General features: G+C 44.5%; 1 protein-coding gene across 1 annotated transcript; it reads right to left on the bottom strand.

The window, feature by feature from the left end:
* Nucleotides 1-23072: 23072 nt before the first annotated feature.
* On the bottom strand, nt 23073-139180 carry LOC126291541 (neuronal PAS domain-containing protein 3-like). Its single transcript, XM_049985041.1, has 2 exons — nt 138438-139180; nt 23073-23552 (listed from the first exon to the last, which is right to left on the bottom strand). Exon 2 carries the CDS (start codon nt 23538-23540, stop codon nt 23073-23075), a length of 468 nt encoding a protein of 155 aa, XP_049840998.1. The 5' UTR covers nt 23541-23552; nt 138438-139180.
* Nucleotides 139181-144179: the final 4999 nt, after the last annotated feature.

The following is a 144179-nucleotide window of genomic DNA, read 5'->3' as shown; positions in this document are numbered from 1 at the left end:
AACCTAGAAAAAGCACAGCTCCCCTACATATGTACGAGTGTGCGCGGAGAACTGTAAAGCCACATTTAGCCAGCAAGACTGGGAAGACAAACCTAGAATAAGCACAGCTCCCCTACATATGTACGAGTGTGCGCTGAGAACTGTAAAGCCGCATTTATCCAGTAAGACTGGGAAGACAAACCTAGAATAAGCACAGCTCCCCTAAATATGTACGAGTGTGCGCGGAGAACTGTAAAGCCACATTTAGCCAATAAGACTGGGGAGATAAACCTAGAAAAACCACAGCTCCCCTAAATATGTACGAGTGTGCGCGGAGAACTGCAAAGCCACATTTAGCCAATAAGACTGGGAAGACAAACCTACAATAAGTACAGCTCCCCTACATATGTACGAGGGTGCGCGGAGAACTGTAAAGCCACATTTAGCCAATAAGACTGGGAAGACAAACCTAGAAAAACCACAGCTAACCTAAATATGTACGAGTGTGCGCGGAGAACTGTAAAGCCACATTTAGCCAATATGACTGGGAAGACAAACCTAGAATAAGCACAGCTCCCCTACATATGTACGAGTGTGCGCGGAGAACTGTAAAGCCACATTTAGCCAATAAGACTGGGAAGACAAACCTAGAAAAAGCACAGCTCCCCTACATATGTACGAGTGTGCGCGGAGAAGTGTATCAGTCGACATGCGTTCAGATAAATGATCTTAAAAGTACTATTATACGCTGTTTGAAAGACGTGTTTCGTCGCGTACTAACTACTAGATTGAAGACGAGACAGCACATCACATTTATATTTACGAAACAGTGCCCTACTTAAGCACTGGCGCAGGAAACTTTTTACACAAATGTCAGCACATATTTCACAATTAGAACGCAAAAATTTCGAAAATATCCATTCGTTACAATTGTAACTTTAGCGACGAGCGTTGTGCTGGGCCTTGGAGCTAGTAATGTGGTAAATAATACTGAAGTACAATTGAGTTTATATGTACATGACTGAAGTAAGCCAACGGCTTTGCCTCAGTGGAAACACCGGTTCCCGTCGCATCACCGAAGTTAAAGGCTGTCGGTCTTGGCTAGCACTAGGATGGGTGACCATCAGGTCTGACGAGCGCTGTTGCCCAGCGGGGTGCACTCAGCCCTTGTGGTGCAAACTGTGGAGCTAGTCGACTGAGAATTAGAGGCTCCGGTCTCGTAAACTAACATACGGCCGGGAGAGCGGTGTGCCCCTCCATATCCGCGCCCATTGACGCCTCTCGGCTGTGGATGACACGGCGGCTGGTCGGTGGGATTGGGCCTTGATGGCCTGTTCGGGATATAGTTTTAGTTTTATAACTGATTTATAATAAAACCTCTCTGGAAAATTAAAAGAAAGCCAAAGGAACAACAATATACTGACGTACCTACATGGATCGTTACTAATTAAGTGCGAATAAAATTATATTTCCTTAATCGTCATAAATAATACTACATTAGTGCCAAATATAGTAAATCTCTCTTAATATGAACGCGCTTAAATGGAACTATAGCATTTTCGCAACACTGTATGAGACATATTTAAAGACGTAACTTTTTGTAGGTCTATCTCTGACAAAACCTACGCAATAAAATCACTTTAGATGTGGGCGACTTTCCATGCGAGAATGTATCCACGCACGTTTCTTAGTAAACTCTCCACGGGGAAGACGTAAAGCGGTACGTCATGTTTGCGCCATTCCATACGAACGATACGTAGTGAAAGTGGACGTAACAGCAGCACGAAGATCCCCTTAATCAATGTGTGTTCGAAGTGTTGGGTGGACGAAAGTGCTAACCCACAAGAGTCAATTTTCAGTTATTGCATATCAAATGCTTGGTTAAATTCAAAGACGCAACCAGAAATACGATAAAAAAAGTTTATATAGAAGAGAGTTTTTTGTAACAGTTACACGTCATATTACACCTTACGAGTTTATAGTACATTCCGAAACACAGCCTATTACGTGATACACTAATCCTTACTAAACTGAGGGTCAGCACTTTTCTTTTGTCGACCACTTTATTCCAACATTTAAGACACTTTCTGTCTTTGACGTTTGCATACAATTTCCACTACTGGTTGGATAAAGGAACGAGTTAAAGAAACTTATATCTAAATCTACTTCTACATAGATACTCCATAAGCCAGCGAAGGGTACCCTGTACCACTGCTTGTCATTTTTGTCATTTCCCCTCCTGTTCCAGTCGAAAATAGAGCTAGGGGAAACAACTGTCTGTATGACTGCGTATGAGGCCTAATTTCTCGTATCTTATCTTCGCTGTCCTTATGCACGGTGAGTGTTGGCGGCAGTAGAATCGTTCGACAATCGGCTTCAAATGCCGAATCTCCAAATTTTCTCCATAGTGTTTCTCGGAAAGAACGTCACCTTCCCTCCAGGGATGTCCATTTGAGTTCTTGAAGCAACTCTGTAACACCTACGTGTTGTTCGAACCTGTTGTGTTGTTGTGGTCTTCACTACCGAGACTGGTTTGATGCAGCTCTCCATGGTACTCTATCCTGCGCAAGCTTCTTCATCTCCCAGTACCTACTGCAACCTACATCCTTCTGAATCTGCTTAGTGTATTCATCTCTTGGTCTCCCTCTACGATGTTTACCCTCCACGCTGCCCTCCAGTACTAAATTGGTGATCCCTTGATGCCTTAGAACATGTCCTACCAACCGATCCCTTCTTCTAGTCAAGTTGTGCCACAAACTCCTCTTTTCCCCAATCCTATTCAAAACCTCCTCATTAGTTATGTGATCTACCCATATAATCTTCAGCATTCTTCTGCAGCACCAGATTTCGAAAGCTTCTATTCTCTTCTTGTCCAAACTAGTTATCATCCATGTTTCACTTCCATACATGGCTACACTCCATAAAAAATACTTTCAGAAATGACTTCCTGACACTTAAATCTATACTCGATGTTAATAAATTTCTCTTCTTCAGAAACGCTTTCCTTGCCATTGCCAGTCTACATGTTATATCCTCTCTACTTCGACTATCATCAGTTATTTTGCTTCCCAAATAGCAAAACTCCTTTACTACTTTAAGTGTCTCATTTCCTAATCTAATTCCCTCAGCTTCACCCGACTTAATTTGACTAGATTCCATTATCCTCATTTTGCTTTTGTTGATGTTCAGCTTATACCCTATACCTATACCTTTACCCTATACCTATACCTTATACCCTATACCTATATTATGTTCGAACCTACCGGTAACAAATCTAGCACGCCGCCTCTGAGTTGCTTCCATGTCTTTCTTCAATCCGACCTGGTACGGATCCTAAACACTCGAGCAGTACTCGAGAATAGGTCCTATAGGCTGTCTCCTTTACAACTGAACCAGACTGCCCTAAAATTTTCACAATAAACCGAAATCGTCCATTTTCCTTCCCTACCACTTCATATCGCTTTGTAACGTCACGTCCAGATATCTAAACGACTTGACTGTGTTAAGAAGAACACTAGTAACACCGTATCATCCGCATTAACTTACATTTTTCCACATTTACAGCTAGCTGTCATTCGTCACACCAAATGGAAATTCTGTCTCTCTTGTATTCTTCTACAGTCACTCGACTTCGACCCCTTACCGTACACCACGGCATCATCAGAAAACAACCGCAGACCGCTGCCTGCCCTGTCTGACAAATCAGTTACGTATATAGAGAACAGCAGCGGTCCTATCACACTTCCCTGGGGCGCTCCTGACGTGACACCTGTAAAGAAATGAAGAGGAAAGCTGAAAGACGCGGAGAATGGAGACAAGCTGCCATTGTAGCTGGTGCAAACCAATACTTGAATTGACCACTACAGAAGAAGAAGAAGAAGAAGAAGAAGAAGAAGAAGAAGAAGACTTGGTCTGTAGGATACAAACTTGATTCTAAGATGCCTTCACAATTTAGTCTGACGAACACTCACCGTCAACATACTGGGTTCTATTGTTTAAGAAGTCTTCGAGCCACTCGCACATCTGTGAACCCATTCCATATGCTCGTGCCTTCGTTAACAGCTTGCCATGGGGCACGGTGTCAAATGCTTTTCGGAAATGTGGAATCTGCCTGTTGCCGTTCATCAATGGTTCTTAGTGTATCATGTGAGAAACTGGTAAGCTGAGTCTCACAGGAGCGATGCTTTCCATATGTAAAGTAAATGGTAAGCCTGGGACGTAGCTGATATTCACGTAGGTGACACAACTGGAGGACGCAGAGTCAGATCAACCCAGGAATTAAAACAGAATGTACATTTTTTTTCAGTCATCGGATTCGATGGACCCGCCACGACAGTCCGCTGCTGCCGAACTACTTCATCTCAGAGTAGTACTTGGATCCTATGTGCTCACTTTTGTTGTTGGATGTATTCCAATTTGTGTCTACGCCTACGGATTTCGTCGTCTACAGCTTCCTCTAGCTGAATAGAGGAAGTCTTATGATCCCGTCCACTCTTGGCTTGCCTGCTCTTGATTTGGCTGTGCTTGTTTTTCCAGTTTCCATTTCGCAGCGGGCAGCTTTTAAAGCGTTATAGTGTGCCTGATGTACGTGTTACTCAGGTGACATCCAATGACAACGTTCCGAGTCAGTGAGCTGTCATGACATCCGTTCCGCGTTTACTGCTCCTCTACTGGCAACTCAGTACTCGCAAGACCCCTTTTCCTCACATACTGGCAGGTCCATGTTACATAGACGTGTCAGGATACATTTGAGCAAATAGTGTATCTAGTTACTGGAAATGGCGTAATATCTAAATTGTGAAGGCATCTTAGAATCAAGTTTGTATCCTACAGACCAAGTTTTCTTCTTCTTCTTCTGTAGTGGTCAATCCAAGGATTGGTTTGCACCAGCTACAATGGCAGCTTGTCTCCATTCTCCGCGTCTTTCAGCTTTCCTCTTCATTTCTTTACAGGTGTCACATCCCATACCTTCCACGATTTTATCCACGTACCTCAGTCGTGGTATTCCTCCTGGTCTTTTTCCCTCGACATATCCCTCTATGATTGTGTCCAGGAGTCCTTTATGTCTTAATAGATAGCCTGTAAATTGTACTCTTCTTTTAACAATGAAACTCCAGAAGTTTCTCTTCTCACCTGCTCTTTCCACAACCAGACCAAGTAACGTTGGGGAAAACTTTCTCTGTGACCGAAATAGGTGATCTGCCTACTTGGAAGAAGAAGTAGTACAATAAAAAGGACGAAAAGAAGAAGAAGAACAAATTAATATGCATTCTATTACTGTAATGTTTGAATTCGTCGTGTAAGCTACAGCGCTGCCGTCGCATACTAATGTTTTTCAGTGTTTTCTGCGACCTTTACTCGCTGCCGGACTTCAGGCACACCGCCCTTCGGAGTGACGAGGAGTCAGAGAAATGGGTAGGTCGGAATCGTCGCCGTGCTTACGAGGCAGTTTGCAACAGGAAATTCTGTCACGAGCAATCCGGGCGCTCAAAGGGAGCAATTATGACCGCCGCCCACCCGTAAAACAGAATTAAGTCTACAGGGCGGCGCCCCTCCTGAGGTAGCGCTCACAGAACCCTCCACACCCACGCACCGCGTCTCGACTTGCCGGCACAGCAATCTGTCACCCGAAAGTTCCCACTCCACAAGTCGCGCGAAATGCGGAACAAGAAGCACGAAACGATACCGAGCACGCTAAGTACCGAGATGCGCGACGGAATTCGTAATTTCCTGTGAGAATTGTCACGCTTGAGTTGAATTACGAATGTAGTATCCCATTCTTCAGTTGACCTACATAGGTTAGATGAAGTACTGGATACAAATTTTACGTATATCGACTTTTTCGCCTTCACTAACGCTAGTATCCTACTCTTCAGTTGACCTACATAGGTCAAGTGCAATACAGGATACAGATTTTAAGTACGTCTTCTTTTTTCGTCTTCGCGTAGTTCAAATAAGGTACAGGATGCCAGTGTTACTTACGTCGACTTTTTCGTCTTCTCTAGCATTAGTATCCTATCTTTCTATGGAATGTAGTCGAATTAAATCGGGTGATACTGAGGGAAACAGATAGGAAATGAGACACTTAAACTAGTAGATGAGTTTTGCTACTGATGATGCTCGAAGTAGAGAGGATATAAAATATAGATTGGCAATGGCAATGAAAGCGTTTTTGAAGAAGAGAAGTTTGTTAACATCGAATATAGATTTAAGTCTCAGGAAGTCTTTTCTGAAAGTATTTGTATGGAGTGTAGCCATGTAGGGAACTGAAATATGGATGATAAATAGCTTAGACAAGAAGAGAATAGAAACTTTCGAAATGTGGTGCTACAGAAGGATGCTGAAGATTATATGGCTAGATCATGTAAGCAATTAGGAGGTACTGAATAGAATTGGGCAGAAGAGAAATTTGTGGCACAACTTGACTAGAAGAAGGGATCGGTTGGTAGGACACGTTATGGGGCATCAAGGTATCACCAATTTAGTAATCGTAGTTGGAGACCAAGAGGTGAATACAATTAAGCACATTCAGAAGGATGTAGGTTGCAGTAGTTACTTGGAAAGGGTAGAGCAGCATGGAGAGCTGCATCAAACCAGTCTCTGGGCTGAAGACCACAGCAACAACAACAAATGCAGTTGACCTACGTAGGTGAACTGAAGAATGGGATAGTAGTTCTAGCGAAGGCGAAAAAGTCGACATAGGTTAAATTTGTATCCCATCCTGCAGTTAAGCTATACAGATTAACTGAAGGTCGGGATACAACTCATATATGTCAACTGAGGTATTCCATGCTAACGTTACTTCTGTCCTTTTTTGGTTTCTTTTTTGTACTAGTATCCTATTCTTCAGTTGAGCTCATCATTCAGTTGAGGTCATCTGAAGAACGGTATACTGGGACTCGAAGTGATATTTTATGTTCGAAATATGAATGTATGTGACATGTGCCTACCATCTGTTTTCTCTGTCCTACATTCCTTTGTTTCTCAACATTGGTCTTTGCTGTTAAATCTGTGAGATACGTCATCTCTGGTAACTTCTTATGTGATTGGTCAAAGCCAACGGGTTGTGTCCCATTCTTCAGTAATCCTGAAATCTGTATAGGGCGGAAAGTGGCAATTGACGCTAAACTATGGAAACGATAAGGCCCTCCCCATGAGCATCAAAAAAATTTTCAACTTCAGTCACACGATAACTTACGCAAAAATACTTAGGGTTGGGTTGTTTCGGGGAGAAGACCAGACAGCGAGGTCCTCGGTCTCATCGGATTAGGGAAGGATGGGGAAGGAAGTCGGCCGTGCCCTTTCAAAGGAACCATCCCGGAATTTGCCTAGAGTGATTTAGGGAAATCACGGAAAACCTAAATCAGGATGGCCGGACGCGGGATTGAACCGTCGTTCTTCCGAATGCGAGTCCAGTGTGCTAGTCACTGCGCCACCTCGCTCGGTTAAATACTTAGGAATCACCATTACGAACTACCTACATTGGAAGCATCACACAGAACATGATGTGGGGAGAGGTAACGGAAGACTGCGATTTATTGCCCGAACACTTAGAGGATGGAAGAGCTCTATTAAGGAGACTGCGTGCACAGTGTCTGTCCATCCCCTGACACAGTACACCTGTGCCGTGAGAGATCCGTGTCACATAGGTTTGAGAAACTACTTGAAGAAAGTTCAAAGATGGGCGCTTCGTTATATATTACCATAAAATACTGCTAACATTGTCGCTGATGTCATACGGAAATATTTTATTGACTCCCACATACATAGGCGAAAAATGTCTATCGTAATGAAATACGATAAAAATAAAAGAAGCAGAGCTCGCTCGAAAGATTCGTGCTCATCTTTCCAACGTGCTATTCCCGAATGTAACGGTCGATAAATGGTCTGCAAGCGGTTGTATGAACCCTCTGCCGAGTACTTAAGTGTGAACTGCAGAGCAGTCAGTATATTAAGCAGCACGTGGTGGACGAATCAGGCCACAACAGTGACCATCGTCACATCCTAAATCTGCCCTTCACGTCACATACTAAATAAAAATTCTGTTTAAGAGAAAAGGGAAATCTTTATTGAAATTCCGATCTCTGCCCTCCTCCCCCCCCCCCCCCCCCTTTTCCCCGCAACGAGAATTCACGCCTTCCCATCTCTCGTGACTTCAACAAGAAAAATTCAGCTTTAGTTTATAGACATTAGCAAAGAAGCAAAAACATCAGTTTGTTACATGGCCCATTATTTTATGTACCCTTTTTCAAGAATTAGCAGGTATTAACTTAATTTTATGTTTAAAAATTCTGAATTGAAGTTGAACTTTGATATTCAGCAAATGATTAATAATTTCGTGTTAATTTCTGGCTATTACTGATGAACTGTTGCTTCTACTTTTCACAATAGTTGAAAACTACGAATTTACGTAATCTTTACTAACCAAAAATTTGGAATTTAGGTCTTGCGTTTTGATGCTATTACTACAGTCTTGATATTTTTCGTCTTAACTGAATTTTACGCCCGATCACTAGTTCATTCTGAGAAGAGATATTATTTACACTTTAGAAGAGCAGAGGTTGCCACGATGGTCTATGACAAGTTGATACCGTGACACTAAACCGGAATCAAATTCCTTTAGAACACAAGCCGGCCAGCTCAGAAGAGAAGTTAGTGGATTGCGAAATGAATCCGTCACTTGTTACCTTTCTCGATCAAATGTGAGAGTCGTTGTAGTAGCACTGGTGGTAAACTACTTCAGAGTTTCGCCCCACTGTAAACTCCGCTACACATGTCACATCCTAAACCTTTCCCTCCATGCAGTTCTTCTCGAAGTACTCATATCACACCATACCACTCGTTGCTTGAATTTGTGACTTCTCATATTTCAAAATGGACTACCATGCGCAACAGCTCCACAGGAAAACTGAACTTACAGTTCTATTGGTTTTCACGGGGAATTAACATGAAGGAAATAACGATTGGAGCATGTCCTGCACACTTCTTTCGCTGGAGAAATTTTCTTTTCCATACTAATCAATAAATAGTATGACACTTTTGAGATCACTAGTAGGCGTTTCTTGTACTTTACCAATCTTTTACTTTTTAACTGCTACTTGAAAATTTAAACTGAACTACAGGTATTCCAGTTATTTGTGTGCTGGTGATGATGATGATGGTAATGATGATTGGTTTATAAGCTCTCAACGACATAACCATCAAAAGTTATTGCTACATATCAAGTTACACATTTCGTGATTTGAACTTTGTATGTTTTCACGATTGAATTTGGTGAGAAAAATTATCAGGTACATATATTAATAGATGCCTTCAAAATGTATCCCTGTGTTGATGTACGTGGGCCATCTCTGAGAAATAAATTTAGGTATTACCTTGGCGTGTATTCAAATCAACCTAGCGTTCAGATAAACTGTCTTATTACCCATTACAGTATAACACTCACAATATACTGCTCGCTAGCAATTAGCGGAGAGTTTAGTGCATCTAGAAGCTACGTTACTGCAATCTTTGATTCTTTTCTTTGATAGGTGGGCCAAAATGCTTAAAACTTTGTTAGAACAAATAAGCCCTCGGTCACAAATATTAAGTCAAATTTGACCAGATATTTTTCCAGTCAGTACAAACCTGGGCTGATCACTCAGCTACGAGTGTGAACTATTTGGGAACATTTTAAATTATAAAAAACAGAGGAAGCCAGCATACGTAGAACGGTTTGTCATTAGAGTCAAGAGATCCTAGTAAACGGAACACAGGATTCTACTGTTAACGGAGAATCTTTAGACGTAAAAATAGCTATGGGCGTACGGCAATGGAGAAGTTTCATAGTACGTATAACTGACGAGTGGATAAGATGAGACATTTCGCGGATGGAGCTGTGGTATAAGGAAAGGCGCTACGTTAAAAAAATTGTAGAAAAATGCAGGAACGCCTACAGAAGACCGAAGTTAGGTACGGGGAAGGTCAGTTGACTCTCTACGTAACCAAATGTAAAGTATTGATACACATAAGCAGGAGGACCAATTACTGTGTGACTGCACGATTGCAGAACAATCAATGGAAGCAGTTACTTACATAGAATATTTAGCAGAACGCGCGTTAAAAAGTGGAACGATCACATAAAACTCCTCGTAGGTAAGGCAATTGCGAGACATATTGAGTGGAAGAACCCTCAAGAACTTCTAAGAACCCTACCACAACAAAAGTCCAAAATTAATTATGATTTGTAGTGTTGCTCACGCTGCTAAATTTTCGGGCAACAACAAAGTTATATTATGTGGCAGGTGTCATTAGAGCACAGTTAATAAAGTCATTTCATGAAATAATGGATAAACTAGGCACTCATCTCTTCTTGTTTCTTACGCTGGTCTCGTTGTGAACTCATGGCGCAATCATCGAAAATCTAGGTAGTGATGATTCCAAGCTCGGATAGAAAGAGGCCTAGGTGTTATTCTGCGATATTCAAAAGTCTTATAGATTTGTTTCATAAACCATTCTTGAAGATTAAACTTTTGCAAGTTAGCACAATGGTGATGTAAAAAAGTAATCAGCACTTCGAATTTAAGTTACACTTCTTTTGTATTACTTTTGTTGTAATATCACGTAACTCACAAAACATCAATTCACAATATAAAACATACTTGAAAATATCTTTCTCACTGTTAAAGTTCACATTTTATAAACTGACTACAATTTGCGTCTTTTCAACATGACGACTAAGACTTGACTCTCCAATAACCGCTTACGCACCCAAAAGTTAGAGTTACAAGTACGTCAAAGATCATAACGACGAAAGAAAGAATTCACATAAGAATAATATCATTGCAATATAAATATACCGATGTATCAAAGTACCTCTACATTAATGAAATCAAATCTGAATGTTGTCTCAAAAATATGTTAACTACTTTACAGAAACACAGTAGAATATTGCTAGTATCGAGAGGGTGAGGTGAAGTGCCGTAATGGTTACGTAATTCAAGTACCATTACAAACTGTAGTGTACTTACAAAGACAAAGAAAGAACCTTACAAAACCTTCGTTCGTCTATAGCAGGTAGAGTTGATAGGGTAAGAAGATCCAAAGAAGAGCAGCGTGCTTCGTTACAGATTCATGTACTAAGAGGGAAAGCGTTACGGAGATGATCACCAAAAATCCGGTGGCACACAACGAAAAAGAGGCACTGCACGTTTCCAGAAAAGTAAACGAAGTTATTGCTTACTGTCACGCATTCCTTGTGACGATAACGTGCAGGTAGAATTAGATTGAAAGATCTCTGTTGGATTCCTTTCGTGTTAATTTTTTTAAACTGTTGTCATTTACGGCATACATTCCACTTCTAAATTTACTGTGGTGTTTCTATCTGGGAGGAGACTGAGCAGTGGAACGTGTTACTTTTACACATGATTAAGAACGATCTGTCACACTACTACACTTTAAAATACAGTTTATATGTAATCCATGTCATCCTCCTTCCCTTCTGTGTGAAAGGCTGAATGAGCAAATGTATTTCTAGTTGCATGCTTGATGGTAGCAGACAAGCCTGTCTGCTAGAGAACAGTAGGACCAACGTCGGAACAGTTAGCTACGCTTTCTAAAAGCAGAGAGGTTTCTATCCTTAGTATGGTCCTGTCCGTCCCTTGTCATGTTGGTATAGGAAGCTGCCCCTCTGGTCACTTCCGTTTGTATCTGTGGAAGCACCCTTGGTAGGGGCCCACGGCAGTATGTCTGCGGCGAGCGTCTGAAGTGGCAAGATCTCTGGCTAAGCGCGTCTCTGCTAAGTCCATAGGACATTGGATTTCTTAAGTTCAGCCTAACTGGAAACTTAATCACCTTTGTTTCAGGTTTAGATCTAAAATATGTTATCTTAAATTGCAACACAGTGCAATTCGAGTGTGAAGTTCAGAATATCTTCCAGTAGTTGCTTTGTCACTACTTTGTGAGTAAAGTGGAACCACGTGTTGTTGACCCGTAACTCTAACTAAGATCATCGATCTTTAATACGAATGTGTGTGACATTATATCGTCTCGTCTTGACAATATTTTTCAATATAGCAACCCACGTGGGGTGTACTTTGTGAGACCAGTACCATGTGCTTATACAGTTGTTTGACCCATCAGGTTAATAGTCAGACGATAGTAACCAGTTCGAGGTTTTTCTTTTGTAAATTGCGTTTCGATGTAATTTATTTTAATTATCAAAATTATTGTGGAGTTACACTCTTTGTGTAAACCAAGTTGACCACGTGAAGCATGTGGTGTAATGATCAAAGTAGCCCTCAGCTAGTCTTTTCGGGAAGATTTCACAGAGAGTTAGTATGAATTTAGTATACCAGTGTGTGGTAATTTCATGACGGACAGGATTGCGCTATGAACGTAACTTCTTTGGGTGAAAATTGAATCGGTTGGTTGTGGTTAATTTCCTCTTGCATATGTTTCAACGTTCTTAGTGTGTTATTTTTTGAATGCAGTGTTGTATGCAGTCTCCCAATCTTGGCTCCATATTTGATGTGTTCCGTAAGATTACAAACTCACAGTTTCACAATGCTACATAAGGCACCACCTTAGTTATGAATTAAGTTTAATATGCTGAAATTTTAACGGAACAACGGTCAATGTTAAAAAAAAATGTCCAAATATAAACTGATTTATTTCTTTTTATTTAAATTCTCTTTTTGTATATGTATCACCGGTTGTCGTAAGATGACTATTAAAAGATTATAATTAATGTTAGTCTGGTTGGGAATTTGGTAAGCTAGACTGGATACCTGGTGGAACAGTTGCTCAGTAATACAAGGTTAACTTCCCCAGATAGCTCACACTTTGTAACCCGCTTTAATTGTCTTGAATATCAGCACTGCTTTCAGAACAAATTAATGCAACAACTTTACAAGATTCTACTTCACACGGAGGTGCCAAACAAGCGTTCTTCCGGTGAGCGATACCCGACGAACGGGATAGGAGACAAGTCACAGAGGTACGCAAAGTGCTCTGCGCTGCACACCGCAAAGTGACTTGCAGAGTATAGATGTGAAATATAAATCTGAAAAAGACACAATTTCCCGACCAAAGGGCAATAATATGGAAAAGTTAAAAGAGAGATGTTCGATGCGCCGCCGTATTAGTGAACGAGAGAGTGCATTTCGAGTAGACCCCGCGTGCTTCCAGCTTCACACTGAACAGCTGGTTCTCCGAGTCGCGGTGACAGATCAGCGCCCACAACGCTACCTTCGTGACGCCATACGTCGCAGCGCCTGCCCTGCCGACGCTGATTCACGCAGCGCCAGGTCAAAGCAAACCGCAGCGGCACAACACCGGCTCGGCGTGATTCACGCGCCGTCTTTCCTACTTGCGATAGACTCCACCTGAGAGGAGGCGTGTCTTCCCTTCTCAAGACACCACCAATATAGCACTGCTGTATCGGTAGTTTCTTAAAGCGTTTCGCTGTTCGCGTCTCGTTTAATGTGCCAAAGAGGCAGAAATCGCGATGAACGCAACACGTGACCGGAAATCAGTGGAGCTTCAATGCCATACCGAGCATTACACAGCTCTTCCGACTTTCTCATAGATGTGGTGGAAAAAACAGCCTTGGTTTCACAATTCATATTATTGCTTTATTTATAGATAACGCGCGTTTCGACTAGTACAATGCATCTTCAGATTGATGACTATAGTGCTGGTAAGTTGGTTTTGGGTGCCACGATTAGGGAATCGACAAAAATAGACTGCCGTAGTCACAGTATAATAAATCGAGGAAAGTGTGTGCTCATGTCATATTTCAAAATCGTTAAACCCATTAGTCTTGCAGGTCTGTGTGACGTACAGATCAGTGGACAGAACGCAGGTTCTGGTCTGTACACAGACCGTCACATGGTAAGGACGCTGGAGAGACCGTTCTTTTTTCCGTGTTCTGATGGGTTAGAATAGTACTTGTTCCATAGATCATGAATACGACACTCTTGACACTATTGAGTAAGTGACCCCTTCTGAGCCAAAGTTAGATTTAACCTTGAGTAGTGAAGATCATCCTTTCTCCTAGTGTTGTAGCCATGTACCCTGCTATTACTTTTGAATTCGTTCTGGTGTTAGTAACAAATTTCATAAGTGAATATGTATATTGTGAGGCTACAGTGAAGATTTCTAGCTCTTTAAATAAGTGTCTGCAGGATGATCTACGATGAGCTCCAGCAATTATTCTGATTACAAGCGTTTGTGCAATGAACACTCTTCTACTCAATGTAGAGTTACCTCAGAATATGATGCCATACGAAAGCAGAGAATGAAAATAGGCATGATAAGCTAATTTACTGAGATGTATATCTCCAATATATACACTCCTGGAAATGGAAAAAAGAACACATTGACACCGGTGTGTCAGACCCACCATACTTGCTCCGGACACTGCGAGAGGGCTGTACAAGCAATGACCACACGCACGGCACAGCGGACACACCAGGAACCGCGGTGTTGGCCGTCGAATGGCGCTAGCTGCGCAGCATTTGTGCACCGCCGCCGTCAGTGTCAGCCAGTTTGCCGTGGCATACGGAGCTCCATCGCAGTCTTTAACACTGGTAGCATGCCGCGACAGCGTGGGCGTGAACCGTATGTGCAGTTGACGGACTTTGAGCGAGGGCGTATAGTGGGCATGCGGGAGGCCGGGTGGACGTACCACCGAATTGCTCAACACGTGGGGCGTGAGGTCTCCACAGTACATCGATGTTGTCGCCAGTGGTTGGCGGAAGGTGCACGTACCCGTCGACCTGGGACCGGACCACAGCGACGCACGGATGCACGCCAAGACCGTAGGATCCTACGCAGTGCCGTAGGGGACCGCACCGCCACTTACCATCAAATTAGGGACACTGTTGCTCCTGGGGTATCGGCGAGGACCATTCGCAACCGTCTCCATGAAGCTGGGCTACGGTCCCGCACACCGTTAGGCCGTCTTCCACTCACGCCCCAACATCGTGCAGCCCGCTTCCAGTGGTGTCGCGACAGGCGTGAATGGAGGGACGATTAGAGACGTGTCGTCTTCAGCGATGAGAGTCGCTTCTGCCTTGGGGCCAATGATGGTCGTATGCGTGTTTGGCGCCGTGCAGGTGAGCGCCACAATCAGGACTGCATACGACCGAGGCACACAGGGCCAACACCCGGCATCATGGTGTGGGGAGCGATCTCCTACACTGGCCGTACACCTCTGGTGATCGTCGAGGGGACACTGAATAGTGCACGGTACATCCAAACCGTCATCGAACCCATCGTTCTACCATTCCTAGACCGGCAAGGGAACTTGCTGTTCTAACAGGACAATGCACGTCCGCATGTATCCCGTGCCACCCAACGTGCTCTAGAAGGTGTAAGTCAACTACCCTGGCCAGCAAGATCTCCGGATCTGTCCTCCATTGAGCATGTTTGGGACTGGATGAAGCGTCGTGTCACGCGGTCTGCACGTCCAGCACGAACGCTGGTCCAACTGAGGCGCCAGGTGGAAATGGCATGGCAAGCCGTTCCACAGGACTACATCCAGCATCTCTACGATCGTCTCCATGGAAGAATAGCAGCCTGCATTGCTGCGAAAGGTGGATGTACACTGTACTAGTGGCGACATTGTGCATGCTCTGTTGCCTGTGTCTATGTGCCTGTGGTTCTGTCAGTGTGATCATGTGATGTATCTGACCCCAGGAATGTGTCAATAAAGTTTCCCCTTCCTGGGACAATGAATTCACGGTGTTCTTATTTCAATTTCCAGGAGTATATATATATATATATATATATATATATATATATATATACTGAGCGTAATATCAGTGTATGAGACCACGGAGCAAAGAACGGTGCAACCAGCGTACCTACCATGTGACGGACTATGTACGAGTCAGAACCTGCATTGTATCCACTGCTCTATATTCCACACAGACCTAGGATGCAAAATGCTCTACAGACACTAGGACACCTCACTTATACTGTCCGCAGCCGTCTCGAAGATGAAGGGTCGACACTAACAGTTATCCATACTTTTGAACAGATAGTGTGCCACTGAAGTGTTTACAGGTTTGAAAGACATTGATTGTATTTTGAGTCCCAACAGGGCAATGACTAACGGAGGTAGTATTTTACACGTTCGAGGGAGTAGCCTAATCATGTTTGCGATCGTTTTTTCTCACAACTGTTCAGTAACAAACATAAAATCGGAGTGCAGACCCATCAGATCGGGATAATTCATGAAGACTGAGCAATGGATGAATGTCGGTCGTTAATTAACGTAATTTACACTTATATTGGAAACTGCGTGGTTTACATAAGCACGAGGCCACGTTGGAAGCGCATTGGGATGGGCTACCAGTGCTGTGGCGTCCAGAGAACACATTCGTCTGGACAGAGGTCCAGCCTCAGGGGACTTCTCAGGAGGCGCAGCTCAGTGCAGATCAGCTGGTCAGCCTTTCGTTTGAGGTGTCACAACTGGACGCTAGTTACCCCTCGTGCAGCACAGATACTTTCTCCTGTGGCGTAAGCCGCCCGACAACGACTGCTTTCACGGCTCGAAGATGAACAAACGCTGTTTCCACCAGGGTGCAGAGTGGCATTACTGCGTACAAAACGTAGAAAGATGTGTATCTTCAGAACGGACTGGACGCCATAGGTGACACCCAGGAAGTGGAGTGAGAGCCCGCAGTTTGGGACACTATTGTAAGAGTGGGACACTGCAGAACGACAGCGCCAACTAAATGTTTGTGCTATAAAGGAGTGGCCACGGTTGGCTACTGCAAATAAAATGAAAGTCAAGACAGAGAAACTGGACTATGCTGCCGAGGTCCCACCTCACTGGCCACAGAAAGAGAGAGAAACAAACTGAGATCCACGTCAGCGAAACTAAGCGAGTGCGACCAGCATCTTCTAAACGACCCTTTTACTGGTCGACTCTCGGAAAATCCCTAGCCTAGCCAATAACGAAGAATGAAAATGCAGAAATATGGGTCTCGCATTTTAAGAAGCAGTCGGTACAGAATCACATTCAGGAGTCTTCTCTGCCAGCCTCCCTCTGCAGGTTGATGTGGTTCGAGCAACCTCAAGCCATGACAGCGAGATGATTCGTAGGAGCAGTAAAATCATTCTCACAGAACTTCAATAACTTCAGGTTTCACTCTAAAGATTTGCTTCTAGATCCGTATGATGAAAGTGTTTTCAACTCTGGCTACATATGCTACAAATTCCCTTTTCTAGGGCTATCTGTCTTTTACTTTAACGTTATGACAATCATGGTACAACTGCACGAAAGTAATTGTCTCATTTCGATATACGATTATCAGAATCTTACCCCAGACTCTTTCGTCAGATGTGCCAAGGTTTTACTTTAGAACAGCTGTTGGTTGTCTGATGATTTATGACTCACTTTAATGTACTGAGAGCATTCAATAAGAAATTCAAAACTTTTTTTCTTGCCCAATTTCGGTTGAAAAAAGGCTGGATCATTTGATTTGTGGGACGTCGTGGAATAATCCTGCATCAGCGCCTAATAGTTCCATGAAGTTCTGACTGTTGGGAGTGCAGTATGTAGCCTTCAAAATGACTAACGGGGCTGCGTTCCAGGCAGAGAGCTGCCATTGGGTTTCTTTTTGCGGAAATTCAGAGCGTCCGGGATATTCATAAGCGCATGCAGAATGGCTACTACACAGACGTGTCAGTGAACAAAAGCACCGCGAGTCGTTGGGCGATGCGTCGGTCACCTTAGCAACAAGGTTGCTCAGACCTGTCTGATCTTTTGCGTGCCGACAGGCTGCACACAGGTGTTACTAACTGCAGTGTTGGAACGTGCGGACACTATCATTCAGGGTGGTCGACCGATCACAGTCAGACACCTCGCTGCTCAACTGGACATCTCTCTAGGTAGTGCTGACACACTCATCCACCAAGTGGGATGCTCAGAGTTATGTGACCGCTGGGGTGTCCGCCATGAAGAGGAACGAAGGACCGTCTGTGCAGTGAAGTATGCACCCTATGGGGAGGTTCTTAATACAGCAAGACATCGGCTCCGACGTCTAATTGTAGAGTGGTAACCATACCGGCATACATGCCATGCTAGTAAGATGGCGTAAGGTTATTTTGACAATAGGATTTTTTTATGTAAAAGAATACCTTGTTTTGAAATTCTGAAGAAATCCAACCTAAATCACAAAAAAAATGTGTTACTTATTGAACGCCCGTAGTAATATGCCAAATTAACTGGGATCCTTATATCATTTAGCAGTCACTGAACTCCTAATTCACTATTTGGAGGGTATCTAATTTATCGCAAATAACAGAGCCAGTTGGCACATATCTGGATTACCCAAACCACGTCAACTTGCAATCGCAAAGGAATGTATAATACGCAGTGTGATACAGAAGTTTTATAAATACGAAATGTTATCATCACGACAGTCTTTTCCTGATCTAAGCCAGTGATTAAGCCGTCGTTGACGTAAGCAACATTTCTTGTGCTTAAAGACATTGCGTTCAATACGCTCAGAAAACCTTATAGGAGAAAAGGAGGAGAGGGGTAAAACGCCACGGCTGAGGCTCACATGCGCGGGAACTTCTGAGCCTCAGCTTTACGACAACGTCGCCTACACAGGAGAAGAGAGCCAGCATTCACCCACGGCGTCGCCTGAATTATTAAAGAGAAGACGCCAGTCGCTGGTGTTCAGGGGTAGCGCCTGCCAAGATTGCAGACGAATGCAAATGCAGGTGAGTTTGTCTGACAAACCACGGGCGCCGACGGAGACTACTTCTGTCGACGCCCGGGCCGAAGTTTTCAGGGCGTTGCGTCTTCTCTCTGGCCACCTCACCGCTCCCACAGTCGCACACGAATTTCGCCTCGGAGCAGAACAGGCCGCGTCTGGCAGCGTCTGACTGCTTCGTGCTATCAGGGGGCGTCGGACGGAAGGAATCTTCACTGGCGGCGACATTAACTAAGGGTCTCCTCAGCGTTTTCTTTCCGTTGGATGCGTAGGAACGCCTCCGACATCTGCTCTGCACTCGAACAAGTAGAGCGGGGTGTGTGGCGGAGGGCCTATCACGTGTATCCTCCTCGTAGTGACTATACTGATAAGAAACTCTTTATGCTTGTACAGATTTCTACTTGACATCCTACTTAATACATAAGAAGGAAGTTATAAGTTCTGGCGGCGCTCATGCAGCACTCCTGTAGCCAAACAGCGTAGGATCGCTCCGCAGGTCCCACGTCAGCGAAGTAAAGGCGCCAATCCAGTTAGGGGCTCTGTGTGCAAAGCGATACGTCTAATGTTCTTTAGTTGCATACTCGGATAACGGTAACTAATGACAGCTGCTTCCTACATTATGTAGCATGCTTTGATTGACAATAAAGTCACCATGAAGTAAAATATTCCATAATTGGAGTTAGGGTCAGCTGCCAACACAAGGAACTTTATATATCCTCTGTGCAGCGAAACAATAAAAACGACTTCGAGTGTAAACCGGTTATGTTCCTCTCAGAGTAGGCTGATGATGTAGCTCACATACGACCGCTAGTTCCACGAAAGATCCGTGCCTGAACACTGGAAAACTGCACAGGTCACAGCACTACACAAGAAAGGAAATAGACGTAATCTGCTGAGTTACTAACCCGTATCAATGACCTCGACTTGCAGAAGGATTCTGCAACACATATCGCGTTAGCACATTACGAATTACCTCGATGAAAACAATCACCACACCTGGTGGTGAGTGCTACCGACAGGGAATCTCAGACTGATTCCATATTTCTAGATTTTCAGAAGGCTTTCGACACCGTTCCTCGCCAGTGGCTTTTAATGAAGTTGCTTGCCTATGGAGTATCGTCTGAGTTGTGCGACTGGATTCGAGATATCCTCCCTGAAAGCTCACAGTTCGTAGTAGTGGTACAAAGTCATAGAGTGAATCATGATATCTGGCAATGTCCAGGAAAATGTTGTAAGTCCTCTGCTCCTTCTAATCCATATAAACGATTTAGAAGACAATCTGAGTGGCATTTTTAGACTGATTGCAGATGATGCTGTCATTTACTATTTACAAAAGTCATCAGAAGATCAAAACAAATTGCAAATCGATTTACACATAATATCTGTATGGTGGTAAAAGTGGAAACTGACTCTAAATAATGAAAAGTGTAATGCCATCCGCATGAGCATGCCTACTCAAAAGACAAATCAAACAGATCTAAAGGTTATAAACCAAAGACAGCCATTGATTGGCGAAATACTTAGATGATGCAACGAATGTACTCAGGTTCCATACACAACGATTGTCAGTCCTCTTTTCGGGTACTGCTGTGCAGTATGGGATACTTCACAGACAAGACTCACGGAGGATATTGAACAAGTACAAAGAAGGGAAACTCGTTTTGTACTGCCGCGAAATAGGAGAGAGTGTGCCACGGACATGATACGAGACTTGTGGTGGCTATCATTGTAACAAAAGCTTTCCTAGTTATAGCGAGATATGTTCACGAAATTTTAATCACTGACTTCCTCTTTGGAATGCAAAAATATTTCGTTGGCTTTCACATACATGCTGAAAAATAATCACGATTAAATAAGAGAAATCGGAGCTCTGATAAATTTTAGTATGCGTTTTTCCCACGTGCTATTAGAGAGTGTAATGGTCGAGAAATACTCTGTAGCTGGTTCTGTGAATTCTCTGCCGAGCAGTTGGATGTGAATTGTTGAGTGGTGTAGTTGTAGCACGCTTTTAGTTGGCAATGAAGTAGTTACGATTAGAAGAAGCACAATTGTTGCTCAGGTCTTGCGAAATCAACACGAAGGGAAAATTACAGAAGAATGAGTTCATGTTAAGGTTTATGATCAATCGCTGTTCCTGTGTGGTGTTCTGGAATCGAACAGGGTTAGAGGGGAATGATGGTGACAGTTTACTTACATCACAGCGTAATGTAGTTTGCAGGGTAAAGGAGTGTAGTTTCCGATGCAGGTGGCCAACAAGTCGATTAGAAAAGTATGAGTACGAGGTGTGAAAGTAGTGGGAGTGGCAACACTGCAGGCGATCTGGCAACGCTGTGTGGGTCTGCCGGCATGTTCGCCCCTTCCAGGTGCTTGGTCCTAGTTTCAGCTCCGCACAGCAGTTATGTCGTTTCTGAGAGCGGCAACAATTTAATAGTGCCTTTGTTGTCTGTTATCAAAATGGAACAGCGGAATTTGGAGCAACAGCATCAAATTTTGTGTTGAACTCGGGAAATCTGCGAGCGTCACCTTTGACAAGTTGAAACAGGCCTGTGGGGAACTTTCCTTATGAAGAGAACAAGTTTTTCGCTGACACAAATCATTTTTGGCAGTCCAAGAACACACTGAAGATGAATCTCGCCGAGGGAGACCTTCTACATCGAAAATCTATGAAAACGTCGAACTTGTGTGTGCTTTCGTGAAATCAACCGACGTTTAACAATAACGATGATAGGTGACCTAAAAATTTTCGTCCTACAACAAAATTTGACCGATGATTTGCACGTGCAAAGGGTTTGTGCCAAAATGGTGCCAGAAAACCTCACAACTGAGCGGAAGGTCAGTGGAAGAAATGAGTACGTTCTTGAGAGGTTTGGCAGTGAACATGAATGGTTGAGCTTGGGAATCCCAGATTTTTTAGTACCATGCTGAGGACAAGGCAAACACTGAGACATCTCGTCGTCCAAAAAATGCTCGAATGAGCTGATCAAAGATTAAAACAGTTCTGATTTGCTTTTTTGACAGTAGGGATCCTGCATACAGAATTCGTTTCTCCAGTACACACTGCCAATGAAAGATGTCCTTGAAAGGCTCTGGAAAAGGGTGAATCGAGTGCTACTGGACACTGTTGACAAGTGGATGTTCCATGACGACAATGTTCCATGCCACACCGCCACTTCCAAAAAAAGGAATTTTTGGCCTCAACAGGCATTCCTGTAGTTTCACAGTACTTCTGTTCACCTGATCTGAATCCTTGCGACTTTATTATTTTTCCAAAAATTGAAAACCGCCACAAAAGTACTTCATTTTGGGACTCTGGGGAACATTCAAAAGTATTTGACCGACATGTTAAAAGCCCTACCGGTCGAAGCCTTTCATCGCTCCTACCGAGACTGGGAAGAACGACTCTGGCGGTATATACTGGGTGATCAAAAAATCAGTATAAATTTGAAAACTTAATAAACCACGGAATAATGTAGATAGAGACGTGACGGGTGAGAGGTACGGCGATATGTTACAGAATCAAATCGTCCCCAGCCTGGCTGATAAACGCCTGCTGGAACGTACGATGTTTATGCAGGATGGCGCTCCACCCCATATTGCTAGACGCGTGAAAGATCTCTTGCGCGCGTCGTTTGGTGGTGATAGTGTGCTCAGCCGCCATTTTCGACATGCTTGGTCTTCCAGGTCCTCAGACCTCAGTCCTTGCGATTATTGGCTTTGGGGTTACCTGAAGTCGCAAGTGTATCGTGATCGACCGACATGTCTAGGGATGCTGAAAGACAACATTCGACGCCAATGCCTCACCATAACTCAGGACATGGTTTACAGTGCTGTTCAAAACATTATTTCTCGACCACAGCTTTTGTTGAGGCATGATGGTGGACATATTGAACATTTCCTGTAAAAGACATCATCTTTGCTTTCTCTTACTTTGTTATGCTAATTATTGCTATTCTGATCAGATGAACCGCTATCTGTCGGACAATTTTTGATCTTTTGTATTTTTTCGGTTCTAATAAAACCCCATGTCATTCCAAGCATGTGTGTCAATTTGTACCTCTCTATCTACATTATTCAGTGATTTATTCAGTTTTCAAATTTATACTGACTTTTTGATCACCCAGTAGATGTGGAAGGGAACCACTTTAAAGGAAACAATATTGTTGTTTAAAAAAGATTTTAGTAGATAAAAAACCAGTCTCACTGGTTTATTTATACACCTCGTAAGCTGTCTCCAGTCTCTATTTGTGGTATTCCAGAGACTAGTTTGATGATGGAACAAGACGTATGAGAGCAAGGAACATGGTGTGCTACTCTACACTACTGGTGTAGAGGATAACAATGGCCCAAGAGCTGAGCCCTGCGGCACTGCCGCGCCTGTCACACTCGTCCCGCGCTGCCGCCTCCTAGCGTCGGCGCGCCTGCCCTGCTTAGTAGGCTACGGCCGGCCCGCCTGCCTACCTTTTTGCAGCGGAAGAGCGCGACGATGGTGATGAGGTTCCCCGGGATGCCGACCAGGATGAAGACGACGCAGCAGGCGGTGGCGAACTGCAGCAGCGCCGCCGAGTAGCCCTGGAACAGCTGCTGGGGGCCGTCGTCCGGCGCCAGCGTCGCCGCCCCCAGGCCGCCGCCGCCCCCGCCCGCCCCCGACCCTTCGCCGTAGTCTGCGAGCGGCGGCAGCAGCATCACCTCCTCCGACGCGTTGGCGTCGGGGGCGGCGCCCGGCGCCGGCGGCCGGTGCGACGCCAGAGACGTCAGCAGCACCGACTGCAGCAGCAGCAACGAGTCCTCGCCGCCCCCGCCGCCTCCGACGCCGCCCCCGCCGTCGCTCGGGTAGTACATCTCCATGGCGGCCGCACTCTGAAACACAGTAAAGGGACGTCTGAGAACACACACGGGAGAAGACTCGAAGTTTTAAAGCCCTAACTAGCTATCGACTAATGAGAAGTAGTGGAGGCTTTACTGCTGTCCGAATCTTGCACAACTGTAGAACGTGTACTGAATTCGCATATGACACCGAGCGACTCTTACATAGGAATCTACATCTACATCTACACCTACATCCGTACTCCGCAAACCACCTGACGGTGTGTGGCGGAGGTTCAAATGGTTCAAATGGCTCTGAGCACTATGGAACTCAACTGCTGTGGTCATTAGTCCCCTAGAACATAGAACTACTTAAACCTAACTAACCTAGGGACATCACACACATCCATGCCCGAGGCAGAATTCGAACCTGCGACCGTAGCAGTCACACAGTTTCGGACTTTGTGGCGGAGGGTACCTTGAGTACCTCTATCGGTTCTTCCTTCTATTCCAGTATCGTATTGTTCGTGGAAAGAAGAATAGTTGGTGTGCCGCTGTGTGGGCTCTAATCTCTCGGGTTTTATCCTCATGGTCTCTTCGCGAGATATACGTAGGAGGGAGTAATATACTGCTTGACTCCTCTGTGAAGGTATGTTCTCGAAACTTCAACAAAAGCCCGTACCGAGCTACTGAGCGCCTCTCCTGCAGAGTCTTCCACTGGAGTTTATATATCACCTCCGTAACGCTTTCGCGATTACTAAGTGATCCTGTACCGAAGCGCGTTGCTCTCCGTTGGATCTTCTCTATCTCTTCTATCAACCCTATCTGGTAGGGATCCCACAGAGCAGTGGGCGAACAAGCGTACTGTAACCTACTTCCTTTGTTTTCGGAGGCACATCCACTGTTCTGCGCTGATGAACACCTCACCACAGATTCTTTAAGGAATCTCCTGTTCCTTTCTATATAAACAATATATAGATATATTGGGAGGTTTAAAATGTAGACTTGCTATGGCAAGGAAAACGTTTCTGAAGAAGAGAATGTTGTTAACATCGAGTACAGCTTGAAGTGTAAGGAAGAGTTTTCTGAAAGTATTTGTATGGAGTGTAGCCATGTATGGAAGTGAAACAGGGACGATAAATAGTTTAGACAAGAAGAGAATAGCTTTCGAAATGGGGTGCTACAGCAGAATGCTGAACATTAGATGGGTATTTCATGAAACTTATGAGGTGGTACTGAACAGAATTGGAGAGAAGAGGAATTTGTGGCACAACTTGACTAGAAGAAGGGTTCGATTTGTAGGACATGTTCTGAGGCAGCAAGGGATCACCAATTTAGTAATGGAGGGCAGCGTGGAGGGTAAAAATCGTAGAGAGAGACCAAGAGATGAATACACTAAGCAGATTCAGAAGGATGTAGGTTGCTGTAGGTACTGGGAGATGAAGAACCTTGATGGAGAGCTGCATCAAAGCAGTCCCTGGATTGAATACCAGAGCAATAACATTATGCTCTCTAGTATCTCAGATGATTCTAAAATATTTCTGTTTGCCGGTGACAGTAGCTTCGTAGTGAACGATGTTGTGTGCAAGAGTTACTGTTCGAAACAGTGCAGTTCACGACGCAAGTTCATGGCTTGTAGAAAAAACAATTAACGCTAAATCACAGTAAGACTCAGTTTTTACATTTTCCAACACAAACTTCAACAAAACACGTGGTTTTAATTTCACAGAATGGGCATATTATTAGTGAAACTGAACAGTTCAAATTTCTATGTGTTCAGATAGATTGTAAACTGTCGTGGAAAGCCCCGTTCACGATCTTGTTTAAAGACTTAATGCTGCCATTTCTACTATTCGAAAGGTATATGAAGTAAGTGATAGTTCAAAACGAAAACTAGTCTACTTTGCTTATTTTCATGTATGGTATTATATTTTCGGGTTATACTCCCATTCTCAAAAGACATTTTTAGCTCAGGTACGGGCGTTCGGGCAATAACTGGTGTAAATCCACGAACCTCTTGCTGACCCCTGTTCTTTAGTCTGCGTATTCTGACATTGGCCTCTCAGTATATAAATATTCTTTACAGTCGTTACTTGTTAACAATATCAGCTTATTACCAAGAATTAGTACCTTTCTCTGAGTTAATACTAGGCAGAAATCCAATCTTCATTTGGATCGCAATTCCTAGAATGTTGTGCAGTATGGAGCTGCATCCATTTTCAATAAGCTGCCACATGAATTCAAATATCTTGGCAACAATCCAAACGCGCTTTCAAATCTAAACTGAAGAGTTTCCTCATTGGTCACTCCTTCCGTCGAGGAGTTCCTTGAAAAATTAAGCTGATTCCTGTGTTATATTGCTCTGTGGCTGGGGCCTGCCGTCGGGTAGACCGTTCGCCTGGTGCAAACTGTTTAAGAGTTGACGCCCCTTCTGCTAGTTGCGTGTCGATGGGGACGAAATGATGATGATGATGATGATGATGATGATGATGATGATCAGGACAACACAGCAGCCAGTCCCTGAGCGGAGAAAATCTCCGACCCAGCGGAGAATCGAACCCCCGCCGTTAGGTACGACATTCCGCCGCTCTGACCACTCGGCTACCAGGGGCGGACAGTTGTGTTGTTGATTGCGTTTACCTAAACTGATGGCTTGCCTATTTGGGGTCCATAAACATTTTATTGTATCTGTTATTACTTTTATGTCATAATTTTATGTACGGACACGTTCCATAACCTTAGAGATTTGCTGCTTAATTTGGTCCTACGGAACTAGACGTGTAAAATAAAAAACAAATAAGTAGATTTAATTCTCATGTACAAAACGTCGTACCTCCAGAAATTTTTATTGTAGAATAATATAATTTTGCGGGCTCCTTCAGTGATATATGTGCAAAATAGGTTGCGAATAGTGTCAAGTAAAGTAAAGAAGCAATAAATTAAAACAACATATATCAGACGCTTAAGTTCTAGTGAATGAACAGTGGAACTGTAGTAGGCGATAAACTTTTCTTCCTTTCATCATCATGTGGATAGTGTCAGAGAGAAAAAGTTTCGTAAGGGTTTGCAATTATGTGTGTTACTCTGCCTCGACACATACTCACAGTTTGTAACCGCAATACTTGACGTACTGCGTCACACTTTTAACAGAAATTAATTTTTTTCTTTATTCGTATGGCTACGGCCCCCGCTCGGGCAGCCCGTTCGCCGGGTGCCGGTCTTTCAATCTGACGCCACTTCGGCGACCAGCATTCGATGAGGATGATAAGATGATGGTGAGGACAGCACAACACCCAGAACCTGGGCGGAGAAAATTCTCCGACCCAGCCGGGAATCGAACCCGGGCCTAGAGGATTGACAATCCGTCAGGCTGAGCATTCAGCTTTCGGGGGCGGACTTGGCTGTTAATGAGTGGATTATGACTATAATATAATTTTTTAATTCGGTCAATAGTTATAATTAAATCTCGAAAATCAAGTTCTTGTTACACCTAGATAAGTAACTTTCCTCTGGTGGCATGCCCGAGTTAGCTATTTAGCTATATAGATGTAACTTGATTCCTCAGAGTGTCAACACAGGGGGTCTCTGCGGCTGAACCTTAGCGTGGCACTACTGGACTGTGTTGTTCTCCAGACTGGAGGATGCTGGAACCTATCGCAGTGAATTGTAACCATGTCTCTGAACCAAAGGGAACGCGCGGCAGCCATTTTGACTTGGTTTGGAGTGCACCTAGTATGAGCACGGCCGCCCTTCACGTTTCCAGTCCTGTGTTTATATTACTACTAGACATGCTAATGTTCTTTCAGTAAGCCGAAAATACATCTGGTGCACGAGCGAAGCGATTAAATAAAATAACAGTAACATTAACAGTAACTTAGTATTAAGCTTTCAAAAAATTGTACCTTTTTATAGCCTTGGGCGAATTTACGCGCAAGACAAGGCGTTAATTTTTAATTGTACGCCCTTAAATGACGTGTAATCTTCAAGTGCATAAAATTCGCTATACGTTAGTCACAAACACGCTTAAATCCTTCAGTTATTATGCTTCAGGAAAGTTGTTATCCTTAAATGTGCTCTTAGGATGCCACAGGATGGGGCACCATGAGATAGTTCCCCGTTCTGCCACTTATGTTTTTTATGCAGGTATCGTTGAAACTTTGTATGTTTTTTCGTTGCTTTTCCAGATGGTGTGAACATGCATTAGAATGACAGATGCTTAGAAAGTAGATATAAAGTGCATGGAAATGGTAATTACAACCATTTAATCTTCTGAAACGGGAGTTTCAAAAGAATCTAAGGAGTTACACATAACTAATCAATCTTGGAAAGATACGCTTATACAGCTAAAAATAATCGCAACTGCAATTGACAAATCAGATGTGAAATTTGAAAGTATTATCACTGCAGAAGAGAATGACGAACTGGTAGCATAGCTGAAGGCAATGACGAGTAGACTTTTTAGTGTTTCACCACACTGATGTAATGAAGGAACTTGTCTAGCTGGGCAGGACTGGGTTTCAGGGATTATTGCTAAACGTCTTATGATGTCTTTTTGGAAGCCAGAAAATACATCTGGTGCACGAGTGACGGTATTCAATAAATTAACAGTAGCTTGATATTAAGCTATATAAAAGTATTTGTTCATTTTTCAAAACAACATTAAAACATCTACTTGTTCTCAACAACTTTTTTGCAGAGTCCATCTTCCTAAGTCTACGCTGATCGTTAAACAACTTCATTTCTTAGTTGAAAGATGATATCTCTAATAAACTCGACGTTTGTGCAATAATTTCAGAGAAAATTACAGTATACCACTACGACCTGTGTGTGGGGCAGAACGAGAAGTATGCAGGCATTTCTTTGAAAAAAAAAATGCAGCAAATATGTCACATACAGTTTCAGGTGATTTTGAAGCTATACTACAAGGTTATTTTTATACCTTATACAAATATTTGCTTGTGATCTTTGATTTTACAAAAACTGGGTATCCCGATCTGTACCTGCTTCCCTTCTACGTCACAATGGTTCTTCGTGGTACTCAGTATTGTAACTTTATGACGAAAGTTGGATGACAGGGGTGTTATGAGTGCACCACTTATACATGTAATGACACGCTGTGTCTGGTACGCGTGTGTGGTAATCAGTACATTTGTGAAGATTTTAAGCATGTAGTAGCAGACAAGAATTTTTTTCAGGAAGTAGGACAATTCCTTTTAACTCGATGCTCGTTTGACACTATCAGCACCAATAAAACATATAAAATTAACGTTTCTTATCGGACGTGTTGAGCACCACGGTGACCTCTACTGCGGACAGCAGTCTCAGTAGGAACGAAGCCAGTGTGGGCCTACCGTGAACACACTGGCAACATTTGTAGGGGAAAGGTTGTTGCAATATTTTTTAATATATATCGGCCTCACCTGTGGTTCAGCAACTGATGTGAAAAGGTGGCCTCTCATCGAGCTTTCGTAAGCACACACTTTCGTACTTTCAGTCCGAGCAACGTTTCTGCGAGGTTTCCCTCCGTCATCATGCGAATGTCTGAAGTGGAAACCGGATCCCAAAGATTTCCAACTGGGATTACGCCGGCTGCACGCAAAGCCTGTTGGGATATTGGGCTGAGAAGAAGGGGATCTGTAAGAGCTCGTCCGTCTCTTAAGAGCCGGGAATGAAAGACGCAGAGAAGAAGGTCTGTAAGCAGCTGAACTGCCTGTTGGAGTCGCGACATTTCTCCGTCACTTAATGGTTCTCTCTTCAAGCTGCACTACGGTAAGCTGTAGACCCGCGTATAACTGGCTGGAGAGAACAGCAGAGATAGTACGAAGCTCCAATAGGACCATGTCTAACAATGCACTCTGACGCTGAATCCAGTCTTGGATCTGAGGGTGGCTTTGCCTAACTACGGTGTAGGCAGTTTTTTTTTCCTGCAATATATCGCTGTTTATCGTTCTCCTGCTTCTTAGTTAGGTAGAGGGAAAAAAGCACCTATACTTCCAGCTTCCAACACGGTAGAGAGAGACCCATTGAGAAAACTACCCAAGAAAGGGAGGCAGAAACGGTATAAATCTTCAAGGACTCAGAGGGTGCGTGGTGTCACTTCTGTGATTTCAATACCAAGTCAAATTTACGAAATAACTTGGCAGTATGACATTGCTTATCGGTATAGAAATCAAATGAAAATAGTATCGAAAGAGTTTATAGATTTTTTAATATGTGAACAATCGGTTTCGCCCTTTCCTGGGATCATCTTCAGGTTTCTCCCCTCCATTAAGGGTGCTGGTGGCGCCAGACGGAGTGAGATCCGTAGTGGTAAGCGTGTCACTTCCTACTGCTGCTGATCTCACCCCGTTTACAGCCACCAGCGGCCATAATGGCTGGGAAAAGCCTGAAGACGGTCCCAGGAAAAGGGCCGAAACCGATTGTTCACGAAGTAAACATATGAAACCCTATCGAACCTGTTTTTAGCGTTTTACACGGATCCAATTACAGTACGCTTTCTAAAAAAAAATGTACGTGTCGGTACGCCATTTCGCTCTCTCTGGCCTCGATGAATGCACTGCCTCGGTTGGAAAGAGTGACAAAGTCGTGGCACGCTCTCCCGACGCAAGTTGGCCTACGACGATTGTACCTTCCCCCCCCCCCCCCCCCCCCCCCCCCCCCCCCCCCCCCCCATATCCTGGATACTCTCTCCGCAACGGAACTGGCGTTAGCTGGTCTCCCGTATGTTCTGTCGGGGACAGATGGTGCAATCCTGTCTACTACATTACGCGCGCAGTGCACAAAGACACGTGTCACGTGTTGACTAGAATTATGCTGTTGAAAAATGGCACCACGATACTCTTTCATGAGGACGCAAGGTGTCGTGACGTGATGCTATGTTGTCAGAGCTGTGTCTGCGACCTGAAGGCACACCCGCTGGCTTCGCCTTATGTTAATACCGCTGTGCTTCTGCAGAACACACAGAACAACCGTACGTAGCTGCACACAGCGCCACGCCGTTCATCAGCAGCCCGTGTTTCCCGGTCACAACACCATCCAAAAGCAGCCACTTGTGTTGCTGTGCGTACGTCAGCCTAATCAACGGAGAGGGGGGGGGGGCGGTAATTCCGTAATCCAAGTGCTGCTAGCCTCCGACCTATGGTGCGGGATGTGAAGGGGTTAAGGTGTGCGTGGTGAACAGTACGGCGAACCTGCCCCTGCCCCACTCCCCTCTCTGTCGTTGTCGGACGTGGTTGATCGCAACATGAAGACAAGTATGTGTGCCCCCACATTCCCACTGCACTTGGACATCGGGCCATTGTAACGTCGAATACCCCACTAACCTGTATATTGCACGATTCGGTCAAACGGAGATTCACACTGAAGGTGCTTCTCAAACCATGTCAGGTGCTGATAATGCTGTCTCACACGAGTACGCAACATCATCATCATATCCTTCATAGTCATCACTCAATATCTGACCCTCTAGCGCTTCTTATACACGGTGTTTCCGTAAGAGCTCGCAAGAATGTAAGAGGACTTAGAGGATGCTCCAATGAACGATTTGAGGTAGGTAACCTGGAGTCAGAGAATAAGGAGATAATAGGAGATAACAGGAATAAACTCGAGTAACTGTGTACGTTTCTATTTACATTAATAACAGTTAACAGCAAGTACCGTCACTGACACAATGAACGTAGCATTTGTAGTTTGTCTTACAAAATGTGCCGAAACTGACGGACATGCAAGCATGACATGACAAGTTTCTGACGCACCCTGACAAATACTTCTGGTGTGTTTCGAATCACGTCACAGTCAGCTAAAATTATGGCAACTAATTCCATCCCCGTGTCCACTGAGGTCTCGTACCAAGTAACTTTAGGGATCACCATAGGAAATAATCGAGGTGTTTCAGATGGGGTGACCTGCAGGTCATGGAACGTGGCCTCCCCTTCCAATACGCCGATCAGGAAATACTTTACCGGTTGTGCTCCATCGTATTATGGTGTACTTCTCTGAACAGCACTGGGAAATGAATGGGTCTGTCATTGATTCGTAGCACATTCTGTCACGGTACAATGTAAATACGAAAGAGAGACGCCTTACAGACAAGTAAAGCAGGCAAAACCTGCATCATGTCTTCCCTGTAATCAGGCTCGTCCTCCTGGTTTCCCTGCAGGAAATAAAGAATGTACACGTAAGTAAAAACACAGTGTGTGTAAACCTGTAAGGCGTGTTACTCGTAAATAAGCTGAGAAACAGTAATGCTAGACAAAGCGGTAGACAAGTTTACTTCCACATCTCCTTAAGTTGGCCTCTCCGACCCTCAGATTGTTCAGTAGAGCATTGTCTGTGTCCTGTTACGTTTTTGCTCGCTCTTACGGGTGTAAGGTGCCAGGACATGGGCACTTACACGTTAGCTCACCAACATTAGTGGTAATAATAAAGGGACTGGCAAGGGCGTCAGATCATGACTCTATTGAATTATGATAAACATGAGGCACTCTCGAGCAGTTCACCCTGAATGTCTGCAGGATAGAGCCACTAACTTAAAGCGTCGGTGAAAATTGTCGGAAGTTGAGGATTGTGAAATGTAAAGTCTGCAGCTGGCCGTAGTTCGCCGGGCCACCGTGGGCGGCACGTAGCGGTCGCCGGAAACGCGGGACAATACGGCGCCTTTGGGGATAACCCGGCATCCGGAGCCACCTGTGCTGGAGAGCACGTGGCGAAGACGGGAATTTCGTTTGCCTACGGGCGCATGACCTGCTCGATCATTGGGTAGATCTCAGTGGAGGGATTTTGGCGATGATAGAGCGTTCGAGATTGGCCGAAACTGAGTATTCTTCCGCCACGTTTTCGTACGCGTGGGAGACGGGAGAATAGTGGAGAGTGGATTCGCCTTCAGCCATAAAACTGTACGGACTTGAATACGGCGTCTTGCTCATCGTCTTCGAAGGGAGATATATGGTCTGTATGCATCACTGACCAACACGTGTTCAGTGCAGAGTTCTGCAGTTAGAGCCCTCTGTGTGCTCAGAAGCGAGATTTTCACCAACAACTTACCTAATATTCTTGCTCTGTTAGTTATCCTTGCGAGGTGCTAAGTATTTATCAACGTAGTTGCCGGTAATTGGAGCGCGTAATAGCAAATTGTTAATGTGCCATTCTCGGGAGTGTGTGGGTGGACAAAGAAATTCACATTTTTTTTGTAAATTTTGTCAGCTGTGGGGGATATCAAATTATAACGCCAGTATTACAACCGAATTATCGACTTCATTGTAGCTAGTTAGCATTTACCCTGTCCCAGTAAGCTTTACATGTACTCTAGTCACTGCACAGGCGGAAAGGAAAGAAGGTTTGCGGTCTTCCATGTCAGCGACGGACAAATAAGCTTACACGGGAACACCGTGTGTATCCCACTAGCTGCACTGCCCGACTTTCCGTATGACGTTTCGTACCTGCTATTCAAGGCGACTGGCCCTGTGCCGTGTTCATGTCCATAGCTAATGCGAAGCAGAAGGAAAACTGCAATCGCTTTAAATCGTTGGACATATTTGAATCGCTGGGTATCAGTCAAATGTTCGGAATGAATCCGTCTTCAACTGCGACAAATTTGAGGTAAATCGGCCAATAACTTTTCGATATTTTTGGCAACAATCTTTGCGCATTATATACAGGGTGATTCACGAAAGTACGCAAATACTATAATATGTTATTCTACAAGTAAAACTGAAGAAAAAAAATCGTGTAAACATAGGTCCGCAAATGTTTAGTTACGGAGTTAAGGCTAGTAAAAATTTTTGCCTGAAATTTAGCAACTTCGATACTATGAAGCCATCGCAAAACTGCACGAGGTTAAAGTAAAGCACGATTTCCATTTATTTTGCTGTTACTGGTCTGGTGAATCTAATACAACATATTCCGGACGTGTATCTGCAGTAGCTTTCCACATCTTTCAGAGAAGCAAAGAATGTATAAACGGTATGTCATTGTTGCCAAACGTTAGTGAGTTGTTTCAGTTGGTTCCTAACCTTATGTGTGTTGTTCAGTGAAAGAATACAACATCAACAGTGTACTTAAGTGAAACCGCACATTAATTGTGTTAGCTTGTAGATTAATTATCAAATAGGGCTGCCTTTCAAATTTACGCTGATATGGTGTTTACTTATGGTAAATGTGATGGTAATGCTATGGCTGCAATTAATGAATATCGCGTACGTTATGCAACTCTGTGGATTCCGAATGCACGGACCATTAGTGGAGTATTAAGAATATTGCGGGAGGGAGCTTAGGTAGCGTTCATAATCTGGATGTTCTGGAAAACTACTGCAGATACACGTCTGGTACGTTTCATTACATTCACAAGACCAATAACAACAAAAGAAATGGAAATTGTGCTTTACTTTAACGTCGTACAGTTTTGCGATGGCTTCATATTAGCGAAGTTGCTAACTTTCAGGCAAAATCATTTATTAGCCTTAACTCCGTAACTAAACTTTTGCGGACCTATGTCTATATGAACATTTTTTTTTTTAGTTTTACTTGTAGAGTAACGTATTAAAATATTTGCGTATCTTCATGAATCACCCAATATGTCATCAATACACGTTCCAAGTTGTTGTTGTTGTGGCCTTCAGTCCTGAGACTGGTTTGATGAAGCTCTCCATGCTATTCTATCCTGTGCAAGCTTCTTCATCTCCCAGTACCCACTGCAGCCTACATCCTCCTGAATCTGCTTAGTGTATTCATCTCTTGGTCTCCCTCTACGATTTTTATCCTCCACGCTGCCCTCCAACGCTAAATTGGTGATCCCTTGATGCCTCAAAACATGTCCTACGAACCGATCCCTTCTTCTAGTCAAGTTGTGCCGCAAACTCCTCTCCAATTCTATTCAATACCTACTCATTAGTTATGTGATCTACCCATATAATCTTCAGCATTCTTCTGCAGCACCAGATTTCGAAAGTTTCTATTCTCTTCTTGTCCAAACTATTTATTGTCGATGTTTCACTTCCAAACATGGCTACACTCCTTACAAATACTTTCATAAACGACTTTCTGACACTTAACTCTATACTCTATGTTAACAAATTTCTCTTCTTGAGAAACGCTTTCCTTGCTATTGCCAGTCTACATTTTATATCCTCTCTACTTCGACCATCATCAGTTATGTTGCTCCCCAAATAGCAAAACTCCTTTACTACTTTAAGTGTCTCATTTCCTAATCTAATTCCCTCAGCATCAACCGACTTAATTCGACTACATTCCATTATCCTCGTTTTGCCTTTGTTGATGTTCATCTTATATCCTCCTTTCAAGACACTGTCCATTCCATTCAACTGCTCTTACAAGTTCTTTTCTGTCTCTGACAGAATTACAATGTAATCGGCAGACCTCAAAGTTTTTATCTCTTCTCCATGGATTTTAATACCTACTCCGAATTTTTCTTTTGTTTCCTTTACTGTTTGCTCAATATATATATTGAATAACATGTGAGAGAGGCTACAACCCTATCTCTTTCCCTTTCCAACCACTGCTTCCCTTTCATGCCCCCAACTCTTAAAACTGCCATTTGGTTTCTATAGAAGTTGTAAATAGCCTATCGCTCCCTATATTTTAGCCCTTCCACCTTTAGAATTTGAAAGAGTGTATTCCAGTTAACACTGTCAAAAGCTTTCTCTATGTCTACAAAGGCTATAAACGTAGGTTTGCCTTTTCTTAATCTAGCGTCTAAGATAAGTCGTAGGGTCATTATTGCTTCACGTGTTCCAATATTTCTATGAAATCCAAACTGATCTTCCAAGAGGTCGGCTTCTACCAGTTTTTCCATTCGTCTGTAAAGAATTAGTATTTTGCAGCCGTGAGTTAAATCTTATGTAGACAATGATCTGCCTGTTCTCTTCAAAGTCGTGTGTGCAAAATTACTTCGAGATCGGAATAAAACTGTAGATTTATATGAATTACAAACGAGCGGACACTCTTTACACTCAAAACTAAAGCATTCTCGTGGCACTTATGTGTGTCACAGAATTGTAGCTATAATCATGTACATACCTGCCGACTGCCTGTACGTGTATCAAGTTACACCGACATGCGACCACGTCATTTTTCACTTTTTTTCGTCAGTTGGTCTATGTAGCAAAGATAAATTCTCAGGAGTGGTGGGCAACTTGACATCGGTTTGGCGTGTGCAGTGGCTGTTTCAGGTGGAATTCCGAACTCGTGTAATTACCAGTTGCGCAACGGTCCATTTACCTCGCTCAGCGCTACAGCGCATGCTTTCACCGCCTCGCCACTCGTTTTGTGGCTTTCATAAACTTGGCAAACTCACCGATCCTTGCGCGTAAATTAAGTTTCAATTTGTATCGCACGCTATTTGGCTGTTTTAATCGACTTCGCAGCAGCAGATACAATCCGACCCCGCTTTGCATTACAATGTAATAATAGCAACTCAGCAGGCGGCGGTTCTCACTGAACAAACACGCGGGCCGCCGCCAGAGTAAATCTGGGAACGAGGATGAAGGCTCGTGGATCTCGCAGCAGTCACAGACAGAGAGAGAGAGAGAGAGAGAGAGAGAGAGAGAGAGAGAGAGTGGAGAAACCGGCCGATGAGTTTAATTAAAACAATCTGTAAGCCGGAGGGCGTTAATGGTGCGCCATGTTGTGTACTGCGCATGCGCGCGCGACCGCCTGCATGAATAAGCTCTAATGAAATCGTTAGCGGCAGAGCGTGGCCGTATCGCTCGCACGGCGCGTGCAAATCCGCGCCGGTCGCTACCAGAGATTAATCTGCGGACGTCTGGCCGGCGACTTCTGCCTCGACTGCGCCGTTGTGCCGCGTCGTAAGTAAATTGCCACCAAATCCCTCGTCACGTATTGTAGTTTGCACTCGCGCGGCCAGTTTTGCCGGCCGTAGGAGTTAATAAACGCGTCGCTACGGTTGCAATAGCATTAGTTCGGTCGCAATTGTCTGCAGGCTGGTGCGACAGAGAGACCACACTACAATGGAGGCACTGTTTTTGCGGCATTGAGGGGCCTGTGTTCCATAAGCGAGCCGACGGAAGTCCCTGGAACTCTGGGTCCAGCGCACACTCACGGCAGTTGCTCAGGGAGAGACTAAACCACACAACTTTTATCTGCTGTCAATTTACACGTTGATGCTCCTTTATGTTCATTCATATTCATCTTTCTTAATCCGATTTATTGTCTTAAAAACCGAAGAGGAAGCAACTAGAGGTGACATGAAAGATGTAGTTGCCGAAAGGACAAAACACAAGCTGACAATTACATCTACATCCATACTCCGCAAGCGACCTGACGGTGTGTGGCGGAGGGTACCTTGAGTACCTCTGTCGGTTCTCACTTCTATTCCAGTCTCGTAATGCTGGAAAGAAAGATTGTCGGTATGTCTCTGTGTGGGCTGTAATGTCTCTGATTTTATCCTCATGGTCTCTTCGCGAGATATACGTAGGAGGGAGCAATATAATACTTGACTCCTCGGTGAAGGTATGTTCTCTAAACCTCAACAAAAGCCCGTACCGAGCTACTGAGCGTCTCTCCTGCAGAGTCTTCCACTGGAGTTTACCTGTCATCTCCGTAACGCTTTCGCGATTACTAAATGATCCTGTAACGAAGCGCGCTGCTCTCCGTCTGATCTTCTCTCTCTCTTATTGAACTACATGAAGGAAAAAAAAAAAAAAAAACGCGAATAGGTTACAAACTACCGCGTGCACAAACTTTACTGAACATGTAAACGTCCATACAGATATCGGGATTTAGGTTATGACATGTTCGATATGCCTGCCATTATTGGCGATGATGTTGCACAGACGAACAGCGAAATTCTGCATGACCCGCTGCAGTGTCGGAACATCGATACATCGATGCCGTCGATGACCTCCTGAATGGCTGTTTTCAGCTCAGCAATGGTTTTGGTGTTATTGCTGCACACCTTCTCTTTGATACAGCCCCACAAAAAGGAGTCTCATATGTCGAGATCCGGAGAATATGGTGAGCAATCGAGGCCCATGCCAGTGGCCTCTTCGTACCCAAGAGCCAGAATGCGGTCTCCAAAGTGCTCCTACAGTAAATCACTCTACTGCTTCGATGGGATCGAGATCCCTCTTGCATGGACCACATCTTGTCGAAATCATGGTGACTTTGGATATTAGGGATGAAATCCCCTTCCAAAACCTTCACGTGGCGCTCGGTAGTCATCGCGCCACCGAGGAATATCGCACGAATTATTCCGTGACTGAGCACTGCACACCACGCAGTCACCCGTTGGGGGCGAAGAGATATCTCGGGCGCGAAATGCGGATCCTCAGTCCCGCAAGAGTGCCCGTTTTGCTTATTGACGAACCCATTCAAGTCAAGTGGACTTCGTCACTAAACCAAACCATACTAGGCATACTAATTTCCATCGTGCCCCAAGTGCAGGTTGAACGTTCTAATGCAAGCCGTTCGGAAGTTACGACGATTTCAGTTCATATAGTTCAATAATTGTCACCCTGTATATAAATACAGCAAGTGAAGCAGGCGAGAGCGAATACTGACGTCTAAAATACATCAAATATACTCACAGTCGCGGATACGGGCAACCATCAGTTCTATAGTGCAATGAAGGTAAAGAAAATTTCTGTTCGACCGCTTCGGCTATCTACTCCCATATGTAGCCGTTGCTGCGTCACAACCTGTATGTAATTCCCATACAGGGGGAGCATGTTTTAATTGAAAGTCGCTGCCCCGAATCGACGGATAAATATGATATCGTAGTGCCTGTGTTGTTAAGGAGTACTATGCAATGTTCCTTAGGACATATACGCCTGTGCATGTTTGAAGGCGCAGCGCATCGTACTGTTTAATGTCACAGGCACTGAAACATCGTACACGTCTGAGAACTGAGATTGCTAGAGAGTGTAAAATGTCTAAGCAGGAATAGTTAGAGGAGGAATGCAAACCTCAAGATGCATGTATAACTAGTGGAAAGATAGGTACAACCTGAAGCAAAGTGAGACAGACCTTGTGTGAATATAAAGAGCTGAGATGGCGAGAGAGTACTAAGCAAAGACGGAAAAGCTGAAAGAAGAATGAAAAATACAGACGGGCAATACATAGGAAATAGTGACATATCACACAAAGGAAAGAGGATGAAGTCGACATGGAAGATTGGGAGGAGAATTCTACATAGCACCAAAAGACCAAAGTCGAAACTGGACGACGTTACCGTAGAATTAGTCACTTCTTTGCACGAGACAGCCACGGCAAAAATTTTCCCCTCGGTGTCCAAAGTATATCTTTTTGGTGAAATACCCTTAGACTTAAAGAAAAGCATAGTTATTTCTATTCCAAAGTACACAATAGCTGACAGGTTCAAATGGTTCAAATGGCTCTGAGCACTATGGGACTTAACTTCTGAGGTCATCAGTCCCCTATAACTTAGACCTAACTAACCTAAGGACATCACACACATCCATGCCCGAGGCAGGAGTCGAACCTGGGACCGTAACGTTCGCGCGGTTCCAGACTGTAGTGCCTAGAACCGCCCGGCCACCGCGGCCGGCAGCTGACAGGTGTGATTCTTATCTATCAGATCGATAAGCTATGATTTCAAAATATTGATACGAATTAGTTACAGAAGAATGAAGAAAGTGGTAGAAGCGAACCTCGTGGCAGCTCAGTGTGAGTTCCGGAAAGATGTAGGGACACCGAAGAGAACTAACCCTACAACTTATCCTAGAAGATGACTTAAAGAAAGGAAAACCTGTTTATATAATTTGTAGACTTAGAGAAAGCTTTTGGCGTTGTTGAATGGAACTGATTCTGAAAGCAGCAGTAAGAAGGTAAGGTTGTTTACAACTTGCACAGAAACCAGAATGCAATTATAAAAGGCGAAGGGTATGAAAGAGAAGTGGTGGTTGAAAATTGAGTTATGTTTGTAGGTCACCGCTGTTGTTATTCGATCTGTACACTGAGCAGGCAGCAAAGGAAACCAAGGAGTAATTTGGAAGGTAGTTAGAGTTCGCGTGGAAGATATAAAAACTTTGAGGTTTGCTGATGACATTAGAACTGTCAGCGACGGCAAAGGTGATGAGCTGAGCGGAGTGGATAGTGTCTTGAAAAAAAGGTAATAAAATGAGCATGATAGGAAGTGTAGCGATGGTATCAGGATGCAGAAGAAGTTGATTCATGGGATGCCAAAGGAACCACATTAGGAAATGAAACGCAGTAAAAATAGTTTTGCTGTTTGGGTAGCGAAATAACTTTAATTGTGAAGTAGAGGATATAAAATAGCAGGGAAAGCTTTTCGGGTCAGAAATCAAATGAAGAAAATAACGTGGCGCGGGATTAGCCGAGCGGTCTGGGCGCTGCAGTCACGGACTGTGCGGCTGGTTCCGGCGAAGGTTCGAGTCCTCCCTCGGGCACGGGTGTGTGTGTTTGTCCTTAGTATAATTTAGGTTAAGTAGTGTGTAAGCTTAGGGACTGATGACCTTAGTAGTTACGTCCCATAAGATTTCACACACATTTTAACATATTTTTTTAAGAAAAGAAAACCAAGGAAGGAGCAGGTTCCTTTCAGCTAGTCATGCTTTTATTTTTGAATGAGAACGTTCGTAATGTGTACAGCTCTCCGAGTTCGACTTTCGAGAAAGAATTCATTTAAACATTTTCTTCCTCAAGAGGTGACTGTAATTATGATGATACAAACGTAGGAACAACACAACTCCCTGACCCCGAGCGGACAAAATCTCCGACCCGGACGGAAATCGAAGCCGGGCCCCTGCGCTTAGCAATCCGCCATGCTATGCAATACGAACGCTTTCGCTCCCGAGTTACGGAAAACTACGCAACCATTGGGGCGCCTTTCTGTGTTACGTACTAATGCTGAGGAAGCGGAAAATTGTGCGGAAGGCCCCCAGCAGTGTTTTGGTAGTAAGACGGAATCGGAGCCGACGCACGAAACAGGTGGAACTCCGGCCGCCTGTGAACCAGGCAGCTCGCTGCGTGAGGTGGAGAAGATAACCAAAGCACGTGGGGGCCAGAGGCGCGCGTACACTTCTGCCGCTAGCGGGCGCCTCTGCGGCCTATTTACAGAAAGCAAAACGTTCCATTTATACCGCGGGCACGCCGGACAGGATAAACCGATCCGTTCCTCGGTGTAACTCAGCGACTGTGTGCGCAAGAGGAGCGAGGCGGGGGGGGGGGGGGGGGGGGGGGCGAGGAATATTTCTACTCCTCAATTCACCAAACACTTCACGATTTGTCTTGACATTTCCTGTTAGCTTCCACTTCGACGTCCTCTTGTAAGTTTCGGCGTCTCACTTAGAGGAACAGCCACGCAATACGTCCAACGTATAACAGCAATTCTTTACGTCATTCATAATTTATTTTCAGTCGTTTATACAGTGACGAAAGAAAATCGCAATATCCAAGGACGAGTTTTGCGTCATAAACGAAAGTTGGTAGGCATGTTTCTACATCTCAGATATGATGTCTATTGTGGCGTTCGCTGTGTTATTCAGTGGTTTGGTCTTTATCTAATTTGTAAATGAAAATGCTAATCTTATTTTATTACATTGAGTAATTACTAAATAATTTTTCTCCATGCTAAAGATTTGGTCAAGTTGCTAAAGAACTCCAAGTTAACGTCGTGTTACAGTGTTGTCTCTAAGATGTGTAAGTGTCACTAAATCACAGTTCATACAACAGATTCTATACAACTATTGATTATGATGGAAGCAGTTATCTTCAGCAAAATGATCATTAAAACCACTGAATATCAGCCTCGCACAACACTGACGTATGTTACCTGAAACAATATTCTTCGCAACTCGTGCGTAATTAATTTCGGCTCCATACATCAGCTACAAAAGTTTGTTATAACAATCGTGATATGAGCACTGTTTTTAAAGAACCGATCTGATTCGAATTATTTTCATTGAAATGAGTTCGGGACCACCGGTGCACATTTATTTTTACACATTTGTATTACGTTCAGCATTTATGTCTGCAGAGTTGCGTAATTTGAATTTGCCGCTGAAATAATTGTTAAGATGGCGGCAGACAGTTGATAGAGACTTTCTATTGTTAGAGCAGATAAGTAAGTATTTGAAATGCTTATTAAACTTTACTTTCGTATTTAGACTTCATCAAGCAAACATTTGATTTGTTTCTAAGGAAAACACAGACAAAAACGCGATACAAATCGCTATGATCAATGGCTGCGCTCCTTGCAGCGGAAAGAAATAATTAACACAGATAATGCTTACTGAGAGAGGAATTAAAGTTACAAATAATTATTCACTCATATTTACAATAATAATGAACTCTATTCTCAAGTAATAATTAACAAATAATTACAATTTCTTAACAGACCTCAGTTTGATATGCGTCCGCAACCTAAAAAAGCCAACCAACAAAAGGTAAAAACAAAGGAAGACAAACGCAGATCATAAAAGGAATTTACAATTATCATTGCATGATACACATCGATATATCCAATTAAATCATAGAATATTATATATAATTATATATATATAATTATATATAATTAATATTTTCCACTATTTTTTTATATGTCGAATAGATAATGTTTATAACTGTTACAGGCATAATTTCCTCTCGTCGCACTATAGCTAAAATTTATCTCGTGGATGTTACACTATTCAAACCTCTAGCCAGTTTCTTAAAAGTGGCGGCAGTAGTTCCACTATGAGGATGCAAATTAAATTCGATTTAAATACCTGCTGTTACCTTTGAGATTGAACGTGGTGAGCTGTTGCTAATCAAGAATGCCTTTAAGGCTACAAAGACGCCATTATCAACACATCACTGAGATTGAACGAGGTATTGCAACAGGGTTACAAACAGCTATATGTTCCTTCTGCGATACGACAGAAAGACTTGGCAGGAAGGTAGCTACTGTAGTTCTGGAAACTAGAAATCTACTCTGTAGGAATCAGCATGGGTTTCGAAAAAGACGATCGTGTGAAACCCAGCTCGCGCTATTCGTCCACGAGACTCAGAGGGCCATAGACACGGGTTCACAGGTAGATGCCGTGTTTCTCGACTTCCGCAAGGGGTTCGATACAGTTCCCCACCGTCGTTTAATGAAGAAAGTAAGAGCATGTGGACTATCAGACCAATTGTGTGATTGGATTGAACAGTTCCTAGATAACAGAACGCAGCATGTCATCCTCAATGGAGAGAAGTCTTCCGAAGTAAGAGTGATTTCAGGTGTGCCGCAGGGGAGTGTCGTAGGACCGTGGCTATTGACAATATATACATAAATGACCTTGTGAGTGACATCGGAAGTTCGCTGAGGCTTTTTGCGGATGATGCTGTGGTATATCGAGAGGTTGTAACAATGGAAAATTGTACTGAAATGTAGGAGAATCTGCAGCGAATTGACGCACGGTGCAGGGAATGGCAACTGAATCTCAATGTAGACACGTGTAATGTGACGCGAATACGTAGAAAGAAAGATCCCATATCATTTAACTACAATATAGCAGGTCAGCAACTGGAAGATGTTAATTCCATAAATTATCTGGGACCACGCATTAGGAGTGATTTAGAATGGAATGATCATATAAATTTGATAGTCGGTAAAGCAGATGCCAGACAGATTCATTGGAAGAATCCTAAGGAAATGCAATCCGAAAACAAAGGAAGTAGGTTACAGTACGCTTGTTTGCCCACTGCTTGAATACTGCTCAGCAGTGTGAGATCCGTGCCAGATAGGGTTGATTCAAGAGATAGAGAAGATCCAAGGGAGAACAGCGCGCTTCGTTACAGGATCATTTAGTAATCGCGAAAGCGTTATGGAGATGATAGATAAACTCCAGTTGAAGACTCTGCAGGAGAGACGCTCAGTAGCTCGGTACGGGCTTTTGTTGAAGTTTCGGGAACATACCTTCACCGAGGAGTCAAGCAGTATATTGCTCACTCCAACGTTTAACTCGCGAAGAGATCATGAGGATAAAATCAGAGAGATTAGAGCCCACACAGAGGCATACCGACAATCCTTCTTTCCACGAACAATACGAGACTGGAATAGAAGGGAGAACCGATAGAGGTACTCAAGGTACCCTCCGCCACACACCGTCAGGTGGCTTGCTGAGTATGGATGTAGATGTAGATGTAGATGTAGATGTAGATGTAGATGTAGATGTAGATGTAGATGATTCGACCCGCTGTGCTGTCAGTCAGGAACAGCGTCCCAGTAGGCGTTTTCCAACAGGTTAACGCTTGTTCCCATACCGCTGTTGTAACCCAATATGTTGTAAGTTGTGTCGACATGCTTCCTTGACTTCCTCGCTCACCAGATCTCCGTAAGTCGAGCACGCATGGAACGCCATGAGCGCCAATTCGTGCGTCATCCACACCAGCATTAACAGTCAGTGTAGTGACCGAGCAAATGCAGCGGGCCATGGAACTTGATCCCAGAATGACACCCGGGCCTGTACAACACGATGCATGCGCGTTTGCTTACTCACATTCAATATTCTGGCGGTTCACCGGTTATTAATGTACCAGCAATTAACGTTTTCAATGGCCTGTCTCGCGCCTATATTAACCTGTGACCTTTCAATGTTACCTATACAAAAGTATTCCAGAAACTTCTTTACTCTATATTAATTACCTTTCAGTGTTACGATTTTTTTCTCGTCAGAGTAGAGAAATACTCCTTTCAGAAGTGAAACATGGTACACACAAGATGAAAAAAGAAACCGCGCCAGGAAATGATGGCCCGTCAATCGACATTTTAAATCTGATTCATGAGGAACCTGTAAATTATTTAGGTAAAAATTTCTCACCTTACTTTTAAAGTGGATTGGAATGAAGACAAAAGAATCCTAAACACGGGAAAGGTAGTACAAAAGATATAAAGATTATCGCTATATCTGCCTTCTGTCCATACCGTGCGAAGATTTCACTAGAATTTTGGCTACCATATTGACCACAACTTCGCACCTGGCTCAACCCACTGAGGTATCTGGGCGACACACAGTATTTAGTACAACTCACGACATCCTCACTCTATGCCAAACAATTAGTAGTACAAATGGTTACCGATGCGTTGCCCAGCTGTGTGTGTAACAGAATAAGAAGCAAAAAAAGGCTATGTTAAAATTTTATATAACATATACAAAATCTCCACAGTGTTTGTCTTACTGAGGAAACCAAAAAACGTTCAAATGTGTGTGAAATCTTATGGGACTTAACTGCTAAGGTCATCAGTCCCTAAGCTTACACACTACTTAACCTAAATTATCCTAAAGACAAACACACACCTATGCCCGAGGGAGGACTGGAGCCTCCGCCGGGACCAGCCGCACAGTCCATGACTGCAGCGCCTGAGACCGCTCGGCTAATCCTGCGCGGCTTGAGGAAGCCAATGAGTTTCCCACTGAAAAGGGTTTACAATAAGGTGACCGTCTACAAAACTATTTTCAGCTGTGCTAGACAAACCTAAATCTAAACTCAATTTGAAAAGAATGGGAATCTCAGTCCTGGGATATTTTCTTACGCCAGTCGCTGCTGGCGGAGTATATTTTCTGACGTCATCGGTTCACCTTCCAGTAGTTCGTTGCCCTGGTCGTATCTCTAGGAATCCAAAAGGACTTCCTTGCTCCATCTACGTGTTTCACCTCCCATATTTAATTTTCTATATTGTCGTAGTTATACCTTCCAAATTGTGACCGTCCCCTGATGTACTTGTCCACAAGTTCACGTACCTGCCACGAAATTACATCCGATCTGTTTCGTTGTTATTTCTTAAGTACATCGCTGAAAGGCAGCAGTGTTGGGAACAAGGTATTCTTTGGAAACATAACGTTGGCAACCATATATTACATCCACAGCTATAATTTTACGTAAGGTACAACGGCTCTGACGAAAGTATAGTCTTTCACTCGGTTGAAATAAGGAAAAATAATTTATACATTTATGAAAGTCATTTGGCTCTATTAACTTTCATGCTTTCGGACAGCTCATAACATCTACAAAGGCACATGATGGAGTTCCAGGTGTCTCCAGATATGCGATACTGTGATTTTCATCATATGTGCATTAACTGGTAAAAGTCTCATTAATTTGGGATAATTGTTTCACCGAAATTTCGTCATATATTGTACATGCGATCAAAATCACTACACACACACTATATATATATATATATATCACAAAATTGGTCTGGCGAGTACATCTGGAAGCAAAAAGACGTTAAAGAACGGCAACCTGGCAACACTGTAACCACATGTATGGTAACTACCTCTGTCATAACATGGTAGTCGCACTGTACAGTTGGTGGAGTGGATAGAGTTTTGGGGTTAGCTTACAGGACGTCGAGGGTTCGATCCGGGGTTGAGGCATCCGTTTTTTATTTGATAAATGTAGTCCAGGTGGTATGGTATCCGGCATCTTGATCATCAGCGGATCCTCCAGCAAACATTTGCATTTACGTTTACATTTGCATTTACATTTACATCCTACAATCGTAGAAACCGAAGTTTGATCAGTAGTGAAAGACGCGCTTCCCGCGCCGTGGGTGTAAATTTACTGCCACCTGTTCTTCCACTAGATGCGAGACCTGTTTTATTTGTAACCTCATCGAATGGTTCCACAGATTATTCTAGCCTCGTTCAGGTCCATTACATTTCGTCAGGGCCTTACAATACCAGCAGGACTAGCAACGTGCTTTGCGAATAATGTCCAGACTCGGTTACTACTTGCGTGTGTTATCACCGTGGTCCCACTGATTATGCCTTTCAACATTAAGTCTGATAGGCGCATCCTCTTTAGTACATATCTCAATTATTATTATTATTCTATCGATGGGTTTGTGGAAACATCAAGTCTTATCGTTAGGGAAACAGTGTAATACGAAACTGGACATTGCACAGTTAGCTGTGTCGGGATGAATCATGCAGAACTATACCTGTCAGAGGGGTAATGTGCGTTAGGTGGAACAGCTTGCAGGGCTGACGGCGTCTTTACACGTATGCGCTGTCCACCAGACAGGGACCAATTGTGAGTGGAGTAACGCACCCGTGTACAAGTGCACACGTGTCGAATTTTGTCATTGTGAACCTGTGAACCAGTGTGGCAGACGTATGGGAGACGCAAACGATGCATATGTGGGTATGATTCTGGTCCTAGGTGCATCTGATGACCGGGCTGGTGTGGCCACCCGTGAGTATGCTGCTAGATGCCCTCGTTGACGCCATGCAGATAAAAATGTGTATTCGTCATCTGGAGCTGCGCCTTTGCTAGTCAAGTTCTCTCCTTCCACCATCGCGTGACAGAGGTCGTCCACGGACCCGCCGTACTCCAGCTATTCTGGAGATCATACACCAAGAACCTGAGCAAAGTACGCGAAGTATCATAGCAAGGCAGCTGCGTGTCTCACAACGCATGGCAGCGCAATGTTTAGACGTGCGCGGAAGTCGCTTTGGGCATCTGTTGTTCTCGGGACAATGTATTCCGTTGTGAAGGTCTTGCACTCATTCATATGGACATTATTGCCACTGTCCGACATCTGAGCACTCATATTACATGTAATGTAAATGACAAGTAGATGTTGTGTTATTGTACTGTGCTATCATCTTTAGCATCTCGAAACTGATGTTTTTGTAGTTCTTCTGTCCTATGACAGATCATTTGTTTCAACTGTCTGTTTCTTATTTGTCTAACCACGTATTTTTTATGCTCAGCGTTACAAAATGTTGTAAGTTTAGGATAAATGTGACCTAATTTCAGAATGAAATTAGCAAATAAAAAAATTCGCCCACCCCAGGATCGAACCCTCGATCTCCTGCATGCAAACCCAAAACTCTATCCACTGTACCACCTGTACAGGACAACTATATGTGATTACAGAGGTAGTTACCATACATGTGGTTACAGTGTGCCAGATTGCCACTCTTTAACGTCTTTTTTCTGTCAAATGAACTCATCGGACCAAATTTTGTGACGGAAATTGGTTCAAATGGCTGTAAGCACTAGGGGACTTAAATCTGAGGTCATAAATCCCCTAGACTTAGAACTAAGTAAGTCTAACTAACCTAAGGACATCACACACATCCATGCCCGAGGCAGGATTCGAACCTGCGACCGTAGCAGCCACGTGGTTCCGGACTGAAGCGCCTAGAACCGCTCAGCCACAGTTACATTCGACAAGCTTTTTCATTATGTAGACAACTACTATCTCCACAAACTATGGCTTCTGGCGTACCTTTAGAGCTCATTTGCTTATAATTTTTGAATTGGTAATTAATCAGTCGAGATCTTTCATGTTGTTCTGGTAATGTCGCACATCTGTACCACACGATGAAGTTCGCTCCATCTTCGCTTGAAAACCCAGAATAACGTAGATTTATTTTAGCTCGTCAATGCAGAAATACCACATACGCAATCTAAGTGTCCACACAAGTTTGAACCTTGTAGCAAAATAGATTTTAGTTTAGACAGCAGCAAGTATCACCAACTAAAAGTCGTGAAGACGTATCGTCTGGGATTCACTAACAGAAATAGATCCACCTAATCATACTGAGATACGTAGTCCGTTCTTCACCTGGGACAGTGCTGATGTACGTCATCTGTTGTCGTATAATATATTTGTTGTGGAAGTTTGAGGATACTTTCGAAATTTTTCCGAATCGTGTAACTGAGGCAAGACGTGTGTACCAGACCGATATTCACCTACTTCGATGGGGGAAACCACATAAAAACCACATCCAGGCTGGTCGGCACACCTATCTTTGTTGTTAATTGGTGGGACAGATTCAATAGTGATTCCCCGAATCCCGGAAGCGGCTTCGGGTGTGGCTATGTGCGTGTGTCGAATAATTACGCAAATTTACATTTTCAAGTGAAAGCCGATATCTGTAGAGCTAGTCATACGCAGGAGTAAAGGCAAACCTTCCACCACTCTGTTTGTAGCCCAGCTCACTGCACAACCAGCACTAACAACCAGCGCGCACACGCACGCACACACACAGTCAGGTGAGGTACTAGGCGCCCGGTACTTCCACCAATAACCGCGCTTCTCAAAATGATTGACAGCTGGTGTCTGAGGAACAGAGAGGGTGCAAGAGGTCGCTTCGGCAGACAGAGAAGCACAGCAACTCATCCGTTTCCGCTCCCCGTTTCTGCCGGGCCGTCAGCGTCGTATTACCGGCGCCTGCCAACTTTGGCAGGCGGGGCCCGCAGGTAGCCAAACTAAACGAGCCTTACTCAGCTTGTGCTCCGCTGCAGTCCTTATTGAGAAAGTTCCGCCGCTGCTCAGGTCTTCGAGCTGACGGCCGGGTCGCGGGATTTAAACTGCAGGCCGGTATTAAGTTGTTCGTGTTTCTGCTGCTGCTGCTGCTGTTGTTGTTCGTGAGTTTGCAGCCTCCTGCAGTGCAGCGGAGCGGAAGTGCGTGGAATCGCGGAAGATCCGAAGGCAGGACAGCAGCTACTTGTGCTTCTGTCATCTTCGTAATTGTTAACTTTCAAAGATCGACTGTACATGAAGAGTTTTGCAAATCAATGACGTTGGTGGATGACAGAGCTAACAGGTATGGGGAAAACGTCGTGTAAAATGAACTATGAGGAGGAGGAGGAGGAGGAGGAGGAGGAAGAAGAAGAAGATGCACAGACGTAATACGAGTAGAATACACGTTGCAAGACATACAAATGGTCACTTTGAGAATCCTAGTACTTTGACGAAATAGGTTGTTTATTTTCTATGTCATTACATTTTAAGAGATGGGAATGACCTGTCTTATTCAGTAGTTACTTCAATTTTAAACAGCACAAAAATAATAACAGTTTAAACAATAATTAGTATCGTAAAAAAAGCGAAGCGTTATTCATAGTTTTTTGCGGAGCACTTGCTCACTTCCGGCAGAACACCAGTGTTCCTCGGAAGGCGGCTTGGGAAACCCTGGTCTAGGCAGCGGAAAAACATCCAACAGGACAGCGCTTCAAATCCTCCTCGTGTCATCCAGAATTAAAATTGTCTCAGATTTCGTACACTCTCGCAACGTGTATTCTACTAGTGTTACGTCTGTGCATCATCATCTTCTTCTTTCTTCTTCTACATAGTTTATTTTACACGGCGTTTTTCCCATGTCTGTTCCTCTTAAAGTGAATAACGGGGAGGTTTCCACGAGAATACCATGACCCCTCTCCTGCCGCTTATGTGTCTAGTTCTAGTTCCAACTTGTGCAAGTATAGTCTTCGAGCCACTATGAAGTGTTCAGCAGAGGGTACTTTTCACTGTAGGCGAGAATGTCTGCGGCGTCGTTCGGCCTCACACCTCTACACGTAGTCGCTCTGAGACATCCGTGTCAGATGGATGACTCAAGTTCTGAGCCACCCTGCCTGTAGCCACAGGCTAACACGCTTTCACATTCGGTCAAGTGCTCCATTTAGCATGCCCCTGTAGTAAGAGCTAGTTGGCATTTGTGACATAGCTGGTCGATTCTTCCGATCTGTTATCTTTTTCTATTCCCATACCCTCCCAATTTTTTTAAAAAATTCGTAACTCATTAGCAACAAATTTGTCTGTTGTTATGTAGTACTTACCTAAAAACCTCAGGTTCCTATTTAGATTCAATTTCACTTAAATTAATTATTATGTTTTCATTTCAAGTGTCATTATGACACTGTTAATTAAAAGTTACGGTTAATTAAACATCAAAGTTCGCTGCATGCAGAAACCTATGAGATGATTAGGATATTTGTCAAAAGTGACTTACATCTTTCGAAAGTTAAAGATTCCGGCTTTCCTGTAAAGTATTTTAAATTACCGAAAACTAATCGTCTTCAGCAATAATAAAACTTTTGAACTAGTACCATTTCCAATCACAGATTTTGTAATAGCCACTGATAGATTTCGAATTTTGACTGCATATCTATGTTATCCTAAATTCTGTGTACCGTATGACATACAGTATTAACTGCTTAATAAATCAATTAATATTTTCACGCAATTTACTATAATTTGCAATGTTTCATTCATTGATATATACTAGGGGATTAACATTGCGTAACAATAGTAGTGACCGTATCTCTTGTTTTCTAAATTTCTGATCAACAACATTTACGTACGTCGAAATCACATTTGTTGTTCTAGTTCATTTAAAACAGTAAAATCCAACTAAGCCGTTTGTCAAAGCACACTGTACTTTCAAAGTAACAGTTTGTTGCTACACCAGTCTTCATTAGACCGCCTCAGAAATGAAACAGTCAGTTGGCTCTCTGGAAGCTTACGAGTACTACCTGCAGCATGCCGATGACGCTCTTGTTGGCTAGCGTCAAATTATGCGCGTCCTATGAGAGATAATAAGCTTACCGACAACCGCGAAACTCAGGAACATTAATATGTAGAGGCTTTCCAGTGATACCTGTAACCTAAATTAATGGACTTGTTAATTAAACTGCGATGTTGGCCTATGGACTATCACCGGCATCAGGTTGAGAGACTGCTGTACTCATTGATTCGTGATATTAACTGGATACAGTTGAGTACCCAAATGTAATCGACTTTAATAAACTAGTACAGGACAGGGGTAATAGTGAGCTGTGTCGCTGTTACAGGAATGAGAACACTGGTCTTGTGTCACGGTATAACGCTAAATTTCAACCATTTGACTGAGACCGATGGACATTGTGGGTTCTTCCCCGGACATTAAAACTGGTCACCGTAATTAATAACCGAACTTTCAAAGGAATAAAATATTTGTGTTAAGGTAATCGAAAATATGGTATGTGGGACATCTTTGAGCAAACACCATACCTCATTCATGAAGACTGCTGCTAACGAGGACGAGACTACGAAATTCAGGTCAGTTCCGTCATACAGTCCAGAGCAGGTTGATACTTTGGCGATATCTAACGATATTTCTGCGATTTTTACGATGGAAATTCGTTACAGACCACAACTGCGTCAAAAAGTCTGAGAAAGCATCCAACACAACCTGGTAAGTCATTTACATTTGACGTGAACGCTTCCGTTGGGACACACCAGGCGTTATTCCAGACCCTGTAAAGGACTCTTCTTGCAGAACAACGTTCTCCATCCTGACTGCCAGGAAGTTAACAATGTAGTCGCTAATCTGATCGTTTATCCCATGTTAAAGCATCTTCTTTAGAAAGCGCTGATGCGGTACTGAATCAAAGGATTTCCATAAGTCTGGAGAAACAAAATTAACCTCGTACCGTGTAACCTCGGCAACCAGCAAATCATGTTTTATGTGCCTCAGTTAGGTTTTGCATAACCGATGTTTCAGCAGCAAATGATGATTGCTACAGACGAACATTCGTTCCAGGTAGGCGATAACGTTTTAACTCCGATTACATGCTAGATAAGACAGCAGCCTGCTACAGACACAGATGGGTTACGTAGAGCGGGGGTGTCGCCTGCGCTCCATGCTAGTTGCCTCTACTTCAGCGCGACGTCGTAATGCCTTCATCGCTACGGAACTTCCTCTTACCGTCGCTGTTCGGTATCGGTTACTTCATTTTGCAATGTTTTACTGCATGGCTTTAACGTTTCGTTTCTTGTATTTTGTAGATGCAAGCTTTATAAAATCAGCAAATGTAGCTAGTCGTCTCTGATAAGTCAGAATTTATATGCTCTACTCGCATTACAAATTTTCGATGAGTTACAGAATAATTTCGCTTCGTAAAACCAAATATTTGATTGGAACACTTACAACAACTACATCCGACTCTACCAGTATATTCTGAAAATCAGCTGTGTTAAAGACAATCTCGAAAATCATATGTATGCTTAATCAAGCTGTCTTGATAGACGAATGTTCTTTTGTACATTAAGAATTACGAAGCAAGGAGGTCGGAACGTGGACTGTGCTTAGGAAAAATATACACTGTGGCGACAAAACTCATGGGACACCTCCTAATAGCGTGTCGGACCCCCTTTTGCTGAGTGAAGTGCAGTAACTCGACGTGACGTCAACTTAACAAGCCATTCGAAGTCCCTTCCACAAAACTTTGACCAATGTTGTCTCTATAGCCTTCATTACCATCGAAAGTGATGGCACTGCAGGATTTTGTGGACGAACTGACCTCTCGATTACATCCCATAAATGTTCCACGGGATTCATGTTGGGCGATCTAGTTGGCCAAATAATTCTCTCAAACTGTCCAGAATGTACCTCACACCAATCGCGGGCAGTGGAGGTCCGTTGTTTGGAAACATGAAGTCCATGAGTGGCTACAGATGGTCTCCAACCAATCGAAAATAACTATTTACAGTCAATGAGCTATTCAGTTGGACCAGAGGACACATTGTGTTCCATGTAAAAACAGCCCACAACATTATGGCACCACCAGCTTGCACAGTGCTTTGTTGACAACTTGGTTCAAAATGGTTCAAATGGCTCTAAGTATTATGGGACTTAACATCTGAGATCCCTTAGAACTTAGAACTACTTAAACCTATCTAACCTAAGGACATCGCCAACATCCATGCCCGAGGCAGGATTCGAACCTGCGACCGTAGTGGTCCCGTGGTTCCAGGCTGAAGCGCCTAGAACCGCTCGGCCACTCCGACCGGCTGAGAACTTGGGTCCATGGCTTTGTGGTGTCTGCGCCACACTCCAACACTGCCATCAGCTCTTACCAACTGAAATCTTGATTCATCTGACCAAGGAACGGTTTTCAAGTCCGCTAAATCTACATTTATGCTCCGCAAGCCACCCAACGGTGTGTGTCGGAGGGCACCTTACGTGCCACTGTCATTACCTCCATTTCCTGTTCCACTCGCGTATCGTTCGGGGGAAGAACGACTGCCGGAAAGCCTCCGTGCGCGCTCAATCTCTCTAATTTTACATTCGTGATCTCCTCGGGAGGTATAAGTAGAGGGAAGCAATATATTCGATACCTCATCCAGAAACGCACCCTCTCGCAACCTGGACAGCAAGCTACACCGCGGTGCAGACCGCCTCTCTTGCAGAGTCTGCCATTTGAGTTGGCTAAACATCTCCGTAACGCTATCACCCTTACCAAATAACCCTGTGACGAAACGCGCGGCTCTTCTTTGGATCTCCTCTATCTCCACTGTCAACCCGACCTGGTACGGATCCCACACTGATGAGCAATACCCAAGTATAAACCGAACGAGTGTTTTGTAAGCCACCTCCTTTGTTCATGGACTACATTCCCTAAGTACTCTCCCAATGAATCTCAACCAGGCACCCGCCTTACCAACAATTAATTTCATATGATCACTCCACTTCAAATCGTTCCGCACGCATACTTCCAGATTTTTACAGAAGTAACTGCTACCAGTGTTTGTTCCGCTATCATATAATCGTACAATAAAGGATCCTTCTTCCTGTGTATTCGCAATACATCACATTTGTCTATGTTAAGGGTCAGTTGCCACTTCCTGCACCAAGTGGCTACCCGCGGCAGATCTTCCTGCTAGCGTGCAACTGACTCCAGGGGAAGCGTTGCAGGCGATGTCGTGCTGTTGCACCCGCGTCGGTCGTCGCCTGCCACAGCCCATTAGCGCCAGTTTCGGCGCTCTGTCCTGACGGGTACTTTCGTCGTACGTTACGTATTGATTTCCTGTGTTATTTCACGCAGTGTCTGCAGCACTGACAACCTGACACGAACTTCGCTATGTGAAGGCCGTCGGCCACTGCGGTGCTGTGGTGTCACGTGATGCACGAAATCTGGTACTCTCGGAACGCTCTTGACACTGTAGATCTCCGAATACTGAAGTCCGAAACGATTTCCGTAATGGAATGTCCCATGCCTCTGGCTGCAACTACCGTTCCACGTTCAGTGCCTATTAATTCCTCGTCGTGTGGCCGTAATAGCGTCGGAAACCTTTTCGTATGTATCACCCGAGGACAAATGGCAACTCCGCCAGTCCACATGCCCTATTTATACCTTGTGCACGCGATACTACCGACATCTGCGTACGTATCCGTCGCTATCCCATGACTTGTCACCCCAAAGTAGTGTGAATAACACAAATAAATCCAGTAAGCTTTGAAAACTAGAGGGATAGTTAAGTATTTAAATGCGAAATATAAAGTGAACACTATGGATGCACATTTGCCCATGGATCCAGGCTGCAATAAACTACAGCCAACACCAAGAAAAATTAAGTAAGTAAAAATTTAGTATTACTACCTCTTCTCAGAAAAATTTGCTAACACCGAGTATAGATTTAAATGTCAGAAAGTCGTTTCTGAAAGTATTTGTATGGAGTGTAACCATGTATGGAAGTGAAACGGACGATAAATAGTTTAGACAAGAAGAGAATAGAAGCTTTCGAAATGTGGTGCTACAGAAGAATGCTGAAGATTAGATGGGTAGATCACATAACTAATGGGGAGATATTGAACAGAATTGGAGAGAAGAGGCGTTTGTGGCACAAATTCACTAGAAGAAGGGACCGGTTGGTAGGACATGTTGTGCGACATCGAGGGAACACCAATTTAGCATTGGAGGGCAGCGTGGAGGGTAAAAATCGTAGAGGGAGACCAAGAGATGAATACACTAAACAGATTGAGAAGGATGTAGGTTGCAGTAGGTACTGGGAGATGAAGAACCTTGCACAGGATAGAGTAGCATGGAGAGCTGCATCAAACCAGTCTCAGGACTGAAGACCACATCAACACTTCTTCTCCGTCTACTTTTGCTGTGTGATTCACACCCTTTTATTGAGATAGATTGCACTCACCTGTTTCTCGTGGATAGGAACGTGTTTCGCTATAGTGGACGATCCTTATTCTTCGCTGTGTGTGGCTAGAGCAAAGATGCGTTGCCTTAGCCCTAGGAGCTGCCTTACGCACTTTGAGAGACGGGGTCCGAGGTCTCTCAGACCGGACGCCCGTCAACGCGACACATCAAACAATTGTGGCGCCGCGGCTGATAATGGCCGAGTCAGCCTGCCGTAGGAAAACTGGGACACGTCACCACAGCCACGCAGACAGACACACATTACTGACCCGGAGACGGGGTCGGCTGCGTGCATGTGCGTGTCCACCGTCACCAACGCACTACAGTCACGGCCTGGCACGGTAATCGGAGGCAGTCGCCGTATCTTGCTCGACAGTGCTCGTAACAGTCGAGTCACTCACGTTACTTTTGGTAATACGGAACCGCTTCTGTCTGTTTCGTTTCATACCATCCGTCGTTTGGCATCTATCAGCGCGTTACAAATGTAGTAAATTACAAGAAGGATGGCTGGGACGAAAACAAAAAAGTGTGGTAAGGTCTTATGGGACCAAACTGCAGAGGTCATCGGTCCCTAAGCCTGTTGTTATTGTGGGCTTCAGTCCTGAGACTGGTTTGATGCAGCTCTCCATGCTACTCTATCCGGTGCAAGCTTCTTTCATCTCCCAGTACCTTCTGCAATCTACATCCTTCTGAATCTGCGTAGTGTATTCATCTCTTGGTCTCCCTCTACGATTTTTACCCTCCACGCTGCCCTCCAATGCTAAATTGGTGATCCCTCGATGTCTCAGAACATGTCCTACCAACCGGTCCCTTCTTCTAGTCAAGTTGTGCCACAAACCCCTCTTTTCTCCAATCCTATTCAATACCTCCTCATTAGTTATGTGATCTACCCACCTAATCTTCAACATTCTTCTGTAGCACCACATTTCGAAAGCTTCTATTCTCTTCTTCTGCAAATTATTTATCGTCCATGTTTCCCTTCCGTATATGGCTACACTCTGTACAATTACTTTCAGAAACGACTTCCTGACATTTAAATCAATACTCGATGTTAAAAAATTTCTCTTCTTCAGAAACGCTTTCCTTGCCATTGCCAGTCTACATTTTATATCCTCTCTGCTTCGACCATCATCAGTTATTGTGATCCCCAAATAGCAAAACTCCTTTACTACTTTAAGTGTCTCATTTCCTAATCAAATTCTCACAGCATCACCCGACTTAATTCGAATACATTCCATTATCCTCGTTTTGCTTTTGTTGATGTTCATCTTATACCCTCCTTTCAAGACACTGTCCATTCCGTTCATCTGCTCTTCCAAGTCCTTTGCTATCCCTGACAGAATTACAATGTCATCGACGAACCTCAAAGTTTTTATTTCTTGTCCCTGGATTTTAATACCTACTCCGAACTTTTCTTTTGTTTCCTTTACTTCTTGCTCAATATACAGATTGAATAACATCGGGGAGAGACTACAGCCCTGTCTTACTCCCTTCCCAACCACTGCTTCCCTGCAATGTCCCTCGACTCTTATAACTGCCATCTCCTTTCTGTACAAACTGTAAATAACCTTTCGCTCCCTGTATTTAACCCCTGCTACCTCCAGAATTTCAAAGAGAGTATTCCAGTCAACATTGTCAAAAGCTTTCTCTGAGTCTAAAATTCTAGAAACGTAGGTTTGCCTTTTTTTAATCTAGCTTCTAAGATAAGTCGTAGGGTCAGTATTGCTTCACGTGTTCCAATATTTCTACGGAATTCAAACTGATCTTCCCCGAGGTCGGCTTCTACCATTCGTCTGTAAATAAGTCGCGTTAGTATTTTGCAGCTGTGACTTATTAAACTGATGGTTCGGTAATGTTCACACATGTCTACACCTGCTTTCTTTGGGATTGTAATTATTATATTCTTCTTGAAGTCTGAGGGTATTTCGCCTGTCACATACATCTTGCTCACCTGATGGTAGACTTTTGTCAGGACTGGCTCTCCCACGGCTGTCAGTACTTCTAATGGAATGTTGTCTACTCCCGGGCCCTACACTCCCTAAGCCTACACACTACTTAATCTTAATCTAAGCTACACTAAGGACAACACACTTCCATGCCCCAGGGAGGACTCGAGCCTCCGATAGGGGAAACCGCACCCGACCGTACAAGGCTCCCCAGACCGCGCGGCTACACCGCGTGGTGCCGTGATTACGTTTTGGTATGCGGTGGCGGTGGTGGTGGTGGTGGTTAGTGTTTAACGTCCCGTCGACAACGAGGTCATTAGAGACGGAGCGCAAGCTCGGGTTAGGGAAGGATTGGGAAGGAAATCGGCCGTGCCCTTTCAAAGGAACCATCCCGGCATTTGCTGAAGCGATTTAGGGAAATCACGGAAAACCTAAATCAGGATGGCCGGAGTCGGGATTGAACCGTCGTCCTCCCGAATGCGAGTCTAGTGTGCTAACCACTGAGCCACCTCGCTCGGATTTTGGTATGCATGCGACAGCATACGTACCTAATTTTTTGCAAAACGTCGCGCATAAAAATGGGATTTTTCCGGGGCTCATGCCTCGGGGTGTGCTGGTGATGAACAGCTGTTTTGTACAGCCCTTGGGCAACGGAACATTTCTACTATGATGTAACAAAAGTCATGGGACAGCGCTCAAATTGTTTAAATCATACCTAACTGCAAGAGTGCAGATAGTTCAAATAAGCAGTTCACATAATATGCAAGAAACTGATTATTTTCTCAAACTGGGGAACGATCAAGGAGGGGTGCCGCAAGGTTCGGTCTTGGGTCCTCTGCTGTTCTTAATATATATTAATGACATTCCATTCTATATTCTCGAAGATGCAAAGCTGGTAGTTTTTGCCGACGATACAAGTATAGCTGTCACACCCGACAGACAAGAATTAACTAACCAAATGGTAAACGATGTTTTTCAGAAAATCATCAAGTGGATCTCGGCAAATGGGCTCTCATTACACTTTGACAAATCACAGTATATTCAGCTGCACACAGTAAATGGAATGACACCACTAAAAAATATAGACTTCGATCGAAAGGTGGAATATTAAAAATTTCTTGGTGTATGCATTGATGAGGGGTTGAACTGGAAAAAACACACTGAGCATCTGCTGAAACGTTTGAGTTCAGCTACTTATGCTATTAGGGTCACTGCGAATATACATCTCAGTAAATTACCTTACCACGCCTACTTTCATTCTCTGCTTTCGTATGGCATCGTATTCTGGGGTAACTCATCATTGAGTAAAAGGGTGTTCGTTGCACAAAAGCGTGTAATCAGGATAATTGCTGGAGTTCATACAAAAGCATTCTGTCATTCAAAAAGTACTTGAAGTGAAATGAAGCGCAGCTGGACAGCAAGAAGCTGTTTAGCGCGCAATCCCCGCAACGATAGTATTAGAGAATCTTCGAGTATGGACTCTAAAAAAATGACTGTTAATCTGTATCTTGTGGAAAGAGGACGTGCTGCTAGGCCGTCGCCCAGAACGTATTGTTACAGTTAATGAAAATTGATATTTTAGTGATAAAACCGATTAAAGTATGTGTAAGAGTTGCCAAACATTCATATATACAAATTTTCTGGAAGTGAAGAATCGAAATATCTTCTTTTTGGAAAAGGAGGTGAACTTCATTGTCGTCGCCGTCTATCATTCGACAGAACAGTAAGTGTACAAAGTTCACTAAAATACAGGAAAAGAAATGCATTCTCTATAGTTTTCCTTCAATAAGTAACAATCTCTCATAATTTATTAATTACAGTAATTGCATTATGTTCTTGTACAACAGTATGGTGCTGAACTCCACTGACCAATTTTGATGCAGCAGGCCGCGCAGTCTGAAGGAAGTTTGTGCGCCAAGCAATCTCCTTTTCTCACGAAAAGCAGACTGCTGTTTGATCTTTTTTACTTACAACAGTGGTCCCTTAGGTATGAAAAGCTACGAAAATTTGGCTAAAAACTATCCGCAATACGGCCAAGTAACTAACAGAGTAGTATTTTAAACCTTAAAGAACAATAACTTCCTCCAAATTGTAGCGACTGATGAAGAAGCTAGCTGATCATTCAAGGAGGCATCAATCAAAATACAGGTACCAGTTACGACAAAGTAAAAATCTCAATCAAAAATCAATATCTCTCTCTCTCTCTCTCTCTCTCTCTCTCTCTCTCTCTCTCTCTCTCTCTCTCTCTCTCTCTCTCCAAACACATTCATATTATTATTATTTAAAAAGAGGCATTTTATAGCCTCCGCTAGCAGCACGAGGTCACCTGCAGAGCGCCTCTCCTGGCCTCGTGGCCATATCGGATGGACCGTAGACTACAGTAAGCACGTGATCTGGTAACACGGGCCCCGATTTCAGCTGCTAACAACTGATGGCTACTCATGCAACTGGAAACTTTCCTACATGACCGTCGACCTGCGAATATACGGTCTACAACCTGGCTTGCTCGCGGTGACTTTTTCAACCACGTACTATAATTCATTAGGGTACTTACGAATGCATGTTGTTGCATCACTACAGCTAATGATGCTTTCCAATGCTTATTCACCGCTTTTCCACATTTTGAACGATCTGAAGATGGCTGAAAATAGCAACCGAAACTAGTTTTCTAACTTTAACTGTGATACGAAAATTGCGGTCTAGGCATTAAAAGTTTTCTTTTAAATATTTTTATTTAATAAAACACATTAACACCGCTGTTCCCTTCTGATCACGTCAGCCTTCGCTTAATGTTACATTAAACGCCACAAAAAGCATTTATCAGATTGTTGAAAGGGGGTCCCTAAAACAAAATAAAACAATTAATTCGTGCGCAGAGAACCAAATACGGCCTGCAAAGCGTGCGAAAATGGATATAAACACCAACAAAAAGTACTACATTACCATTTGGAGGCGGTATGGGCACTGAACCTGCTACAGACCTATGAGAGCAGTCACGAGGGAAACGGCATCGGACGTGCCATTTGAAAACCCAGCGAGAAAAGGGGGCTAGCTCACCAGACTGCGAAGCGAGAAACAGAGGGAGGTGCTGCATATAAAAATAAATTACTGTTTAAATCAGCAAGTAATATTCACTACTGGCCATTACACTTGCTACACCAAGAAGAAATACACATGATAATCGGGTATTCATTGGACAAATATACTGTAATACAACTGACATGTGATTACATTTTCACGACATTCGGGTGCATAGAACCTGAGAAATCAGTACCCAGAACAACCACCTCTGGCCGTAATAACGGCCTTGATACGGCTCGGCTTTGAGTCAAAGAGAGCTTGGATGGCGTGTACAGGTACAGCTGTCCATGCAGCTTCAATACGATACCACAGTTCATCAGGAGCAGTGACTGGCGTATTGTGAAGAGCCAGTTGCTCGTCCACCATTGACCAGACTTTTTCAATTGGTGAGAGATCTGAAGAATGTACTGGCCACGGCAGCAGTCGAACGTTTTCTGTACGCAGAAAAGCCCGTAAAAAACCATGCATTATCCTGCTGAGATGTTGAGTTTCGCATGGATTGAATGAAGGGTAGAGCCATGGGTCGTAACAAATCTGAAATGTAACGTCCACTGTTTAAAGTGCCGTCAATGCGAACAAGAGGTGACCGAGACGTGTAACCAATGGCACCCCATATCACGTCGTGTGATACGCCACTATGGCGATGACGAATACACGCTTCCAATGTGCGTTCACCGCAATGTCGCCAAACACGGATGCGACCATCGTGATGCTGTGAACAGAACCTGGATTCATCCGAGAAAATGACGTTTTGAATTTCGTACACCCAGGTTGGTCGTTGAGTACACCATTGCAGGCGCTCCTGTCTGTGATGCAGCGTCAAGGGTAACCGCAGCCATGGTCTCCGACCTGATGGTCCATGCTGCTGCAAACGTCGTCGAACTGTTCGTGCAGATGGTTGTTGTTTTGCAAACGTCCCCATCTGTTGACTCAGGGATCGAGAAGTGGCTGCACGATCCATTACAACAATGCGGATAAGATGCCTGTCCTCTCGACTGCTAGTGATACGAGGCCGTTGGAATCCAGCACAGCGTTCCGTATTACCCTCCTGAACCCAACGATTCCGTATTCTGCTAACAGTCACTAGATCTCGACCAACGCGAGCAGCAATGTCACGATACGATAAACCGCAATCGCGATAGGCTACAATCCGACCTTTATCAAAGTCGGAAACGTGATGGTACGCTTTTCTCCCCCTTACACGAGGCATCATAACAACGTTTCACCAGGCAACGCCAGTCAACTGATGTTTGAGTATGAGAAATCGGATGGAAACTTTCCTGATGCCAGCACGTTGTAGGTGTCGCCACCGGCGCCAACCTTGTGTGAATGCTCTGAAAAGCTAATCATTTGCATTCATAGCATCTTCTTCCTGTCGGTTAAATTTCGCGTCCGTAGCAAGAAATCTTCGTGATGTAGCAATTTTAATGGCCAGTAGTGTAAAACACAGACGATTTATGGATAGAAAACTAATACAGTAAATTCCGTATGATGCATTACATTATTCAACGTAATTTGAGAACCCATAGAGAGTTTATGAACAGTAAAGTTTTTCACATGACAGAAAATTGCGTTGTCGAAAAGTAACAACAATGAGCTAACTGAATAGATAGTGAAAATTTGCTAATATATTGCTATGTCTCAGTTCTGTCTGGATGTTTAGGGTGAGCTCAGAATATTTTTGTAAGGCCTGCAAAGTCGCTATCTGTTCTGAAATATTCTGTTGTTCTTGAATGTGTGGTTTGCTTCAGGTGTCCTGTACCGCGCAAATGTGCACTTATTGCTGATCCTGGAACGGTACAAATGGTACGCTCTTCAAATTCTGTCATTTTGGCCTATATATTTGGCATCAGACTGCTGCATATGAAAACCTTTCCTAGCCTTTTGCCTTCTCAAAAAAATATTTCAATTCTGTCAGGGACAGCAAAGGACTTGGGAGAGCAGTTGAGTGCAATAAACAGTGTCTTCAAATGAGGATATAAGGTGAATATCAACAAGGATAATGAAATGTAGTCGATTTGAAACATGCAATCATGAGGGAATTGGGTTACGGAAACGAGACACTAAAAGTGGTAAAGTTTTCTTATTTGGCCAGTGGCATAACTGGTGATGTCCAAAGTATAGAGGTATGAAACTCAGTCTTTGCTTGGCCTTCATTGCAAAATTTTCTACGCGATGGTTCCAATTCAAGTTTTCGTTATTATGATTCCTATGTATTTAGTTGAATAGACATCCTTGAAATTTGTTTCATTTATTATGTAACCGAAATTAAACTTTTTTTTTAAGGGACTCATGTGAACGACCACACCCTTTATATATTTCAAGATCAGTTGCCACTTTTCTGACCATGCAGATATCTTGTCTAAATTATTATATCTTGTCTAAATTATTTTGTGATTCATTTTGGTCTTGTGATGACTTTACTAGACGGCAAACGATGATATCATCTGCAGACAATGCAAGAGGACTGCTGAGATTGTCTCCTAAGTAGACTACGTAGAGCAGGACGAAACCCAAGTTAGCTTCCGTTCCACGAGATGACTTCCCATCACTTACTACTAACCGTGACCTTTTTGACAAAAAATATGAAATCTGGCCTCACAGGTGACAGGATACTCCACAGACGTGCAGCATGATTAGAAGTCGCTTGGGGAGAACGGTGTCAAAATCACTCTGGAAATCAATGAATATGAGATTACCACGAGATGCCCTGTCGATAACGCTCATCACGTCATGTGGATAAAGAGCCAGTTGCGTTTCACAACAACTATATTTTATTAATTCAACTTTTTGACAATCAATAGATCGTTCTGTTCGAGACATTTCATAATTATTGATGAGGGACTGACATTGACACTTTGAAGACAACAGCTATCCGAAGATTGGCACTATGTGAAAACAACTACATTCTATGATAGCAAGTGTTTGTTTTAGATGATGATCGGTTTCAACAAGTATCACTTTTAGAATGATCTGTGAACTTGAAGTTAACAAAAGACTCAAATAAAATAGACAGCCACGACTGGCATCATTGCGTGGTATTAACGAAAAAGAGGATAAAGTTGAGGTAAACACTCATGGCCAGTAACGTAGGTCTGTTGTTAGCATAATTCATTATGCGACGCACTACATGTTCCAGAAACCTACTACTTATCTACGTCAACGATAAGGGTTTATAATTCACTACACTTTCTTGTAGACTCAGACGTTGGGTCAGTCAGAACAGTGACTCCCCAGAAAGAACATTCATACGATTATGGATCTCGTAGGTTTGACAGAAAGGGTGCTTCAGGCTGCCAAGCGTGATTCCGCTAGCGTTCCACGAATTGCTTTCCGCGCCAACCCCCTCGTGTAATGCCAGTACTCGCACCTCGCATCCCCACTTATTTGCTGGATGTATTTCAATATCTGTCTTCCCCTACAGCTTCTAACTTCTACTGCTCCCTCTAGTAGCACGGAAGTCATTCCCTGATGCCTTAACAGATGTTCTGTTATCCTGTCCCTTCTCCTTGTCAGTGTATTCCAAATATTCCCGTCTTCACCGATTCTGCTGAGAACCTCCCCATTCCTTACATTATCAGCCCCCACCATTTTCAACATTCTTGTGTAGCACCATGTCTCTTACATTCTCTTCCGGTTGTCCCACAGTCCATGAGTCACTACCACACTATGCTGTTCTCCAAACGTACAGTCTCACAAATTTCTTCCTCAGACTGAGGCCTGTGTTTGATATCAGTAGAATTCCCTTGCCAAGGAATGCTCTCCTGCCAGTGCTGTTCTGCTTTTTGTATCGTCCTTGCTCCATTCGTCGTGCGTTATTTTGCAGAATTCCTTAATTCTTCTACTTCATGAGCTCAAATTCTGATGTTAAAATCTAGCTGTTGTGGTTTTTGCTACTTATCATTACTTCAGTCTTCTTTCCACTTATTCCCAGTCCATATTCTGTACTCATTAAGCTGTTCTTTCCATTCACCAGATCCTGTAATTCTTCTTCACTGTGAGGTGTCAGTGTCATCAGCGAGTCTTATCATTGAAAACTTTGATTTCACCGTGAATTTTAATACCACTCTTGAATCTTTTCCTTTTTTCCGTCATTGCTTCTTCGATACATAGAGTGAACACTAGGGACGGAAGTGTGCATCCCTCTCTTACATCCCTTTCTAATCCGAGCACTTAGTTCTTGGTGTTCGTGTCTTATCATTCCCGCTTGATTATTCTCTCTCTCCATCTCTCTCTCTTCTCAGCGCTCACAAGCCCTGTAGACGACGCGCTGCATCAACGATCTGCTTCCACCGCCTTCTGTCTCTCGCAGCCTCTCTCCACCCTGCGGAAATTCCTAACGCTGCCATGTCCTCCTCTGTGTCGCCTTTCCACCTTGTACGAGGTCGGCCCAATGGTCTTGTTGCCTGGACAGTTCCTTCAAGTGCTTTCTTGGTGATTCTGTTGTTTTCCATTCTTGTACATAATGTATTTTTACCCTTCTTTCCCTTTAGCTTACTCCTGTTTCCGTCAGAATGTCGAACATCTGGCACCAGTTTACATAGTCGGACTCTCTTTGTAGGTCGGCAGATGCTACGAACAGGTCTTTATTTTTCTTAAGTCTTGCTTCCATTATCAAGCGCAACGTCACAACTGCGTCTCTAGTGCCTTTACCTTTCCCAAGATCGTCATCTAAGAGATTCTCATTTCCTGGCCTTTTCTATATCGTCCTCGTCAGTAACATGATGCATGAGCTGTTAGTGCTTTTTTGCGATAATTCTTGCGCTTGTCAGCTCTTGAAGTCTTGAGAATTGAGTGGATGAAGTTTTTCGAAAAGTCTTTTAAATTGTGGAGTGCTACGGAGTCGGTGCGCAACATCTGACATTGTCAGAAGGGCAGAAGGGTGCCTCTGACTGCCGCTCGAATCCAAGACTGGACGCGAGGTTAGACAACAGATCGACTCGTGGCGTTAGTGAGCCGTCGCTGCCCCCTATCTGTCCCTCTGTCTTTCTGTCCATCTGTCTCGGCCTGTGGACCGTGGCACCAGCGCAAACTGAGCGTGTGCTGGACTGGGATCAACCGCTCGGATCTCTGGAGAACGTCCAAGGCCGACACCCCTCTGTGTGTGACGTCAACAGCGAATCAACCGTGGGCTGCCCACTGTCCCTGGTCTACCAGGCGGCCTCGCGTTCCCACGTGTTCAAGTACACGTGTACATCCACGTTCGTCGGTGGACTTTGTGCTTCACGTCCCCGGGCTGCTCGTCTAGAGTATCGCTTTAGCTTTCGAGACGGGGGGATGGGGGGGGGGGGGGGCGTGACACACATGCCCGCGAAAGGCAAAGGTCCCGAGTTCGAGTCTCCATCGGGCACACAGTTTTAATCTGCCAGGAAGTTTCATACTTTTCATAGATTCCATCTTCGACTTCCGTTCGCTATGGAATTGTCTTGCCAACACAACGTGATCTATGGCCACCTTCGCTTCTTTTATGGAGGCAACACTATTGATAATCCGATCAATTCCTCTATTGTGTCTACTTTTTTTGAAGACTTTACCCTTAGACCATCGAAATACGAAACAATCTTAAGGGGTAAGGTTTGATTCACTCGACGCTGCTTGGTCATCTTCGTACTTGCTTCTCTTCACCTTTTCTCATGCTACTGTTACGGCTCTTGCTTTTTGTTATGCTTTGTCACTTTTTCTGTATAAAAAATGAAAAGTGCTGGTGACAAACAATAGATTCGTGCAATACTTCTTACAATCCCCATCAACATCGACAAATATTACCACCACTTTTTGTCTACTACAGATCAAGAGGTTGTAAGGTGTCAGGCAAATCCAACACCTTCCATGAAAACCCTGACATGATAGCAAATCCGGCAGTATGTCACATAGCTCCAAATAAATCCTGACAATAAATTAACCAAAGTAATACGATCAACGAGTGAGCAAATGGAATACCACAGACTAACACAAGAACTCCTAAATGCATGTCATACCTTCCCACCGTGAAACAGACGCAGTTCCAAGGGGAGAAACGAGAACAGAAGCCGAGAGCAGAATCGTGTAGGCTAGGAGGCCCTGCCATAAGGGATGGACACCCACGTCGTCAGCCGACTGCCAACCCCCCCTCCCCCCTCCCAGCCCATGTTCAAAAGATAGAGCCCTCCAGAAGAACAAAAATGTTTCAAGTGGCTCTGAGCACTATGGGACTTAACATCTATGGTCATCAGTCCCCTAGAACTTAGAACTACTTAAACCCAACTAACCTAAGGACATCACACACATCCATGCCCGAGGCAGGATTCGATCCTGCGACCGTAGCAACAGCGCGGCTCCGGACTGAGCGCCTAGAACCGCTAGACCACCTCGGCCGGCTCCAGAAGAACAGTATAGATCTTACGATAACACTAAAAGGGCCACACCAGCTGCAAGTTTTAGCGTGAAACTTTTCGCGTCTCTGCTACGTTGCAAACGTTAAAAACATTGCCCCCATCACGAAAAGTATAACGTTTCTCATTGGATAGACAGAATTTTGTAGGCTTAGCTTAAGGTTAGCTTTGAGACCCTGATTAGTCAGTTGAAAACACAGCCAGATACCTTTTTTTAAACCAACTTCGGTAAACTCTAGTAAGGAGAAGTGAGGAGAGAGTTGCTTCCGAGACGGCGAGGTGTGTGGAGCTGTGCCGCCCGCCGCCCCCTGACGCTGTCTAAATAAACACCGACAAGGTAATGAACGCACGCGATGCGGCATTTTTGAGCGCATAAGGCTTCACTCAGAACTGCAGAAGTCTCATCTGTTACACGCCCGTTTTGCGTAATACTAGTGTCGATCGTCAGTTAAAGCTCAAGGTATTCACATTTGCTACATGAAGTAAAATTCTGAAACGCGATGATTTTTCTGTTATATAATTACTGAGAAGCCACATCAGCCACTTTAATTTACGACAAGTTAGATAAGTAATTAAAGACAATTCAGAGTCACCGTAGACCATTTTGATAGTTTTCTCTTTTATGAAACTTAATTTAAATCTAGATTATAGATGTGATATGGCATAGGTCATCCTTCGATCCACTGTAGAACTTGGAAACCCATTCAGGGAATATTCGTTCACATTTTTGTTGAACGCAGTTGGTTTTTATCATCCTGTATTAAAATATTTCCTGATATCAATAGTGCAATTTATAAACAATGTTTTGTGAGTAGAATAAAAATTCCAATGGTAAACTTAACTGATTTTTCGACGTTATATTACCAGCTAACTAAAAAGAGGAAAGCCTTGAACCCCTTCCACTAAATTTAGTTAGTATTAAGATTCTTTTACAGGGAGTGCAGTGGAGCTGACGCTGAAATCATTAAGTATTTGGCTATATCATCGCTAGTCTCACTGAACTCTTGTGAACTCTACATGTCACGTCTGGTCTGGCGTCTCCTTACCAGCAACAGGTCCCAGGTTCAAACTACTCAATTTCCTAAAAAACACGGTCAGAGCGTCGTTGCTCGAAAGTGGTAAAGAGACACTACTTAGAACAAACAGACACCACGCAATGTCAGAAGGTGTCGCAGGTTGTTGCCAAACTATTGTTTGTTCAGTGAGTTGTGCTTGTCTAAGTTACATGCATCTTGATATTTGCCCTAACTTAATATTCCCTCTCACATATAAAATTTAGATCCAAAAATGACATCACAACAATTCTTTTAGTAAAGGAATGAGTGAAGAGTAGGCAGGATAGCTTACTTTGAACAGCGTACTTATTATGAGCATCAATATGAACATACTAAGTTCCAGTGAGGACATGGTCTGACAGTAACAACGTGTACGAAGCTTAACCTGTAGCCAAGTTACGTGCAGTGGGGATACTTCGTACAGACTGCTAGCCCATACTTTGTATTTAGAAATCTGAATGTTGAGAGACTATGCATCCACGTCGTATAGAGAGGAAGAACAATATTTAGGAATACAACAGAAACGATAATTCTAACAAAAATATTTAGTAAACGTGGGCTCCAAAATGAATATCTCAAGAGCTGTGAGCACTACATCATCTATAACGTCAAACAAATCTCTTCCCTGCTAGCTGTTTGCCTTCCATATTTTGGGAGGATGTAATGTGGGCCAAAACGAGAAAAAAGTGTCTAGTAAACATTGACTCCAAAACGTCCATCTTAAGAACTGTGATCACTTGTTCAGTAGAAATGTTTCACAGTAAAGAAGATGAACAAGTGCTCATAGCGATATCCCGAAGTACTGCATATTCCTCCTGTATATTGTGATGAACTGCCAGCTGCTTCTGCATATCCACGTGCTGACCTACCTTGTACTCTGAAAAGTAATGCAAAGACAATAGACGAGGCGTACTTCTGTGGCTTTTGAAATACATACACTGACTTCAATAATAATCCAGGAAAATTATTATCTCTGCTGAAGACAATGTGAAAATAGCGTGCGATAGCTCGTCGTTGATTTTAAAGTGCCACTTAGTCGTGAAGATCACAATTTCAAAACAGTGGCAAGAGATCGCAAACGGAATGGAGAATTTTAGATAAGAAAAATACGTAACCGCATTGGAAACATCGTTACGGCCACCATGGCGCTTAACAACATTCGTGCGTGGAACATGAAGTACAATGAATGAGTAAAAGTAAAACATTTAGACAAAAAGGATACTATACTAAGAAAGTGTTGGAAAAAGCTCCGTAAACGGGAATGTGATGAATTCAGATGCGCTAGTATCAGGACGGGTTAACGTAAAGACGGTTCTGTACCTTCAAAGATTACCAATGACACCAAACCACGAACTAATCGTTTTAACGTAGAAGTTACCGGTAGAGTTCTGAAAAGTTCCTTTCAGTAAGAATCAGAAAATAGGCACACATTCACAGCACGAGCTCTGCGATTGAATAACAGTCTTTGACGCCAATTCTACTTAAATCTTACTCAACCAAAACAGTGTGTTACCACACCCGCGTCTGCCTACCGTCAGCGACCGATTACACCATTCTTTGTGCATTCAAACCAAACGCTCCTCACTAAAGCACGCGCCAAGTTCGTTCCCGACTGGTCCACCGAAAATCGGCACCTCGAAGAGTTTCCTCATAGCATCGTGCTGAGCGTGTCGAAGACAGTGAACGTTTCTGAGATAGACAGCTCTGCACAGATTCTATCCTGGCACAATGTCTGCGATGATTATTACTATTATTTATTCCATCCAGAAAACAAATACAATATACTGTAACTCACATTACAAAAATGAAAGAAATAACCACGGAGCTACTCTAATCTTCAATAAAATCTTGCGACTTGAGTTTTACCTAGTGTCACTAGCAGAAGATCTGCTGCGCAAGTTGTTGACAATCCAGCAGGTGCCCCATGGTCCGTGGTTCTTCGAATCCGGCCTGTGTGGCCGAGCGGTTCTAGGCGTTTCAGTCCGGAACCGCGCTGTTGCTACGGTAGCAGGTTCGAATCCTGCCTCGGGCATGGATGTGTGTGGTGTCCTTAGGTTAGTTAGGTTTAAGTAGTCCTAAGTTCTAGGGGACTGATGACCTCAGATGTTAAGTCCCATAGTGCTCAGAGCTATTTGAACCATTTTTTCTCCACAGTCACAGCTGGTGGTAGCCACAGGGAAGTGTCATTTCTGGAGGCTACGCCTGGATCTTCCAAAGCCAGAACGAAACTTCGTGTGATATAGTCCTGTCATTTCGAGGTGGGTAGGGCTTCCGAAGGGAAGGGGAGGTTCAAAATGGTTCAAATGGCTCTCAGCACTATGGGACTTAACTTCTGAGGTCATCAGTCCCCTAGAACGTAGAACTACTTAAACCTAACTAACCTAAGGACATCACACATCCAAGCCCGAGGCAGGATTCGAACCTGCGACCGTAGCGCCTAGAACCGCTCTGCCACCCTTGCCGGCAAGGGGAGGTAGAGTTAAAGTCGATAGGTCAACAACTGTTTCCTTGCTGTAAAAGCTGTTGTTTACGAGACTTAAGTGGTCTTGAGGAAAGTTCTCCTCGACCTCAACCTTGCGGCTGCTGGAACGTGCCCATGTAATGGATGGTTTCGTTGATAGAACTGAGTTGTGCTCTTTACGTCGGCTCTACTTCATGACGAATATCTGCTGGCGCCATGCCAGAAAATTGATAGTATTTTACAAGCAGCGTAGTTTTGAAACAACAACCTGTGATAGGCTTACACGTTTGGTTTAGCGCCTTGTCCAATATGTTTGCGTGAGTAGATTTGTACCGAATCGGGTACGCGTGCTCTGCAGCCCTGAAACATATTAGCACATTATTTTTGGCCTCCCGGCTCACTCTCGTGTTCTCACAGTTCTGCTCGTACGTCAGAATACTGTCCAGGCTGACCCCAAGGTATTTTTGATTGGTCCTATTTATTAACACTGTATCCATTGCCGTGTCGCGTCAAGTTTGTGACGTGCCATATTGTGCGTGAGATGAAACGCACACAGTTTTGTTTTGGCTGGGTTTGTAAGATATTGGCTGCGAGAGTAACAGGCACTGAGGTGCCGCAATGGGTCTGTGAATTACTCTTTACCATCTTCAAAAGATTTTCATATTTACTGACATCGTCAACGTTGTAGACAGTCTGTCGTAATGTTTGTATTAAGGGTTGATAATCGAAGTGAAGATGGCAGATAAATTTCTATTTGGGTTCATCTACACACGAGCCATTTTCAGATCATGAAAACATTCTTGGTTAGTGTAAATGCCATGACGGATCAAAGCCACGTTAAAGTCTTTTTTACAACTGGAAACATCCATACAGAACGTAAAGCTAAAACAACTTTACATCCTTCATAACCAGTTAGTTAGGACGATGGTCATAAAAATAAGGCGTAATCCCGTTCAGTGTTTGTAACTGACAGTTTTACAATTTACATCAGTCACTAACTTTCAGCATAATACAAAAATTGAAAAGATTTCCCTTGACACGTTAGTGGGGGGTTTGTGCGGGTTGGAGGGACCAGATTTGACTCGCTAGTGCCATATCATCGGCGTAAAGGAAACTTGCTGTGCTCGCCGGAAGTGGTTGGACATCGGTATAAACGTTAAATACTATTGGGGAAAGAGCACCACTTCTTTTACTTCTCTATCGACTACACTGACCATGCACGTCCACATAATACTTTTTGTTTTGGACAAAACTTTGAATAAGTTTGGTGAAATCATAGTCTTTCGCTATCCCGTAGGTCTTCTGTGACAATGTGTGATAATTTGTTAACCAGCCTTGTCTTAAGCAGCCGTCAGGCTTGTCTTGAAATTTTCTGTGTCTCAAAGCCTTCCTCAATAAGCTGTGAGAGCTTAGTGACATCGGATGCACAGCTTTTTCGTGGTCTGAAAACTGCTTCTTCTTGTATCAGAGCTGGCTGTACAACTTGACTCAAAGGATTCAGCAACATTCGCTCGAAGATTACGAGTACACAGCGCAACAAGGGTATTGGCCTATAGTTGGCACAGCAGCCAAATTTACAGGCTTTAAGATCTGAATCACTCGTGAATTCCTTCAGGTTTGGAGTGAATTCGACGTTTTTGCATAGTTTACTTGCATGTCTGGATGTGCAGGTATTACTGACGACCGGCAGCTGTCCGAAAGAAATTCGCTGAATGCGAATATCCTGGCTACGAGGAGTACGTGATGCATCTAGGGGACTATGGTACAGAAGTTGGGATCAGTCCTGGAGGCGTGCACGGATGTCCGGAGCGGTTAGAGGTGAGCGCTCGCGGTAAGCGGGAAATCAAATTTCGAGTCCCAGTCTGGCACAAGTAGGTAGTAAATACACTGAAGTGTCAAAGAAACTGGTATATGCGTCCTCAAATTCATAAATAAGTAAACAGGTAGAATACAGCGCTGCAGTCGGCAACGCCTAAATAAGACGACAAGCGTCTGGCACAGTAGTTAGATCGGTTGCTGCTGCTACAATCACGGGTTATCAAGATTTAAGTGAGTTATAACGTGGTGTTATAGCCGGGGCACGAGCCATGGGTCACAGCATCTCCGATGTACCGATGAAGTGGAGACTTTATCGTATGACCATTTCACGAGCGTACCGTGACTATCAGGAATTCGCTGAAACATTACATCTCCGACATCGCTGCGACCGGAAAAAGATCCTGCAAGAGCTGGACCAACGACGACTGCGCAAGAGCTGGACCAACGACGACTGCGGAGAATCGTTCAATGCTCCAGATTTCAAAGCTGGGCCATCTACAAGTGTTAGGGTGCGAACCGTTTAACGAAACGTCGTCGATATGGGTTTTCGGAGCTCATACTGATGACTGCACGACACAAAGCTTTATGTCTCGTCTGGGCCTGTCAACACCGATATAGGACTCTTGATGCCAGGAAACTGTCGCCTGGTCGAACGAGTCTCTTTTCAAATTGTATCGAGCGGATGGACGTGTATGGATGTGGAGACAACCCCATGAATCCAGGGACTCTGCATGTCAGCAGGGGCCTGTTCAAGCTGGTGGAAGCTCTGTAGTGGTGGGGGGCGTGTGCTGTTGGAGTGATACGGATCAGATATGATGATACGTAAGCGTCCTGTCTGATCACGTGCATCCATTCACGGGCAATTCCAGCAGTATAATGTGACACCTCCATCGTCCACAATTTCTACAGAGGGTCTCCAGGAACATTCTTCTGATCTGAACATTTTTGCTGTCTATCAAACTCTTCAGACGTGAACATTATTGAGCCTATCTGGGATGCCTTGTAACGTACTGTTCAGAAGAGATCTCCACCCCCTCGTGCTCTTACGTATTTATGGACAGCCCTGCAGGATTCATGGTATCAGTTACCTCGAACACTACCTGAGATATTAGTCGAGTACATGTGACATAGTTGCGACATTTCTGCGTGCTAGAGGGTGCCCTACACGGTATTAGGCAGGAGTACCAGTTTGTTTAGCCCTCCAGTGTACCCAACGGAGCTGCGGTCACGATATTCGCATTCAGCGGGTTTATTTTGAATGTTGCTGAAAAGTGTCAAAACCTGCTCTCTCACTTGATCGCCGACATGTTTGCTTTGCTCCATTCTGGTGTCATTTGCCACTGCGATCGAGAAAGAAAATTAGTACTGGAAGTTGTGAACGTGACAGACAAGCTTCACACATCGATTGCACGCCAGTGCAGAGTCTTACAAATACCAACGACCTCGGATGTGCGGTAGAACAGCTGCGTCTCCGTATTTTTAAAGTAATTTTTATTCGGCTTTAGTTGGTCCAGCTGGAATACTTTTCCTCGTCTGCTACACAGTAGACGGGACTCTTTGGGACCAGGAAGCGTGAAGGCGCCCGCTGCCCTGGCGAACACAGGCGGAGTGCGGCGTAAACGCCTCCCCTCGCCCCCTGCCGGCTGCCGACCGCGAGACTGTCCGACACACACACACACACACACACACACACACACACACACACACAGGAGCGCGCAGCGGAGTGCCAGAAATTCTCGCGGCCTGTTGCCTGCCAACTGGCCGTGGAATGCCCGCTGGTGCTGCGGCGTGAAGCTGCGGGCAGTGCTGGCACTCAGACTCCGGGCCGAAGGGGTTGCACGTGAGTAGCACTCCCCGTACCTCTGTACAGGCACCTGTGCACTGTCCGTCGTCTTCACTCAACTCCGCGCAGCACTGAAAACTCTCAAGATGTTACTAAAATCACATTTTCAAATCAGTCCAAAGGCTTCTGTTCTGTTCAAAAATGGTTCAAATGGCTCTCAGCACTATGGGACATAACATCAGTGGTCATCAGTCCCCTAGAACTTAGAACTACTTAAACCTAACGAACCTAAGGACGTCACACACATCCATGCCCGAGGCAGGATTCGAACCTGCGACTGTAGCAGTCACGCGGTTCCGGAAAAGAGCGCCTAAACCGCGAGACCACCGCGGCCGGCTTTTGTTCTTTATACGAATTCCTCGCCGTAGCCTAGAGCCTTACGCTGAAATGTGTCGTTCAGTTGCATATAAACCGGAGAGCCAAAGAATATGGTACACCTGTCTAATATCGTGAAGGGCCTCCGTGAGCACGCAGGAGTGACGCAACATGACATCGTACGGACTCGACTGAAGTCTTAAGTAGTGCTGGAGGGAACTGACTCCATGAATCGGTCAGGCTGTCCATAAATCTGTAAGAGTACGAGGGGGTGGAGATCTCACATGAACGGCACCTTGCAAAGCATCACCGATATGCCCAGTAATATTCATGTCTGAGGTGTATGCTGGCCAGCGGAAAGGTTTAAACTCAGAAGACTGTTCCTGGAGACACTCTGTAGCAATTATGGACGTGTGGGGTGTCGCATTGTCGTGCTGGAATTGTCCAAGTCGATCGGAGTGCACAATGGAGGTGATCAGACAGGATGCTTACCTACATCTCATTGGTCAGATTCGTATCTAGTATCAGCGGACCCATATCACACCATGATAGAGCCTCCACCAGCTTTAACAGTTCCCTACTGACACGTAGGGTACATGGATTAATGAGGTTGTCTCTCTACCCGTACACGTCCATCCCCTCGATAAAATCTGAGAAGAGACTCGTCGAACCAGGCAACATGTTTCAGTCATCAACAGTCCATTGTCAGTGTTGTCAGACCCAGGTGAGGCGTAAACCTTTGTGTCGTGCAACGTACATGGGTAAACGAGTAGGCCTTCGGCTACGAACGCCAGCAGAGACAATGTTTCGCTGAATGGTTCACACGCTAACTCTTGTTGATGGCCATCATTGAAATGTATAGCACTTTGCGGAACGGTTGCACTTCTGTCACGTTCAACGATTCTCTTCAGTCATCGTTAGTCCGTAAGTTGCAGGATCGTTTTCCGGAATTTGATGTTTTACCGGATTCCTGATATTCACGCCTCACTCGTGAAATGATCGTACGGGAAAATCCCTACATCATCGCTACCTCGGAGATGCTGTGCGGATCGCTCGTGCACCGACTGTAACACCGCATTGAAAGTCACTTAAATCTTGATAACCTGCCATTATAGCAGCAGTAACCGATCTAACAACTGCGCCAGACACTTCTTGTCTCATAATTGGCGTTGGCTGTTTACATGTCTTTGTATTTGAATACACATGATTTCACCAGTTTATTTGGCACTTTTATGTAGATTTGTGTGCTTTCTCTTTCACTTATTGTACATTTAAGCAGGCAGAGTCATATAAAAGCGTCGTCGGGTACAGATACTCGTAGTAAATTATAAATGATTGGTCTGATAGACGCGCCCACGACGAGATTGTGGCAAGCGAGGTCAGGCTACTTTTGCGAAAAAGAGAGTCATCGGAAGTGTACAGTCCCCACATGTGCCTGCGTTTCGCGCGGGCGTTGGGTAAGAAATTTCGCAAGGCAGCAGCCTTGAGCCTACCTAATTGTTCCATCAGTCGATGCAGGGGCGTGCCCCACTAGTGCTGACGTCCGTATCTTCCGATGGCAACGTGGACTTACCAGGGAATGGGCCTATCCCAAGTTTACTCTGTAGTGTGCGTCACGTATCTCGCGAGGGTCGGAATCTGTCGATAAGGGAAGAGGATGCCGCAAGCCGACAGATAACTCCTTGAATTCTGGCGTACTTGAGCTGGTTACGGTGGCACTTATACTGTGTGTAGACAGTCTCGTACAACTTCGAAAAACTTCAATAAATTTGTCGTACGTAATGAAAAGTAGTTGTCGGTCTTCATTAAGAGAACCGATTGCCGTCAATACATACGACTACCTTGAAGGTACGTGCATTAAGACACACTATGGAAAAACACATACTTAGGTACAAAAAATTAGTATTTCTCCTTATAGTATCTATTCTTTTTCTTCATTTATGTTTCGCTTACACTGGCTTGTTAAATTCGTGGGCCACCTCCTAATATCATCTGGGAGCACATATTTTCCCGGTGTAGTGCAGCATCTCGACGTGGCGTGGACTCGGCAAGTGGGTGGAAGTCGCCCGCAGGAATACTGAGCCACGCCGCCTCTGTAGCCGACCATAACTGCTGAAGTGTTGCAAGCGCAGCACTTTGTGCACCAACTGCGGCTCGATTTTGTACCATAAACGATCGAAAAAATGTTAAAATGTGTGTGAAATCTTATGGAACTTAACTGCTAAGGTCATCAGTCCCTAAGCTTACACACTACTTAACCTAAATTATCCTAAGGACAAACACACACACATATACCCGAGGAAGGACTCGAACCTCCGCCGGCACCAGCCGCACAATCCATGACTGCAGCGCCGCAGACCGCTCGGCTAATCCCGCGCGGCTAAATGTTCGATGGGACTCACGTCAGCCAACCTGGGTGGCAAAACAATTAGCCCGAGTTGTCCAGATTGTTCTTCAAATCGATCTCGAACAATTTTAGCCCAATGACATGGTGCACTGTCATCCATAACAATTCCATCTTTGCTTGGCAACACTGAGTCCATTAATAACCATTTCTAGTCAGTGGTTGGGCCGGTTGGACCAGAGAACCCAGTCCACTCCACGTGAATACACCCACACCATTATGGAGCCACCAACAGCTTGCACAGTGCCGTGTTGACAACTTGGTTCTATGGCTTTGCAGAGTCTTCGTCACAGTAGATCCGAACCATAAGCTCTTAACAATTGAAATCGGTACCCATGTGACCAGCTCACGGTTTTCCAGTCGTCTAGGGTCAAACCAATATGGGTACGAGTCCTGGACATGCGCTGCAGGCGATGTCGTGCTATTAGTAAAGGCACTCGTTTCAGTCTTCTGCTGCCGTAGCCCATTAACGCGAATTTCGCAGCACTGTCCTTACGGATAGGTTCGTCGTATGTCCCACATCGATTTCTGCGGTTATTTCAGGCAGAGTTGCTTGTTTGTTAGCACTGACAACTCTGCGCAAACGACGCTCTACTCGGTCGTTAAGTGAAGGCCCTCGGCCACTGCGTTGTCCGTCGTGAGAGGTAACGCCTGAAATTTGCTATTCTTGGCACACTCTTGACGTTCTTGATCTCAGAGTATTGGCATCCCTAATAATTTTATGAAATGAAATGACATGACCCATGCGTGTAGGTTCAACTACCATTCCGCGTTCAGTGTCTCTTAATTCCCGTTGTGCAGCCATAATAACGTCGGAAACCTTTTCAATTAGTCACTTCAGTAAAAATGACAGTTCCACCGACGCACTGACCTTTTATACCTTGTGTACGCGATACTACCGCCATCTGGATAAGCGCCTATCGCCACCCCTTGATATCTGTCACCTCAGTGCATGTAGGTAAACAAAAGCTGGTGATATGTATTGAAAGTGCCGTCTTGCCATGGTTCGTGCGGGTCCCCCCCGTCGGAGATTCGAGTCCTTCCTCGGGCACAGGTGTGTGTGTTGTCCTCAGCATAAGTGTACAGGGTGTTAGAAAACATGTTATGTGGACATGTGTCCGGAATCGCTTCATTTCCATGTTAGAGCTCATTTTAGTTTCGTCAGTATGTACTGTACTTCTTCGATTCACCGCCAGTTGGCCCAAATGAAGGAAGGTAAAGTTGACTTCGGTGCTTGTATCGACATGCGAATCATTGCTCTACAGTACTAGCATCAAGCACATCAGTACGTAGCATCAACAGGTTAGTGTTCATCACGAACGTGGTTTTGCAGTCAGTGCAATGTTTACAAATGAGGGGTTGGCAGATGCCCCTTTGATGCATGGATTAGCACGGGGCAATAGCCGTGGCGCGGTAAGTTTGTATCAAGACAGATTTCCAGAACGAAGGTGTCCCGACAGGAATACGTTCGAAGCAATTGATCGGCGTGTTAGGAAGCACGGAACATTCCAGCCTATGACACATGTTCTAGCAGCACAGGTAGAGTATCGCGACTGGAGAAGACCTAGAACGACGAGGACACCTGCAATGGACGAGGCAATTCTTCGTGAAGTTGACGATAACCCCAATGTCAGCGTCAGAGAAGTTGCTGCTCTACAAGGTAACGTTGACCACGTCACTGTATGGAGAGTGCTACGGGAGAACCAGTTGTTTCCGTACCATGTACAGCGTGTGCAGGCACTATCAGCAACTGATTGGCCTCCACGGGTACACTTCTGCGAATGGTTCATCCAACAAGTGTTTGAAATCACGCTGGTACGTTCTGTTGCTGTGTGTTTCCATTACATGATTAATGTGATTTGAAGAGAAGTAATAAAATGAGCTCTAACATGGAAAGTAAGCGTTTCCGGACACATGTCTACATAACATATTTCCTTTCCTTGTGTGTGAGGAATGTTTCCTGAAAGTTTGGCCGTACCTTTTTGTAACACCCTGTATAGGCCTAGGGAATGATCACATCACAAATTTGGTCCCATAGGAACTTATCACAGATTTCCAAAATTTCCTGAGGCAAATTCCGTGTTTTGGATGTGAAGACTGGCTACATGAGAGCCTTGTCAAACTCCTGCAGTATCTGACCACTGATAGGATATACAGTACAATGGGAAGCACGGAGAAGATATGCTAGTATGTCAATACAGTGTCTGCGACTATGTAAATTATTACAGTTTCAATCCTCTGCGAAAGGTAGAAATCTCACCAGAGTACATTGGTGTTGTTCGTCTTTATCGTTGTAACCAGAAATGGTAGAAAATAAAAGGTGCGTGTACAGCATCAGATCTTTAGTGATCGCCGTGGAGAACACAGAGATGCTCTGAACTCGTTTGAGACAGCGCCAGCAGTACCTGACAGAGCTTGAGGGGGGCCTCACTGTGAGTCTGCATTAGGCCAGCTCGTCTATCGTTCAATGCCCAGATTTGTGGGGCATTCGCACGTGACAGTGACCCGCATGTTGGACTTGACGTGATCATGAAGGCAGGCGTACTCTAGGTCACGGTTTCGGTCAACCACGACCTACCACCAGAAGGGAAGATAGCCGTATTGTGTGCTACGCAGTCGTAACCCGTCGGCATCTACGTCTGCCATCAGAGAACGCGCAATGGACTCCCTGCGCCAACGTGTGTCGCCCTGCACCACTGATTGGTGACGGACAGCAGCCGGAGTGGCGATTCACCATTCCGTGCTTAACCTGCCATCAACGGCACCGCCAAACGGCTGTAGTGAGGGCGCTGGAGGTGACCGGGAAGCCTGGACAGCTGACACGTGACGTCCCATTGCCTTCAGTGGTGAATCGCAGTTTTTCGCTACGCAGGGTGACCAACAATGGTGAGTATGGTGGCGGCCTGTGGAGATGTCCCACTCTTCCAGTGCTCTGGAAGTGCGCTCCACTGCGGCATCATACTGACGGTATCAAATATGACTTCCGATCACTGCTTGTAGTGGCTGACAGAACTCCCACTGCATAACACTGTGTCACGGACATCCTGCGCTCTCCGCGTGTTCCATCTCTGGCGACAGTGTCTCGGCGCCGCTTTTCAACAGGACAACGCTGGTCTACACACGGTAAGTGTCTCTACGAAATCCCTGCGTGACGCTGATGCACTCCTGTGGCCGACAACATACCCTGACGTGTCCCCGGCAGAACACTTGTGGAAGCAGGCCGGAGGTCCACTCTGTCTGTCCCAGAGCCAGAACCCGGGATATCGAGCACCAGTTACAACAGCTGTGGGCTGGTTCCTTAGGAGACGAACAACGGCTTTTATGACGTCTTTTCCGAAGCGACTCAGTCCATGCATGCAGAACAGATCAGATGCAACGTCATAATGATATAAAAAATAAAACCTCCTACAGCCGTCCTTCTCATTTTATTTTATTTTGTTGCTGCTAGTTTCAACGCAATCAAAAAGAGCCTGAAGATGACGCAACGAAGCGTTGAAACTGGTAGCGACAAAATAAAATAAAATGAGGACGGTTGTAGAAGTTATTATTTTTTGCCACTATAGTAAACGGCCTTCGTCCCAGAGACCTCCTGCTAACAGGATGGACATACACAATCACAATGATAAGTGAGTTCGTACTTACAAGTACGTTGTAAATTTGATTATATTAGGTAAATATCAAAATAACAACAAATACCCTCCCAAACAGTGAATGTACATTTCGCATCTAATTCGATGTTGAGTAGTTCCATTTTCGCTTGTCAGGCAGCATACTTCAATTCAGAAAACGACGCTTTTCACCTTACACACACTCCAGTGTCTGTGTGGCAGCATCGGTGCTTTACAGGGCGGTCGTGAACTAGCATCAGTTATTTCTGTAATTGAGTCTTGTAGAGATGGAAGACTGGGAGTGCGGCTGGTTCAACAGCGGTGAAGTTAGGGAATAATTTCATTTCGCTACAAGTTTCGGTGCCTCACTGGCACCATCTTCAGACACCTGCGCAGTTCGACAAAACAATCAGGCTGACAACAGAAAACAAACGTGTTATGCAACACCAACTGCCATTACGTAAAATAATTTTACGATACATTAGTAGAAAGTATGAAAAGGGAGATCCAAAGATGGTAAAATTAAATGCACTACATGCATGTACACTACTGGCCATTAAAACTGCTACACCAAGAAGAAATGCAGATGATAAACGTGCATTGATTGGACAAATATAATATACTAGGACTGACATGTGATTACATTTTCACGCAATTTGGGTGCATACATCCTGAGAAATCCCTACCCAGAACAACCACCTCTGGCCATAATAACGGCCTTGATACCCCTGGACATTGAGTCAAACAGAGCTTGGATGGCGTGTACAGCTACAGCTGCCCATGCAGCTTCAACACGATACCACATTTCATCAAGAGCAGCGACTGGCGTATTGTGACGAGCCGGTTGCTCGGCCACCATTGACCAGACGTTTTCAATTGGTGAGAGATCTGTAGAAAGTGATGGCCAGGGCAGCAGTCGAACATTTTCTGTATCCAGAAAGGCCGGCTCAGGACATGCAACATGCGGTCGTGGATTATCATGCTGAAATGTAGGGTTTCGCAGGGATCGAATGATGGGTAGATCCACGGGTCGTAACACATCTGAACTGTAATGTTCACTGTTCGAAGTGCCGTCAATGCGAACAAGAGGTGACCGAGACGTGTAACCAATGGCACCCCACACCATCACGCCGGGTGAGACGCCAGTATGGCGACGACGAATACGCGCTTGCAATGTGCGTTCACCGCGATGTCGCCAAACACGGAAGCTACAAATGTGATGTTGTGAACAGAATTTGTATTCATACGAAAAAATGACGTTTGGCATTCGTACACCCAGGATCGTTGTTCAGTACTGCAAGGGGGCTTAATTAAATAAAATGGTAATAATTTTAATTTTAGTCGCTGTTTGTCCGGTTACGCAGTCTCGTAACTGGTTGCCCCTGAATAATATTAGTACGCAATCTGACTGCATAGAATAACAACAGAGAATGAAAGGAAATTTCCGATAACATAATTAATTAATTAAGTCCCCAGCAACTATAAAATCTACGAAACAAGAAAGCATAAGTGTAGCTGTTCTGTGTGTGGAAGTGTGATTCAACGTACACATCTGGCACGGTTCTTCCTCAATACGACAAGATGCTTTAAACGCCATTTACAATGAAGTAATTAAAAAAAAACCAGAAATACTATGATTGCGCATAGAAACCAGAATTACACTTTAATACATGAACACAAGCCAGATGCTTTGTTGAGTGAACCTGTGAGTAAGAGGCATTATTTAGGAAATTTGAAATACAAAAATTTTTTCTATTGCCTCATATATATTGACGAAAAATACACTCTGATCATTACAACATCCCCAATCGAACAGCATCGGCTGTCTAGCCAATCAGAGCAACTGCACACGACATCCTCACAACTAGTACTGCAGCTACGCCTACCTCAGTACTACGACTGCCCACAGCAAGTTCTCAACAAGCACTGCCAGCGGAGGCGGCTGAATAATACTCTTTGGCGCAATCTCTGGCGCTGTGACTCAGTGTAGCCACCTTTCAGTACACCATCACAGACGCTCCTGTCTGTGATGCAGCTTGGTCCCCTAGCTGATAGTCCATGCTGCTGTAAACGTCGTCGAACTGTTCGTGCAGATGGTTGTTGTTTTGCAAACGTCCCCATCTTTTGACTCAGGAATAGAAACGTGGCTGCACGATCCGTTACAGCCATGCGGATAAGATGCCTGTCATCTCGACTGCTAGTGATACGGGGCCGCTGGGATCCAGCACGGCGTTCCGTATTACCCTCCTGAACCCACCGATTCCATATTCTGCTAACAGTCATTGGATCTGAACCAACGCGAGCAGCAATGTCGCAATACGATAAACCGCAATCAGGATAGGCTACAATCCGACCTTTATCAAAGTCAGAAACGTGATGGTACGTATTTCTCCTCTTTACACGAGGCATCACAACAACGTTTCACCAGGCAACGCCGGTCAACTGCTGTTTGTGTGTGAGAAATCGGTTGGGAACTTTCCTCATGTCATCACGTTGTAGGTGTCGCCACCTGCACCAGCCTTGTGTGAATGCTCTGAAAAGCTAATCATTTGCCTATCACAGCATCCTCTTCCTGTCGGTTAAATTTCGCGTCTGTAGCAGGTAATCTTCGTGGTGTAGCAATTTTAATGGCCAGTAGTGTATTTTAAATCTCTGTTTCTACCCTTTTTTCTAATTCAAATTCATTGTAAAATTATATTAAATAGTGATAATTGATGTTCGTAACACATTGTATTGTGTTCTCTAATTAAGTTATTTATTTTATCGATTTTGACAGGTTCCAATGAGGCAGCGAAACTTGTAGCGCAATAAAATGGTTCCATAAACTAACGGCTGCTGGATATCTGTTTTGTGAGAGCGGCAGTCGGTGTGTCGCTGCGTGGCGCTGCGCCACAGCCGGACGGAGGAGGAAAAGCGTCCTCCACTTGGCGCCGGCGGTCGTCTGGAAGGCTGCTCCTCCAGAGGCCGTATTTCCCCGCAGGCAGCGCGTATAAACACGGCGGCGTGGCGCCGAGATGGAGGAGCCGGGGGGCCAGCGGCGCCAGCCAAAGCAAGCACGCCGCCGCGCACCCTGCTCAACTCCTGCCCCTCAACTCTCCGACTGCCGCACATTTCAGCACCTGTACTGTACATCATACCTTCGGTGTACTGTGCTATTCAGTCTATACACTGTATCCACCATCACCACCACCACCACCAACCTCTACATTACACTCACGTCAGTACTCGGCAAGCCACCTGATGCCGTGTGGCGGAGCGCACTTCTAGTACCACTAAGTGGCCCACCCTTCTCTGTTCCACTCGCGTATGCTCCGCTGGAAGAATAATGGTCGGTGAGCTATAATTGGTGGGATTTTCTTGTCGTGGTCATTTGGCGAGATGTATGTGGGAGGAAGTAATGTGTTACCCGACCCTTCGCAGAAATTAAAGTCTCGAAATCTGAACAGTAACCTTCCGATGCTACCACTGGATGCTTACCGTCTCTGCTCTCGCACGAACTAAGCGAACCAGTGACGAAACGTAACGCCCTTTGTTCAATCTTCGTTGATCCATTATGGATCGTGGGACGAACTTCTTGATGCAATAATTTACCAACAGCCGTATGTATTGTAGAAATTTATTTTATTTTATGAACTTCTATACTAAAAGGTATCAGATAGATTATATAATGGTAAGACAGAGATTTAGGAATCAGGTTTTAAATTGTAGGACATTTCCAGGGGCAGATGTGGACTCTGACCACAATCTATTGGTTATGACCTGTAGGTTAAAACTGAAGAAACTGCAAAAAGGTGGGAATTTAAGGACATGGGATCTGGATAAGCTGAAAGAACCAGAGGTTGTACAGAGTTTCAAGGAGAGCATAATGGAACAATTGACAGCAATGGGGGGGGGAAACACAGTAGAAGAATAATGGGTAGCTCTGAGGGATGAAGTAGTGAAGGCAGCAGAGGATAAAGTAGGTAAAAAGACAAGGGCTGCTAGAAATCCTTGGGAAACAGAAGAAATATTGAATTTAATTGATGAAAGGAGAAAATATAAAAATGCAGTAAATGAAGCAGGCAAAAAGGAATACAAAAGTCTCAAAAATGAGATCGACAGGAAGTGCAAAATGGCTAAGCAGGGATGGCTAGAGGACAAATGTAAGGATGTAGAAGCTTATCTGACTAGGGGTAAGATAGATACTGCCTACAGGAAAATTAAAGAGACCTTTGGAGAGAAGAGAACCACGTGTATGAATATCAAGAGCTCAGATGGCAATCCAGTACTAAGCAAAGAAATGAAGGCAGAAAGGTGGAAGGAGTATATAGAAGGTTTATACAAGGGCGATGTACTTGAGGACAATATTATGGAAATGGAAGAGGCTGTAGATGAAGACGAAATGGGAAATAAGATACTGCGTGAAGAGTTTGACAGAGCACTGAAAGACCTGAGTCGAAAGAAGGCGCCCGGAGTAGACAACATTCCATTTGAACTACTAATGGCCTTGGGAGAGCCAGTCATGACAAAACTCTAGCAGCTGGTAAGCAAGATGTATGAGACAGGCGAAATACCCTCAGACTTCAAGAAGAATATAATAATTCCAATCCCAAAGAAAGCAGGCGCTGACAGATGTGAAAATTACCGAACTATCAGTTTAATAAGTCACAGCTGCAAAATACTAACGCCAATTCTTTACAGACGAATGGAAAAACTGGTAGATGCGGACCTCGGGGAGGATCAGTTTGGATTACGTAGAAATGTTGGAACACGTGAGGCAATACTGACCTTACGACTTATCTTAGAAGAAAGATTAAGAAAAGGCAAACCTACGTTTCTAGCATTTGTAGACTTAGAGAAAGCTTTTGACAATGTTGACTGGAATACTCTCTTTCAAATTCTGAAAGTGGCAGGGGTAAAATACAGGGAGCGAAAGGCTATTTACAATTTGTACAGAAACCAGATGGCAGTTATTAGAGTCGAGGGGTATGAAAGGGAAGCAGTGGTTGGGAAAGGAGTGAGACAGGGTTGTAGCCTCTCCCCGATCTTATTCAATCTGAATATTGAGCAAGCAGTAAAGGAAACAAAAGAAAAATTTGGAGTAGGTATTAAAATCCATGGAGAAGAAGTAAAAACTTTGAGGTTCGCCGATGACATTGTAATTCTGTCAGAGACGGCAAAGGACTTGGAAGAGCAGTTGAACGGAATGGATAGTGTCTTGAAAGGAGAGTATAAGATGAACACTAATAAAAGCAAAACGAGGATAATGGAATGTAGTCAAATTAAATCGGGTGATGCTGAGGGAATTACATTAGGAAATGAGACACTTAAAGTAGTAAAGGAATTTTGCTATTTGGGGAGCAAAATAACTGATGATGGTCGAAGTAGAGAGGATATAAAATGTAGACTGGCAATGGCAAGGAAAGCGTTTCTGAAGAAGAGAAATTTGTTAACATCGGGTATAGATTTAAATGTCAGGAAGTCATTTCTGAAAGTATTTGTATGGAGTGTAGCCATGTATGGGAGTGAAACATGGGCGATAAACAGTTTGGACAAGAAGAGAATAGAAGCTTTCGAAATGTGGTGCTACAAAAGAATGATGAAGATAAGGTGGATAGATCACGTAACTAATGAGGAGGTATTGAATAGGATTGGGGAGAAGAGAAGTTTGTGGCACAACTTGACTAGAAGAAGGGATCGGGTAGTAGGACATGTTCTGAGGCATCAATGGATCACAAATTTAGCATTGGAGGGCAGCGTGGAGGGTAAAAATCGTAGAGGGAGACCAAGAGATGAATACACTAAGCAGATTCAGAAGGATGTAGGTTGCAGTAGGTACTGGGAGATGAAGAAGCTTGCACAGGATAGGGTAGCATGGAGAGCTGCATTAAACCAGTCTCAGGACTGAAGACGACAACAACAACAACATGAATTTCTATGTGCTACCAGTTTCGGCATTACACTGATGCCATCTTCAGGCCCCACTCGTGTTAGTCATAAAATCACTATACACGGAAGGAGCCATATAACTGGATCCGTCAATCAATTCGTCCTGCAACAGCTCTTAGCGGCCAGGCGACACAGACTCTGTCAGCTTAATTTTTCAAGGAACTCCTCGACGTAATACAAGGAGTGACCCATGAGGAAACTCTTCAGTTTCGATTTGAAAGCGCCTGCGTTACAGCTAAGATTTTTTTAATTCGAGCGATAGCTTATTGAAAATGGATGCAGCTGTATACTGCACACATTTCTGCACAAGGGATAAGGAAGTCCGATCCAAATACACGTTTGATTTATGGCAAGTATTAACTGTGCGAAAGTTGCTTATTGTTGGCAATAAGCTAATATTGTTAGCAAAAAATGACAGTAAGCAATATATACATTGAGAGGCCATTGCCAAAATACCCAGACTCGTGAACAGGGGTCGACAAGAGGTTAGCGAACTTACACCACTTATTGTTCGAACCGCCCGTTTGTGATCCAGAGATATCCTTTTAGAATGGGAAGAGCTACCCCAAAATATAATACTATACGACACAAGCGAATGAAAATAAGCAAAGTAGACTCATTTTCGTGTCGAATGATCACTTACTTCAGATACAGTTTTTAATAATAAAATTGGCAGCATTAATTCTTTGAACAAGGTGCTGAACGTGGGCTTTCCACGGCAGTTTACTATCTATCTGAATACCTAGAAATTTGAACTGTTCAGTTTCACTAATCACACGCCCATTCTCTGAAATTAAAACATCATGTTTTGTTGAATTGTGTGTTGGAAACTGTAAAAACCGAGTCTTACTGTGATTTAGCTTTAGTTTATTTTCTACAAGCCATGAACTTACGTCATGAACTGCACTATTTGAAACCGACCCAATGTTGCACACAACATCCTTTACTATTTTCTCTATTGAAATTTTCATTCTCCTCATTCCCTCTGTTCTCAACTTTTGCTACGTATTTTGCTTTTTCTATTTGTACTTTCTCTTCTGTTATTCCTCCTATATTGCACTTCTCTCTTTCTCTTTATTTGGTTTCTATTCACACTCTTGTGTTTATCCTGATCTCATGCCTCCTTCTCACTCGCGCCATTTGGTACTTCATATACTTCTGCTTCAATATTTTATTACTACTTCTTCATGTTGCCTGCTACTATATTTCGCTTGCAATGTTAATGTGTAACCGGGTGCTGTAGCTGGCTCTTGCAGTTCCTGCAGGAACTCGGGCAGGTGTGTGCAGTCCGCCTGCCCGCTGAGGCAACAGCGGGAAGTCGGCGGTCGCTATCAACCGCCGCTTGCGACACGGGATGTGCACGACGGGACTACACGGCAGGTCGCGAAAGCGAGCAAGATTCGAAATTAAGACAGAACCAACCTCTGCCACTGCATTTTAATTTATTTATTTCACATCTATTTTCGGAAGCCAAGGTCACATTATTAGAGGCACTCATTACTCTGATATTGAATGGTTGTAGAATCTTAGAACATATTCTGAGCTCCTATGTCGTACGGAACTAGATCCCACTCCCCCCCCCCCCCCCCCCCCTCGCCTTCCTCCGCGCCATCCAGCAAGAATTCTGATAACAAAGATCACATGAAAACCAACTTCCACTTTTCTCACGTGGCATCCTGAAAGCCATGGATGTCGTCACTCAGGTATGTGAAAGTCTATGCCTATTTCCGAAAAATATTTGACGCTTATTGTCGAAAGTACAATCGTACGGGGTATCAGGCGAAATTTTTGGACTGGACTGAAGATTTTTTTTGCTAGGGAGGATGCAGCCAGTAATATCGGAGGGACAAACATCGACAGATGTAAATGTTACTTCGGGTGTACCCCAGAGAAGTGAGTTGGAACCCTTGAAGTTCGTGTTGCTCATTAATGACCTTTCAGACAATATTAACAGTAACATCAGACTTTTTGCAGATGATGCAGTTATCTATAATGACGTACTGTGTTGGAAAAGGCCGCGTAAATATTCAGTGAGATCTTGATAAGATTCGAAAGGGGGGCAAAGACCGGGGCTTGTTTAAAATGTTTTGAAATATAAAATTGTCCATTTCACAAAACGAAAACTGCAGAATCCTATCACTACAGTATTAACGCGTCACAACTGAAAACTGTCATCTAACGTGTGTTAAAATACCTTAATAAATAACTATAGAAAGTACTGGATAGCATGAGTAGGACAGGTTACAAGGAAACGCCTCCTCCCATCAAAACGAGCGGAAAAAAAAGAGCCAACAGTGTGTCAAAAGCTCCTGCGAAAGTGATAAATAAAAAGAGCGATACTACTCGCTAATCTGCCTCCCCAGAAGAAAACAAACCTCACCAAATGCGGAAAAAAGAGGCGTGTGAGTTTAACAAATAAGAATGATAATTCCTAACTTGCACGGGGCCTTAAAGCAACCGGCATGATAAAATAGTTTGTAACTCGTAATAAAGTAAATATGAACATGCAGTATTACAATTTTAGCTAACGGAAACTATCATATTTTGGAAATTTCGCAGGTGTCGATGTTACGCCTTTGAATGTTTATATGTGTGCTGTAAATACAATTTAACCGCAGTAGTAGTGTTAGGAAACGAAACTACGTTAGTAATGGGCTAATACATTGAAGAGCCAAACAAACTGGTATTAGCAGAGAGATGTGAACAGGCAGAATACGGCTCTACTGAGCAACGCCTATATAAGACAACAAATGTCTGGCGCAGTTGTTAGATCGGTCACTGCTGCTGCAATGACAGGTTATCAATATGTAAGTGTGTTTGAACGTGGTGTTATAGTCGAAGCACTTTCGATGGGACACAGCATCTCCGAGATAGTGATGAAGTGCGGATTTTCCCGTACGATCATTTCAAGAGTGTGCCGTGAATATCAGCAATCCAGTGAAACATCAAATCTCCGACGTCGCTGCGTCCGGAAAAAGATCCTGCAAGAACGGGACCAACGACGACTGAAGGGAATCATTCAACGTGACAAGAGTGCAACCCTTCCGCAAATTGGAGCAGATTTCAATGCTGGACCATCAACAAGTGTTAGGGGGCCAATCATTCAAGGAAAGATCATCGATATGGACTTTCGGAGCCAGAAGGTACACTCGTGTACCCTCGATGACCGCACGACACAAAGCTTTACACCTTCCCCGGGCCCGTCAACACAGACGTTGGACTGTTGATGACTGGAACATGTTGCCTGGTCAGGCAGATGGACGTGTATGGATATGGAGACAACCTTTCGAATCTATGGACCTTTTGTGGTGTCACCGCAAGGCACCACACCTGTTAGGTTGTATTCTTCAGATCGGCCGCGGTCCGTCAACACACATCGGACCCGCGAGTCGCCACTGTCGACGCTAGCAGACCGCGCGCCGCCGCTCGGCTGGTCTTACGACACAAGCTGGCGCCAGTTCTATAGCCGACTTTAATGGGAATGGTTCAATCGTTATAGCTTCAGAGATCTCAATTGCATAGCCGCTAGTTAGCATAGCCTTCAGCTAAGTCAGTAGCTACGACCTAGCCAGGCGCCACATACAGTTTATGCATTGACAATTGATCTATATGTGTGAAGCAGTCAGAATTGTATAGACGTATTCGCAGTTCAGTCTATAACTGCACTCGTAAACATTATTGTACAAAGTCAAGATCGACGTTCACCGCTGGTGCTGAATTATAGCTAAGTATTTAATTGTATTCCTGTGTACTAACTTCTAACCACCGAAGATGTCCCAGATACATCCCGTCAAGTATAGTTCGTTGATCCTCACGTCAGCTTACGTGATCAACACGTGCAATAATGGCCACCGCTTGTGATCAGACAGAGTCAAATTGCGTGACAGTCGGGTCACCCTTTTTCCATGAGGCCATAGTTCCGGCTCATACACAACACCTTCCATGTCAGAAGGGATCTGTTCAAGCTGGTGGCGGCTCTGTAATAGTGTGGGGCGTATGCAGCTGGAGGGATATGGGACACCTGATACGTCTAGATACGACTGTGACACGTGACATGTACGTAAGCATCCCGTCTAGTCACCTGCATCCGTTGATGTCCGTTGTGCATTCCGACGGACTTGAGCAATTCCAACAGGACAATGCGACACCGCACACGTCCAGATTTGTTGCAGAGTGGCTGTAGGAACAATCTTCTCAGTTTAAACGGCCACCAAACTCCCCAGACATGAACATTATTGAGCGTATCTGGGATGCCTTGCATTGGGCTGTTCAGAAGAGATTTCCTACCCCCTCGTACTCTCATGGATTAACGGGAAGCCGGTGTCATTTCCCTCCAGCACTCCCTCATGCATTAGTCGAGACCATGCTGCGTTGCGAAACTCCCGCGTACTCGTGGGAGCCCCTACACCATACTGGACAGGTGTACCAGCTTCTTTGGCTCTTCAGTGTATATGGGACGAAACTATAACGAGGAATATCGATGCAGCTGTAGCGCGACATACGCTTTAGTATTCTTTGGTGGCCCGGATGGGGGAAGTAGTACATGGGAAGGTGACTGTGGTGAGGGCAGCTCTCCGTGGGGTGGTCGTCGCTTTTGGCGTTAGGCGTGGACCAGGGCCGCTACCGGCGACCAGCTGCCGGCCCTCGTATTGCGGGGGTGTTGAGGCGTCCAGCGGCGGCCTGTCAGGCGCGAGCATCGGCCGGTACCGCGGAGTAGCCCCGTGGTGCCGCAGTCGAACCGGAAACCTGGGAACGGCGCCAGAGGAATGGCCGAAGCGGGTGTGCGACTGTAAACACCGCCTGACGTCATAGGACGCCCACGCGCAGTGGCTCACGCCGAATCCTCTCCACTAGACGCTCCGCACACTCCAGCCGCAAACTGCCTGCTGCGGTCAGCCCTGGGGGCACGTCTGCCCTTCGAGGACGACTCGCAACATTCGGTGCTGGGCCTTAATGGGAAAGAGTTCTGTATTAGCCCAGTAGCGCCCATTGTCCTCGACTGTGGACAGTCGGTTTTTCCGCTATTATTACAAAGTATGCTACTCAAACCAACAATCGGCTTTTGTTGTGCTAAAGTGAGGTATCCTTTAAAAATAGGTACTGCTGTTATGTCTCTAAAACTAAGCTAAACTCCGCCCGAACAGGCTGTGAAGACCCAAGGTCACCGACCGGCAGCCGTGTCATCATCACCTCACGAACGCCACTGGATGCGGATATGGAGGGGCTGTGGTCAGCACACCGTTCTCCCGGCCGTATGTTAGTGTCCGAGACCGAAGCCGCTACTTCTCGTTCTAGTAGCTCCTCAGTCTGCCTCACAAGGGCTGAGTGCACCCCGCTTGCCAAAAGCACTCTGCAGACGGATGTTCACCCATCCAACTGCTAGCCCACACCGACAGCGCTTAACTTCGATGATCTGACGGGAACCGGAGCTACCACTGTGGGAAGGCCGTTGGTGTTGTGTCTCTGCTTCAGTTATTCAGTTCAAAAATATTAGCAAGAGCCAAGTGCTCTTGCAGAGCTTGCTGGTAATTTCTATTTTTATTAGTGTGGCTGCGTCAAAGGTAATGTAATACGGTAATAGAATATGGTACTAATAAAGGTCAAAATACGTAACTGTATTTTTTTGTCACAGCACACGAAAACTTGCCGTTCTTACTTGAGGATACTAGGCACTTCCATGACAAATCTGATGTTTTTCGGTCTTTCCATATTTCTTTGTCATCGGTCTTCGTACTTTTTAAACCTGTTGAAGAGGTAGTGGAATATCTACTTTCTGAAGAAACGGAGGCTGATATGCCGACTCTACCTCCAGGTGTAGACGAACAGAGAGGTAAATATTAAAGATGGCATGTTGAAAGACCCATGTAAGCGATATTGCAAGTACTACTGCAGTAGTAATGGACACTAATGAAAATTGATCTTCCAACTGCGAACAGATACACACAGGAAAAAAAAGCTTTTCATCACCTCGGGTCATGGCCTGTGCAGCTGGTCCCGGCGGAGGTTCGAGTCCTCCCTCGGGTATAGGCGTGTGTGTTTGTCCTTAGGATAATTTAGGTTAAGTAGTGTGTAAGCTTAGGGACTGATGACCTTGGCAGTTAAGTCCCATAAGATTTCACACACATTTGAACATCACCTCGGCTACGAGAGTTCCGGAACCTATACAGAAAATTGGAATAGAGATCAACATAAACATCATTTCCGCTCTTTTCATTCCTCATGAAAACCACACTTTGGATGTTCTACCACCACACAGCGAGACCTTCAGAGTGGTGGGCCAGACTGCTGTACACACCGGTACCCCTAGTACCACGTCCGTCCTCTTGCACTGATGCACGCCTGTATTCGTCGTGGCATACTGTCCACAAGTTCATCAAAGCACTGTTGGTCCGGATTACCCCAATCCTCAATGGCGATTCGGCGTAGTTACTCAAAGTGGTTGGCGGGTCACGTCGTACATAAACAGCCCTTTTAAATCTATCGCAGGCATGTTCGATAGGGTTCATGTCCGGAGAATGTGCTGGCCACTCTAGTCAAGTGATGTCGTTATCCTGAAGGAAGTCATTCACAAGATGTGCACGATGGGGCCGCAAATTATCGTCCATGAAGACGAATTCCTCGCCAGTATGCTGCAGATATGCTTGCAGTATCGGTCGGAGGATGGGATTCACGTATCGTACAGCGATTACGGCGCCTTCCATGACCACCAGCGGCGTACATCGGCCACAGATAATGCCACCACAAAACAGCGGTGAACCTACACCTTGCTGCACTCACTGCACAGTATGTCTAAGATGTTCAGCCTGAAAGTGTTGCCTACAAACACCTCTCCTTCGATTGTCTGGTTGAAGGCATATGCGTCACTCATCGGTGAAGAGAAAAAGATGCCAATCCTTAGCGGTCCATATGGTATTGTTGAGCCCATCTGTACCGCGCTGCAAGGTGTAGTGGTTTTTATTTATTTACTCGTGAAGTTCCGTAGGACCAAATTGAACTACCTCGCAGCAGGACCTTCTTCTTTCTGTTAGACTTTGAAACTGACCTAGGCCTCCCAACTGCTGAATGTTCCCAACATCTTCAGCTACAAGAGGCTCGTCTCCACTCACCTCTGACAGTTGAAATATAACTGTCTGAATACCTCTTCCTCCTAGCTGCCTTCTTGCCAACTGCCAGTTCCCATTCCGCACCACCCTTCACCCTCCTCAACCTACCTAGTTCCTCCTTTGCGCGTTGCAACTACACCTCAAGGGCGCAGATATTAGGCTCCTGCACCTCTATCAATTTATTTCTACTACAGATTCTGCATTCCCAGGAGAGGATCTCACTAGAATGGCTTCCACACACACTGCATTCTCCCACACCGCAACCCACAACTCACAAACCCACGACAGAGCCCACACTTCCCGCTCATCGTAAAATTTTACAGTTACTGGAAAAAACTATACGTCTACGTCACCTTAGTTAAACCAACAATAGCGGTCTCGAAATTCTGAGTCTATTAAGAAAGAAACTACTTGTATTTAATACCACTACACCACAGCTAATACCAATACCGACAAAACTTCAGAAAATTGTTAGCGGCACTGGAAGACCACCAATTGCTCCATCTTTCATTGCTGGGCCATCAACGTGTGTCAGCATGCTAACCATTCAACGAAACGTCAGCATTACGCCTCCCTGAGCCCGTCAATACCGACATTGGATTGTTGATGACTGGAAACATGTTACCTGGTCGGACGAGTCTCGTTTCAAATTGTATCGAGCTGATGGACGTGTATGGGTATCGAGACAACCTCATGAATCCATGGCCCCAGCATGTGAGAAGGGGACTGTTCAAGCTGGTGGAGGCTCTGTAATGGTGGGGGTATGTGCAGTTGGAGTGATATGGGACGCCTGATGCGTCTCGATACGACTCTGACGGGTCAGACGTACGTAAGCATCCTGTCTGATCACCTGCATCCATTCGTGTCCATTCTGCATTCCGACGGACTTGGGCAGTTCCAGCAGTGCAATGCGACACACCACACGTCCAGAATTGCTACAGAATGGCTCCAGGAACACTCTTCTGAGTTAAAACACTTCCGCTGGCTACCAAACTTTCCTGACATTAACATTATTGAGCATATTTGGGATGCCTTGCAACGTTCTGTTCAGAAGAGCTCTGTACCCCTCGTACTGTTACGGATTTATGGACACTTCTGGAGGATTCATGGTGCCAAAATTCAGAAATAACTCGTGTCTATGCCACGTCCTGTTGCGGCACTTCTGAGTGGTCGCGGGGTGCTCTATATGATATTAGGCAGGTGCACCAGTTTCTTTGGCTCTTCAGTGTGTAACAAATAGAAGTTAAAAAAATGGTCAAATGGCTCTGAGCACTATGGGACGTAACTTCTGAGGTCATCAGTCCCGTAGAACTTAGAACTACTTAAACTTAACTAACCTAAGGACATCACACACATCCTTACCCGAGGCAAGATTCGTATCTGCGACGGTAGCAGTTGACTGTAGCGCCTAGAACCGCTAGGGCACCCCGGCCGGCAAATAGTAGCTAAAACGAGGGTTTTTCGAGAGATCAACTTGATGATGGTTTGAAAGAGCCAATATTCGCCAGACGTACGCTAGGAGAAAGGAAACCCATCAAGTACGATGTTTGACGCCGTACAATATGGTGATTCCTATGTTCTGCTTGTGACGTAAACGATATTGCATCTCACTGGCGCGAGGCGAAAAACCTGACACGCCATTCTGTATTTCGCGTTCCGCGTCGTAGTGGAACGTGGAATTCCACTCCGCGACGTCACCAGCGGCTCGCCCCCACGGGAAGCGACCGCAGCACCGCAGCCACAGTCGCGGAAACACAGCGGGAAGGGAAGGAGGAAGCCAGTGCAGCGCTGAGGGCTGCGCCCTGATTTCCCGGTGTAGGCAACCCTCAGCACTGACCGGCGCTGCGGCGAGCAGTCGCCTCCGGCATCGACGACGAGGGCGCCCGACAAATGCGGCGGCCATTCGTTAGCGCCGACGGAGACGTACGGCGCGGCTGCCGGCGCCAAAGACGCCGACGTCGACGGCGTGGCGCGCGCTCCATCATCCGCAGCGGCCGGCCGCCGACAGGTACACGCGCCGCCGGGCCGCGAGCTACGGCCGCGTTACGTCAGACGAGTTCCGGCCCCGTGCCAGGGACAGGACAAGACAAGACAGCGGGGACCGACGGCCCCGTTACGCTAACAGGTGCTGGTGTAGGGCAACTCTGGATTCCGTAATTGCACTTCACATCGTTCCCAAGTGTACTACTTCAGTAGTACGTGTGTTACACCCGCCGTGTCCTCTGTCTTCTAGTGCTAGCGTTAAAGTGTCATCTGACCGAAATGAAGCAAGAAGTACGGCTATGTACTAAACAACGCAGTTCTTAACATACACAATAACGTTCACAAAATATCTGCAAGATATAGAAACTTTTCATATTCTGTGCCACAGAAAAACGTTAGAGATTAAATGTATAGATCAAACGTAGGCCTTAAGTTGTGAAATAAATTACTTTTAATGCACGTATGGTGCGCAGCATCGTATGACAGTGAATAATGAACTGAGCGAAAACCGTAAAAGAAGAGCATCGAAGATAGATTATTGAAAATTAGGTCAACTGATAAGAAAAGAAATTGTCGGAGGAAGGAACAAATGGAAAACACTAACAAAAGAAGTACGACAGACCACTAGTTACTACATTGCAGAATAACGTCCATTCTGATAGAGGGAGCTGTAGATGGTAAAAAGTGCACGGGAAGACGGAGATTCGAGTATACTCACTTTCGAATTCATTATGGGATTGGCAGTGATCAATGTCTTACAAATATTTACTACCAAAAACAGTCTTGATCACAATTTATTTATTACGGTCTCCTTTGTTTTGTTTCTGACAGGTTTCGACCACTTCTGTGGTCATCTTCACACCTACAAGTCGTATACAAAGCTTTAATTAGAGGGCTACATACATTAAAAATTACATGAAGTTATAAAGCTATGAAACGATGAATTACCAATGAGTAAGAACCTCCTTCCGCTGGAGAATCACCAGTGGAGAAACCAGTGCACGTCTTACTATATATAATGCAGGCTCCGTCCACTTCTGACGGGATAAATCAGTTGTGGTCAAGACTGTTTTATATACTAAATACGAGTATACTCAGCTTTAAAAAAAAGGTAGACAAGCACGAATAAGACTTCTGCTCTGACGATTCCGTACAAACTTAATTAGGTATGTAGATACCTCATCGATAGGTTTCCATGAATGGATATATGACAAAAAGCTGTACCATTCTACCTCACTGGCTTAAAAGCTTACATTTTTTACACTGCCAAGGGACCATTGATATAAATTTCACTTCATATCTCTACCCGTTCATAAGAAAAAGGAGTCGTAAAGCGTCGACGAACGAGAATACAGGTGACACTATGAGGGTTGCGTTTTAACTCACTGAGGTATGCAATCCTGAAAATAATAATAATAATAAAGTCACTGTAACGTATAATTTACTGTACCTAAAATGAAATGACAGTAAACTGGCGATGGCATTATCAGACATCATCGTGCAGTTCTGTTGTAAACAACGTCGTCTACATCGCATGTTGTTAACATTGGATGCATAAATCATATGACTAGACGAGAGTTCAATTCTCTCGTCGAAACAGGTTTCACACCTAAATTCAGCTGTAGATTCTCCTTCAGGTTGTATATTTTTACAGGATGCGGAGACATCGTGTCATAAGCGGCAACATGTCAATAACATAGGCAGAAATGACGTCATCCATGCCCGAGGAAAATGTGTGGGGACCTTCGTGTTCCTTTATTATCGGCTGGTTACAATGAAAGTGCAGGTACTCAAGGAGGTCCAGTGCAGATAGGCAGCGAAACTTGGTAGATATTCTAGTGCGTTAACGCGGAACCAATTTACGCTGAAAAAGAATTAATTCCAATTTTCGCCGCCAGGTGCAAATGTCGCGCTGTACGCAGTTTGCATGAGGGCATGACATCCACAATCACTTGATAAGTCGTAATGTGAGGAACAGTACGGCTGTCGGAAAGAGGGACCGCGCTTTGTTTGTGAAACTGTTTTATGTGAACAGCAGCAGTCACAGAGCTGCATTGAGAGAGTATCGCCGAGTCAGAGATCTTGGGAGAGGCTAGATATTATTAATTTTTTTATAGGTGATGATACTGAAATGCGGAAACACTGGTGAGCTTGGTATTGCTCAGGGAAAAGAAAAGCGTCGTATCCCAGTGGAAGTTACTGACGATGTTGCTGTTGCTGTGACTTACCATGTATTGCACTGACACCCGTAAAGATCGAGATGGTGCTACAACTGGAACCTCACCATTCGCAGCTCTTCGATTTCTGTCACGCATCCAACTTGATTGCATATGGCCAGTACTATAATATTCTGTGCAGTGATGAGACACACGTTACACTACAGGCTCCGGTGAACACAAAGAGCTGTCAAATTTGAGGTACTCTTTAAATTGCCTGTTGTGCACGGCGAGTCATTGCACTCGGTGTAGGTGAATTCACGAGCACCTTTATTCTCGGTCTGTTGCTCTTCAAAGAAAATAGACGCGGAGAGCCTGTCAGGTGCACCGAGAGTCTACACGTTACCGAGACCTCCGTCTGCAGCACGTGATTTCTGCTCTGTAAGAGCACGGCTGCGTGGAAACCACTGTTTTCACGCAAGATGGCGCAACACCTCTTATTGCTCGCCCAGTAAAAGATCTGTTTAATGCAACCTTCCGCGTACATGTTATCTCCAGAGGTTTTGCAGGTGTGTGGTCTGCAAGATCTTGGGATATCTAAAAGAACGGGTTAGCAGGGAAAATTTCGGTCCGTATGTGCTCTGAAGGCCGTATATAGGAACTCGTTGCTCTCATTCGACCGATACTGCTGTGACTCATTGTTGATCACGTCGTTATACGAGTGCAGCACCTCATCGATGTCTCCGGTGCTCATATTGAACAAATTGTATAAGCGTGTGTTAATAATAAAATCAACATTATGCTTTTCTCATTTCTCTGACCTTCTATTCCCATGTGCCGTTACTAATAAATTGCATTTGGAAGCAGTTCTGTACGTACATTTATAGCGCCAGATTTGCAGATGGTGGCCTAAACTAGAAGAAATTTTGTTTCAGCGTAAATTGGTTCCGTATTAATGCATTAGCATATCTACCAAGCTACTCTGCCATGCGATAATTACAGCCCACACTAAACTTATGTGTGTAGTTGCACTTTAAATTGTAACCACCAGGTTTATTAACGACCTGTCAGAGAATGGTGATGGTGACTTTTTGCAGGTGATGAAATTACCTACAGTGAAGCAAAATGTAAACTCTGTTCGGAGGTCCTGTTGGGCCCATCGGTACCGTCCGAGCGCCACGTCATCCTATGCAATGCCGTTACTGGACGCGGTATGGAGGATATATCACAGGACCCTCCGGCTCGGTCAAGTAGTTCCTCAGTTGGCATCACAAGCTGTGTGGACCTCGTCCCAGGCTTCCTAAAAAACATCCTTGCAGCTCGAGGAATCGAACCATGATCCTCCGCATGGTGGCCAACCGCGCTGACACATTTAACGAGGCGAACACCTACAATTAAATGCTATACAAAGGAGCTGCACAAATGTTCAGCTAGAACTACTAAAGGTTTGAAAGTAGTGCAAGAATTGGTGACTTGCCTCACATGACTCTTGCCACAAATGACGACTAGCAAAGTCTGGTAGAGACCGTGCGTCTGTGAAAACATCTATGCCCGAAGCTTACAGCAATTACCACCATCATACCTTAGCAAAAGATGTGGACGGGAACCTGAGATAATTCTCATCCTCTATAAAATAGCTAACCGCCTCCAAGACTTCCGTTAGCTTACTCGTTGATCGCTCTGGTGTGGCAGCTGAAGGGAGCAAGGTAAAGCCGAAGATTTAATTTTGGCGTTTAAGAAACAGTTCAAGCAGGAGAATCTGAGAAACGTGGCGTCGTGTGGCCACAGAGCAGGCTTGACTTCCGCGTGGGCGACGTAGTAATAAGCGCGCCTGGCGTAAAGAAGAAACTGAAAGGGTTGAAACCAAATACGTCGCCGGATCGGGTTGGAATACCATTTCGGTTTCTGTGAATTGGCCCCTTACGTACCTTGTATTTATCGCGAATCTCTCGCCCAGCTAAAAGCCTCACAAGAGTGGAGTAAAGCGCAGGTTGTGTGTAAGAAGGACAAAGAAGCGAACCCACAAAATTACAGACCTATATCCTTAAAATCGATTTGCCTTACGGTGCCTTGCGTAGTATGTATGTAGATGCAGATCCTCATAAACACGAAACTGTGTCACTACCGTCTCATATCCGAGCTAAGCCACCCACCGCCCCGCACCTCAGACAGTCAGTTCTGCCTCTCGATGCGCGGGTCCGACGGTCGCTACCAATCAGAGAGTGTCGCAAGTTTGGTGCGGACAGCAATTTCAGCGAGTGTGCATACTCTGGATGTGGTCCTCGGCTTATGACTGCGACGTGCGACTCTGTGGGGGGGACAATGGCAGGTGGTCCGCCAGAATTGCCCTCACTCTGTCAGGATAAGGGGAGTCTGTGATCTCAGAAGGCAGGAAGATGCCAGCCACCGGCTGCTGACCACAGCAGAGTAGGGCCGGTAAGAAATACGGAAGCCGTTTCCGCGATTTACGACGCCGTTCAGTCGACAATCTGATGGCCAGGCAGAGGACGAGGCTGACCTCATCTCTGTTGCTGACAATCTGCTCCCGAGTATGTGGCGTGTAGTGGCCATAAAGTAGGATCTTGCTAGACAGAAGTTGCGGGGACAATAAAACCACCTATCAGGGATGGAGCGACAGGTAGGTCGCGGCGCTCGCTGCCCTAGATGGACAGTCGTCTACGGGCAGCGAAGTAATGCCTTGTACGGGGGTAGAAGTGACATAAAGGGCCTGGTGGGTTGGTTGATTGGAGGGAGGAGACCGAACAGCGAGGTCATCGGTCCCATCGGACTAGGGAACGATGGAGAAGAAAGTCGGGTGTCCCCTTTCATAGGAACATTCTCGGCATTTGCTTGAAGCGATTTACGGAAATTACGGAAAACATAAATCAGGATGGTCGTCCGACGTGGCTAGGATGGCGAGGATATGCAACGGGTTTGCAAAGGTAAGAACTGGTTCAGAACTAAAATTTCAAATATATTAGGGACTGGCACGCCCAGTTGACCTATAAGGCCCTTTAGCCTATCTTGGTGAGCCGTATGTCACGTTTACGCTCCTAAAATTGTAACTTAGAAAACTTTATTTGAACAATCAGTTTCAGATTCATAAACAGAGTAAAAAAAAATGGTTCAAATGGCTCTGAGCACTATGGGACTAAACTACTGTGGTCATCAGTCCCCTAGAACTTAGAACTACTTAAACGTAACTATACTAAGGACAATACAACACCCAGCCATCACGAGGCAGAGAAAATCGCTGACCCCGCCGGGAATCGAACCCGTGAATAAACAGACTCATAAAAGTGTTCACAGTATCAAGTTACGCGAAATATAATATTAGTATCGACAGGCCGTAAAACCATGAATAATAATGCACTGCACTTATCTACAGAAATAAAATTATGAATGACTTTTGTTTAAAATCGTGTATCTCCGAAAGTTCTGGACCGATTATTTCGAAATGTTGACATGACGTTGAATTCAAATATCAGCGTGTTTATAGGTACCTAATTCCTTAATATACTTATATTTTAATAGATATAATACACACATCAAAAAAATTTTGCATTACCCCGGTTCCCAGAACTCCTGAAGATAGACGTTGACTCTGCATATTTTATCACAGACGCTGTCCCTTGGCTGTTAAGAGATGTCATTAATCCCGCCCAGAGACAACCATACATGAGCATCATCTATTAGACGGAGGGGGACCGACAGCCGGTCAGTTCCAGTCAATCTGCTGGGAAGGAGGTTGTCTGTTGTTCAACCACGCCTAGATGGTCAATATAGCGGTTCGATCGCGTCCCATTGTTACTTTGTGCCGGGAAGGGCTCTCGACAAGGAAGTGTCCAGGAGTCTCGGAGTGAACCAAATCGTTGTTGAAACTTCCTGGCAGATTAAAACTGTGTGCCGGGCCGAGACTCGAGCTCGGGACCTTTGCCTTTCGCGGGCGAGTGCCGTGAGGACGGAGCATGAGTCGTGGCTGGGTAGCTAAGTTGGTAGAGCACTTGCCCGCGAAAGGCAAAGGTCCCGAGTTCGAGTCTCGGTCCGACACACAGTTTTAATCTGCCAACAAGTTTCATATCAGCGCACACTCGGCTGCAGAGTGAAAATCTCATTATCAAATCGTTGTTGTTCGGACGTGGAGGAGATGCAGAGAGACGGGAACTGTTGATGACATTCCTCGCTCAGGTCGCCCAAGGGCTACTACTGCAGTGGATGACCGCTAACTACGGATTATGGCTCGGAGGAACCCTGGCAGCAACGCCACCATGTTCGAGAGTGCTTTTCGTGCAGCCACAGGACGTCGCGTACGCAATGGGCTGCATGATGCACGACTTCACTCCCGACGTCCGTGGCGCGGTCCATCTTTGCAACCTTGACGCCCTGCAGCACGGTACAGATGGGCCCAACAACATGCCGAATGGACCGCTCAGGATTGACATCACGTTCTCTTCATCGACGAGTGCCGCATATGCCTTCAACCAGACAATCGTCTCAGACGTATCTGGAGGCAACCCGGTCAAGCTGAACGCCTTAGACACACTGCCCAGCGAATGCAGCAAGGTGGACGTTCCCTGCTGTTTTGGGGGCCGACGTACGCCGCTGGTGGTCATAGAAGGCGCCGTAACCGCAGTACGATACGTGAATGCCATTCTGGGAGCGATAGTGCAACTATATTGGCAGCATGCTGGCGAGGCACTCGTCTTCATGGACGACAATTCGCGCCCCCATCGTGTACATCGTGTGAATTACTTCCTTCGGGATTACGACAGCGCTCGGCTAGATTGGCAAGCATATTCTCCGGACATGAACCCTATCGAACATGCCTGGGACCGACTGAAAAGGGATGTTTATGGACGACGTGACCCACCAAACACTCTGAGGGATCGACGCCGAATCGCTAATGAGGAGTGGGACAATATGGGCCAACAAAGCCTTGAAGAACTTGTGGATGGTATGCCACGACGAATACAGGCATGCATCAATACAAGAGGAGATGCTACTGGGTATTAGAGGTACCGGTATGTACAGCAATCTGGACCACCAACTCTGAAGGTCTCATTGTATGGTGGTAGAACATGCGATGTGTGGTTTTCATTAGCAACGAAAAGGGCGGAAGTGATGTTTATGTTGATCTATATTCCAATTTTCTGTACTTGTTCTGGGACTCTCGGAACCGAGGTGATGCAAAACTTTTGGATGTATGTATATAAATAAGGGAAAACACTGTTAACGAAAAACTCAAAATATACCTTTCCTATTTAATTCAAATTTTTCAATGATACTCATATAAACGTTTAGATATAACATTTTTGTACATAAAATATCAAAAAATATAAAATAGTGAAACGTTGTTAGCGAACAGGACAGTTGTATTTATGACTTATTGGTTTATGATTAGGATAACACTACAGAATCTGAATTTGGAGTAACAATAACGAAGGCTCTAGGTCAGAGAGCAGGGAAGGTGGAGATGGACGGAGGGAAGGTACGAAATGGACAGAGAAAAAGGGAAGCAGCAGATGGTTAGAGAGGGGGGGAGCAGGAGGAGATGGGGGAGGACGAGAGATGGACTGCTGTGGGGGGGGGGGGGGAGATAGAGGAAGAGGGAGGGAGGGAGGGAGGGAGGGAGGGAGGGAGGGAGGGAGGGAGGGAGGGAGGGAGGGAGAGAGATTGATTGAGGAGATGCAGAGTAAGAGGAGGAGAAGTTGGACAGAAAGAGGGGGAAGGAGGTGGAGATAGAAAAAAAAGGAGGCGGAGATGGACAGAAGGAAGTTGGATCGCTTATCCAATTCCCATAGTGCTTTCTCTTTTGTTTCATTTTGTTTTTAAGTAGACTGAGCCATAGCAAAATGTAGTAGAGCAGAGCTAGTATCGTAATATAAATTACGTCGTCAAATCATAAAAATTGAGCTGGGGATTGCACTCATTCACGCTAAAACAGACCACTTTTAAAAGTGTATAGCATGAGACATTTATTGATGTGAAGGATATATCGCGAAATTTGGAACAATAATTACGCTTAGAAAAAGTTTTTTACTATTTGACTTTTGTACGGTACAGCATTTCTGAAACTGTTTTTATTGTTTAATATATGCTACACAATACGATTCAACGTAATGAATACAACGCTCATACAAGCCTCAACGTGCCTAATCCATCCATCCATAGGAGCCCGTTGCATTTTAGCTGCTGCGGGCCAAACGTATCGTACAGTTTCTCTGACGCCTGAACATACACAACAAAATTGCTATTTTGACACTGCATGACAGAGATGTCGTGTGTCTGCATGTAGAACGAGGTAGGCTTTTAGTGGCGCTGGATTCGATTATGAAAAGCGAGCGTGTCCTCTGGCAACAGGCACACGCGTGAGGCTAGATGACGTCGATGCACGTAGAAATATTTTAAAATATGCGCTGCACCCAGCTAGAAATTGCTTAATTCCTTTCTTGTTCGACATCGTACGTCAGTTACTTCTTCACGCTGAAGTGGGTGGACGGATTTGGATGATCTTTGCAATGAAGGTTGCCTACACCTGGAATTAACACATAGGCTACCTTTTGCTGCGAAAAAAGTCACTGTTCCCGTCGGACGGTCAGCTTGACTACGGTTCCCGGTGGGTGTGTAACGTTATTAAAAGATCATGCACAACTGTTGTCTATCAAATGAATGCATTAAGTTTAGCGTAGATATTAGTTTTTTTCCTTAAGTAAACGAGTGAACAGTGAGCGACAGGTATTCTGTCAGCTTCTTCCATTGTCTCAAGGTTTTTTTTTCCGATGTCGCGCGATTTGTTGAGCCGCAAGTAGCTCCCGCAGCAATACTTCGAAGAGATAACTTTTGAGATGGAATACACGCGTGGACAGTGAGTTTAGGCCTTAGAATTTCTTTATAAGTAAACGTTTAGAATTCTTGATGTGACCTTACATGTGATATCCAAAGGAGAAATTCCTCTTCTTTCTCGTAGAGTGCCATCACCCTGCGCGGTGTGGCCGTGCAGTTAGAGGCGCCATGTCACGGATTGCGCTGCTCCTCCCCCCAGAGGTTCGAGTCCTCCGTCGGGCGTGTGTGTGTGTGTGTGTGTGTGTGTGTGTGTGTGTGTGTGTGTGTGTGTGTGTGTGTGTTATTAGCATAAGTTAGTTTACGGCAGCGTAAGTCGTGCGTCAGTCTAGGGACCCCGATGACCTCAGCGGTTTGGTCCCTTAGGAATTCACACACATTTCAACATTTAGTAGCATCACTTCATTCAGTCTTCCTGGCCGTGGTTCTTGGGTTGCGTCTGCAAGTGATGGTTACATCTCGGGAAAGCAATTCGTAGTACACAGACAGTCGCTGTTGCATCAGATACATAACATTATCATTTGAAGATGCAAGCAGGTCTTTGTAGGCGGTGTTGCTACTAAATTTGGGCTCAACCATTGCTTTCTTTTCCTTATGTTAGAAGAAAGACACCATTTATCGCCACCAGTGACGGTAAAGGCCAGGAAAGGTCGGTGTCGTTCACGAACCAACTCAAAAATGGTTCAAATGGCTCTAAGCACTGTGGGACTTAACATCTGAAGTCATCAGTCCCCTAGACTTAAAACTACTTACATCTAACTACCTTAAGGACACCACACACATCCATGCCCGAGGCAGGCTTCGATTCTGCTACCGTAGCAGCAGTGCGGTTCCGGACTGAAGCGCCTAGAACCGCTCGGCCACCGCGGCCGCTTACGAACCAATTGGTGACGAGCAAGCAGACATGCTCTTATATAGCCACCTGCAGATTTTTCTGTTTTGTCTTATAGCGTCTGGTACCCACATACCCGATTATTGAACCTTCCCCATTTCATCACATTTGCCAGTTCTCGAGTATATTGACGTGGATCATTGTGGATTAATGGGTTTAAAAGGTCTTCATGTAACCTGGAAGGTCGTCTTTAAAGTGGAGAGTCACTGATTTCAAAAAGATCCTCCTCAAAACGAGAAAACCATTTTCTCGCCGTGCTCTGTCCTGTGGCATTGTCCCCACACACGACGCAAATGCTTCTGGCTGCCGCCGCTGCTCTTACATCTCTATGGAACTCCGATTTCTCCACTCATACCTCCAAATGACAGAATAACAAAATGTGAACTCAAATAGCCACAGTGAACTACGACAATCGATAAATAAACCCGTAGTAATCGCCACGTATGCACTAAATTAACCCTAGGACGCCTAATGAGGGCGGGGGGGGGGGGGGGGGGGGGAGGGGTTCGTTGAACCCACAATTTTTTTATGTCACCTGCTTTTGCCCAAGTAACTTTCATACTACATATTCCCTTTGAGTTATTGTTTGTTGGATATTTTATGAAATGTTAGTGTCAATACATTTTATAGAAAATTCCTGCTTTGAAAGGAAAAATGAACAAACTCATTATCGGTCCAACAACCCCCCCCCCCCCCTTAGACTTCCATGCTATAAAAAATTTCCCTTAGTAGGATTTCGTATTTCTCATCTCCACAATAATGCAAATTAGTTTCTTGTACGTTGGTATTCTTGATATTGACAACAATCGATTTACTTTCAGAGGAAGTGATTGTTGATGTCAGTCAGCTGTTATTTATCTCGTAAACTTGCAGTGAGTTAGCGCGGTTCCCTACGTTCACACCCAGACTTAGAAATGACTAAAAGAATACGTGACTCGTCTTTAGAAAGAGCTCTCAATGAAATTTTAGATGAAGATTCTGACTCGGGGAGTGAAAGTGAATATGAGGATGGTGTTACGGAGTATGATGCAGATCGGGAAAGTTATGTGTATGTTAGAGAAGATGAAGATAGCGCAGCTTCAGGCAGTGACCATCAGGATGGTATTGTTGCCAAGTCTGGAAGAAGGTACGTAACCACACAGCCTAGAATTCCTCGGAGGTATGTTGATAATATAGTAAGAGAGCAGGCAGGAGTTAACTACAGCTGGTGTTTAGAATTGTATGCCTTTATAGGAATCCTGATACTCATGGGCGCAAGGACAATTCTGTCAGTGAAACTTCCTGGCAGATTAAAACTGTATGCCCGACCGAGACTCGAACTCGGGACCTTGGAAGGTAGGAGACGAGATACTGGCAGAAGTGAAGCTGTGAGGACCAGGCGTGAATCGTGCATCGGTAGCTCAGATCGTAGAGCACTTGCCGCGAAAGGCAGAGGTCCCGAGTTCGAGACTCGGTCGGGCAGACAGTTTTAATCTGCCAAGAAGTTTCATATCAGCGCACACTCCGCTGCAGAGTGAAAATCTCATTCTGGAATTCTGTTAGTGTTCACTGTTTGGTCAGACCTAATGGGTCGGCCAGTTTACAAGCGTATTATGGCAAGGAAAGGTCGGTGCCATATTTGGTTAAGAGAAGCTAAATCACAACAATCTGTAAACCAAAACAGTATTGAGGACAGTGTCATAAACGTGAATAACACACATTGTGAAGTGTTTCTCTTGCCTTGAAGTTGAGGACTCAGAATAGTCTATTGTATATGAACACATCTGTATTTTCAATTGTATTACGTCAATTTTTTATTCACTCAGTCGAATATTTATAACAAGTCCGCAGCTCGTGGTCGTGCGGTAGCGTTCTCGTTTCCCGCACTCGGGTTCCCGATTTCGATTCCCGGCGGGGTCGGGGATTTTCTCTGCCTCGTGATGACTGGGTGTTGTGTGATGTCCTTAGGTTACTTAGGTCTAAGTAGTTCTAAGTTCTAGGGGACTGATGACCATAGTACTAACAGCCATTTATAACAATTAACAACATTTATAAACCGATGCCTTAGTTGAAATACATAAACCATTTTGAAGGTTGTAATTTTTGGTCAGTTAACTTATTTAATACCTGTGGACTCGCCAACCCCCCCTCCCCCCCCCCCACACACTTAGGCATCCAAGTTAGAAAAAAGGCTTGGGCGTGAGAATCTTTCGCTGTGTTTCTGTCTGGAAGAGATTAAGTCACGCTGTTTTCTCCAGACTGAGCAGTCTCTCGCTGGAGGCGACGGGTCTCCTTGTCTCCTTACTGGACGCACTGTACGGGGTGCCTGCGCTGTACATACGGCGTGACGTCACCACCACCCGCACCAGACTACACAGTGGGGCCCCATCCATCCATCCTGCCTGCCGGTCTGTTCAGAGGGCGGGAGGGAGGAAGGTACCAGCCGGCGCCAGACGTGTCCGTCAGCCAGTCCTCAGACTGGGGGGGGGGGGGGGGGGCGGTGCCTGCCAATCACGGCTTCCGCAGCGGTCCGCTACACAAATAAACCGCAGCCGGGAGTCCGCGAGTAGCCCAGCGGTCGACAACAGGAATAATAGACCGTCCGCTCGCGGCCGGAACCCCGCCATTACTCAGCCTATGACGCACGCGCAACACACGCTCCAGTCTCCAACACCACTTCACACATACAGTTTTTTTACGGTCCGTCGCCTGAGGTTCGACGCCACAGATATCTGGAAGACTGCGGGGAAGTTATAGGAGTAAGCTACACGAAAAGGGGGCTAATATACACTACTGGCCATTAAAATTTGCTGCTGTGATATGCAAATGATTAGATTTTCAGAGCATTCACACAAGACTGGCGCCGGTGGCGACACCTACAACGTGCTGACACGAGGAAAGTTTCCAACCGATTTCTCATACACAAACTGCAGTTGACCGGCGTTGCCTGGTGAAAGGTGGTTGTGATGCCTCGTGTAAGGGGGAGAAATGCGTACCATCACGTTTCCGACTTCGATAAAGGTCGGATTGTAGCCTATCGACATTGCGGTTTATCGTGTCACGACATTGCTGCTGGCGTTGGTCGAGATCCAATGACTGTTAGAATGATATGGAATCGGAGGCTCAGGAGGGTAATACGGAACGCCGTGCTGGATCACAACGGCCTCGTATCACTAGCAGTCTTTAATATGAATCTAGTTTCTGTTTACAGCATCATCATGGTGGCATCCGTGTTTGGCGACATCGCGGTGAACGCACATTGGAAGCGTGTATTCATCATCGCCGTACTGGCGTACCACCCGGCGTGATGGTATGGGGTTCCATTGGTACACGTCTCGGTCACCTCTTGTTCGCATTGACGTCACTTTGAACAGTTGACGTTTCATTTCAGATGTGTTACGACCCGTGGCTCTATCCTTAATTCGATCCCTGGAAAACTCTACATTTCAGTTGGATAATGCGCGACCGCATGTTGCTGGTCCTGTACGAGCCTTCCTGGATACCAATTGAAAACGTCTGGTCAATAGTGGCCGAGCAATTGGCTCCTCACAATACGCCAGTCACTACTCTTGATGAACTGTGGTATCGGGTTGAAGGTGCATCGGCAGCTGTACCTGTACACGCCATCCAAGCTCTGTTTGACTCAATGCCCAGGCGTATCAAGGCCTTTATTACGGCCATAGGTGGTTTTTCTGGGTACTGATTTCTCAGGATCTATGCATCCAAATTGCGTGAAAATGTACTCAAATGTCAGTTCTACTATAATGTATTTGTCCAATGAATACCCGTTTATCATCTGCATTTCTTCATGGTGTAGCAATTTTAATGGCCAGTAGTGTACGACACGTGTACGACGGGCCTTCGAAAAGCAACGCAGCACATTCCTCGTAGTCCACGATTCACTACCGAACAACGCTGTGCCCGAAACGTGAACTGTCAGAAATTTCCTCTTCAAGTTGAGACACATGTTTGATACCAGCAGATTTGTCCTGGCCAAGAATCCCCTTTTTGCTGGTGCTAGTCTGCTGTTTACATCCCCCTCCCTCCGTGCATCATGGGTTATTTTCTGCCTAGGTAGCAGAATCCTCTATCTTCGTTTACGTCTTTGTCGCCTGTTTTGATGTTAAGTTTCTCGCCATTCTCATTTCTGCTATTTCTTATTACTTTCGTCTTTCTTCCGTCTCTGTACTCATTAGATTCTCCATTACGTTCAACAGATCCTGTAATTCTTCTTCATTTTTACTGAGGATATCAATCTCATCAGTGAACCTTATCATAGGTATCCCTTCACCTCGATTTTTAATTCCATTCTGGAACCTTTCTTTCATTTCGATCACTTCTTCCTTCGATGTATAGACAGAACAGTAGGGGTGAAAGACGACGTTCCTGTCTTACACCCCTTTTAATCCGAGCACTTCGTTCTGGGTCTTCCATTGTCACTGTTCCCTCTTGAATCGTGTGCTTATCGTATACTACCCGTCTTTCCCTATGGCTTAGCCCCCTTCTTAGACTTCCGAACATCGTGCACCATTTTAAACTGTCGAACGCTTTTTCGACGTTGGTAAATCCTATGATCGTGTCTTGATTTTCCAGCAGTCTTGCTTCCATTATCAACCACAACGTCAAAACTCCGTCTCTGGTGTCTTTGCCTTATCTGAAGCCGATGACTTGTTAAGCCGCTTGTGCGACAATTCTAGGCGCTTGCAGTCTTCCGAACTGTGGGGACGATCTTTTTCGGAAAGGCAGACGGTACACCGCCAGACTCATACATCCGACACGCCCACGCGAATATTTATTTTGTTGCAACATCCCCTAACGATCTTAGAAATACCGATGGAATGCTATTACTTCAGCTTGATTTAATGTTAAGTCTTCCAAAGCTCTTTTAAATTCAGACTCTTATTACTGGCTCCCCTATCTCTTCCCTCTCGACTACTGTTCCTTCTTCTGTCATCAGACAAGTCCAGTCCGTCATAGAGACCGCCAATGTACTCTTTTCCACCTTTCCTCTCTCTCCTCTACATTTAACTGAGCAATTCCCATTGCAGTCTTAATGTACCTACCGTTAGTTTTAATTTCTCCGAAAGTTGCTCTTGAGGTTCTTATATCCTGAGTCAGCCCTTCCGACAATAATATTGTTTTCAAAAAATGTTCAAATGTGTGTGAAATCTTATGGGACTTAACTGATAAGGTCCCTAAGCTTACACACTACTTAACCTAAATTATCCTACGGACAAACACACACTCCCATGCCCGAGGGAGGACTCGAACCTCCACCGGGACCAGCCGCACGGCCCACGACTGCAGTGCCCGTAACCGCTTGGCTAATCCCTCGCGGCATATCGTTTCCGATTTATTATTTTTCATACAGGCATTTCACCCTAGCTCCCCTGCAATTCCCATTTATTTCGTTCCTAAATGACTTGTATTTCTATATTCCTAAATTTCCCCATGCTTGGCTTATCTTAGCTTTTAAGATTGTTCGGGTTGATGTAAAGAAATGATTGTGAAAGATTTAAGTTGTATTATGGTTGTTACTGCTTTCTGCGTTAGAGACAACCAAATGCACGTATTTATCTTTCTGAGCAGGCGTCGTTTTCGACAAATAACCTCACTGGAACATACAGAAAAGGAAACTAAGCTCACGTCATACTAATTGTAATCTAAAATTTTATTTTCAAGTCGCCCAGAACCAAAGTTCTGAAGTGAAACCAGGGAAAATTTTCCCATATACTTAAATATAATCTCCGAAGGATACTCTGGATCTCGAGAAGTTTTCGGTTAGCTGTTTAGGACTGCAGTGCCACTTAACCGCAGCTGTGTGTCGCACAATGCCGTTACGTCATTCCCGGTAAGGCTTTCCATCAGCCGCTCTCTGCGTTGCTTGTAGTTTGGTGAAACGCCTACGGGTGCGAATTACCTCGCGGTGGACCAGTCGGCGAGGTTATCTTCGAGCCGCGGCTGAGGCGCAGCCACACACTTGCTGCCGTTTGTGCGGCAATACGCCGGCGGCAGATGTGTGCGTCCCGTCCGCTCTGGATGACGTATGTGCGCACAGTAAAAACCCGCCCCGCAGTACTGTGTATACAGCCGGCCATCCAGCGGAACTTTGCCGATTGCGGGCGGCAGTTACTGCCCTAGGCGGCAGTTACGCCTAGTAAGACAATAAAACTGGCCGCCTCCAGATCGGGTTACCCGTGTGTGCGGGGATCGTAAAACCGAGACAGCGCCGCCGCCTCCGAAGACGTCGCCTGCACTCCGTGTCTCGCCCTTATTTGCGACCGGAGCGACAAACAGCGCAGCAACCAACACGTGTGTCTCATTCGCTCGCATTACGGAAACTACTGGCGTGTTTACTACAGCCTCACTGAATACAGAAGCTGGAGAATGCCCCAGTCTAGGACATCTCATTCTTCGGCGAGTGCCGATTCGTTATAGCATGTGAAATGTCCCCTTAGAAAAATTATACACGACTGTGCTTAAACTGACACACAATATTGTTAGCGCAACGCAATCTGACTTTCAAAAATCCCTACGAAAGAATGGCCCTGACTAACAATAACCTATACCTTTCACAAATCACTTACCTCACAAAAATCTTCGTTACTCGAACTACTGCAATACAGCGAGCGTCACTACTGCCAGCTAACTAAAAGATTCAAACTACTGAAGGCACTAACTACTGATAGGCATAGTTAGCAAACAAAAGATTTTAATAGAGAACAAACAATGTATTTACCTTTATAGTCATACTATATATATCATTTCATGACATCCAGTCTTACAAATTACAAAACTCCGCCATCTCTCTCCTCACGTCCACCACTGCTGGCGGCTCACCTCCAACTGCACAACGCTACGCGCTGTTAGCATCCAGCTGCCGCTGCCCAACACTACAATGGCGAGTATTACAACAATGCCAACCAGCCACAGACTGCACACGGCACAGGCAGTGATTTTCATACAGAGCGCTATGTGGCGGCGGCGTTACCAATAAAAAAACCTAAACAGCCTACTTACGCATATTGCTGTTCCCCAAGGAAATCTTGCCAGCATTCACTGATGAAGCGCCACAATTTTAACTCTCTCTACCGCTACGGTCGCAGGTTCGAATCCTGCCTCGGGCATGGATGTGTGGTGTGTCATGTCCTTAGGTTAGATAGGTTTAAGTAGTTCTAGGGGGCTGATGAGCTCAGATGTTAAAGTCTCATAGTGCTCAAAGCTATTTGAACCATTTAGAGTTAGCGACGCCGCTTTATACGGTGTAGCAATGGCTCCGCTCGTGTCACAAGCGAAAGGGTCAACCTCACCATTCTCGTTTGTACTCTGGACTACGAACTACTGAAGCGAAAGGAGACCAGGGCTCAATTTCGCGTCGACGACCAGATCATTAGCGATGGCGCGTGTAACGGGACATCCTCCTCTAGGATTACTTTTCCTCAACAGTAGTTGTCGACACCAATATTATTTTTCGAATTTTGGACAACTCAGTATTATCTCCACTGCTTTTTTGAAAACTTTCATATAATTTTATATTATATTTCAAGGTAAAATTTATGAAAATGAAATAGTTTATAAAATATTTTAATTTCGATGTTATAATCGTTAAGCACTAGTTCTGAATGTAGAGTTAAAATTACTTTCCAGAAAGAAATTTTCACTCTGCAGCGGAGTGTGCGCTGATATGAAACTTCCTGGCAGTTTAAAACTGTGTGCCGGACCGAGACTCGAACTCTGGAGTTCAAGTCTCGGTCTGGCACACAGTTAAAATTACTTTGTTTGGAAACATTTGAAAGTACGAATTATTTGCACACTTAAAATTTCTATTATTAATTACTTAATCCTGTACTATTTACTGTATTTCTAGATTCATTTATGGGATACTAAGCGGCATTAATAAACTAGTAGGAATTCACTTGTTAAGGAAGATTGTGAACCCTTTGGAATGTTGTTATCTCCGCAGAGCGTGAGGGTCGTAAGGCTGGCTCTCATGTGATCGGATGTATTTTTGTATAATAGGTGCGAACAACGTAATTTCGGATTTGTTACTGCGGAAAATAAAAATGCTGTATGATTTACTAAAATGTGAGAAAACCAGTGAAAAATATATTTACATACAAAATTCTGCTACACCAGTCTTCCAATTTATTTTGTTCAAACCAGCCGTGAGGAAGTAATGTTACATTTTCAGCTTCAGGAATCAGAGACCTAGACAATAAGAACTGGAGCCATATCAACATGAAAAGCTAAGTGAACTTTAAGTTTATTGTAATCTTCGCTCCTTTCAAAGCTTCGTAAAAGACTGGGACTGGGCATTGTTTGATGTGGACAATAGATGGAAGAAGGAAGGAGATGGGTGAAAACAAGGGCTAGTCCGGACTAGCGGAGGAAACCGGCTGCGTCCCCTTCATCTCGGTATTTAACTTCCAACAATTTAGGGCAAACATGGGAAATCAATGCGTATTCGCTTTAAGAAATTTAGGCAATGAACGGAAAAATATAAATACGAACTTAACAGTGTTCATTTTAAGGACGTAAGGCAACAGTTATTGTGTTTCAACAGTATAACTGGTAGCTGTTTTTTGTCCCACACCCGACCCTGAGGCACGTTTCGAGACAGAATGCTCTGATCATAAGGTTGTCAAACTCAGCCAATGAGGTGGTTGTTATAGTGGTTGTCGTGAGCTTTAGTCTGAAGACTGGTATCATGCAGTTCATGAGGTTAATAGCACCTACTAAAATATTGGTGTCAAAATGGTGTTCCAGAGAAATAATGCATTGAGGGGTAACTTGAAGCACAATGTCGCTGAGAAACCGGCTCCGTATGAACGTAATTACGTATACATGTAGGGCATCCACCCCTGAATCCAAAACGTCGACGATTTTGTCTGTTATTGATAATCGATACTGGTAAGATGCCGGCCCTGGGAAGACCAAGACCACTTCAAAACCTCTACTATCCTTTCTGAGACTAACCTGGGCTTCCAGAAAGAAGCTAGCGGGGGACATCAGTTTATATATGGAGAGACACTAGATTCAATATATTTTATTTGCTTACTGAAGCGTGATTAAACCTTATGTGTTTGCTTGCAGTGATATTTTTCTATTATACTTTAGACGGATCTTGAATTCAATGTAAGTTGTAATGGCATAAACAATTTTTTTATGTGATACAATTAAAATTTAACAATTTTCGGGTTTTTCTCCCTTACTTGTCCGGTAGAAACTTCGTTTCTTGCAAAATTTCTTGGTTGTAGGTCAACGGAAGCGATACTATAGATTTTGGTGATAGAGTTTTGCTGGAAGAATGGGCGTTACTGCCTCAACAGGACATTGATGACGTTGTCCACAGCATGCTCCGTCGTCGACAGCCTTTACTGCTGCTCATAGTAAGCACAGTAACAAGTTCTCACACTGTGTGTGCAGATCTGCTAAGTTGGAAAAAGGAAAAACATTTATGTCTACCGTTATGCATGTCGCAGCTGTTTACGTCCTGTGCTCTTTACGTTGTTTCTACTTTTCTATCACCTCTTTATTTTGTTTTATGGCAAAATAAACGCAGCCTTGCAAAATCTCCATTTTTTAATGTTTTGGACACCAGTCTGTGTGGGTGTATATATTTTCCGCATTTCCTCCTAAACCACTGGATCAATTTCAACCAAACTTGGTACACATCTATTTTGCCGTCGGAAAAAAAATCACTGTCGGGGTAAGAACCAACCACCTGTCAACGGGGTGATGGCGGGGGGTGGGAGGTGGAGAAGCCGTGTAGCCCTCAATGCGAGAACACCCACACTTTAGTCGTCCAGTTTTTAAGAATGAGAGCGCTTAGAGACTTGCAACGAACTTTACGCGTAATTTCAAACCTTCAGGAAACTTGTTCTCGCTGGCGGCCCCTCAATGAAAGGAAAAAAGTTCGTCGCTTACGATGTTGTCGCCGTTCGTGCAGTTTTACAGCATGAAGCAGGGCTTTTGCATTTATTATTTCTCCACTACTAACTGTATTCGTGATACAGATATACCACTGAATCTACCAGAAAACAGAAAAGTTAGATCTTTGCCTGACAGTTCAGGAGATATGAAGTCATAAACACTGAATGAATGAAAAACTGCCGCATCATGCATGACGTTTTAATTTATTACTTCTTATTACTTCTTATCAGTCTATTCACGACACATTTCGGAGGCAGGAATCACATACGCCACTGGATGTATCTGCAAAAGTACATCATTCTATAGCATATAATTCAGGAGATACAACATCGTAAACATTGAGCTGCGTGGAAATGAAATTTCGGGGTGGAATTTGCTAGAGATACAGGTGAAATATGCGCAAAAAATCGTGTGAAATATGTTATGTATATGTGAAACATACCGGGTGATCAAGAAGTCAGTATAAATTTGAAAACTTAATAAACTACGGAATAATGTAGATAGAGAGATAAAAATTGACACACATACTTGGAATGACATGAGATTTTATTAGAACAAAAATAAGTATTGCTAGACGCGTGAAAGACCTCTTGCGCGCGTCGTTTGGTGATGATCGTGTGCTCAGCCGCCATTTTCGTCATGCTTGTCCTCCCAGGTCCCCAGACCTCAGTCAGTGCGATTATTGGCTTTGGGGTTACCTGAAGCCGCAAGTGTATCGTGATCGACCGACATCTCTACGGATGCTGAAAGACAACATCCGACGCCAATGCCTCACCATAACTCCGGACACGCTTTACAGTGCTGTTCACAACATTATTGCTCGACTACAGCTGTTGTTGAGCAATGATGGTGGACATATTGAGCATTTCCTGTAAAGAACATCATCTTTGCTTTGTATTGCTTTCTTATGCTAATTATTGCTATTTGGATGAGATGAAGTGCCATCTGTCGGACATTTTGTTAACTTTTGTGTTTTTTTTCTAATAAAACCCCATGTCGTTCCAAGCATGTGTGTCAATTTGTACCTCTCTATCTACATTATTCCGTGATTTATTCAGTTTTCAAATTTATACTGACTTTTCGATCACCGTGTATGTGACACGTCCACATGCGATCAAAGCCACAGGTAAAAATCTCATTCTAAACCAGTGGAATGATTTGTCGAATTTGGTACACATATTAGTTATAATGTGGGAAGCAATACTCTAGCGGTAAGAGCCACCGGCTTCCTATTGGGGTGATTGTGATAACGTGGAAAGAGAAGGGAGGATGAGATGGACAGACAGCTAGGGGGAAGGACGAGACAGGCACAGATAGGAGGAGGAGGAGGAGGAGGAGGAGGAGGAGGAGGAGGAGATAGAGAAAGGGGATAGGAGAAATGGACACAGAAAGGTGGAGGTGGAGTTGAACAGCGAGAGGGGGGAGCATAACATGACAGAGTGAGGGGAGGAGGAGATGGAATTAGAGGTGGGTGGAGGAGATGGACAGAAAGAGGGGGAGGAACAGATTGAGAGTGCGGCGAGGATGAGATGGGCAGGAAGTGGGGGTGGACAGAGAAAGGTGGTGGTGAAGATCGAAATTAAGAGCGGGAAGGGGGAGACGGGTTAACGGAGGACTGTAATAAATACATACGAGGACAACGCCGTGTCATCACCTTGAAACTGATAAAACAATCGGTTGTAAATCTGAAAAAGCTACAGTTCTACCGAACACCTGCACAACAGTTCGTAGGTTCTTGAAAAACACAGATTACTTAACTTATATTTAAACTATCACCTTATGTCAATACCATGTAAATATGAGTCATCCAGTAAAAAACAATAATGATAGTAGTTTCGATAATAATGTGACTATGCCGTATCAGAAACCTTTATCTCGGCAGACCACAGTGTTGTGAACGGTGGAGGGAGCTTCCTGCGTGTATTGGACATCCGCTATTCCATCCCATTCTATTACGCAAAAGCCATTGTAAATCTGTATCTACAACACCACTCTTCAACTCACACCTAAGTGGCTGGAAGGCGATTTACAGAAACACTTGTGGACAGTCCTACTCTCTTACAGCACGCGGGAAAAATGAACACCTAAAGATTTCCGTGCGAGCCCTGATTTCTCTTATTTTATTACGACGAGCATTTCTCGTTATGTAAATCAACAATACATTTTTCGAAGTCGGAGGAAATGATCTCGCCTCAACGGAAAACAACTGTAATGGTAGCCACCACAGTTTATGTATGATATCCAAGACACTCTCACCCGTGTTTCACGATAATACAAAACGAGCTGCCTTTGTTAACAACTCATCGATTTCCTACGTCATTCCTATCTGGTAAGGATTCCATAGGGGGTAAGGATCCCATACCCCGCAGCATTACTCAGTACAGGGCGGAGAAGCGTAATGTACGCAGTATCTTTAGTAAATTGGCTCCGCGTTTTCTCAGTAAAACGCAGTCTTTTGTTCGCCTGCCCCACCACGTTTTCTGAGTGATGGTTGTAGTTTAAGTTGTACGTAATTGCAGTCCCTATGCACGTAATTGAATAGACAACCTCTAATTTGTATTATTTATCGCGTAACCGAAATTTAACGGGTTCTTTTAGTATTCGTGTGCAAGAGCTCACACTTACTATTGTTCAGAGTGTATTCCCACTTATCACACCTTACAGGTATCTTACCTAATCATTATGATTTGAGCTTCTGATGACTTTGCTGGTCTGTTAATGTGAGCAAAATCAGCAAACCATTTCACTGGGGTTTTCATATTGTCTCCTAAAACGTTTATATAGATTAGGAACAGTCTGAAACACTTTCTTGGGGAACGCTAGACATCACTTCTGTCTCACTCTATGACTATCTGCCAGTTAGTGCGAAATGTGTTCCTTTCGGACAGAAAACCAGGAATCCAATCGGACAACTGAGCCGGTACTCCGTAGGTACGTAACACAATATGATATTGGGTGTACTAATTTCGTGGAGAGATTAGTACGAGCTGCGGAAACCAGTCAAAAACTGATAACTAGGCAATAAAAAAGGAAATGAGCAAGCGTTTCCCTATATTATATATGAAGGTTAATTAATGACTAGTAGAGTCACATCTCGCAGGTACATTAGAGGAAACATTGTACTTAAAACCTCTACGCATCATCTTGTATTTTGAGTAGTACGAATCAATTAACGTTGAACTGTACGGCATAGTCGGTCTCTAATTTTAATTTTGTTGTAGCGTAAAGCGCAATGAAACAGCATGTGATAGAGAAGGGAAAAATAAAGAAGTTACACTACAGTATATAAAAAATAGAAAGAAATCACTAAAAACAGGTAATGTAAATGAAGAAATTGTCGTTTTCATGAGTTACTTACCTAAGGAATTAATTTTTTACATTTTGTGCTTTTAATCTACTGAATTGAGCAGTAACCGTCCAGAGGGTGGTAGTGGTGAATGTACTAATAATTCTGGAGAGCTGTCTTAAGTGTGTAGAGTTATTCTTCCTTTTTTAGCTTTCACATTTCCGGTATTTCTGCCAACTTTAATTTCGGGTGAGAGGAGTCTACAAAAATACACAATTGACAACAGTATAAAGCTGTAGGTGCCGTTCTTATGTAGTAAGTATTTCCACATAAAAAGGAAGAGACTTGAGTTTTCTGTCTTATGAGTTAGATGATGATAACAACAATATTTTAAATTATATAACCACGAAATATCGATATTAACGATATAGGTGTTGGATAAATACACATCGTGCAGTTGAACGCGACACTCCGGTTTTTCGATATATCGCTGTCCTGTATCCCAACCTCACCATGTAACTGTAATCAATTGAAACGATATTCTATAGGTATCGCAAAGAACTGGCACTATCGCAGGAAACGGCAGACCAGTGGTTCAAAGGTTTGGTCTAATGTTGAGTTTGTGAGCAAGACTTTTCCTCGCAATAATTGCAATGTCTAGCACGTGTCGTCGTAAAAATAATTAAAAGAAAACGCCGACACTTGGTAGGCGCCATACGTGACGTCAGTTTGGGGGTGAGTGGCGCCAGTGTGGGATGTGAGTACTTTTATTATTTCCTTTTTCTGTCGTTTGAGGTGACGACTCTCATAACAATTTTCTGTATCGTATACTCACTCAGATTGTTGATGACAAAGGTCGAATGACAAATACGCTGCTTGACCAAAATATGAGGCTCCAAGTAGACTTGATATGACGCCAAAACAGCTCCGCGCAATTGCGCACCGCCCTCGGGCACTTAGACTACTAATGATCGCAGCTTTGCAAGCAGAACAGTCACAAGACTGTGCTGGTCACTGCGTGTCCATCTTTTCTGAGACGATTGCAGGACGTCGGCTGTTGAGCACAGGATGTCAAATCAAACACCTTTCAGCCATCGAAATTTCCGAATTATTATTTTATTGGGGTACCATCATCATAATCATTTAAGACTGATTATGCCTTTCAGCGTTCAGTCTGGAGCATAGCCCCCTTATAAAATTCCTCCATGATCCCCTATTCAGTGCTAACATTGGTGCCTCTTCTGATGTTAAGCCTATTACTTCAAAATCATTCTTAACCGAAGCCAGGTACCTTCTCCTTGGTCTGCCCCGACTCCTCCTACCCTCTACTGCTGAACCCATGAGTCTCTTGGGTAACCTTGCTTCTCCCATGCGTGTAACACGACCCCACCATCTAAGCCTGTTCGCCCTGACTGCTACATCTATAGAGTTCATTCCCAGTTTTTCTTTTATTTCCTCATTGTGGACACCCTCCTGCCATTGTTCCCATCTACTAGTACCTGCAATCATCCTAGCTACTCTCATATCCGTAACCTCAACCTTGTTGATAAGGTAACCTGAATTCACCCAGCTTTCGCTCCCATACAACAAAGTTGGTCGAAAGATTGAACGGTGCACAGATAACTTAGTCTTGGTACTCACTTCCTTCTTGCAGAAGAGAGTTTTCCAGTTTGGCGGAATATTACGTCACCTTCACGCCCCTTACCCGACGTGTGGGAAGATTCAAACATCGATTCCGGTGAAAAGAGGGAACAAAATTCAAAGACTGGTATCTGCAAGTTTTTGAGACGGTCATCACTTCAAAAATCTGAGGATACCAGTCTTTGAATGTTGGCCCCTATTTTGACGGCAATCGAGATTGGAATCTTCCTACACGTCGGTCGGGGAGCGTGAAGATGGCGTAATATATCGCCGAACCTGGTAGCCCGATAAAACAACAATTTGAAAATTTAGACAGCTGAAAGGTCTTTGGTTTGACATTCGTGACTGTATTAGTGTCCTTCGTGTTCCGTGTTGTTACTGGGTGTTGTAGGTATAAAGGGAAAGCGAACAGCGTCAGATGTGACGTTGCGCGTACCCATCTAAGACAGCGTTATCGGACTGAAACGGGCCGGCTCTTCGAGGTGAGAAAAGTCACGGCTCACCTGCTAATACGGCGGCGCCCCCTCTTCACCAGCCTGGTGCAGCAGCTCGACGTGAGCCGGATTCAGCAAGTAGTTGCAAGTCCCCACCACTAATACTCGGCCGCGCTGCTTCTACAGCTGTCCACAATTGCGAAAATGTCTGCGCAGGTTATTGTGCACGAAGTGATCTCTCGGACTCTCGGTTGTGTATCATAAATGTTTCATGCGATTCACGTCGGGAAGTGTGGGTGGTCCAATCGTTCGCTCGGACGAGGCACACTGTCATCCATAAAAATTCATTGCTGTTTAGGAACATGGTCCACGAGTGGCTGTGAATGGTGTCCAAGTTACCAAATATAATCATTTCCACACCATATAACCCAGCCCATTCCATGTAAATATAGTCCACACCATTATGGAGCCATGATCAGCTCAAAAATGGGACTTAACAGATGAGGTCATCAGGTCCGTAGAACTTAGAACTACTTAAACCTAACTAATTTAGAAACTCACACACATCCATGCCCGAGGCAGGATTCGAACCTGCGACCGTAGCGGTCGCGCGGTTCCCGACTGCAATGGTGTGTGTGTTGGACCTAAATGCGACTGGCATCCCTACATATGGCTATGTTTAATATATAACTGCCGGAAGTTTCATTGTTGTATGCCTGTTAGTTGTTGTTCAGTTGTGTATTGAGCAGAGCGTTTTGTCGCACAGTTTGCGAATTTTGAGCTGGTAGAGTTTAAGAGCAACGTGTCTGCATTAAACCCTGCGTGAGACTCAAAAAAACTCACACAGACCAAATGATGCAGCAATCCCACGGTGATGAGTGCTTCAGCCGTACTCGGTGTTACGAATGGTTCACACGGTTTAAAAACGGCGGGACGGAAATTAAAGGAAAACCTCGTTCGTCTGCCGACGACGCTCATGTCAGAAACGTCAACGAAATTGTGCGTCCCAATCGAAGGCTGACTGGCCGAGAGATTGCTGAAGAATGTTGTATCATGTCACAAATCGGGACGCAGCATCTTGGACTGCATCGTGTTGCCACCAAGTTCTACCCACGGCTCACGACTCAATACCAGAACGACCTTCACCTTGCAATCTGTGAGGAGCTCTCGAAGCGCGCAAATGAGAACGAGATGCTCCTTAAAAGAATCGTAACGGGTGATGAGACTTGGGTCTACGGTTATGACGTCGTGACCAAAGCTCAATCTTCACAATGCGTGGAGAAAGGTTCTCCAAGACCGAAGACAGCTCGTCAAGTCAGGTCAAACGCCAAAGCCAAGTTGAATGATTACTTCATCACGAATTCGTGCCACATGGACAAACTTTTAATCGATGGTACTATCGGGACACGTTGCGACGCCCGCGAGAAAGAAACGCCCTGGTGAGACAATAATACATCCACACACTCATCCCTGATGCTACGTGACTGTAGCACAAAAGGACGAAATCAATGTCCTGACTAAGCCAGCCGGTGTGGCTGAGCGGTTCTAGGCGCTACAGTGTGGAACCGCGCCATCGCTACGGTCGCAGGTTCGAATCCCACCTCAGGCATGGACGTGTGTGATGTCCTTAGGTTAGTTAGGTTTAAGTAGTTCTACGTTCTAGGAGACTGATGACCTCAGAAGTTAAGTCCCATAGTGCTCAGAGCCATTTGAACTATATGAACGATTTGTTCTGTCTCAGCCTCCATCCTCTCCAGACCTGGTCCCTGAGGATATTGTTTATTTTCAAAGTGGAAAACTCCATTGAAAGGAGGAAGATTTGCAACGGTAGACGAGATAAAACAAAATTCGAAGTCGATGCTTCTCGCGATCCAGCAACAGATGTACCAAAACTGCCGTAGGAACGGATCAATTGTGGATGAGAGTATTTCGAAGGAGACCATGCACAATAAGTGAAAGGTAAGCCTAGAAATATTTTGTAGGCCTGAAATTTTTTTGAATATACTTCCTATAACCAAGGCCGTTTGCCTTCAACGAGATTTCATAGCCCAACTATACAGGCTGTTAAAAAAAGGTACGGCCAAACTTTCAGGAAACATTCCTCACACACAAATAAAGAAAAGATGTGGACATGTGTCAGAAAACGCTTAATTTCCGTATTAGAGCTCATTTTAGTTTCGTCAGTATGGACTGTACTTCCTCCATTCACCGCCAGTTGGCCCAATTGAAGGAAGGTGATATTGACTTCGGTGTTTGTGTTGACATGCGACTCATTGCTCTACAGTACTAGCATCAAGCACACCAGTACGTAGCATCAACAGGTTAGTGTTCATCACGAACGTGGTTTTGCAGTCAGTGCAATATTTACAAATACGGAGTTCACAGATGCCCATTTGATGTATGGATTTGCACGGGGCAATAGCCGTGGCGTGGTACGTTTGTATCGAGACAGATTTCCAAAACGAAGGTGTCCCGACAGGAAGACGTTCGAAGCAATTGATCGGCGCTTTAGGGAGCACGGAACATTCCAGCCTATGACTCGCGACTGGAGAAGGCACATGTTCTAGCAGCACAGGTAGAGTATCCCGACTGGAGAAGACCTAGAACGACGAGGACACCTGCAATGGACGAGGCAATTCTTCGTGCAGTTGACGATAATCCTAGTGTCAGCGTCAGAGAAGTTGCTGCTGTACGAGGTAACGTTGACCACGTCACTGTATGGAGAGTGCTACGGGAGAACCAGTTGTTTCCGTACCATTTACACCGTGTGCAGGCAGTATCAGTGAATGGTTCATCCAACAATGTGTCAATCCTCATTTCAGTGCAAATGTTATCTTTACGGGTGAGGCTTCATTCCAACGTGATCAAATTGTAAATTGTCACAATCAACATATGTGGGCTGACGAGAATCCGCACGCAAATGTGTAATCACGTCATCAACACATTTTCTGTGAACGCTTGAGCAGGCATTGTTGGTGATGTCTTGATTGGGCCCCAAGTTCTTCCACCTACGCTCAGTGGAGCACGTTATCATGATTTCAGACGGGATACTCTACCTGTGCTGCTAGAACATGTGTCTTTACAAGTACGACACAACATGTGGTTCATGCACGATGGAGCGCCTGCACATTTCAGTCGAAGTGTTCGTACGCTTCTCAACAATAGATTCGTTGACTGACGGATTGGTAGAGGCGGACCAATTTCGTGGCCTCCACGCTCTCCTGACCTCAACCCTCTTGGCTTTCATTTATTGGGCCATTTGAACGCAACCCCGGTACCAAATGTAGAGACTCTTCGTGCTCGTATTGTAGACGGCTGTGATACAATACGCCATTCTCCAGGGCTGCATCAGCGCATCAGGGATTCCATGCGATGGAAGGCGGATGCATGTACCCTCGCTAATGGAGGACATTTTGAACATTTCCTGTAACAAAGTGTTTGAAGTCAGGCTGGTACGTTCTGTTGCTGTGTGTTTCCATTCCAAGATTAATGTGATTTGAAGAGAAATAATAAAATGAGCTCTAACATGGAAAGTAAGCGTTTCCGGACACATGTCCACATAACATATTTTCTTTCTTTGTGTGTGAGGAATGTTTCCTGAAAGTTTGTCCGTATCTTTTTGTAACACCTTGTATATGTATGCGTAAGGTTGCAGTACTCCCGTGACCAAAACATCTCCAAATCTGTCCGTCCTAGAACGTATGGCCGACCATCTCTGGCGTCAAATGCACCACAGTGCCACTGTCCAGTGCATCAAGGGCCACCAACAACAGCCTTGGGCCAGTGTGTCTCAGCAGTGCATAACAACGGCGTTATGACTCCCTCCCCAATCGAAGCAGTGTATGCATCCACACCAGAGTGGATGGATCGTCAGACTGATAAATGGGCCCGTATTGCCAAGTCGTTTGTAAATTTTATTCGATTTTGTAAACACTGAAATAACGTCACACACCTCCTCAGCCCGTGAAATTCTAAACGCTTCAATTTCTTTGTCAGGCAGTGAAATTTATAGGCAGCTTAAAGGTGCTTATTTATTTTCTTTTTTTAATGGAAGAACGTTGTTTTTGAATCGTATGGAAACTGCGGAGAGCCACGCACCCGAGATATTCGGTGCTTCAGTGAGCCTTGCTATCGTACACGGTACAGAGAGGTTGAACAGCGGAGGCGGAGAAAGGCCGGCGAGTGGAAGTACGGGCACGGGCTGAGATGACGCACACGTCGACGGCCGGCCAGGTGGGCCCCGTGTTTGTTGCACATTCTGTCGCCCTTCACCGCTGCGTAAATACACGGCGAGCGCGCGGACTGGACGCGTTACGCACCGGCCAGGAATTCCGGACCTGTGGAGAATCGCCCAGTTTCTCTGTCCGCTTACCAGCCGACCGGCTGCACGACAACAGGCCTACTCTGGTATTTACCGTTTTTTTGTTGTGTGTGTGTGTGGGGGGGGGGGGGGGGATGTGGGGGATGGGTAGGGGGAAAGATTGCACTTCCATTATTTTTCTAACTGGTTTGTTTTGGCCCACGACGACTTTCTGTCATGTGCGAACCTCTTCGTCTGAAATCAGGACTTTCTTCTAATGTTCCCGATCACTTGTTGGATACGTATTCCACCTTGTATCTTCCAACAAAGTATTTACCCTCTACGATTCCCCCTAGTAGCATCAAAGAAGGTATTTATTCCCTGGCGCCATAACACGTGTCCTATTATTGTGTCCTTGTTTTTAATCCATCTTTTCCAAACCTACCTTTCGTCAGTTTGTACACAGAATATGGTCATTTCCTATCTCATAAGCCCACATTATTTTTTTACATCCTTCTATAACACGACATCTCAAACAATTCTCTTCTCTTCTAGTTTTCTCACGGCCCATGATCCACCACCACACAACGTTCTGCTCCAAAAGTAGTCTCAGAAATGTCTTCCCCAAATTAAGGCATATGTTTGGTCGTATGAAAAGTACACAGACCGAAAGGTCCAGTCAATACCTTCTCTGAGCGATAACAGTAGCGATGTTGCTGACGACAACGCCTCTAAAACAAACTTACTAAACAAGGTTTCCCGAAATTCCTTCACCATAGGAGACTAAGTAAATATTCCAGAAACGAATCTCAAACAACTGCCCACATGAGTGACTTAGAAGTAAGATATCCTCGGTGTACCGAAGCAGCTTGAATCAAAAATAATACTACACAGGTTCCTTTCTGAGTATACTGATACAATAGCTTCATACTTAGCAAACACATACAACCTATCGCTCGTCGGAAGACTCGTTCCTAAAGACTGGAAAGTTGCACAAGAATGGAAATAGGAGTAATCAAATGAACTAGAGACCCACAATTGGAATAGGATTTTGGAACAAACGTGCTCGGACATTATGAATTATCTCTATCAAAACGATTTGTTGACGAAGAGCCGACAGGGATTTAGAAAACATAATTCTAGTGAAACACAACTAGCTTTTTATTCTGACGGAGAAATGACTGATATTGACATCGGATGTCAATTTTTTTTATTTTTTTTATTTCCAGATGCCTTTTGATACTGTTACTCACAAGAAACTACTAATCTAATTGCGTGCCAATGAACTATCGTCTCAGTTGCGCTACTGGATTCGTGATTTCCTGTCGAAGAGATCGCATTTTGCCGCGCGAGATTAGCCGAGCGGTCTGAGGCGCTGCAGTCATGGACTGTGCTGCTGGTCCCGGCGGAGATTCGAGTCCTCCCTCGGGCATGGGTGTGTGTTTTTGTCCTTAGGATAATTTAGGTTACGTAGTGTGTAAGTTTAGGGACTGATGACCTTAGCAGTTAAGTCCCGTAAGACTTCACCTACATTTGAATATTTGAGACCACATTTTGTAGTAGTTGAAGGAAAGCCATCGGATACAACAGAAGTAGCATCTGGCGCTCCCCGAGGAAGTGTTATAGCCGTTCTCTTGTTCCTGATTTACATAAACGATTTAAAAGGTAACCGGAACAGCCCTCTTTGACTATTTGCAGATGATGAAGTCATTTATCTTCTTGTAAAGTCATCAGATGAGAAAAACCAAATGCAAAGTGATTCAGACAAGGTCTCTCTAAGGTATGAAAAGTGGAAAATAATCCTATATAATGGAACGTGTGAAGTCTCTCACATTTGTTTTATTATCATGCGCTAAATTTCGGCTATACAAATGCTTTAAATTCAGCTATATGCTTAGGGGTTACAGTTATGGATAACTTAAATTGGAACGATCGCTTAGATACCGTTGTGGAGACAGTAAACCAAAGTCTGCGATATATTGGCAGAAAGAGAATGTAACACGACTACTTAAGAGAGTGCTCACAGAACGCTTGTTCGCCCTCTTCTACAGCACTGCTGTGCAGTTTGGGATCCACAACAGATAGGAGTAACGTAGGACATTGCAAAAGTTCAAAGAAGGCAGCTCGTTTTGTATTGTCGAGAAATAGAGGAGAGGGTATCACAGACTTGGTGTGAGATATGGGGTGGACATCATTAAAACAAAGGCGTTTCTCGTTGGGGTGGGATCTTCTCACGAAACTTCTATCACAAACTTTCTCCTCCGAATACGAAAACATTTTGTTGGCGCCCACTTATGTAAGGAAAAATAATCATCATAATAAAATAAGAGAAATCAAAGCTCGCACGGAAAGATTAAGTGTTAGTTTCCCTGCGCGCTGTTCGAGAGTGTTAAAATAGCTTGAAGTGTTCCGATGATACCTCTGACACGCACTTAATTGTGAATCGAAGACTAATCATGCGCTTGTAGATGTAAACGGGGGATGCAGATGTAGGCACTATCAGACTTCTTTTGTCCAGGAACACCATCTTACCCGTGTTAGCCTGCGTCTTATGTCATCCTTACTTCACCGGTGATTTATTATTTGGCTCCGATTCAGCAAAATTTCTTCACTTGGTTTACTATGTGGTCCCCAGTTTTGATGTTAAGTGTGTGACTAGTCTTCGCAACACTTTCTTCTTTTTAAGATATATTTTCAGTCCCTATTCCGTATTAAGTAGACTGTTCATTTAATTCAACAGGTAATGTAATTCCTTTTCGGATCTAGGTCATCACCGAAATTTACTGGAAATTTGTGGTAAGGTCTTATGGGACTAAACTGCTGAGGTCATCGGTCCCTAAGCTTACGCACTACCTAATCTAACTTAAACTAACTTACGCTAAGGACAACACATACTCACGACCGAGGACTCGAAACTCCGACGGGGGAAGCCGCGCGGTGCGTGACAAGGTGCTCCAGACCGCGCGGCATCAAAGTTATCATTGGTGTACTTCCACCCTGATCTTTTATCCCAGTCCGGAACTTCCATTTTACTTTCGTCGTTGCTTCATCAATGTAGACCTCGTCTATTCCCTTGTAAAGTACAGCATGTATGACTTTCATTCTATCTGTTCCCTCGTTGCTTATTGTATCTTTCTCTATAGCTGGCCGCTGTGGCCAAGCGGCTCTAGGCGCTATAGCCGGAAACCGAGCGTCCGCTTCGGTGACTGTAGCACAAAAAGACAAAATCACTGTCCTGACTAAGCCAGCCGGTGTGGCCGAGCGGTTCTAGGCGCTACAGCGTGGAACCGCGCCATCGCTACGGTCGCAGGTTCGAATCCTGCCTCGGGCATGGATGTGTGTGAAGTTCCTTTGGTTGATTAGGCTAAGTATTTCTAAGTTCTAGGGGACTGATGACCTCAGAAGTTAAGTCCCATAGTGCTCAGAGCCATTTGAACCATTTTTTTCACTACAGCTTGAACGATTTTTCTGATTATTTCGAAAAGCAGTAAATGTTTCCAGAAGGAGGAATAAAAACGGTGACAGTTTCCAGAATGAGATTTTTACTCTGCAGCGGAGTGCGCTGATATGAAACTTCGTGGCAGATTAAAACTGTGTGCCAGACCGAGACTCGAACTCGGGACCTTTGCCTTGGCGGGCAAGTGCTCTACCATTTTTATTTTTACTTATTTTTTTTTTATTTTTTTGTAGTTACATTTTGTTCGTTTTCGTTCTTTGTATCTGCTCGGTGTGGACGTCGCAAGACACCCGTTTCAGCTCGTAGTTGATCCATTATCTCAGTTTTTTTTATTACAGAGGGCAACTAACCCTCTGACCAAACACGCTGAGCTACCGTGCCGGGCCGGCTGTTGTAGGCGCTTCAGTTTGGAACCGGGTGACCGCTACGGTCGCAGGTTCGAATCCTGCCTCGGGTATGGATGTGTGTGATGCCCTTAGGTTAGCTATGTTTAAGTAGTCCTAAGTTCTAGGGGACCGATGACCACCGATGTTAAGTCCCATAGTACTCAGAGCCATTTGAACCTACCGTGCCGGCAGCCATCTGAGCTACCGAAGCACGACTCACGCCCGGTACTCACAGCTTTACTTATGCAAGTATCTAGTCTCCTACCTTCCAAACTTTACACAAGCTCTTCTGCGAACCTTACAGAACTAGCGCTCCTGAAAGAAAGGATACTACGGAAACATGGCTTAGCCACAGCCTGAAGGGTGGCAAAGGTCCCGAGTTCGAGTCTCGGTCGGGCACACAGTTTTAATCTGCCAGGAAGTTTCACGGTGACTGTTGTTGATAACATTGTAATCCTGTCACTGACGATAGAGGACCTTGGCCGCTCCTCCTATTCCGTCCTTGGAGGTTGTGCTGGTTAAACAGACTATGGTACCCTTCTGTATTAAAAAAGAAGTGCTCTAATTTTGTGTCTGCTCGGGGTAACAACGCCGCAAAGCAATCTTGTTGGCGCAAATGTATCTAACTACTATAGCCGCCAGTGGCTCGACAGCGAAAGCCACGAAGCTTCGCGTCAGAAGAAGGAAACAAACGCGGCATGCGGGCCAATCTACGGGGGAACACACAGGTCAAACGGCTCAAATGGCTCTGAGTACTATGGGACTTAACACCTGAGGTCATCAGTCCCCTAGAACTGAGAACTACATAAACCTGACTAACCTAAGGACATCACACACATCCATGCCCGAGGCAGGATTCGAACCTGCGACCGTAGCGGTCGCGCGGTTCCAGACTGAAGCACCTAGAACCGCTCGGTCACTGCGGCCGGCTCAAACACCGCATAGCGATGGAAAGAAAGAAAAGCACAAATCGGAGCCAGCTCAAGTGTCTAAACAACAGGCACGTGGAATGGTGTAAGACGTGTATATTTCTATTGTCTATTGCCAAATCACAATTTATGAAAGATGTTTATATTTTATTAATAGGATTAAATGTGAATTATTAGTATTTGTAATGTTGGAAATAATTGTGGTAGCAGGGAATGTCTGCACCAAAGTATTGTTGGCAAAAGACACCGCAAATTGATATAATTTTAAAACGGGCGGGAGAGACCGCGTATGGATACATTTTAAGAAAAGAGCAGGAAAGACCGCGCATCGATACATTTTGTAATGGTAGCAGGGATTGTCTGCACCATAAAGCATTGTTGGCAGGAGAGACCGCACTTTAGCGTTCGTAAGAAGTCAGTAGTAAGCGAGAAGTGAAGCGAGTCGGTGGCAGATCTGAAGCGAGAGGTTGAGAGGAGAGGTGTGCCTGCCAGCCACTAGCTATGATTTACAAGAGATTTTAAACAGATGTACAGAGACATCAAGTAACTAATTATAATAAGAGGAACTAATATTATTGAATTAATTTTTTGAGAAACTCAAGGCTACTGAAGGTATGTTTGCGCACTGCTAGTTGTAAGATTATTGTAAAAAGTAAGTCCCATTCAGAATATAATTAACTTTTACCAGCAATATTGCATTTCTAATTATAATCCATCCCAAAAACCATCAACGTAAAACTTTGCAAAATTTTATTGTTGTCAAGAAAAAGTTTAACTATTTATTACGTAACGTCAGTCAAATTAATTAAAGAATGGAGTCAGCTTTGCTGTTAAAGAATAACGTCAGCTTTGGTAATAAATACAGCCACTTATTATGAAAGCCCACCAGCAGCTAATAGAGTATAGCAAGCCAGAGTAAGTATATTCCACCAGCAGCTAATAGAGTATAGCAAGCCAGAGTAAGTATATTCATGTCGCAGTTCGATGTAGCAGTCAGATGGCGATCCAGTAACAGTAAAGAGGGTAAGGAACAGTTTTGGGTTATTGCAGGTAACGGCTGAGAGCCACACGACGACGACGACACATTCTATGTTTCGTCGAAATAATCCGAAAACCACTTTAAAAGCAGCAATTAAATTTGTTTGCTAAGATTGAAAAAGAGAAGAAATTTCAAAGGGAAGATTTCATTTGTTTTTATTAAGCAAGAGGTAGAAATCCTAAGGAAAGGTTTCATAGTTTATTGTAAAGGGTAAGCTTATCATTAAGAAAAGAGTTATAGAGGAGACGGGGAGGTTTGAATGGGAACCACGGCGCGGTGCGAAGGTCAGGTCCGACTTCGTCCAAGTGAGCGTTGAGAGCAGACGGGCCGCCACGAAGACTCCTGGCCTAGCGACCCTGCCAGCGAGTTTAAACTCCAGAGAGTGGCTTTTATTTACTTATTTATTCGTATGGCTCAATATGCAGCTTAAAATTACAGGTGTATAACATTAGTAATACTACATATAACAGGGATACGAAGATACAAAACTACGTACAAAACTAGCTAAATGTCAACATCTTGGTTCCTAATAGTATCACCGGCCGGGGTGGCCGAGTGGTTCTAGGTGCTACTGTCTGGAACCGCGAGACCGCTACGGTCGCATATTCGAATCCTGTCTCGGGCATGGATGTGTGTGATGTCCTTAGGTCAGTTAGGTTTAAGTAGTTCTAAGTTCTAGGGGACTGATGACCTCAGTAGTTAAGTCCCATAGCGCTCAGAGCCATTTGAACCTAATCGTATCACCTAATTCCATGTGGTCGCTCCACCTCCCATGGTAGGAAAGTAAGCGGCATTCATCTCTAATGTACTTTGTGCTCTACTTCGGACCCCACAGTCACAAACCAGAGACTCTGTAGCTCACCATTTGTGTAGTGTGTCTGCGCCTCGGCCATGCCCAGTGCGAGCTCTGTTCAGTTTGACCCTCAGTTTCCTGTCCAGTTCTGCACCTGCAGTGTCACAGTTATACATTCGGAACCACTCACGCGCTTCAGGATTTCAGTAGATTGACATTTCTGATCAGTCACCCCAGCATTATTACTGGCATCCAGCTGTTGTCATCGTGGTGGGTTTCTTGAACGGGGTCTCTTTCGTCATAAACCTGGTATATCTTCCTGTATGGGTAGTTCCAGCTTCTCCTGTAGCTTGTTGTATTCCTTGATCAAGGCCGCGCTTCTGCGGATTGTGAGTGGAAAGATGTTGCTCAGCAGAGCAAGCCAGTACATCGGTGTTGGCCGCATCGCCCCAGTTATTAACCTCGTAGTGTGGTCCAGGTTGCTGTGGCAGCTGTTAGCCACACTGGGGCACAATACTCTGCTGCTGAGAAGACCAGTGCAAAGGATGATGTGCGCAGGGTAGCTGCTGAAGCTCCCCATGTCACTCCACACAATTGTTGAATAATATTGTTAGGAGTTTTTATCTTGGCAGCAGCATTTTCAATATGTTTCTGTCACGAAAGGCCGCGCGGGGTACCCCCGTCGGAGGTTAGATTCCTACCTCGGGCATGGGCGTGTGTGTGTGTTGTTCCTAGCGTAAGTTAGTTTAAATTACATTAAGTAGTGTGTAAGCCTAAAGACCGATGACCTAAGCAGACTAGCCCCATAGGAACTTACCACAAACTTCCATTTTTTACATGAAAGGGTGCATTAAAGGGTGACAGCAAGGTACTTAGGGTACTTGTTATGGCAAGTTAGCTCGTTTTTTGTCAGATGGAATGTAAATACTTCAGTTTTACTTGTGCCGGGTTTAAGTCGCCACTTTCTGTAACAGGCGCTCATAACGGCTAGCTCTTCTGCGAGAACTGCCTCCGCTCGTCCGAGTTCCGTGGATAAAGACCCTGTGGTAGACCATTAATTAGTTTGCTCTCCTTGCTCACATTTCCTCCCAAGTAAACACAGAAGTATCTATTGTTTATCATGGTGTTTATGAGAGTTACAGTTTTTCGGCATCGGATTGTTTTTAATAATCTCTATATCATCCCTTCTCGCCAGACTGTCTCATATAGCGCAGTTAGGTCTACGAAGGCAACGGATGTCTACACGTTTTCTTAGAAACGAGCCTCTATGAAAGTTGTTAGGGCCAGTACCTGGTCGCACCAACTTCTCTGTGGCCTGAAACCCGCTGAACAGCAAGTTGCAAGGCCTCCCAGATGTGCTTCATAACGTACATGTCTGGGGAGTTTGGTGGCCAGCGGGAGTGTTTAAACTAAGCAGAGTGTTCCTGGAGCCACTCTGTAGCAATTACAGACGAGTGGGTTGTCGAATTATCCTGTTGGAATTGCCGAAGTCCGTCGGAACGCACAATGGACACGAATGGATGCAGGTGATTAGACAGGATGCTTACGTATGTCTCATCTGTTAGAGTCGTATCTGGACGCGTCATGGGTCTCATGTCATTCCACGTGCACACGCCCCACACCATTACAGAGCCTCCACCAGCTTGAACATTCCCTGCTGACATGTTGGGTCCGTGGATTCATGAGGTGGTATCCATACCCGTACACGCCCATCAGCTCGAAACAATTTGTAATGAGACTCGTCCAACCAGGCAACATGTTTCCAGTCATCAACAGTCCAATGTCTGTGTTGACGGGCCCAGGCGGGGCGTAAAGCTTTGTGTCGTGCAGCCATCAAGTGTACACGAGTGGGCCTTCGGCTCCCAAAGTCCATATCGATGGTGACTCGTCGAATATTTCGCAATGTGACACTTGTTGATGGCCCAGGACTGAAATCTGCAGCAGTTTACGGAAGGGTTGCACTTCTGTCACATTCAACGATTCTCTTCAGTCTTTGCTGGTCCCGTTCTTGCAGGATCTTTTTCCAGACGCAGCGATGTCGGAGATTTGATGTTTCACCGGATTCCTGATATTCACGGTGCACTCGTGAAATGGTAGTACGGGAAGATCCCCCCTTCATCACCGACTATAACACTACGTTGAAACTCAAATCCTGATAACCTGCCAATATAGTAGCAGTAACTGACTCACCAAATGCGCCAGACACTTGTCATCCTATGTAGATTTGGTTGGTTGGTTAGTTGGTTTGGGGAAGGAGACCAGACAGCGAGGTCATCGGTCTCATCGGATTAGGAAAGGTCGGGGAAGGAAGTCAGCCATGCCCTTTGAAAGGAACCATCCCGGCATTTGCCTGGAGCGATTTAGGGAAATCACGGAAAACCTAAATCAGGATGGCCGGACGCGGGATTGAACCGTCGTCCTCCCGAATGCGAGTCCAGTGTTTAACCACTGCGCCACCTCACTCGGTCATCCTATGTAGACGTTGTGTGTGTGAGTCCCACTGAATGGCACGTTTTGAAACAAGGGAAATTTTCAGAGTTTTGTTTCAGCTGTCCTTTGTGACCATACTACTTTGTTCGTCTTTTTCGTTCGCGAGACCAAACTGTAGAAATCTTCTTGCGTTTTTCTTGCAGGGCAACAGTTCAGTCTTTTTTTTTTAGGTTTTTTCTGGCTACAACTCCCTCTCTCTCCGGTGTATGAAGCTGCGTAAATCAAGCTTCCTGCAGATTTTTATTTCACTGCACGGATCGATTTTAGTGTTTCAATATTAGATTTACCGCGACTTTCGCGGTTATCGTATTGAATGTCGTTGGTCCATTCTTTTAAGAGGACAAAGTTCCAGATTCTGTTGTTTCTTACTTGAATATATGTTGGTACACATTCAGTTTCTTCTTTTGCACTGGGTCCGTATATTGGCCAAATTTCCATACACTAAAGGGATGTTGCATTTTACCATCAATAATATTTCGTGCATTGCTTAAATTTTTTTCACGTGACCTGTGTTTCATCTTTAAGCATTAATGAAGGTGTAAAGATCAAATAGCACATCCACAAAATGCTCGTCCACTTTCTGTCCACTTTATGACGTCATTATCGCCACATTTGCTAAGGAAAAACTGGAAGACTTGATAAGTTCGACGAGTGACGTGCGGTGTTTCCTGCGGTGCCATAAATGTCTAGCAATGACCTATATGATTCACATGGAACCTCGTTGCATGAATAAATATTACGCACCGCGTTAACAAATTGTGACAGGTAACAGGTATTGGAAAGGACGGTTACTAACGTCACACTTCGAAATGACCGTAAGGTCCAAATTTCAGCCACGGGGATTTAGATTAAGCAGACAGCAAAAGATTCCCTTCGAAATCGTTCTATATGAGTGAACACTGCTCACAAATCTTTGTTTGATCCAAGCTTATGAATGTAGAAGAAACTACAACAGCAATTGTCATAAAAGATCCAGGATATGACAGGAGAGTCCACTTTATGCGCATATGGAGGGACGAATGGGCAGGACGGAGGTACAAAAGAAACAGTAAACACGCCCAGAAATTTCGAACGATGTTTACTTGTTTACAGGACCGTAAAACGTGACCTACCCCAACACGATGAGGGCGTCCAGCGGTCGAGGTTGTTTACAAGTGACGTAAACACGACCTCACTCAACATCGGGATGCGCGTGCGGTGAAGGGTCAGCGACTTCAGCGGAACGAAAGAATTAAAGAGAAAAAAATTCAGAGTTTTGGTCGCAGCGCCTGCGAAGCTGCAGTCACTGATTACCGAAGGCTCAGCTCAAAATAGTGCAAGTGACACTTAATGTTTGTACTTGCCGACAGGTTTCGGCTAAATTAACCGTCCTCGGGCTATATATTATTTTATCCGTGTTTCAAGGAAACAGTCATGTTAGAAATGAAGACAACTGTGGAAATCATTGGAACGGGAAAGACGGGGGCCTTACGCATATTTCATTCCACCGCAACGAAGTACCTACGTTACCGGCCGCACAGCTAGAAGAATCTTCCGGCCAGACGTAAGATATGAATCACTGCGCACCTCTGTAAGATAGCAGCGTACATGCCAAAGACGCCGGAGGTCTGAACAACGTTCTTTTGAGATGCACTAAATATGTTAGATACCCTAATTAAACTGTTAGAAAAACTCGCAAAAATTTCCCAACTGTTCGTTTCCCTTCGTATCAATATCAAAACGTTAATAAATCAGTATAGTCAACTATTCGAAAAGCATTTCGTGCACTGATTATTTCAAAGCACGACAATCAAACGATATTTTTACGATATAAGTATTGACCATAACCACCAAGTCGATTTAATAGGACACGCCATCCATGCTCTACAAAATGGATACACAGCCAAAATTGCGAAACTAATAAAAATAAAGCAACAGAAAGGCTATTCTAATCAAACTAACTATAAGTTGTGCGACAAACTATTGTAATTCAAAATTAATAACTTAATAGCACTTGCACGTGCAAGAAGGGGGCTTAAATCTCTGACAAGTGGAACGCTAACTTTTCTAAATTTGCGCTTGTGTAAAGTAGCTGTACACTTTAGATTTAACTGCAATAACTAACATCGCAAAGACTTTTTAAATGGGTAACTCGAGAACAGCAAAAAGCAAATGAAAGAAAATGCTAACGAGTCTCTTGTAGCACTCGCCAGACAACTGCATTCTGTAATTGATGTGGCCTCAACAGTCGGCTGGAGCTGCGTTTCTACCATAAAACGCATTTCTGTGAAATGAAGTTCAGTGAAACTGGAAGGAGAAGTCTGAGCCCAGAATTGGTCAAACACACACGTATTTGTGCGTACCATTTGCTCTAGTTGAGCACATGACAGACGCATCAGCATCTGCACATATACTTCATAAGAAACCTGACAGCGTGCGGCGGGGGGTACTTCCGGCGACACTGTCTGATTCACACTTACTTGCTACAATCTCGAATGATAAGTGCGAAGGATGACTGGCGATTAAGGTCGGTGCGTCATCCAGGTTCCCTGATCTCGCATATGGGAGAAAGTAAGGTGTTGCCATAACTCTTCTTGTCTACTGTTTCTATCAGTCCTACCTTTTAAGGTTCCCAGACTGATGAACAATACTCAAGAATCAGTCGAACAAGTGTTTTGTAAGCCACTTCTTTCGTGAATGAACTACATTTTCTTAAGATACTGCCCATGAATCTGGCATCTGCCCTCGTTACTACTTGCTTAACGTAGTCATTCAGTGTTGGAGTAACGACCAAAATAAAGAAATTTACGGCAGTCAGAGCAGCTTGTCGCGGCAAACGGAGGCAAAGAAATAAACGGAAAACTGCGTCCGTCGAGCATATGGCGGTTGTTTCAAAGTGATGCCACGTACAGAAAAAGAGGCCTTTACAATGGCGTGTTTCTGGCTCACAAAGGAACAGGAAACCCTGATGATGAAGCTGTGACTTTGCAACGTAAATACGGGTAATAAAAGCATTGGTCCGTAATAGACCAATTTCTTCATCAAGTTTTCCAGCTAAATACTTACTGGTGCTTACTTTCTTTGTGGTCACCAAATGATTGTGTTTAAGACTAGGGAAAAACTTCCACATTATGTAGAAAAATACACCAAAAACTAAACACAATAAAAATTAAACAAATTAAAAATGGAATTTTTTTCACAAATCGCGTTTGCAGTGCTACTGTGTCCTCGCTACTCTGCTGAATGTTGATAGATTTGATCCAAGAGCCAAACCATAATTTTTACGACAGATTAATTCTGACTATTAAAATTATCGCTATCTAGTGATTCATTTTTTCCATAATCAACATAGAAAACAATAATATTTGCGATGTATATCACCTATAATGAACGACGAATTTTTGCATGTGCATGGCTATTTTCACTATGTCTGTTGCAAAACATTACATTCGTAAACAATTCGTAAACGTTTCACGTTCATCATCACAGTTTCGTGGTGTACTACCCATATGTGTTGTAAGCATCAGCTAGGGATAAAAAAGAGTACCGACAGCGATCTAGAGACCGTATTCTTTTGAAACTAAGCGTTTACGCAAATCCTTGAGCAATAGCGACCATACAAACCACATAAGCACGACAAAAATATTTGAAACTCTATTTCCTCGAAAACGGTGGAGAGTTGCCTCTTCCTGTTTACATGCCTGGAAGTCCTAGTCGTTTCCTACACACACTGTCAATATGAATCAGGTCGCTGAAGGGAAGTTTGTACTGCCCTGTTTTTAGAAAGTTCATAATAAAGTATTTGTTTCCTAATTCGTCTCGTTATTTTTTACTGCGAGCAGCTAAACTTGTGGTATCAGAATACCTTCTCATGTACAAACAGAGGTTACATTGGTATCATCGACTTTTTCAGTCCTGTCTTCCTCAGTTGCTTGTAATATTACGGTACATTCATAAGTTTTACTTTTGGACCGTCTAACTAAAACGCGGAAGACATAGCATGTAGAAAACATATAGAAAATCGTCCACAGAAGGTGGAAGTAGAATTCAAAATATTACTACGTCATAGAAAAACAAGCCACCAGAAGTGTTTATAACCTATAGATACATTGCCCCAAAATGTAAACTAAACAGAAAAAATATGTATATATTCCAGATCATTGAAGATGCCTCGCAGAGGATAAACGCTTATGGCAAGTTGATTGTGTAGTTGTAGTTAGACGGTCCAAAAGTAAAAATTGTCAATATACCGTAAGCGGTAATTCGGTTTTTCGCTCTCCTGACAAATGTCGGAATTGGCACTTGCAACTTCAAATGTCGTAATACTATGTACCAGTCAAATGTCGAAAGGAAAAAGTTCATTTCGTAGTGCAATAAAGTTTTATTTTATTTTTTTAATGGACTTTCGGGACATGTCCATACAGTCATCTCAACAGTGGAATGTCAGTTATGACAATACGAAAATAAGGACAGTCACCGAGCAGAGAAAATGTCCGACACGCCCTGGAGTCGAATCCGGGACCCTTCGGTTAAGGAACACTACTTGACCGTGATGCTACTGCACTTTGCTTTCGTGGCCGCTACCGGAAACACACGGTGACGCTGCTGTAAACAAGTGCAGTGATGACTAAGGAAAACACATGGCAATGTGAATGATGTCGAGACAGCTGTGCACATTAGTAACACGAGGTTTGGCGTGTCCTCGTGAAACATCGCGATAAGCCTAGCTAATCGCCTCGACACCCAGGTGCAGTGACACTGTGGCGTCTCCCTGGAATCGCGGGGCGGCAGCGGACTCACCTGTTCCAGCGGGCGGTCGGTTTCTCAGGCGGTGACGGCTGTGAGGGGCGGCGGATGGCGCGCCGTCGCGCCGGACATCTCTGGCAGGGCCCCCGCGGCGGTGTTGCACCGGCCCCGGTCACACTACGTGCTCGTCCGTTGTCCCGTCCCCAGAAGTACTCGGCGGCAACTTCCTGCTAACTGCATACCAGGCTGACGCACGGCCAATACAAGTTCGAGCAGTATCTGTGTCCGTCTCCCCGCAGAGCTTTAATAGCGAAAACGGTGAACTTTCGCAGAAAGCCGAGTTCCTTAAGAAGCACTAAAAATATTAGAGAGTAAGAAAGGAGGGAGGAGAAGCAGCAGTGCCTTGTTGTTTATAGTGGCGTCACGGTGACAGAGGACAGAATCACACGCACGAAGGCTTCCCGACGCTGCATAAAATCCACCCGCGGTCTCTGGTATGCTTCTAAGGATACCACCTACTCGGTACGGGCAGTGTTTGGCGTGGTAACACATAGAGACGCCCGCTAGTGAGGGAGCTGGATGACGCGCGTTTCAGCTAACACGCGAGCCCCTCTTAATAACCGGTCGTACGCACTGGGAGAGCCCGAGGTAAACAGCCACATCGAGCCGCGGATGTTGACGTATCTCTGCCGCTGCGCCGACACCTCGTCGTCGTCGTCGTCGGGAGAGGAAGCGCGGTCCGGCGTGACGTCACTCACAGTGTTCCGCAGCGCGCCTGGGGCAGCCAGGGCCGTACTGGCGGCGGCGGAGGCTGCGCGCGCGTTTAACGCCGGCCCCCCACCACCGCGCGCCGCGGGCACCGCCCCCTCCGTGTCGCGCCGCGCCGCGCCGCTGCTGCCGCCTGGCGGGCCGAGAGCGAGGCGCGCGGGCGTCCCGACGCCGTGGGACAACCGGCGACCTGTTGGGATAGCGGCGTCCGCCGGCGGCCGTCTGCCGTGCGTCTGCCTGAACGCGCAGCGCACACCCGGCGTCCGCGACACGGCGCTTCCAGCGACGTCACGCGCAGAACCGAGGCCCCGTCTACAAAACACTTTCAGACGTCTCATTACTTTACAAATGAGTTACTGTGTTAAATACCTGGTGTAAGGCGCCACTACAGCCACGTGTAGCCAGGTGCAAGTTCTCAAGCGATCGTGCAGGCAAGGATCAGGTTCACCTTTGTTACCGATGTACACTACTGGCCATTAAAATTGCTGCACCACGAAGGTGACGTGCTACAGACGCGAAATTTAACCGACAGGAAGAAAATGCTGTGATATGCAAATGATTAGATTTTCAGAGCATTCACACAAGGTTGGCGCCGGTGGCGACACCTACACCGTGCTGACATGAGACAAGTTTCCAACCGATTTCTCATACACAAACAGCAGTTGACGGGCGTTGCCTGGTGAAACGTGGTTGTGATGGTCCGTGTAAGGAGGAGAAACTGAAAATGATAAGATTAAGGAAGCTCTTTAAAAGTACGGAGACGTTAAATCAATTGCAAATGAAAGATGGTCGCCTCGCTTTAAACTGCAGTGTTTTAACGGGGTCCGCTGTGTAGAGATGGACGTTAAGACGAATATTCCGTCTCACATAACTGTTTGTGGGTATAAGGCACAAATTGTTTATGCAGGTCAGGAAGCTACATGTCATGTATGTAACGAAACCGGCCACTTCAGACAGGAATGTCCGCTGCCAACTGTTGTTCTTAAAAGTAATTTGATACAGCGTCAGAAGCTTACCTTAAATGATCTGTTACCAAAGAATAGCCCTGAACAACTAGTTGAGGATGTTAACGCAGCGGGCCAAGCTGATGTCTCCCTTCACGATAACAGTCAATTTCCCCCGTTAAAAACAACAAAAGGAAACCCTGTTACCACTACCCGTGAAGCTGACACGCAACCGAAAAAACGGCCTCTGGAGATATCTGATAGTTGTTCAGAGGACGAGCTGTCTTGTCCCAGTCCCTCACTTCGCAAGCAAAAACAGAGCGATGAGAAAGCAGAGGAACCTGAAGGCAAAATGCGACTGGAAACTAATGAACAGAAAGATAATACACATACGGTAGCAGAAAAAGAAGGGGGTGTAAGCAGCATTAATTTGCAAGAAACAACAGGTGCAGTAGCCGATTGCAAAGATCAGAATCTATCTGTTAATAAACAAATTCAGGGAGAGGTTGCAAAACTGCAGTCTCCGTTTGTTTCCCTCAATCAGAAAGTGAGTGAAACTAATAAAGAACGGGGAAGTGGTGGCCAAACTGAAATCACGGTCAACACCTCAGGGCAGGTGCCGGCAACCGAAATTGCTGAAGCGTCTGCTGCTGCTCCAGATAAGCCGCAAAATAAAATACCGACGCAACCAAATGAGAATGTAGCTCGTAACCAATCCGGTAGGGGCGACCCAAGCCCAAAGAATGTTCAGTCCGAAACGGTCGTACACGAATCACTGGACGAAAAATCAGAAAGTTTACCAGGAAATCAGTCTGCTTGCGGTACAAGAGAAAACACCAGAAGCAGAAAAAAACGGGACAGTAACTAATAAACTGATTGAAGTGTTATTTCATGTTCAGCCTTCCGCGAAAACTGTTACAGCTAAACTGAACCCTGAACCACAGTAAACTAAATTAGTTCATGAAAACAACTACAAACTGACAGCACAATGACGCAATCTTATTCTGTCACCACTATAAACATAAATAAAATCACGACCGGTTTGAAATTATCGGCCCTTAAAGAATTTTTGTACGAATCCGCGACTGATATTGCCCTGTTACAAGAAGTTCTAATATCGGATTTGGTAATTCCCGATTTGTCAGTTACATAAATGTGTCTCCCGAAACAAGTGTTGGAACAGCTATTTTGGTGAGGGAAGGGATTACAGTAAGCGAGGTGGAACGACTGGAATCCGGAAGGGGAATAGGACTAAAGATCTATGATGGGACTGTCATCAACTCGTACGCCCCTTCAGGAAGTTCTCATCGAGCTGACAGGGCACGTTTCTTCGAAGATGACTTGATATACACGTTAAGGAAATCGCCAAGACAGTTATTACTTGGAGGTTATTTTAATTGTGTTTTAAATCGAAAAGGTCAGTTACCTAATTTTAATTTCTCAAGTGAACTAAAACAACTAGTTACGGGTTTAGAATTAAAGGATATATGGGAAATCAAATACCCCTCCACTGTTGAGTTCACTTATGTCACGGCAACATCACGTAGCAGGATTGATAGACTATATATTTCTAAAAATCTTGTAACTTCCGTGACAAAAGTAGAAACCATTCCTACGTACTTTTCAGACCATTCAAGTGTCTCAGCTTGCATAAATCTAACAAGACAGCCTGTTAGCCGATTCAAGAATCAGTGGAATTTGAACACTTCCTTGTTAGTAAATCATGATCTGATTAAAGAAACATGGGCAATATGCCTGCGAGCCCGTAGTAGATATGCCTCTGCTATTGACTGGTGGGTTAAAATGGCAAAGCCAAAGTTGAGGAAATTCTTATTCAATACAGTGCCCAGAGCGCAAGGGAAATGACATGCACTACAGAGTATTACTATTCCGTTTTGAGAGATCTATATGATCAAGTCTCAGCAGGTTCCTCACTTCAGATAGCAGACATAAAAAAACGCAAAGCCAAGTTACTTAATATCAAGAGAAGTCAAATGGAAGGGTTGAAAATAAAATCGAAGGCAAATTCGGTGTCAGAAGATGAAACTACTTCCCTATATCATTTAGTGAAGCATACGAAAAACGGGAGAAGGACTTTTATTCAAGAAATTCGAACAAAACACGGTACGATTCTCAGAACCCAGCAGGATATCATGGACGAGATTTATCGCTATTATTGCGAGCTGTATTCTGTACATCAAAGTAGTGATGCTTCCTTGGAAGAATTCCTTGACATTCTAGCCCCACAGCTGACAGAAGATGACAACGAAAATTTTCTCGAGGTTGTCAGTGAAGAAGACGTGTATGAGACTCTGTGCGCCTCACCACCAAAAAAAATCCCCAGGACCGGATGGTCTGCCAGCAGAGTTTTACATCCGTTACTGGCGAAAATCACGGACATTGTAAATGAGGTTATTCAGGCTAAAATGATTCCGGCTGAGTTTAAGGAGAGTAACATTGTTCTGGTGCCAAAAAATAATGGAAACAAAGATTTAAATAATTTTCGTCCAATTTCACTGCTGAACTATGATTATAAATTAATAACTAGAATAATAAACAAGAGAATTTCATGCCTTACAGATAAAATTATTAGTCAACATCAGAACTGTGTGCAAGGCAGAACCATTTTTTCAAAATCTAGCGGAATTCAGAGATATCATTGCAATAACTTCTGTAACAAACATAAAGTGTGCTTTATTGTTTTTAGATTTTTATAAAGCGTTCGGTGTAGTAAACCATGAATATCTTCTACAGGCATTGAAGAAAGTAGGTTCCAACGATAGGGTCATACAGTTGATTAAGAACATAGCAACTGGAATAAATGCTAAAATAGCGGTAAATTGTCAACAATCCAGACCGATGCAAATACAACGAGGTGTTCCTCAAGGAAGTCGTCTGCCCATGTCGCTCTTCGCGTTTTCGCTGGAACCTTTCCTCCGACATGTCCATGCTATATTAAAAGGCTTAACATTATCAGGAATTCAACAATTATAAGAGTCTATGCTGACGACATAGGGGTTGTTATAATGAATAGTGACGAGGTAACCACGCTAGCAACACTGACTGATTCGTACTGTAGAGCATCTGGAGCCAATGCAAACGGAAAAAAGTAAGATCTTAAATCTCAGAGGTTTTGATAATATCAACGTCGAGTGGGCAAAATTAGTCCGACACCATAAAACACTTGGGATCAGCTTGACAGTATGCCCTATGAAAATGACGGCTTTAAATTGGGAAGTTGCAGCAGATAAAGTGCAAGGAGCCAGTGTAGAGAATTTAACTCGATATATGAACCAAGTCCAAAGAACACAGTATATCAACTCATGCATCCTTGCTAAGGCTTATTATACTGCCCAGCTGTTTCCAATACCGAGAATGATAGCGAAGAGAATAATGTCCAAAATCACAAACATTTTGTGGAGAGGTGAAGTGTTCAGAGTACCTGCTAAAGTAGCCACTTTAGATCCTAAAAATGGTGGACTAGGATTAACTGATATAACGGATAAAGCCTCTGCTCTTTTTATCAAAAGGCAAGTTAATTTCATAAGAGACTCGCGAGAAAGCATAACCAGCCAACTTTTCGAGATCGTTAAACCTCCAAGCCTGCTTCCGCCGATTGTCGTGCAGAATATCAACAGTCGCTTACAGCACGTGAGGATTTTCTATGCTGAGTTTAGTTATGTCAGTGTCGAACTCAGGCAGTCCCGACTCTTAACATCGAGAGCCATAATGCGGGAACGAAAGAAAAGCGAAGGAAGAAACAAAACAGAATGACAGTTTCCAAACATTGAGTGGACTGAGATTTGGAAAAACATTAGTTCTAACGTGCTAACGTCTAATATAAAAACGTCATGGTACAAAACAGTTAACAACATAGTTAGCATCAATGAAAGACTGCACGCAATCGGACTCTGTGAAACAACTTTATGTCAACAATGCCATCTAGTTGACACAGTAATTTATAGATATACTGGCAGTGGTCACATGAATAGTTGGAAGTGGATCCGGGAGCAAATAGCTCTGATTACAAGAACATCCCCTGAGTATATATCGCTGTCATTGATATACAGGCCTGAAGCACGCT

Source organism: Schistocerca gregaria, chromosome 9 (genome assembly GCF_023897955.1).
Source record: "Schistocerca gregaria isolate iqSchGreg1 chromosome 9, iqSchGreg1.2, whole genome shotgun sequence".
NCBI classification, from domain to species: Eukaryota; Metazoa; Arthropoda; class Insecta; order Orthoptera; family Acrididae; genus Schistocerca; species Schistocerca gregaria.
Note: the sequence above shows the minus strand (reverse complement) of the source record. Positions and strands in the feature narration are given on the sequence as shown.

Bases quoted from the DNA above. Each gene is read 5' to 3' on its own strand.
- LOC126291541 (XM_049985041.1), bottom strand. From the start codon at position 23,540: ATGGAGATGTACTACCCGAGCGACGGCGGGGGCGGCGTCGGAGGCGGC.